This window comes from Trachypithecus francoisi, unplaced genomic scaffold (genome assembly GCF_009764315.1).
Source record: "Trachypithecus francoisi isolate TF-2019V2 unplaced genomic scaffold, Tfra_2.0 Lachesis_group10, whole genome shotgun sequence".
Classification (NCBI taxonomy): Eukaryota; Metazoa; Chordata; class Mammalia; order Primates; family Cercopithecidae; genus Trachypithecus; species Trachypithecus francoisi.
Window position 1 is genome coordinate 29,500,925 of NW_022681455.1, and position 142,472 is coordinate 29,643,396.

Sequence of the window (142,472 nt, forward strand, 5' to 3'; positions counted from 1 at the left end):
TGTGGTTTTGATTTGCATTTCTCTAATGACCAGTGATAATGAGCTTTTTGCCATGTATTTGTTGGGTGCATAAATGTCTTCTTTTGAAAAGTGTCTGTTCATATCCTTTACCCACTTTTTGATGGGGTTGTTTGTTTTTTTCTTGTAAATTCGTTTAAGTTCTTTGTAGATTCTGGATATTAGCCCTTTGTCAGATGGGTAGATTGCAAAAATTTTCTCCTATTCTATAGGTTGCCTGTTCACTCTGATGATAGTTTCTTTTGCTGTGCAGAAGCTCTGTAGTTTAATTAGATCCCATTTGTCAATTTTGGCTTTTGTTGCTATTGCTTTTGGTGTTTTAGTCATGGGGTATTTGCCCATGCCTATGTCCTGAATAATATTGCCTAGATTTTCTCCTAGGGTTTTTATGGTTTTAGGTCTTATGCTTAAATCTTTAATCCATCTTTAGTTAATTTTTGTATGAGGTGTAAGGAAGGGGTCCAATTTCAGTTTTCTGCATATGGTGCAAGTACTCCCTTCACCACTCTGGCTGGTATCTCAGTACGTTGTGTGCCCCCCTCAGTGCTCTGGCTGTGAGCCCAGGTCAGCACCAGGACTTACCTAGGAGTTACAGTCTTTGTGGCCTACACTGCCTCTCAAGGTCACTTAAGACCCCAGAGCACTCTTGCCTATGGTGACGAGGCTTGCAGGAACTCACACTCCAACCTCTAGGATGGGCAATTTCCCCCTAGCTAGGGCTGGTCCAAATGCTCCATCCATGGGTGGATGTCAGCTGAGTACAGCCTGGCTCTGCTTTCCACTGCGATAGGGTAGCACTGAGTTCAATGCAAAGCCTCACAGTCTCTGCACTCTCCCTCTCCCAAGTGCACAGAATCTCCATGCTTGGGAGATGGGTGGTGTTGGCACTTCAAGACTGTCTTTCCTGCCCTCTCCAATGTCTCTTTCAGTGATATGAAGTTAAACTAGGTACTGTGATTGCTCACCTCATTTTTGGTTTTCACGTTGGTGCTTTTGGGTGTAGTTAGTTGTTAATCTTTGGTATTCCCATGGTGGGGACAGTGTAGGCTTCCATTTTGCCATCTTGCTCCACCCTCTCCAGAACATCCAATATAGTTTAGTATGTAAATTATACCCTAATAATGTTCATGTAAGTTTATTAAAATATCAAAACATATATCAGCTATAATAATATCTCACTCTATTTTACAAAGTACTTTCAATGCAGTCAGATATGAGAAATATTAGCAATCCTAATGTACAGGCACTGAGGACACAGCTATAAACAAGATATACCTTGTGTCTGCTCTTCTAGAGTTCACTTTCTAGTTGGGAAGAGAATAAACAAATAAATATTACCAGTACATTGAACAAGTACAATTCCAGAGAGTGGGATTCCAAAAGAAAACAACTGTGCTTCATTCACTCACATCAACTATGTGGGCAAACCAACCATGTGGATCACTTCCCAACCCATTGGGCGAAATACTGGACAGGCCACTCAGACAACAAATGTACTCTGGTCACCTTTTGTCCCAAAAGTTGACTTAAGTAAATAAAATGACTAAAATTTTATAAAGGTCAATATTCTGAATTTCTTCCTTCTCCTAACTAGGGTCTTCCTGTAGTGGGATTTGAGAGAAGTGTCTGCCTCTATTCTACTCCTCCACTCACTAGGATTTCCTCTATCTCCTTCAGACTTGGAGGTGGAAGGGAGATGGGTATGGAGGAATAAGTTAATGGACATAAAAGGACTTACTATGATTTGGCAGTACCTATGCTTTGGCCAGTTTCCACTCTCAATGGCAAATATTTAATGTTAACTTCTTCTGGGCTTAGCAAATCCCAGACTAACACTTTTCCTTGGGAAGCGTACATGGGGTCTCTACATAACTCCCCACCATCCACAGTATCTCACCTCCCTTCTTGCCATGCGTTTTCTGGCTGGCCTCTAATTATCACCTCCTAAGCCCCTACTCCTACTTAAGATGTGCTCTCAAAGATGACGAGGTGCCAATCTTGGACAAGTGAAGGGAAAAGTATTCCAGGAAGAAGAAACAGCAGTACAAAGAGTTTACCTTGTTTAAGAAAAAGAAAGGGAGCCTATGTGGCTGATCCTTAGTAATCAAGAGGTAAAACAGCACAAGATGAGCATGACCGGGTACACAGCAGCTACAAGTAGAGGTTGGTAGGCCTGGCCCTGTGCCCACAGGCATGGTGTTTTACATACACTTGGTGCAGACAGCTATATATACAGTGTAATTTTAAAATAATAATAATAATTTAATTTTTCACTCGTAAATGGGCAGATATTTTATTTGAATAAGAATATTTAGCAATAGCTGAAAAGTGGCAGAGAAACATGTACACTGTACATGGCAGATAGAAGTGTACACAAACAAAACTCTTCTGACAAGCTGCCATTTGCTGAGCTCCTACTGTGTGTCAGGGGTTTTGATACATCGTATCTGATCCTCACAGCAAAGAATACTTGCATTAAAGCCGGTATTCTACTCAAATTACAGATGAAGATACTAATGCTTACAGACCTCAAATGCATTGTTAAAAGCCAGGCATCACGGCCAGTATCCACACCCAGGTCTTCCTATCTGCAAAGCATACACCCTTTCTGCTTTGTTGCCAGAGAGATAGATATGCAGATAGATGACAGACAGACAGATGATTGCTAGGTAGGTAAGGAGAAAGACAGAGAGAGAGAAAGAGAGACTCCACTAATTCTGAGGGCATATTTAATGCAATCTATTTCCAACACTCTTTCCTATAGAAAAAGATAAGAATACAGAAAACTAATTCTGTCTCTTAAAGTGTTATTTTTATTACTTTCTAAGAAAATTAAAATAGCCTAGATATTAAAGAAAAGGCAATAGATAAGAAAATTATAATAAATTTACACAATTGACAGCACATGTATCTTGCAGATACTACAGTGCCTAGTTGTTAGCAGATGATCAATAAATGTAAATTATTTTTCTCTTTGTAAGAACCTTTAATAACATAGAAATTCTGTCGCTATAATGTTAGATGGCCAAAGCAAAGTGAAAACACAAATTTGCAGAAGCCATAATGCACTCAGCTATGTTAAAAGTTGAAGGAAAGGGGTGCGAAAGGGAATATATTAAAAGATTGAAGATGATTAATAACAGTATTTGTTGAATGTATTATGTATAGGCTTTTTAACTTCTATGTACTTCTCTATATTTCCCAATTTTCCATAATCAGTATATATTACTTTATTTCAGTATTTATTATTTCATAATCAGTATATATTACTTTATTTCAGAAACTTTACTTACCAGTTTTCCATAATCAGTATATACTACTTTACTTCATAATCAGTAGATACTACTTTATTTCAGATTATTCCATAATCAGTATATGTTACTTTATTTCAGTATATATTACTTTATATTAGATTTTATTACTTTATAATCAGTATATATTACTTATTTCAGTATATGTTACTTTATTACTTCATTTCAGAATATTACTTTATTACTTTATTTCCTGACAGAAAGGGTTATTTATATATTACTTTATTTTTGACTTCCAAAAGTCAGAAAATGACTTTTGAAGTAAAAATGAAGAACAATGTGTGAGAAAGGTCATGCATGCTCATGGAAACTATAAGGGGTCTGGGAAGTGACAGGGGGCTTGGGAAGGCTTCCTGGAGGAGGTGGAGCTTGTGCTGAGCCTTGAGAGTGGAAGAGAGCTAAGATAGGGCAGAGAGAACAAGAAGGGCCTTTTACTGAAGCAAAAACAAATGAAAGTGCAAAAACATGAGACAGAAAATCATGGGCAGTCACCCAACCTGACCAGTAGTGTCATTTACATGAAGAGAAGCGGAACACCCACTGGGCCTAAAAACTTGGGGCTGGATTGTTGGAAGTCTCCATTGTCAGCTTTAACTAGAGAGGAGTACAGGAGGTAATTACATCCTTTGAGCCACTGCCCATCCCTCTTACTGAGGCAGGAGACATTTAGGTTAAATTCAAGGCAAATAAAAAAACTGAAAAGATCCTGAGGGAAAAAGAAAGGAAAGGACCATGGGAAGTCTTCTGTGCGTTATTATATTATTCAAGTTGTCTTCACTATGCCCCAAACACAGTTTAAGATGCATTGAATGCTGGCCTTTTATCATGGACACCATATCTGCCATGCACATTTCCACATCAACATCTTTGTTCGAATTAACTCTCCTGGACTTTAATGGGAGCCTATCATGGTGAGATGAAGTCCCTGTACCTCCTCTGAAAAGCCCTCCCCACTTCTCCTACTGGTAATGCATGTCCCATCTTTGATCCTCACAGCACTCACTTGCCTTTCCTTGGTTGTTTACTGACTTGTGCCCTAAGTGCATTTTAAAGTAGTATTTTGCTTTGTTTTTAAGGAATTTAACATGCGTTCTCAGATAGAATACAAACTTCTATGGTCAGACCCTTTTATTGTGTTTTTTTGTAACTCCAGTCCCAAACATCATGCTTCATAAAAAGCAACTGCTCGATAAAATAATAAACACTACTACTCAGGGAGTGCTTACCATGGGGCATGAGGCACTTTGGATCCATTCTTTCAGTCATTCATTCCACAAATCCATTTGCTGTCTGCTATGTACCAGGGAATGTTCTAGGCATTAGAGATACAGCAGTAAATGAAACAGAAGAAGAAGAAAAAAACAAAGGACCGAAATCCTTACTCTCAATTAGCTTAGACTTTAATGAGAGACAAAATCATTTTACTGATTATTTAAATAAGAAAAACAATGGAATCATTGGTATGTTAGATAATGATAAATCCTAATGAGAAAGTAATAAGCAAGGAAGGGGCTAGGAATAGAAGTTTGTATCTCAGAATCTCAGATCGCATGGCCAGAGGGACTTTCACTAAGAAGCTGACACTTAGGTAAATTTTCCAAAGGAAATAAGTAAAGCAGTCAAGAAGCAAGTAGTCTGAGGGAAAAGCATTCCGTGTATGAAGAAGAGCAAGAGCAAAGGCGCTGGGGTAGGAGCAGCACTGTTGTGAATGTGGGAGCAGCAAGGAGGCCAGTGTGACTGGAGTAGAGTGACTTATCAGGAAAGACGGCAATGAGGTCAGAGGGATCTGATGAAATCAAGCAGCAGTTCTCACCGTGGATGATTATGCCTCCCACTGGGACATTTGGCAATGTCTAGAGCTGGTTTTGATTGTCACAATTGGAGAAGAGGCACTATTGTCACCTAGTGGGTAGAGCCCTGGGATGGTGCTAAACATCCTACAATGCACAGGACAGCACCCCTAAAAAGGATGATCTGATGATCCAGTCAAAATCATCAGTAGTACTGAGGTGGAGAGCACTGATTTTTAGGTCTTTAGTTTCTGTAAGACAGAAACTGTTGGAAGATTTTGAGACAAGAAGTGGTATAATCTGAGTTGTGTTTTAAATGGGTTACTCTGGCTCCCATGTTGAGAATATACTAAAGGTTAAGGGAAGAACCAGAGGATTATTTCAATCAGCCAAGCAAGAGATGATGATTACAAGGACAGACCAGAGTGGTGGTCCTAACAGTGATAACAACTTGTCAGATTCACCACATATTTTTGCAGGTAGAGCCAACAGAATTTGTGGATAGATTATATGTGGGTGAGATGAAGAAGAGTCAGTATCACAAGATTTTTTCTGAGAAACTAAAAGAACAAATTTTCATTATGGGAGATGAGAAAGGCTACAGAAGAAGCACATTGTAAGGGAGAAGGTGGGTAGTAAGGAATTCAGTTTATGGCATGTTAAACCTGAGATGTGTATTAGACACCAAAATGCTGCTGGTGGGTAGACAATTGGACATAGGAATCTGAAGGTTAGGAGAAAAATCCAGGTTGGAAATATAAATTTAGGAGTCATCAGTATGTAGATGGTGTACAATGTCATACGACTGGATGAGGGAAGTGCATGTAAAAAAGGAAAGAGGGCGGAACCCTGGGCACCGCAAGGAGAGGAGGAGAAACCAATAAAGGAGATTCAGAAGGAATAGCTGGAAGACTTTGGTGCTTTTGAAGCTCTCAGTCAGCTCAGACTGCCATAACAAAATACCGTAAACTGGGTGGCTTGAACAACAGAAGTTTATTTTTCACAGTGCTGGAGGCTGGGAAGTTCAAGATCAAGATGTTGACTGATTTTGTTCCTGGTGATGGCTCTCCTCCTGGCTTGCAGACAACTCCCCACTTGCTGCCTCCTCACAAGGCCTTTCCCATGCTCTTACTCTCTTTCCTCCTAATTTATAAGGAAACTAATCCTATTAGGCCCTCACCTTTGTGACCTCATTTAACCTCATAATTACCTCCTAAAATGCCCATTTCAAATACCATCATATTGAGGATTAGATCTTCAACGTATGAATTTTGAGAGGGGACACACAATTCAGTCCATAGCAGAAGTGAAAGGTATGTTCCAAAAAGGAAAGCTAAGTCCACTCTATTGAAAAGCTTCTAACTGGTCAAGTAACATGAGGACTGAAAACTACTATATCAATGTGGAGGTCAGTCTGTGACCTTCGATGAAAGATTTCCAGTGCAGAAGCCTTGTTGGAGCCAACCCGAAAGAGAATTCAAGGACCTGGATGGTAGCTAGGGGGAAGTGAAGTCAAGAGAAGATTATTTTTTAACGAGTGAAATCAAAGTATGTTTATGTATGGATAGGGATGGTCCACTGGAAGGGCAAATTATACTACAGGAAAAAGGGGAAAGACTAGAGTAATATCCCTGAATAAGTGGAAAGGGATGGAATATAGTGGGCAAGTGGAGGTACTGACATCAGACAGATGCAAAATAGTATATTCCTAGCAGTATCAGAAGCAAATGTAGAGTCCTATATGTGAGCACAGATGTAAGTAGGTGAACAGATGGGTTGGTAAGAACTTCTTTTGATTGACTTACCTTTTTTCAGTAAAAAATGAAGCAAAATATTTATCTGAGAAAGATGATATTATTTGAGAGAGAGGAGTATTGGGGATTTAAGGAGAGACCAGAAAGTATGCATGAGTTACTTAGGAGAGGGGAAAGTGAGTGGACTAGGGAAATACGATTATCCATGACATTAGACCCTTCCTCTTAAAGTAATGGTCATGAATGTAAAGTGAAACCTCTCAGCGTGGCTATGGGCTTTTCTTCAACCACAGTCAGCTGAACAAATACAGGGAGAGAGTAGGATTATAGTTGGATTTAAATAGGAAAGCAATTTAGCCAAAAGAGTCTGACAAGTGAAAAGGGCAGGAACATTGAGAGTATGCAAAGGAGTAACAGTGATTGACCAGACAGTCTAAGCTTGACAGAGGAGTGAAGATACAAGGGACGTGAGGGGCCACGATGAATTTGCAGACCTCTCACTGAGGAAGAAACTGAGAGGAGAGTATAGAAAGATAATCTATGAGGATACTGAATTCACCGAGAATCATCACAGTTCTGGAGAGAGTGAGAGGGGATCAGGGACAAAAATCTTCAAGGATGAAGGAGGAGCACAGGGAACGAGAATGGTGACAGCCACAAGCGGGGAGGCGGGCTTTGGAGCAAAGCTGATGACACAACAGTCAAAGCTACATTCAAAACTGAGAATGACTTCAACAAATCTACAAAATTCCTGACAGAATCGGTTATTTTCCTTGTTTTACAGACAATGACACTGAGAATCACTGAAGTTAAACAATTAGCTTAAGGTCACTCCATCAGAGAATGAAATTCTAAACCAGTTCCAATCGAATAGTAGAAACGATCATGAGAGGGAATTGTGCTGCCTTTGGCCTTCATACACTGCCAGAGACACACTACCCTAAAGGGACTTTCCCTCCAGAATTTCCTCTTCCCCACTCTTGGGGACTCCTCTCCGGACACCTTCATGCAAAGTACTAATGATGGGAGTAGGACATTGATTCCCCAGAGCTCCATCCTCTCTTCTAAATAACAGGGAACGTTGATTCCCCTGTTTCTTCCCTAGTGAGAGCACTCATCAGCATGCTTCCTCCTTCTAACTCTGTCCTTTAGATCCAGGAGGGATTTTGCTACCACCACCAGCTAATGCTGATTTGCTACCAGCACAAGGCCCAGGTCCTTGTCTGGTCTGTACCCCATTACAAGGTTCTCCAGGAACAGACATCACCACCTCCGCCTAGATCCTGAAATTTCACAAGTGTAGGTTCTTTCTTATCAGTTCTTTTTATTCCCCTATTTACAAGCACGATGACACCCACCCCTTATCCTTTTCCTGAGATACCTGGCTCTGATCTCAGGCACCCATTCCAGAAATCAACACAGCCATGCAATTTCATCTTTTATTAAATCCTCCCAACTGCCATTTCAAATCCAGAGAATCCAGAGCAGGAGCAAGAGACCAACCTATCATCTGGAAACTCAAGGTGTAAACATTAGTGCCAAAGATTAGTCATGAAGGTAAGTTGGGTATTACAGTGCCTTACAGCAAAACGGTCTTGTGCCGAGAGGCACATTCTGAAATACCAAGTGAAGTTTGATGACACATTATATTATATATTTCACAACAGATTTGTCTTCTAGATGTATGAGGGAGATGATGGGGTTATGTTTACAGGTGCACACACGCCTATGTTTTGGGGAATTTGTGCATACATGTAACAAGAATGTTATCTGTGCAGTTTTATTATTGTGTGCCTGTTTTCATGGTGTGGCATATTTGAAGAGGAATGGTTTAGAGCTTGCCTGGCTAGACTGTTGAGTGTCTGTGTAATCACCGCATTAAAGAATTTGACCTTTTGTAACTCAACATCTCTAGCCACCATAGGTCTGTAAGCCTGAATGTCACCTCTTCTACTTTATTCATCTCCAATATGACCCCAAATTATAAAATTATCTCTAAATATAGGTCAGACTTTGCATGTCCTTTTATACTCCACAGTCTCTAGCACAGTGGAGCCTGGTTGATCAAACAGGGAAGGACCTCGAAGTTAGTCAAATATAAGTGGAAAACCTATTAAGCATTTACAAATGATGTGGCCTTGGGCAAGTAATTTAACTTCAATTACTCTCCTAACACACTCTATAAAATAAGGCTATTGCCTAATTTTCAAGTGAGTAAAGATTAGAGTTAATAAATGAAAAGAGATGTAAATGTTCATAGCAGTTACATCACTGCCTAGCATAAGAACCCCTTAAAAACCTGTTTCTTAACTTGGGAAAAAGATAGGACAATAGTTAGCATTTATTAAAGGATGACAATAGTTAACAACTGCTATGTGCCAGGCATTGTTCTAACAGCTTTTCATATTTAGCCCACTTAACATATTTCTATTTTCATATGAGGAAACCGAGGCAGAGAGAGGCTAAGTAACATGCCCAAGGTTGTTCAGCTAGAAAATGGCAGAGCCAGGACTCAAACCCAGGCAGTCTGGCTGCTAAACCCTGGTTCTTAATCACAACATTAATGCTTGTTCTGCCCAGTGAGGATAAATGAGTGAAACATACAATCAAACAGGATGCTTTGGTAGGGAACAGTGCTTTTCCCCCCAAAAAATGAAAAATTAGGTTACTGTGCTTTTGTAATTAAGAGAAGTGAATATGATGTGTAAAATAAGTTATCTACACAATAATTTATGTCAGGAGTCATGCAGCAGAAAGATTTCTATCCATCACATAAACTTTCATCCATCACATAAACCATATGTTTCTGTACCATTAAGACGCTTGGTTCAACAAGACCCTTTGGAGAATGAGGTTCCTTTTGTTCCCTGGGGTTCTCTTTTTATTTTTTATTTATTTGATCAATATTTGATACTAAAGTGAAGGAGTTTGGACAGGAAACTTAGATGTCATCTAGTTCAAACTCCTTGATTTACACATGAGAAAACTAAGACAGAGGGAAATGAAGATCTCCCCATATCACATAACTGGCTAAAGGGAGTATGCTAGGTAAAACCACGATGTCCTGACTTCTGGTCTACCAGAAAGTGTTCTTTTTTTCTACCCAACTGATTCCTGATTTAAAGGCTAGTATGCATGTGCTGATCTCCCCTCAGTGGGAGGGGCATGGACGTTGGGAGTGGTCTCTATTCACAACAAGTTAAAAATCGGTAATCAGCAGTATAATGGGTTGTGTTAGAAAGTAAACTAAGGCCCAATAAAATATTTAAGAGTTTATCTGAGCAGTGATTCCTGAATTGGGCAGCTCCAAGCCAGAAGTGACTAGGGAGCGCCACAGATCTCTCTGTGGAGAAGCTTTCTAGGACATGAGGAGGAGGCTTTTTAGGACAAACAGGTAAAAGCAAAGATAATATTTCATTGGTTACAGTTATACAGTTGCCTTATTTGGTCTATCCCATGAGGAAGTCCTAGTTATATAATTATGTTTTTGTTGGCTGCTTCTGATTGGTTGAGCTTAAGTTCTATGTTTCTTTAATATAGGCATTTACAAGAAACAGCACAAATAAAGTTTCAGACATGCTTGCGAATCAACAAGGTTAATGTTACTTAGGAGGCCCAACTGGCTCTGCCAGCTCAAGGATACTTCTGGCCTGGTTTCCATTTTACATGAACAGTTGCATAAATAAACACAGAGTACCTGAAACAAGGGAGGTGATCATTCTGCCTACCGAATGTTGGCCAGGCCAAGCTTGGAGTGTTGCTCTTGTTCTTAGGGGGATTATTATTAAGTAATCTCATCTGTAAACGGGATTACAATCCACAAACTAACCTTGTATATGCTTCCATTCCTTCGCCCAACCCAGTCCCACACTCCAAGGTTTTTCCTTTGCTTATAAGGGGGTAGTCACCGTTTTTTATTTCGACCTTCCAAACATTCTGGGAGTTTTCCTCCTTTAGGCCAACTACAGCACAGAGGAGCGCTTCCTCCTGCTGGGTTTCTCCGACTGGCCCTCCCTGCAGCCGGTCCTCTTCGCCCTTGTCCTCCTCTGCTACCTCCTGACCTTGACCGGCAACTCGGTGCTGGTGCTGCTGGCGGTGCGCGACCCGCGCCTGCACACGCCCATGTACTACTTCCTCTGCCACCTGGCCTTGGTGGATACGGGCTTCACCATGAGCGTGGTGCCGCCCCTGCTGGCCAACCTGCGCAGACCAGCGCTCTGGCTGCCGCGCAGCCACTGCATGGCCCAGCTGTGCGCATCGCTGGCTCTGGGTTCGGCCGAGTGCGTCCTCCTGGCGGTGATGGCGCTGGACCGCGCGGCCGCAGTGTGCCTCCCGCTGCGCTACGCTGGGCTCGCCTCCGCGCGCCTATGCCGCGCGCTGGCCAGCGCCTCCTGGCTAGGCGGCCTCACCAACTCCGTTGCGCAAACCGCGCTCCTGGCTGAGCGGCCGCTGTGCGGGCCCCGCCTGCTGGACCACTTCATCTGTGAGCTGCCGGCGTTGCTCAAGCTGGCCTGCGGGGGCGACGGAGACACCACCGAGAACCAGATGTTCGCCGCCCGCGTGGTCATCCTGCTGCTGCCGTCTGCTGTCATCCTGGCCTCCTATGGTGCCGTGGCCCGAGCTGTCTGTTGCATGCGGTCCAGCGGAGGCCGGAGGAGGGCGGTGGGCACGTGTGGGTCCCACCTGACAGCGGTCTGCCTGTTCTACGGCTCGGCCATCTACACCTACCTGCAGCCCGCGCAGCGCTACAACCAGGCACGGGGCAAGTTCATATCGCTCTTCTACACCGTGGTCACACCCGCTCTCAACCCGCTCATCTACACCCTCAGGAATAAGGAAGTGAAGGGGGCGGCGAGGAGGCTGCTGTGGAGTCTGGGGAGAGGCCAGGCTGTACAGTGAGTAGGTTGGGGAGGGGAGAAAATATTAAGCCAAAACCCAAGGATGGAAATACCCATTAGTGAGTCAGTTTAGACTTCAGACTGTTCATTTTTGTATGATAATCTGCAAGATTTGTCCTAAGGAGTCCAATGGGGGAAATGTTTTCCTCCCGTGTGGAATGTTTAGTTCTTGAGGGAAAATTCCTAAATCCTCTATATACACAGGTTTAGGGAAGGAAAACCTACCCCTCACGACTCCACGTGCAGGTAAGATGATGGACATGATGATTGCCTTTAGCTTCCTCCCTATCTGATGGAAGACGGTGAAGACCTCTTGGTCTCTGCCATCAGAAGTCTCAAGTTAACAAGAAAATCATAGTCCCTACTCTGCAGGAGAGGGTCATCCAGAAAAAGAGACCATGGACTCTCTTCTCGGACACCAGTCCAACCTAGTGCAGACCTTGCCAGGGGACCATTGCCCTCCCCGGGGCATTTCACCCATAAGTGTGATGAGGAAAGCCCATACGTGGTGGTGAATTTTGCTGAGTGGGGTCAAGATGGGAAACCCTCCTGCAGGAGTTGGTTCTTGAACAAGTTTTAAAGAAACAAGGAACTAGGACGAGTGTGGAAGAAGGAGGGCATGTCTCAGGCTGTGAAAAAAACTCACAGGTGATCAATAGTGAGACATGAGAGAGAGAGAGAGAGCAAGAAAGAGAGTCAGAAAGAGGAGTAAATGGAGGGAGGAAGATGGAGGAAGGGACTCAAGTTCTCAAGACAGGAACAGGGATCTACTCATGAAAAAAAAGCAGAGAGAAAAATGCTCAATCAACAGAACCTGAGCAGAATATTGAGGTCAATCCAGAAGCCAGCTCCTCACCCAGCCTGGCACCCTCATCATGCAGAAGACCTGCTAGACCCTACAGCAGGTAGGAGAGAGGGTGGTCCACAGTCCCCCAGCTTCAGAAAGTTTGTTCTCTCCCAGTGTTCATCTACCCCTAGGAACCCCCACTAGTTACATGCAATCACTAGATTCCTGTGGAAAATACCTTTCCTTGCCCACCATCATCCCCATAAATAATGACTATTTTAGTTGGATGTGGGACATAGAGAATAGGAGGGGGCATGGTGCTGGACTTCATTTCATACCAAATAGCCTTAAAGGAGAAGAGGGGGAAAGGAGCTCAATTTAGTTTCTAAAATGTTTAGAAATTTGATTATGATCATGTCAGAGCAACTAATTCATTTTAAAATAAATCATTTCACTATGCTCTGTAAGTAGAAATTCAATTTGGTTCAACCATTATTGAGTGATATAAATAAAGCACTGGGTTTAACAAAGACAGAAATACAGACATCAGTAGAACATGGATCCCAACCTAAAACTTACTCTCTTGTCAAAAATGAAAGGAGATAGGAGTTTTTCCATAAATAACAAGGTATATCAAGAAAGAATTAAATTGCAAGCTGGCTTTGAATGCTCTATTTTGCCTTAAAATTTTATTTACTAGTCTCAGTAATACACTATTAAAAATCCTGCCACTTAATTAATTGTGTTAGAATCAAAGAAACATAGAGCTGGACAATATTCTTCATCCTACCCATTCCACCCAAATCTTACTCTACTCATCTCATTCTCATTAATTTTGGGAAATCATCAAAGGATGTGGTTGTTGATTAAGAGATTAAAAGAAATAAGCTTTTTGGCCCTTGGCAACACCCCATCGCCAGGTGGTCACCCTGCAATACAATAAGATGTCAGGAAGAGTAAGTTGCCCTTTCTGATTCCATAATCTGCCATCATCTTCCCATCTTCCAGTCTCTTTCCATTGCAATTCACAATCTGGGTCTCAGGGGTTACACCCGTCTTGGTCTCGATCATTGCTTTCACTTGTGCCACTGAGCTGGAGGAGATGCCTCTGCCCCTCATCACCTGACTCCACAAGATACAAGGGCAGCTCCTTATCATTGGGCTTCACCACTTTCAGGGTAAGGGGGATGGTCTTCGCCTTGTCAATGCCATAAGATGAGAGCCTTCTCCGTGGCTTTAGGATCTTGGAGCCCAGCAAAAGAACCTGGTCCTGCACAGGAACCTTGGTCTTAGACCGGACGTGTTCATTGATTTTTTTCACGCTGTCATATGGGTTGGCATCAAAGGTCATTAAATCCCATTCCTTGGAACGAACATGCACCTGGGAAGTGAAAGCCACACGACAGTTGCCTAGGATGCCTGCCTCACTTTACATTTCTGCTCCCCACTACAATGGCTCCCACCCTTCCACTGTCTATCTGGTCCTCTAGCTCCTGTTCAGTAGCCAGTGTCCCTCTCTTTCTTGGAACTTCTCCTTTGGAATTACCAAGTTGGAACCCAAATAAGAAAATTTGTCCCATTCCTTTGTAATCACACCTTTTTTTTCAATCTTGAGAATGAAAAATAAAATCCTGAGCCCCCAACCAATTGAACAGACCCTCTCTTGCTCAGGGGGACCCTAGAGAAATTTTAAGAACTTAGTCATTGGGCCAAGGGCAGTGGCTTATACCTGTAATCCCAGAACTTTGGGAAGCTGAGGCAAGCTGATCACTTGAGGCTGGGAGTTCGAGACCAGCCTGGCCAACTTGGTGAAACCTCATCTCTACTAAAAATACAAAAATTAGCCAGGCGTGGTGTTGAGTCCCTGTAATCCCAGCTACTCAGGAGGCTGAGGCATGAGAATCATTTGAACCCAGAAGGCAGAGGTTGCAGTAAGTGGAGATGGCACCACTGCACTCCAGCTGGGGCAACAGAGTGAGACTCTGTCTCAAAATGATAAATAAATAAAATACCTCAGTTATGATGAAACAGGAGGCTGGACATGCCTCATTATATCTTCTCCCTTTTGCAGTTTAGACACAACTGACCAGCAACGTTAGAGATTATAAGACTGAAAGAATGGATTATTGGTGGCAATAAGATTTTTGTGGCAAATTTTAAACAAGACCTGAGGCTATAATAGGCAAGAGTTAAGTCATGCATCCCTACACTTAAAGAATAAACTATGTTCTAACTGCCACAAAGTTGTTTTCTTTTTTCTCTAGCAGCTAAACAAGCACTGACCTCGAGAGGAACAATATTAAAACAATTACAGCTCATCCACATGCTAACTGACCCCCTGTTCCTCAAGCCATAACTACAGTTTTAGTTGGACAAATGACCGATTTCAGTAATTGTCTCCTGATAAGAGACCACTGACCATGGACTGGTTCTGGCTAGTTTACAGAAGCTGCACATTTGAATGCCTCTGTGCCCCTGCTTCACCTTTTCATGTATAAGGCCTAACTGTAATGCAATTAAATGTTAAGTCTCCACCTCAGAGTGACCATGGGTGGTATATAACATGCAAGCTTATTCAACATGCATGCATTAGGACCCCCTTCATGAATATTCATTGCCTCTGTCGTAACCTATTGGATATGTATACTTAGCAAACCCCTTCAGCATAAAGTCCTATGTCACTTTCCTCCTACAAAGCTTGCTTTTGGTTTTCAACCAGAAGCTGAGCTTCCCAGCTTGTCAGAATGGCTACCTTGCAGACTATAACCCTTCATAAGAAATAAAGTCTCCTTTCTAAATTTATAAATTGTGTGATTTTTTTTTAGTTGACAATTTTTTACTTCCTTTTTTCTGTGCATTTCAATAGATGTAAAAAACATACTTTTTATTCATCTTGAGATGTAATTAAAGATTTTCTACCTGATTTACCTGCCTCTCCTATCCAGACAAAGTTTGTCAAATGTCAAAAAGTAAATACAGAGCTTCAAAAGATGTACACCAGACTCTAAAAACAACTGTCAAAGAGAATTTCTAAAATATGACAGCCTCATAAGGTACAGCAATAGGATACCCTCTGTCAATACTTCAGAAGGAAATCCTGGGTAGGACACACAATCACTGAACTGTTAGTTTTTGTTCAACTATCCCACTGCTTTATAATAATAACTTACATATTACAGTGACACTATGTTCAGTGTTTCTTGTTAATTTATATTTCTTGTGTTTTTATATCTACCTAATATAGAATACGATCTCCTTTGATTAGACTAGGGCCTCACTCACAGAAGATAGGGACTATGTCTAAGTCTTACTTCAATAGCTGGAAAACCCTGAAAGACTGGAAAACTCACTCCCAATGGCCACTTGAAAGCCTGAGAAGACCTCCCTCATACTCCATTCAGAAATATTTTCCCAATCTAGATATTGCAGACATTTCTTCACTGGAGGATCTGTGTTAAGCATTGCCTTAATTCCAGGTTCTCTCCATAGTGCATATTTTCTTATATAATGTAATGTGTTAGATCATTAACAACTTCAGATAAATGAGTTTTGTGAAGCTGTCCTTTGAGAGAAAAGAGAAGATTAAGTTTAAGAACCCTAAAAAATGTTTCCATAATTTCAAATCTCACCAGCCCTGTGGAACACAAAGCTCACCCCCACTTTTTTTTTTTCTACCATTTATCCCTAAGAGTAGCTAGTCCAATGTTTGATTTAAAAAAGAACACAGAAGCCAGATAACCAGCTTCTCTTCAGACAATCCCTCTTCCCATTCTGCAAATGTCAATGCCAGTCTCTTCCCCTTAAGGATGCCTGCCCAGCCACCCAGAGCCCTGAGTACTGTCCATCTCCCGTTTCTAAGATCTCTCCCCAACTCTTGAAAGTACTTTTCCTTTCCCCATCCCCTTTATCAAATCCCAACTTACACAGAGGCAGGAAGCATTGGGAGCCATCTCTGCAGCCAAGGGGCCAAAAACCAGAGACAGAAAAAGGATTTTGCATCCAGCTTATATACCAGCATTGAATTGGAAATCCCCTGCCTGGATTGCTGTGTTTGTCCAGCTTTGCTGTGCCCTTTGTTCTTGCATGCTCCTGTGAATTTTCTTTCACTTTTGCTGGGCAGGAGTTAATAAACAAAGAATGCTTTCTGATTACGTATTTCTCCCCTCAGGCAATCTATTTGCAATCCTCATTCCAAACATGGGATGGTCTTTCTGTGTTGAAAATTTTTCCCTGATTAACAATCCACCTCTCCTCTCCCAGTCCTGACTTATTACTGTCCATCCTGTGGCCTGGGCCCTCACTGGCGTGAAGACCTGTAATGCTTGCTGAACCTCTCATGCTGCTTTTAAGAGCACCCCATTACTCAGGGGCCATCCTAAGAACGAGAGCACCCAGGCAGGATACGGCAGTCAGCATTGTGTAGAGTGCTGTGACTGTGAGCCTGACATGACTAGTCTGGCAGAAGGTATAAAACATGCCTTAAGAAGACATAGGAGAAATAACCTCAGACAGAGGAGATACGAGTTAGAGTCTCAGGAGGGTCACTTGCTACATTACCTTGGACAAATCTCCTTAGATGTTGGTTTCCCAGTCTATAAAATGAGATGACTGGAAAAGATTCCTAAGTGTCTTCCAGGCTCAGAAAACTTTGCTTGTAAAATTCCCTTTGCAAAATAACATTGGATTTCTGGGTCTTGAGCTCTCCAACATACTTCCTACCCTGTCCCAGAACCTGCAAACCAAATCCACTACTTGAGAACAATCCTAAGCCAACAATTAAATGCTGACTCCCCTCTTCAACACACAAAGCAATCAACATCCACTCTCACACTGCGCCACCTCTATTTCTCTACCTTTACTCCTGGATGCACCTCACCACCGTGATCTCAGACAAACCTAAAGGTGCCGCTCTCTCCCTCGCCCTTGAGACTTAGATGGAGACAAGAAACGTGTGCCTGTCCCCAGGAAGTTTACTCCATCACTCTGATTCTCCTCGTATCCCAAATTAACTACTGCTCTCTCCCAAACTCTCAGGGCATTACCATGGAACCAGTTTTTAAAAGCTTTTTTTTTTTTTGGAATGGAGTCTCACTCTGTTGCCCAGGCTGGAGTACAACAGTGCAATCTGAGCTCACTGCAACCTCCGCCTCCCAACTTCAACTGATTCTCCTGCCTCAGCTTCCCGAGTAGCTGGGATAATAGGCAGCTGCTAATTTTTGTAATTTTAGTAGAGACATGGTTTCACCATGCTGTCCAAGCTGGTCTCGAACTCCTGATCTCAGGCAACCTGCCCACCTTGGCCTCCCAAAGTGCTGGGATTACAGATGTGAGCCACTGTGTCCAGCCTAAAAGTATGTTTTCAAGTGCTTCAAATCTTTTCAAAGTAGTAAGCTCTTTAAAATGCCAAGTTATCATCTCTGTTTGCAGAGGCATTTACTGTACCTTCACTCACTGACAGATCGCAAATGACCCCATCTTATTCTAGGAGGTTCTGTCCTGGAGAATCGAATTTACAGAAGTGCTGGATTGATGTAGAGTAATGAAATGCAACAGCTCATTTCTCTACTTCAAAAGCTTACTATAAATCATGTTCTTCTATATGAAGCTTTTATTAGTTAATAAAATTGAAAATATTAATTATTATTTAAATGTATTTTGTGGAGTACACATAATTTTTAATACACAGGCAGGATAAATATAAAGCAGAAGAGTGCCTAATGGAATACATTAGGAACCACTGGCCTCTTCTATTCTCCTTTCAGATCTTTCTCCAGGTCCCTGTGGCCCCTTTGTGTCTAGAAACCAATGTTCTGACCTTTGGCTGCTACACAGCAGATAAGGGCTGCCCCTCATCCGTTGTCCAATGGGATTTAGAGATTCTGAAACATTACCAGTGGCCAATGTCAGATCAGGTTCAGGGTGATCAGGAAACAGAAAGCCCTGCAGGATGGCAGGGGTGGGGGAAGTACCTGGAAAAAGAGAAAGGAAAAGCTGTACAAACCCAGACTTGAGTAAACTGCTCTCGCTTTTCAAACTTTGTTTGCACTCACTACTTTCTTAGATCTTCATGTTATTTCCAGGAAGACAAGAGGAAGAGAAGATAGTTAAAAGCTGCTTAAAATTAAGTCAGTGTCTTCTCATACCCTTTCCCACTTCCCTTCTTCCTCAGTACCTACACTATCTTGGTCCCAATGTCTGCACCAAGTATCAGGAGCAACAAGGAACCTTGGCCAGAGGCTGGCTCCAGGAGGAGAAGCCAGGATGACATTTCTCAAGAAAGATCTTTGTCTGTTGAAGCCACCCAGATCTATACCCACAGTCTCAACCCAAGCTGTAGATCTATATATCTAGCTGTGTCTGTGTCTATGGGGATTCTCGTTCCTTGAATTTCCTGCATATCCTTGAACACCCCAATCTCTCTGCCATCTCCATGCCACTGAGCATGCCTTTTCCTCCAACTCTATCCCCACCGCCATGAATTTATAAGAACACACGGTGTAAACAGCATCTTCATCAAAAAGCCTTCCCTAACTCTCTTCCTCCCATCCTGGGTTATGTGCCCATCTTCTGTCCTCTACGCTTCCTTCAAACGCCTCCCAGAGCGTGTTTCTTCAACAACAGCCTCGTCTGCTTGTCTGTAATCTTTAGAAAACAGTAGGAATCTTGAGGGTCGTGATTGTGTCTTAATTAACTTGTATCTTTAGCACTGCTCCAGCATGCTGTCTGGCACAGGAAATAATTTATAAATGTTTACTAAATGCACAAATGAATTAATAAATGAATGAAAAGTATGTAAATAACAAAAAAGGAAAAGTAATATTTAGTAAGTACTTAAATTTCAAGAACTGAACAATTTATTATTAAATGTTACCTTATTTACTATTTCAGCATTTTAATGAAGTAAGTACAGGTGCTCCTTAACTTATGATGGGGTTACATCCCAGTAAACCCATTGTACACTGAAAATATCCAAAATCAGAAATGCATTTAATACACTTAAACGACCAAACATCATAGCTTAACCTAACCTGCCTTAAACATGCTCAGAACACTTACATTAGCATACAGTTGGACAAAATTATCTAACAAAAAGCCTATTTTCTACTGAAGTGTGAAATATCTCATTTAAGTTATTAAATACTGTACTGAAAGTGAAAAGCAGACTGATTTATGGGAACTTGAAGTAGGTTTCTACTGAATACGTATTGCTTTGGCATCACTATTAAATAAAAAATCGTAAGTAGAATCATTGTAAGTAAGGAACCACCTGTATTCGTATCCCTGTTAATAAGCAAGGAGCTACCTCATCCACAATCATATTAGTAGTAGCTGGCAAGCAAGGGTTCAAACGCTAATCTGTATTTCTATAGTCCTTGTATTCTTCCCATATTATTATATTCTTTCAGTGGGAAAAGGCGAGGAGAAAAGTGCTACTGGAGTTGGATATTTCCAGCATGGGGTTACTGTGAGGGCAAATCCAATATACTCTCAGAAAAAACTAACTCAGGGGATTTCCTACCCAGAGAGGACCTGGATTCCGGAAATAGTGCCCTTTCAAGAAGACATATGAACAACAAATCTGAACTCTGACCTCTGTCTCTCTACTGTTCCCTTCCTATGAGAAATTCCCTCCCCGCCCAAAGCCAGGGCCAAGACTGTCCCAGACACCCCGGTGCCCCGTTGCTGGCCACAGGCAGGATTTCTTCTTGGACCTGGCCTCCTTGCTTCTTACCCAGGGTCAATCTGACTTTTTCTCTCTCTCTATGTTACAATAAGTTCTTTCAGAGACAGATCTCTTTTAATTTGCTGTATTAGTCTGTTTTGCATACTCTAAAGGAGTACTTGAGGCTAAGTAATTTATAAGGAAAAACAGTTTAATTGGTTCATAGTTCCGCCAACTGTACAAGAAGTAATGGCACCAGCATCTGCTTCTGGTGAGGCCTCAAGAAGCTTTTACTCACAGTGGAAGGTGAAAGACAGCAGGCGTGTCATGTGGCGAGAGAGGGAGGTAAGAGACAGTGGGAAAAATGCCAGGCTTTTCTAAACAACCAGCTCTCATGTGAGCTAATGGAGTGAGAACGCATTCATTACAATGATGACAGCTCCAAGCCATTCATGAGGGATCTGCCACCACAAGCCAAACACCTCCCAGTAGGCCCATTTCCAACACTTGGGGTCACATTTCAACATGAGATCTGGAGAGTACAAACATCCAAACTACATCATTTACCCCTCTGACAAGTTCAGAAAACCAGCTAAAGTGTCAGAGGTGTTTGAACCAGAGCAACTCCATCTTGAATAGGGGCTGGGTAAAATAAGGCTGACACCTACTAGGCTGCATTCCCAGGAAGTTAGGCATTCTAAGTCACAGGATGAGAGAGGAGATCAGCACAAAGTACAGGTGATAAAGACCTTGCAAATAAAAGGAAGCAGTAAAGAAGCCAGCCAAAACCCACCAAAACCAAGATGGCAACGAAAGTGACCTCTGGTCATTCTCACTGCTCATTATATGCTAAATAAAACATTAACTTGCTAAAAAATATTCCCACCAGGGCCATGACAGTTTACAGATGCCATGGCAATGTCCAGAAGTTACTCTGTATGGTCTGAAAAGAGGAGGAGCCCTCAGTTCCAGGAATTGCCCACTTCTTTCCTGGAAAACTCAAGAATAAGCCATCCCTTGTTTAGTGTATAATCAAGAAATAACCATAAAAATAGTCAACCAGCAGCACTCAGGCTTGCTCTGCCTATAAAGTAGCCATTCTTTTTTCCCTTTACTTTCTTAATATGCTTGCTTTCGGTTTATTCTATGGATTCACCCTGAATTCTTTCTTGTGCAAGATCCAGTAACGCTCTCTTGGGGTCTGGATCAGGATCCCTTTCCAGTAACAAAAGTAAAAGATGATGGTATGGAGATCTTGCCAAGTTATAAAACAATTGTTGCAGTTATCTACGAGTGTCCCAGTGTGGCCCTGGCTGATGGGATGCTCTTGGGCCTGTCACTGCCCCCATTGAGGCCTACTTGGAACAGAGGTCTCTTTCTAGTCTCTTTAATAACGTCCATGAAAGAGTTTCTAAACTGCTTTGAGACCTAGAATACGCTTCAAAAATGCCAACCAAACTCAGTCAGAAAGTTACTGTGAATTCTCATTTATTGGTGATTGGGAAAAAAGTCTACACTCAAAGAAGAACAGTTTGAAAATACCTATCAAAATTTAAAATGGACATACCAAACCAAGACAACCAAATGCCTATCAGTGTTAGGGAAATAGGTAACCAAATTGTAGAATATCATAAGCAGCATAAATAGAAGGATTATCCCTGTGAACAACAATGTGGATGAATGTGCTAGAACGTATTGAGGGAAAAAAGTTTTAGAAACAAATGCGTATTCTGCAGTGCTGCAAAGAAATAGCACTCAGACATAAATTTAATTTTCTCAGCAAGGAATTTTTACTTCTATAGAAGGGTGAGACTCGCAAATTGAGTAATGGCAAGAGCACACCTGGACAAGGGAGGGGAAGGAGTTCTTATTCCGGAGACAGGTAGCCCCTACTGCTGTGTCGTTCCCCTATTGGCTAGGTTTGGACCGCACAATCTAAGCTAATTCCGATTGGCTATTTTAAAGAGAGCAGGGGTATGAGCCGGAGTGGCATGGTGGGTAGTTTGGCGGGAAGGGTGGTTACAGAACAGGTAACTCAGGATGATTCAAGTCAAAGCAGGTGGCCAGGGGTGATGGAGCAGGTGACCAGGGGAACAGATGTGAACTACTGATAAGAACTGACAGGAAAGTTGTTTACTGAAACTAGAGGCAAGAGGGTGAAGAGAACCCGGAAGTTCAACTTTAAAATCGAGAATCAAAGAGTAAAGAGCACCTTGGAGTTCACTATATCTAATAAAAGCAAGATGAATAAGACTACATAAAGTATGATACTCTCCATAAATCTCAAAAGCAAGCAAAACTACATAGTGAGACGAGAAAAAGAGGAACTACTTTGAAATTCAGGATATGTCTGCTTTTTAACAAAAATGAAGCCCAATCTAAATGCTGATATGAGCTACTTGAAGAGATTTTCAACAGGAACTAAGAGGGCATTAGAAGGCCTGATTTTATTTCATCTTGCCATATTCAGAATCTGAAATTTAACCAAGAGAACTTAATGTTTGTTAAAGAAATGTATTACTTGACAGACATACTGTATATTCACTTCATTAAAGGTAAAGTAATATTATCTAAAACAAATGTTCCAAAGAAAAATAAACATAAGCAAAACTGAATATAGTATCTAGAACTACATATGTAAGCAATACGGCTGTTATAAAAATGTAAAAACCATAAGTGTTCATTATGCTACTATTACGCTTTATAGTGTTACATTATATTATTCTATATGCGTTACATTTATTTATCTGTGGTATCAGAGATTATAATAAAATATAATTTAAAACTTTTCATGTTCATATCCTCTAGCTCAGCAATTCTGCTTCTAGGAATTTATCCTATTAATACACTTTTTTTTTTTTTAGAAGGAGTTTCACTCTTGCCTCCCAGCCTGGAGTGCAATGGTATGATCTCGGCTCTCTGCAACCTCCGCCTCCTGGGTTCAAGCAATTCTCCTCCCTCAGCCTTCTGAGTAACTGGGATTGCAGGCATGCGTCACCATGCCTGACTATAATTTCTTTTTTATTTATTATTTTTATTTTTAGTAGAGATGGGGTTTCAGCATGTTGGTCAGGCTGGTCTCGAACTCCTGACCTCGGGTGATCCGCCTGCCTCAGCCTCCCAAAGTGCTGGCATTACAGGTTTGAGCCACCATGCCTGGCCCTATTAGTACACTTATGTATGTGTGGAATAAGCCATGTAGAAGAATATTCATGTGAAATAACTATTGGCAATGGAAATAAATGGGAACAACACTTATCAATAGACAAATAAATGCTGGTGTATACAGTTGAATTAAATTTAAAAGCCAAGTTGCAAAATATATGTATAATATTTTGTTATTTAGAAAGGAAGAAAATATACACATATGCTAAAATGTGCATACAACATCTCTGTGAGGAGACACTGACTCTGCAAAGAGTAACTGAGTTGCCTGAGGAACAGGAATGAGAAGTGGACTATTTATTATACGTCTTATCTTATTATTGCTGTTATTTTCTAGTTTTGCAACTATGCTTGTTTTACACATTCAGATAGGCAGATAGTATGGGAAGGGATAGTATTTTTTTTATATAGTCATCAGCTCAGAATGGAGCTGGCTATAAGCTATACACCAATGGGAACCAGTTTCAGTGCTCATCACTAGTTGACAGGCAAAGGGCCATGAAAAGTTGGTGGCTATAGTAAGTTAACTATTGTGATTCTGTGCCTTCCCTACTCCCCAGAATTTATTTTCCACTAATATTTTACATACCGCAAAACTTGGAAACATTGATAATATAGCCCATAATATATCTGAAAGCAAAGAAATTTATAATTAGCTAAAATCAGAGACCAAACCTAACGAAAAAAAAAAAAAGTAATTCTGAGACAATTGCTGAGTCTGGTACTTGGGTCTGATGTCAATGTGCAAAAATTGTCTGACCTGACAAAGCAACTGGAATAACTAATGCAGTCATAGGTGCAGGATGATGTGTTGACCAACGGCCCATATCCACTTTGTAGCAGTCAGGCCATCTTGGAGTGAATCCAGGCTCTGCCTCCTACTTCCCATGCAACTTATTTGGTACTTTCTTCTGTCAGCTGGGGATTTCGGATTTCACTTAAGATTAGGCTGTGCTACCATTAACAGAGACCTGAAAATAATGTGGCTTTAACTGAAACCCCAAAAGGACCAGACTTTAGAAGTCAAAATCACAACCAAGGCTTAAGGAATTCACCCTAGAACCAAGGAAAAACTGCAATGATCCATTCCGGCAAAATGTAAAGCCAGTTTTTCAGAAGTTCAAAGTGATCAGTGGGTAATATATCTGCTTGTTAAACAAGATTCAATATGCTTCAGAGAAAGATAATAGAATACGAAATAGATAAAGATAATAGAATACGAAATCTCTGTAACATATTACATCATCAAGTGTAAAACAGGAAATTACCAATCATGTGAAGAAACAGAAATATTAGACAAATAGTTTTAAATCCTCAATAAAAACAAACCCAAATGCCACCCAAATGTTAGAATTATCAGATGGAGACTTTAAGATCACTGTAGTATTTTAAAGAATCCACAGGGAAAGATTTATACAATGGGTAAAAAAATGATGAATTTTAGGAGAGAGATGTAGAAACTGCCATTTAAAAAAGCCAAACGGAGCCGAGCGCGGTGGCTCACGCCTGTAATCCCAGCACTTTGGGAGCCCGAGGCGGGCGGATCACGAGGTCAGGAGATCGAGACCATCCTGGCTAACAAGGTGAAACCCCGTCTCTACTAACAATACAAAAAACTAGCCGGGCGAGGTGGTGGGCGCCTGTAGTCCCAGTTACTCAGGAGGCTGAGACAGGAGAATGGCGTAAACCCGGGAGGCGGAGCTTGCAGTGAGCTGAGATCCGGCCACTGCAATCCAGCCTGGGCGACAAAGCAAGACTCTGTCTCAAAAAAAAAAAAAAAAAGAGCCAAACGGAAACGCTGGACCTGAAAAATACAATATAGTTGACCCTTGAACAACAAGGGTTTGAACTGCATGGGTCCATTAAATGTAGATTTTTTTTTCAGTAAATATACTGGAAAATTTTTTGTACATTTGTGACAGTTTGAAAAAACTCGCAAACTTCATAGCTTAGAAATATCAAAATAATGGCCGGGCGCGGTGGCTCAAGCCTGTAATCCCAGCACTTTGGGAGGCCAAGACGGGCGGATCACGAGGTCAGGAGATCGAGACCATCCTGGCTAACAGGGTGAAACCCCGTCTCTACTAAAAATACAAAAAAAAAAAAAACCTAGCCGGGCGCGGTGGCGGGCGCCTGTAGTCCCAGCTACTCCGGAGGCTGAGGCAGGAGAATGGTGTAAAATCCGGGAGGCGGAGCTTGCAGTGAGCTGAGGTCCGGCCACTGCACTCCAGCCCGGGCGACAGAGCAAGACTCCGTCTCAAAAAAAAAAAAGGAAATATCAAAATAATTAAGAAATAATTAGTTATATCATAAATGCATAAAATACATGTAGATACTAGCATACTTTATCATTTACTATAAAATATACACAAATCTATTATAAAAAGTTAAAATTTATTAAAACACACACAAATACTTATAAACAATCATAAAATGCAGTATTAAATCAAAACTGCATAAAATTAGTCATAGTACATATTGTCCTACTATAATAATTGTGTAGCCAGCTCCTGTTACTAAGGGTGAGCTCAAGTGTTGGGAGTATGGGATTAAAATACCATGTAATACTAATCATTCCCATGTGAGTAGTTCATCTTCTCTTTAGGAAAAAGTGATGTCTCATGGTTCTTGTGGTTGTTCTGTTTTTGTTTTGTTTGTTTGTTTGTTACAGAGTTTTGCTCTGTCATCTAGGCTGGAGTGCAGTGGCACGATCTCGGCTCACTGCAACCTCTGCCTCCTGGGTTCAAGTGATTACCCTGCCTCAGCCTCCCAAGTAGCTGGGATTAGAAGCATGCACCACCACGCCTGGCTAATTTTTGTATTTTTAGTAGAGACGGGGTTTCACCATGTTGGCCAGGCTGGTCTTGAACTCCTGACCTCAAGTGATCCACTCCCGTAGGCCTCCCAAAGTGCTGGGATTACAAGTGTGAGCCACCGCGCCCAGGATCTTGTGTATTTTTAATTGTGTTTAGTGCAATTCCATAAAGCTTGAATAACACCATGAGACCCATATAGTGATGCTATATGCTATATATAGTGATACTATATCCTGGGAGAACTTATAAGTTCTTAAGTTCTTAAGACCCATAAGTTCTCCCAGGAGACAGAGAAAAGTCATAACATTACAGGAAAAAGTTGAATTGCTTGATATGTGCTGTAGATTGAGGTCTGCTGCTGCAGTTTCCTGCCATTTCTGACTGATGATTCATCTTCTTAAGAGATGACACAAACTTACATAATTGATACAGTATTTTACTCTCAGTGTATTTTCTCTTCCTTATAATTTTCTTAACAACATTTTATTTTCCCTGTCTCACGTTATTGTAAGAATGCAGTATATAATACATACAACATACAAAATATGTGTTAGTTAATTGTTTATATGATCTGTAAGGCTTCTGGTCAACAGTAGGTTATTAGTAGTTAAGGTTTACATGAGTCAAAAGTTATTCATGGATTTCCAAATGTGTATGAGGGGATCAGCACCTCTAACCCATGCATTGTTCAAGGGTCGACTGTATATGATTTTCTGGTAAAAAGAACCAGGAGTCTTTGGAGAGATGGTTGATCCCAGAGAGAGGAAAGAGAACATACAAGATAACCCTGGAATACTGTATGGTGCCAGAAACTAAAGAAGTGATTAAAAAAAAAATGAGGACATACCAAAAAATTCACAGTAATCAAGTTAAAGGATTTCCCCATAGCCAAATCTGGGAAAATTTAAGCAGCAAACAAAATAATGAGAATAATGGAGAAAGAATAAAATAAACATCCAGGAGTCATTACTGGATATGAATAAAGAAAATAAACAGTAAACGAATAGGAGGAGAGGAACAGCTCTTACAGAATTCAAAATAACAAACATAGGAGACATGATGAGAGTTATCACTATGCGAACAGCCCAATAGTAATTGTTACAGTCAAAACTCATTTGTGGATGCTTAAATTAGTAGGCAAAACTATAATGTGTAAAAGATACTTGCACAATCTCAAAGTATTACCATAAATACTTATTATATTACTATAAGATATGACTACAGTTTTAATAAGACAAATAGCACAGTTTAAAAATTGAAAAATAATTTGAATAAAAGACAGATAAGGACCAATAAAGCATATGATAAGATATTTAACACCATTAACCATCACAGAGCAAACTGAAACGACTTGAGGGAGCACTTTGCAGCCGACAGAATGCCTAAAACCAAGAGATTGGCAATTCCAAGCATTACCAAGGATGTGGAACATCTGGAACTCTCATTGCTGTAGGGAGCGTAAATGGCACAATCACTCTGGAAAGCAGTTTAGCAGTTTCTTATAAAGATAAACAGACATCAAATGACTCAGAAATTCCAATTCTAGGTATTTACCCAAAATAAAGAACACATGTGTTCACACAAAGATCAAAGAACTATATACAACACAACTAACTGCTCACTTCTTTTTTTTTTTTTTTTTTTTTTGTGACCCAGGCTATTGTGCAGTGGTATGATCATGGCTCACTGTAGCCTCGACTTCCTGGGCTCAAGTGATCCTCCCAGCTCAGCCCCACAAGTAGCTGAGACTACAGGATGCACCACCATGCCCGGTCAATATTTTGTATTTTTTTGTAGAGACAGGGTTTTATCATGTTTCCCAGGCTGGTCTCGAACTTCAGGACTCAAGTGTTCTCCCACCTTGGCCTCCCAAAGTTCTGGGATTACAGGTGTGAGCCACCACACCCAACAATTGTGGCTTCTTTCATAGCAGCCCAAAACTAGAAACAACCCAAATGCCCATCAATGAATGGATAAACTGTGGTATATTTACACAGTGAAATATTATTAGCAATAAAAAAGACCAAATTACTAATATATGAAACACTATGAATGAATTTCCATAACAAGTTGGATAACAGAAGCCAGAAATAAAGCATGAAGGCCAGGCACAGTGGCTCATGCCTGTAATTCTAGCACTTTGGGAGTCCGAGGTCGGTGAATCACTTGAGCCCAAGAGTTCAAGACCAGTCCAGGCAACATAGCAAGACCCTGTCTCTACAAAAAGTACAAAAACTTAGCCATGTGTTGTGGCCTGCACCTGTAGTCCCAGCTACATGGGGGTTGAGTTGGGAAGATAATGAGCCCAGGAGGTTGAGGCTGCAGTGAACTGTGATCATGCCACTACACTCTAGCCTGGGTGATAGAGTAAGACCTTGTCTCAAAATACATCAAAAAAGTAAACTTCATTGAAGTAAAAATTACAGGTAATAAAATGCACACATTTTAAGTATATCGTTCAACAAGTTTTGACAAGTGCATACACCTGGATAACCAATACCCCATTCAATATATAGAGCATGCATTTTTATTATTCTAGAAAGTTCTCCTATGCCCTGTCCCAGACAACCAGTTATCTGATTTTTATCTTGCTAGATTTGTTTTTCCTGTTGTAGGAAAGTTATATCAATGAAATCAGCTGGCATGAACATATGAATGCTTTGTTTCTTTCTTTCTTTCTTTTTTTTTTTTGGAGACAGGGTCTCACCCTGTCACCCAGGCTGGAGTGCAGTAGTGCAGTGGTGCAATCATGGCTCCCTACAGTCTTGACCTCCTAAGTATATTGAACAATATACTTAAAATATGTGCATTTTATTACATGTAAATTGTACCTTAAAGAAGTTTATTTTATGTTTTTTTGAAACAGGGTCTCACTCTGTCACCCAGGCTAGAGTGCAGTGGCATGATCACAGTTCACTGCAGCCTCAACCTCCTGGGCTTAGATTATTTTCACATTCAGCTCCCCAAGGAGCTGGGACTACAGGTACAGGCCACCACACACAGCTACGTTTTTGTACATTTTGTAGAGACAGGGTCTCGCTATGTTGCTCAGACTGGTCTCAAACTCCTGGCCTCAAGTGATCCACTCCTCTTGGCCTCTCAAAGTGCTGGGATTACAGATGTGAGCCACCATGCCCAGACTCAAGTTGATTTTAAAAGCAGAAATGAGCCACTGATACATGAAACAACATTAATAAATTGCAAAAGAATTACTCCTAGTGAAAGAATTCTGACTCAAAGGAGTACATATTGTATTATTCCATTTGTATGAAGTCCTAGAAGAGCCAAAACTGGTGATAGCAATCTTAATAGCAGTTGGCCTTGGGCAAAAATGGCAGGTATCAAGGAAAGAGGCAAGGGGAAGGTTTGTAGGATGATGGAAATCTTCTGTTTCTTCATTGAAGTCATCAAAATTCATCAAAATGTATATTTCAAATCTGTGCATTTTATTGCATGTAAATTATATACAAATTTCAACAAGTAGAGAAGAAACAAGAAATAACGAAGTCTTAGATGGGTTCAAATGAGGCTTGAGAGAAAAGAATGGGACACACTCAGGAGAGGTGGCAATGAGAAAACATGACCTTGTGCTCCTCAATGACACAGAGGAGCAGAAAGTGACCTTTTTACTTACCACAGGGAGCACCAATACTGGCACGTTTCCTCTGAATCATCTCCTCCTTTCTTAATCATCATTAGCACCAGCAGCTAATTAACTGTCTGTGCGCTGTGAGGCTCTGGAGTCTTAGGAGAATTAATGAGCCATTTCTCTCCATGGGATGGGAGTCCTGGGATCCCTCCCTCCATCACTTCACCACGTTTCCTTTTCTATCTCCACTACCACTAAAAGAGATGTTAATTTACTGGACTGAAGAGGAGAGGTTGTGGGCAAAGAGCAGCCTCCTGCCTCACAGGTCCAGAAGATGGATGGTGATGGGGTATAGTTTGTGCCTGACTCTAGAACCAGCCCACCTGGGTTCAAGTCTCAGCTCTGGCTATATAATTTTGAGCTAATTATTTAACCTGTCTATGTTTTAGTTTATTCATCTGAAAATAAAGATAGACTATAGAAATAATATCTGGGTCCTACAAATGTTGTGAAGTGCTTTGAAAGGTGTGGCAGCAGCACTCGCAGTCAACATTACTACCTAAGCCCTAATCCACCACCTTTTCAAAGATGCCCAACACTCCTGACTTTGCTTGTAGGTTTCATTGTTAGGATTAAGTAGAGGCTCACTCAGTCCAGAAGCTCCTTGTCAGGGGGAAGCTCCAGCAGCAGGCAATGAGGAGATTCTGACATGATTGAGGAAAAGTTATAAGTTTATTCTTCTCCTACTGCCCATTAATGTCCACATATCGTCAATGGTAGAGCTACCCAGGAGCACCAGATTTGGAATCAAACAGGACTCAGACTCCAGGCCCGGTCTTTATCAGCTATGTAACCTTGGGCAAGCTACTTAACCTCTCTGCAACTGTTTCTTCTTCTGTAAAAGGAAGATGACACTAACTACCTCAAAGAGTTATGAGAACCAGGTATTCAGAAAAAGTTTAGCACAGTGCCTGGTGTATAGGAAGTACACAACAGATGGTAGCTGCCGAAGTATTAACGTGGTTTACACTAATGAATTGGAGAAAAGAATTGATACTTCATTCCCTTGTAGCACCTAGTACACAACTAGGTCTTTGGTGATTAATAAAGAAATACATCCGTGAATATGAAATTAATAGGAAGAGAGTAAAGTTGTACTGGACTTTTGTTGGTGTCCAAGAAAACTAAAAAAGACCAGAAGAAAGAGAGTGAGAATAAAGACATGTTGCAAAGCACAGAACAAGAGAGAACAGAGAGTCAAAGAATTATGTAAATTGAAGAGACTGAAAAATGACATAGAGTTAAGCAATGAATTACCAATAGTATAAGAGTGTAAAAGCGGGACGCACAAAGCATATTAGAATGATGGTTGACAGATGAATAAGGAGCAGTTGACTATTTTTTACCAACACAAAGGATGTAATGTTATAAGACAATATAGGAATGATTTTATAAAAATAATAATCGAAATAGTCATTGCCTCTTCAGGAGTAGGTAGTGGGTATGATTAGGGAAGGCACACAGAAGGCTTTTAAGATTTAAACAATCTTTTGTTAAAATATTTAACAATATTTTAAGGGAAAACTTTTTCTTAGAGTAAAAAGAATATAGGAGGAAGGAAAAGAAAAAAAGAGACAAATATAAACAGATGAGATGGGGCTTTTAAACACACAAAAAAGAGACACTGTAATGGGGAGACACTGCCAACCTACAGCCTTTCCAGCCACCTCCCCAACAACTTGCCCAGTTCCTGCCTCTCAGCTGCCACCATCCACCCACATCTGAGTTGGCCCTGTATGCTGAAACTCTCTTTCCCTTCTCAAAAACACAGTCACCTCCTCCAGGAAGCATTCCCTGATTCACTCAACCACCCTACTTATTTTCTTTACAGATCTGTTTCTCACCTCTACCCCGCTACCCCAATATTTTTGCCTTATTTGCCTGCAATGTTTCAAGTTTTCTGCTGATGCTGAATATACTACCCAGGGTTTTTCAACCCTGGGTAAGAAAGAAAGACTACTCTTTCTTCCAGCCCATAAGCTCCTCAACCTTGATGACCACATTGTTCAATAATTTTAAGTAGACTCCTTAGTTCAGTGACTTAGGATAGGCTACTAAAGAGGACAGTCAGACCTGACATCTAAGTACAATATGTGACTCTCAACTGGATCCTATGTGAAAAAAAAAATAAATACTACAAAGAATATTATTGGGACATAGAGAAAATAGGAATATGGAATGTATGTTATAACAATATATAACAATACTGTCTCAATTTTAAGTTTATTGAATTTAATTGCTGAATTTAACACTTAATTAATTGTTAATTAAGATCATCTTGTAGAAAATGCATACTAACACAATAAGGAGAAAGAGGCATGATGTCCACAAGTTATTCCCAAGTGACTCAGAGTAAAAATGATGATACATAAACATATTGAGCATAATGATAGTGAAAATGAGTAAAAATACTAAAAATTGATGCATTTGATAAAGGTTATGTAGAAGTTCTTGAAACTACACTTGCAACTTTTCTGTAAGTTTCAACTTATTTCAAAATCAAACTTTTTTAATTGCATGTGAATAAAATTAACCAAGCATTGTCAAAACAAAGTTCTATTTACATGTCCCAAACTCAACATGGTATGTTTTTACTACTATATTTTATCTTACATGAAAAGGAGAGGATATTGAAATCTATTTCAGCTTTCTATTGCCAAACATCAGTTCTTCAGGATTTTTTTGCATTTATAGAACCAGAAAATAATCTTTCTGACTGACATTATATTTTTTCTTATTTTTACATATTACACATAATGGAACATTTAGGTAGGACGTTTCATTTGCAGAAGAAATATGTGTTCTTAGTTTAATAAGTCATAATTTTTTTGCAAGACCTAATTCACCAGACTGATCTTTCTAGCGGTTGAGTCATTTCACATACAGAAGAAATCTCCACAGTCCACATTTCTATCACTGGTCAAATCTCTTGCAAAAGTGTAAAGTAGATAGAATGTGAATGATTTGAGAAAATTTATGCCAATCACTAGAAAACATGGTGAATTCTCTAGCAATGTTTACAATCAGGAAACACACTGAACACACATTTCTTTGTATTTCCTTCCACACATAACAAAGGGAAAATTCAGCAGTAGCATAGTGATTAGAACATATAGGTGCTTAATAAATTTTTTCAAAATTAATGAAAACTAACTAGTTAGCTGATCTATGATTTACCTCAGCCGTTTTGCATTCAACCAGGAAGTCAGAGGCACCAGTGTGAGGCTCCATCCGTTGTCGAGCACATTAATGGTTTCCTCACTCCCACTAGACAATGTTTGATCAGAAGGAACAGGGGATGAGAAGGAGCTGCTGGATGGTGATGAGCCTGGGAAAGGAAGGCTGGGTGAGCAGAGACAGAAGAGAGACACCTACCTACTGTGACATCACAAACACTCAGGCTGAGTTTTAATAAGACCATAGGCAGGTGGATGATTTTGTCTGTGAGGGCCTAGTGCTAATTCAACTCTCCTGTGAAGACATCTCTTACAATGAGATCCAGATGGCTGTTGCCAGTGTCTTCATCTTGGCTGTGCCTCAGCCTCATCCTTGTCTCTTATGGAGCCATTGCCTGGGCAGTGCTAAGGACTAACTCTGAAAAAGGGCAGAGGAAAGCTTTTGGGACCTATCCTCCCATCTCACTGTGGTCACCCTCTTCTACAGCTCAGTCATTGCTGTTTACCTCCAGCCCAAAAATCCCTATGCCCAAGAGAGGGGCAAGTTCTTTGGTCTCTTCTATGCAGTGGGCACTCCTTTACTTAACCCTCTCATATACACCCTGAGGAACAAGGAGGTAACCAGGGCATTCAGGAGATTGCTGGGGAAGGAAATGGGGCCCACACAAAGCTGGGGGAGAGCTGCTTAATGTGCTTTCTAAATTAAGAAGAAATTATTTATCCTTTTGTGAACAAGTTTGAGCTCCCAAGTATACTACCTTTCATACACCCATCAAAGCCTTTACATTAGTGTGTGTGTGAGAGAGAGAGAAAGAGACAGAGAAAGACTAAGAGTCAAGTAAGAGGAGGTAGGTATCTTTAATTAACATCTAAAACTCAAAAAGATTATCATACTTGCCCATTTTAATACTTAATTTCTTTATTTTTCTTTTCTTTACGATTTTTTAACTGTCTTCTCCATTACAGGTTCTCCAGATACACCATGCCTATTTCTGGTTATGTAACCTCTCTCTGATTCTCATATTATCATATCATCACTTTATCATCACTTTTGATTTTTTTTTTTTTTTTTTTTTTTTTGAGACAGAGTCTCACTCTGTCACCCAGGCTGGAGTGCAGTGGCATGATCTCGGCTCACTGCAACCTCCGCTTCCCAGGTTTAAGCAATTCTCCTGCCTCAGCCTCCCGAGTAGCTGGGACTACAGGCATGCGCCACCACTCCCAGCTAATTTTTTATTTTAAGTAGAGACGGGGTTTCACCATGTTGCCCAGGCTGTTCTCAAACTCCTGACCTCAGGTGATCCACCCGCCTCGGCCTCCCAAAGTGCTGGGATTACAGGATTGAGCCATGGTGCCCAGCCACTTCTGATTCTTACAATCTTATTTCCTTTGACATCAGGATGGTTCATCTCCACTTGCTTGAGGTGGACTGACAGAAAGCTGAAGCTCAGAGAATGTAGTAATTTCACCCAAGAACACACAGCAGTTTGTTAGACCTAAATTAAGATGCATATCTGTTAACTTACCAAGTGAATGCAGTTGCTTTTACACCATTATAAATATACCAACATAATTAGGATTTATACCCAAATGGGTTATCAGGCAGAAAACTCTGTTTTTCCAGTCCTAGTAGGTTTCCTGATCATCCAGCTTTCCAGGGATCACAACACTAATCTCCTGCCAAACCCTGAAAATATGTTCCCATTCCTGGAGATGATTTTCCTTTACCTCTTCTCAACCTCTGCATGACAGTGACCATGAGGAGGTGTGAGTCTGCTCTTCAGTGGCTACACAGTGGTAACAGCTGTCCTGCATCCATTTTCTAGTGCAGTTCTGAAATTCTGACCAACCTCTACTGGCCAGGCACAAAAATGAAATCCAACTGTAAGTAATAAAGTGCTGCAGTGGAGCCTGGATGGAGCAAGGGCCTCAGAAGAAAGGGAGCAGCAGTGTAAGCCCCAACTTCTATGAAATCTTATTTCCTTTTTCAAGTTGATCTACATTCATTACCTTCTCAAAGCCTCACATGAATGGAATGGAGAGTGTGATGGAAAATCTGTTTAGAATGGAACCATTCTCTCCTCTTTCCTCTTCTCATTGCCTTTGTCCCCTCAGTAGCCTACACCATCTTGATGCTACTGCCTCCTTCAGAAGGAAAGAGCAGAGAATCTTGACCTTCAGGTCAAGGAAGAGGAGTGCAGGAATGTGTTAATCTACTGATGCTTCTAATCTTCATCTGTAACCCAGCTCTCTTGAGTTGCACACTTGTAAGTCCAGCTGTCCACCGGACACCTCCACCTGAACTTCAAATCCAGAATGTTCCACATTAAAGTCAGCATCTTTCTCTACCTGAACCTGTTTCTTCCCCTCCATTTCAGTCACTTTATCTGGTCAATTTTATCTCAACAGCCCTCACATCTGTCCATTCCCTCCATTCCCACTGCTTCTACCTTACCTGCAGTCCACGTGCTGCTTATTTTTATTGCAATAGCTGCATCTCAGGTGTACTAGTCAGTATATACCAGGTTATGCTGTGATAACAATACCAATCCTCAGTGACTTGAAACAGCATAGGTTTATTTCTTGCTTCTGCTGCATGCCCATTGTCATCCAACCAGAAGTTCTGCCTTGTCATCCTCACCCCAAGATGTGGACTGACAGAACACCCACCATCTCAAACACTCTTAGGTGCTGGGAAAGAAGGAAATAATAAGCATGACAAATAGCAAACTAGCACTTAGTTTCCAATCAGAAGTGGCATAACACTTTGACTCATTGGTCATTTGCCAATGCAAATCTCATGGCTACATATAACTTCAAGGTGAGGGGAAATAAACCAATCATGTGGCAGGAAAGGGAACCAGAAATATCTGGTGGATGATAGGAATGACTACTAACTGCCTCTTTGCCTGCAGTCTTGACCGATTCAAATTGATTATCCATGTTGAACCAGAGTAATTATTCTAAAATACAAATTTGACTATGTTACTCCCTTAGCCAAAAATAATATATAGATTCCCCCTGCAATAAAATGTGGAGCCCAAACTCCTAGATCAGTTTCCTGTTTTCCAGACTTTACCATCTCGACCTCCTAAGGCTCAACCGCCTAGACTCCTGCAAGTTCATAGAACTACCTGCAAGTGCAAGTGTTTGAGCCACACCAGGCTCTCTGCCACCTTTAGCCTTTGAACGTGCTCCTCCCTCTTTTTGGAAGACTCTCCCCTCCAGTTCCTCTCTACCACCAACAAAAAGCACTTCCCATGAAGTAACAGGATCTTTTTAATTGTCTACCTCTCAAAGCACAGAGTAAGGAAAGTGAGGGCCAGGGTTTTGGCTCACTTATCCTAAAACTCTTAGTGCCTGGCATAGTATCTGGCATACTAGGTATTTAATGAACATTTATTACAGTCATCCCTCAGTATCTCCAGGGAATTAGTTCCAGTACTCCCCTCAGATACCAAAATCTGCAGATGCTGAAGTTCCAAAGTTGACCTTGCAGAACTCACAGATACAAAAAGTCGGTTCTCACATCCATGAGTTTAGCATCCTGAGAATATTGTATTTTCAATTCATGTTTGCTTGTGGATGCAGCACCCATGGGAATGGAGGATAGACTATATTTATGGAAAGAAATCCTAGGCCCTGCGTCCTCATGAAAGCATTGGCCTCCGGTGCAGGCTGACAGCAGAGCAGGGCGGAGCTGGCTCATGGTTGCAGACCTCTGTGCCAGCCTTCCCTAGACAAGGTTGCCATGTCGAGAAGAAGAAATCGGCTCAAGCTCTGGGCCCGCGACGCCTGCTCCTGCCATAGACTGTAGATTACACCAACTGGGATCCGGCAGTCGCGAGGTGTACAGGAGTCAAGAAAGTCATCATCAATGTCTTTCAGCAGGAAGTAAAATCCCTTTGTCTTGGAAGCCTCCCAGGTTCCTGCAGAAGAAGCTGTTTCTGGAGCTGGTGAGCCCTATGACATCATTGACAGCTGTAACTTGAAGAACAGACATGGAAGAGAAATCTGCTTTTCACTTTATATTTTTGCCTGTCTTTTAAATGTTACAGCTGTGTGTGCTTTACATATTCAAAATAGTGTGTATGTGTGTGCGTGCATGTAAATTTTAAGCAGCTAATAGACTCAAGACAGAAGTGGCTACAAGTTTATGCCCCAGTAGGAATCAGTTCCAGTGCTCTTCATTAATTGCCAGGCAAAATAGCTATAGTAATGTAGTAACTAGAATAAACTTTAAATTAGGTTAGTTATAAACACCCCATCCATTATCTACTCCCAAAGCTGCTTCACCCATGAATATTTAATATGCCACAAAACTATCAGAGATTGCTAATATATCCCATAATATAATATGAAACCAAAAGATTTTTCACAAAGCCAAACTTGGGAGAGAATCATAGCAAAATGACATGTAATTCTGAGATCATCATTGAGTATGGTACTTGAGTCTATAGCCACATGTGAAAACCATCTGAATATAATCCAAAAAGCTATTGCAGTCATGGGCTGCAGAATAATGTGGTGGCCAAGAGGCTGTGATATTGTGATATAAGAAGAAATACATATTTGGCCTTTGATCCCAGTTCTTGGCACAGAGTTCCTAAGGCCCTTGTAATTCCCTGAGCAAGGAGTGCTAGGAGAGTCTTTTGTTCTAATATTTGGTCTTTGACCAAATACGTCAGTTCCTAACATTGAGCTCTAATCCCTTGGAATTTCCTGGGTAACAGGAGCATCTTTTGTTCTAATGAGGTGACCCCTTGGTGGGCCCCTGAATGGGGACTCTGACTGGAAGGACCAAGCCATGATTAGAAGTTTGAAGCTTTCAGCTCTACCCTCATCTCCCAGAAAATCGAGAGGGGCTAGACATTGAGTTAATAATCAACTATACCTATTTGAAGAAGCCTCCACAAAAACCCCTGAACTATGGAGCTCAGAGAACTTCCAGGTTGGTGAACACACAGAAGTGCTGAGAGGGCAGCATGTCCCGGAAGCTCTGTGCCCCTTCCCACATACCTTTTCCTGTGCATCTCTTCTATTTCGTTGTTCATCTGTATCCTTCGGAATATCCTTTATAATAAACTGGTAAATTGAAGTAAAGAGCTTTCATATATTCTGTGAACTGCTCTAATAAATGATCAAACCCAAGGAGGGGATTGTGGGAACCCCCAACAGGGTTTCCACTAGGTCAGAAGTTCCAGAAGCTTGGACTTGTGGTTGGCATCTGAAGTAGGGAGCAGTCTTATGCGATCCTTTAATCTGTGGGATCTCACTCTGTCTCCAGGTGAATAATGTCAGAAGTGAATTGAATTGAATTATAGGACACCTAATTGGTGTCCACTGAAGAATTTATTGGTCAGTCTGGGAGAAAAACCAATATGTTGGCCAGGCGCAGTGGCTCAGCCCTGTAATCCCAGTACTTTGGGAGGCCAAAGCAGGCGGATCACGAGGTCAGGAAATTGAGACCATCCTGGCTAACAAAGTGAAACCCCGTCTCCACTAAAAATACAAAAAATTAGCCGGGCGTGGTGGTGGGCGCCTGTAGTCCCAGTTACTCGGGAGACTGAAGCAGGAGAATGGCGTGAACCCGGGAGGCAGAGCTTGCAGTGAGCCAAGATTGCGCCACTGCACTCCAGCCTGGGCGACAGAGCAAAACTCCCATCTCAAAAAAAAAAAAAAATAACAATACTAAAATAAAATAAAAACCAACACTTTTTGGTGACTAGAAGTGTTGAATGTTGAGGATATAGGAGAAAATGGTCAGTTTGGGGGTTTTCTGCAAATACTCGGAGCCCTTTCCCACTGTGCAGCATCAGATGGTCTGGATTCAAATCCATTTTGAATCCTGGACCTGCAAACTCATGCCCAGAATGTGGTGCCATATCAAGGGCAGCATTTGCATGTTTCTGGCAGGTTGGACGTTCAGCGGCAGCAGGAGTTAGATCAGTGTTGGTGAGTTGAAGCCATGCTGTTGAACACATACAGACCTGCATCCTACCACCATCGCTACTGCCTTCATAAGTCCATTTTTACCAGCACTAGGGTGGCCTGTGGAGAAGCCTGCTTAGTGTGAACTGGTCTGTAGTCACTGTTTACTTGGTTGTTTAGAGCCCCTTCTATTGTGGATGCTCTCTAGTGGGCATTAGCATGCAAAACAAAGATATTCACAATTTTCCCATTTTCATAAATAAAAAAAGATTTCCCATTTTCATAAATCCATCCAAGTGCCTCTTCCTCAAATTTCATTGTTCTTCATCTTCTAAACCTCCTCCTTCCAAGCCCTTGACCAGCCAACCAAGTCATTTGCCACTGCCCATGTATTCACAATATTCTTCCATTAGGCTATAATTGTTTCCACACAAAACAGATAATCGGGTGCACTACTCAAAGCTTTGCCCATTGGGAGGATTTACAATTTCTATGGTCTTCCAGAACTACTCTTGAGTGCGGCTATAATGCAGCAGCCGTCCATTTTCAGCTCACACCAATGTGTTGAGCAGATACATCCATGAACCAAGGTCATCTTATTTTTCCTCCATTAGCCAATTATAAAGTACCCCTGCCCCCATGACAGATTAAAGATGGCTACAAACTATCAGACAATCATCCCATCAGGAGGGCTATCTATTTCCCCTCCCCTTGAATCTGTGCTAGTCTATGACTGTTTTGACAAAAGCAGCGTGGCAGAAGTGACACTATGCCAGCTCTGGAGCCAGCCTGTAAGAGAACTGGCTGTTCCTCATTGCTGTCTTGGAGTTCTGAATTTCCAAGTAAAAAGTTTGACTATCATGCTGGGTAGACCATGTAGAAAGGCCCTGAGATAGCATGAAGACAGAGAAGAGTCAAGATGAGCCCAAACTTACAGTGAACCCACCAAGGTGTCAGGCATGTGAGTGAAGCTGTCTCGGACCCTCTAGAGCAGTCCATCTGCCAGCTGAATACTTCCAAGGGATCCCAGCTGGTACAACATGGAATATAAGAAAACCCAGCCAATTTCTTCCCAAATTCTTGGCCCACAACATGGGAGATACCAAGAAGTTTGTGTTCATTTAAGCCCATTAAATTTGGGGAGATTTTGTTATGCAGCAATAAATAACTAGAACACTCCCATGAGCCACTGGTATGAGCAAGTTGGGAAGTACCAAGGCCACAGTGTGGAGGACATGGGAGTCTGGTCCCCCACTTCAGCACCTTGCATTTGCCCTCCAGTTCTGCCCACAATTGATCCAGGATATACTACTTCTCTCTTCCAATTGATGATGTTGTCACCACCAGACCTCATCATTTGATTGATTTGACAGGACCCAGCTCATGATGGACAGTCCTAGCCTCATGGCCATTTGATGTCTCATGATCAGGAGCTCTGTCTCTAATAAGGCCCAAGAGTAGGCTAGGACTTGTTTCCTAATGGAGTTCACTTTTCTGCAGCAGACAGCATAGCTTTGATCAAGAACCCCGGGGATCTATGTTGTGATTTTCCTTTTGAGGCTTGCCCAAAATGCCACACTGTATCTTTTCCCACCACTGATACCTTTAGTGCCTATTAAGTCTATTAAGTCACACGGCCAAAGCAGTACCACATGGCTGATATGACAGCCTAGAACAACTGCAGACCCCATGTCTGCTCCGGGCTTCAGTCAGTCACTAGTAAACTGTTCCATGTGGTATTCCCATGAGTGTGGAATATGCTTCCTCTAGAAACTAATTGGACAACCAAGCATTCTCTACCCCGGAGAAGAGGAAGGAGAAGATCAAGACTCACTGGTGGAAGAAGAAACAGCTCATGAGGCTACAGAAGCAGGCGGAAAAGAACGTGGAGAAGAAAATTCACAAATACACACAGGTCTCCCCAAGACCTATGGATTCCTGGTCTGAGCCTAATAAAGACTGTTTATTCCAAAACACACACAAACAAAAAACACTCCTGTATTATAAATTATTCTGTGTAATGGTGTGTTACTGTGCATCTCTTTCCAGTTCTGCATTAGTGGTGTTAAGTGTGAAATGCAATAATATGTTCTTACTTTAGAGGGATATCCTGGCACGAAGTTTAAAAACTTCAAAGATGTGGAGGATGCTGAATCTTCACAGGGTATATCTCCCACTCTCTGGAGTGCATTTGTCTTACCAGTGTCGCCAATATGCTTGCCCTCATGGCTCGTTCTGTTTGATTAATAAGATATTGTTGATACAGTGGAACAATGTGATGTTTTGTGGAATGTCCAGAAGGTCCACGTTCAGTGGTATGTTGCAGCTAGTTCATCCTGCCTTATAGAGCCAACAGTTAAATTTTCAGAAATTGTGCAAATCAGTTGTTAAACATGACTATTATTTTAATAAGTTATTTTAAGACATAGGTAACAAATCCCTAAGCTCTTCATTTTCTAGGTATTTATCTTACCATATTTTCTATACTATTCTGGTTATTTATATCTGTTATGTCTGTATAATAAAAATACTAAATGCTGTTGTCTGTATAATAAAAATATTCTGGATCGGTGATGAGCAACAATCACCATCTTTCATTTGAGTTTCATGGCCATGAGACCAACCCCATGCACTGCTGCTCTGAGACCTGCCAGCGACTCCCAGTCCTTGAGTGCGGTCCTCCTGGCTCAGAAGTGATTTTCCATTAGGTTGTCTTTTAATTTAAACATGAACTCCGCTCTGCCCATCACTGTGTGCAGTCATAGGTAGAGGGACAGCCTTCGAGTGGCACCCTCAGCACTTCCCAACCCTTTCCCTCCTTCTAGGCCAGAAGGTGGTGGTCGTGCGCTGCGAGAGCATCAACATTTCTGGCAATTTCTACAGAAACAAGTTGAAGTACCTGGCCTTTCCGCAGGCCTTTCTCCACAAGCAGATGAACACCAACCCTTCTCGAGGCCCTGCCATTTCTCGGCCCCAGAGGCATCTTCTGGTGGATGGTGCAAGGCCGGCTGCCCCAAAAGACCCAGCGAGGCCAGGCCACCCTGAACCACCTCAAGGTGTCTGATGGCATTCCGCCGCCCTATGACAAGAAAAAGCGATAGTGGTTCCTGCTGCCCTCAAGGCTGTGTGTCTGAAGCCTACGAGAAAGTTTGTCTGCCTAGACACCCGGCTCATGAAGTTAGCTGGAAGTACCAGGCAGCGACAGCCACCCTGGAGAAGAGGAAGGACAAGGCCAAGATCCACTACCAGAAGAAGAAACAGCTTATGAGTCTGCAGAAATAGGCGGAAAAGAACATGAAAAAGAAAACTGACAAATACACACAGGTCTCCTCAAGACCCATGGACTTCTGGTCTTAGCCTAATAAAGACCGTTTGTTCATGCAAAAAAAAAAAAAAAACCCTCTGTATTATAAATTCTTCTGTGTAATGGTGTGTTACTGTACATTTCTCTAAAACTCTGCATTTTCAGTAATCTCACATTGACAGTTTAAAATTGGCCATGGTGAGAATATTTACACTATAGAAATCAAGGCTTTTTTGCCGGAGTTGCAGCACATCCATGTCCCTATTATATGGACCCTATTATAATGGGAGAGTTTTAACATGGTACTGAAGCAAAAATGTGAATGTAAATGTACACTTATATCCATACCCTGTAAATTCAAACTGCCTTTGGTCTTTCTTCCTGATAGTATTTGAAAAGAACACATTCATCCAGGCGCAGTGGCTCACGTCTGTAATCCCAGCACTTTGGGAGTCCGAGGCAGGCAGATCACGAGGTCAGGAGTTAGACCAGCCTGACAATATGGTGAAACCCTCTACTAAAAATACAAAAATTAGCCGGGCGTGGTGGCATTTGCCTGCAGTCCCAGCTACTCAGGAGGCTGAGGCAGGAGAATCGCTTGAACTTGGGAGGCAGAGGTTGCAGAGAGCCAAGATCGCACCGTTGCACTCCAGTCTGGGCAACAAAGTGAGATTCCATCTCAAAAAGAAAAGAACACATTATTCAGCAGATTAATAGCTATATAACATGGACCTGAAACCATGTTAATCAGGCACAACAGCTGCAATTACAGCTATTTCTTGGTTGGGTTTGCGCTAGTCTGGTCACCTTTCAAGATGCATCTGATTTTTGTAGTGACCAGACAGGTGAATTAAATGTGAACTATGATAGGAACAAACCCTCACATCCTTTAAAGGTGGCATCAATCAGCCATTTCCCTTGAATTGTGATATTGTTCTTGATTCACTGTCTTTGTGGTAAGAGGTGTAGATTCAGGGCTTCCACCTCAATCTGTAATTCTTACTCCACAGATTAAAGAACTATGTGGGGATTCTGCCAACTGCCAAGCATGTGCATTCCAGTTACAGATTTAAAGGCTGCAGAAATGACTACTGGGTAGATCCATGGACCTAGTACATGCCATTTATTAGCTGACCCCATAGGCTTCTTTTTTAATTGAAGAGAAGCATAACGATTCAGTTATATGAAGATTGGCTAAATGTCCTAAGTACTCTCCAAATCCAGAGCTTTATAATTATCTGTTACTACAATGTGATCCATCACAGAATTAAATAGAAAAGGAGGAAGCTGAGAACTTAAACAACTGAGGTTCTGAATGGATGAATCATAAGCTTGAGAGGACTATCAGGATGCCTGGGACTCACTGGATGTGGTGGGGAAGAGAGACACTGTCCTTTTTCTTCCTATTGACAGAAAGAAGCAGTGAGGGACCTCTTTTACCTACCACAGTGATGACTATTGTTGGCATATTTCCTATAGATATTCCCCTGCCCCCTTTACCATAATTAGTGGCTAATGAATTGTCTGTGGGCTATGGACCCTAGGGTCTCAGCAGAATTAATGAGCGCTTTCCCTCCATGGGATCCCTCTCTCTACCACCATACCATGTGGCATGGTATGCCACTAAAACAATGCCACTAAAACAGAGGTGCACCTCTCCCTAGATGGAGGGGGAGGATTGTTGGCAAAGAACTCGATGTCAAAGAACTCAATGGCAAAGTTCTGACCTTGGCCTCATCCTCCCTGCAGAGATTTGGTGGGCTTTGGTTGGTGCACACCCTCTACAGTTAGCAGATTTGGGTTCAACCATCAGCTCTGGTGCTTACTTACTGCCTTGGGAAAGTTATTTACATTTCTTTGTTTCAACTTCTTCATATTGGAAGGAAGAGAATAATACGCACAGTTGTGAAGGACAATCAGCAGTGTAGGCTAAATGTTTAATAAACATCTTGGTTGGTGGCAGATGGGGAGAGCCCTAATTTGTAGTGTTTGCCAATTTTCATAGTGTAAATATTCCTGACATGGCTGTCTCAAGCCACCAATGGTTTAATAACTGTCTCACAAAATTCCTAAATTTTACTAATCAAGAGATAGTCTCAGCCAGCTCCAGCTCATCACACACATGTGTGCTTAGAAAAGTGCCAGATGGTCAGCATTAGCAATCCCTATTGTGACCAGAGATGCAGTTGCCCATTCAAGGATGCCCATTACTCTTTATTTATTTATTTATTTGTTTCTTCCTGATGTACAAGTGGAGGCTGGGTGCGAATTAAGAGCTCTGTTATGGAGATTGCTGGTAGCAGAAGAGATTTTTATTTGATTGAAGGTAAGTAGAACCTTTGCTCTTTGGCTCTGAGATATCAGTTTCCACCTATCCTCAACACTGGAGCACCAGATTTGGAGTTAAACATATTCTAAAATCCTAGTCCTAGCACTTATTGGCTAGGTAACCTTATACAAGTCTCTTATCTTGTCTGTGACTGTTCACTTTTTGGTAAAATTGGGATAATTATATCTCTTTGTAGGGTCACTATGAGAACCAGATGTTCAGGGAGCTGTTTATCACCATGCTTGGCACACAGGAAACACCTTACTAACAGCAAGGGTAGGTCATGGTCACTAGCCTATCATAAACCCCTTTCAAGGGACCTCCCAACTCCTTCCCCAGCTCCTAACACAATGCTGGCACTTTGGGGTTTAAGAAATGAATAAATGCACAGACCAATGCATGAATATATCAGAAGGAAAAGGAGTAGGAGAAAAATAATGTGAGTGGAAAAGACAGAGATCAAAGAGGGAAAGGGAAACAAAGAGTCACTAAAAAGGTGTAATCTAAAGAGATTCAGCAATATAGCAGAGAAAGGAAAGGAGTAAAATGCCAAGATAATGACAAAGTTAGAAATGTAGAAAATTATTTAGGATGACACATGATGGATGAATAAGAAACAGTTGGCTATTGTTTAAGGTTACATGCAAATAATTTTATATTACAAAGAAAACAAAGGAGGGGGGCGGCAGCTAATGAGCATGAGGTTTCTTTTGGGGGTGATGAAATGTTCTGGAAGTAAATGATGTTGGTTGCACAACTTGTGAATATACTTTAAACCACTAAATTACACACTTCAAAAGGGCGAATTTTATGGTATGTGAAATACATCTCAAAAAATGAAAGTGAAGGCATAATCAAAATTTTAGAGGCCAGGCACGGTGGCTCATGCCTGTAATCCCAGCACTTTGGGCGACTGAGGCGGGCAGATCACCTGAGGTCAGGAGTCTGAGACCAGCCTGGCCAACACAGCAAAACCCCATCTCTACTAAAAATACAAAAATTAGCTGAGCATGGTCATGAACGCCTATAATCCCTGCTACTTGTGAGGCTGAGGCAGGAGAATAGCTTGAGCCTGGAGGTGGAGGTTGCAGTGAGCAGAGATCACACCTTTGCACTCCAGCCTGGGCTACAGAATGTGACTCCGTCTAAAAAAAAAAAAAAACAAAAACAGAATGGTGGTGACGTCTTGAGGGGGTGAGAAATTGAGAGAGCAGGGAGGGGCACACAGAAGCTTCTAAGATACTTGAAACATTTGCTCAGTTCCTTAACCTGCTTGATGGGCGTACCAGGGGTTGACGCTATTCTTCTTTTTTTTTTTTTAGACAGAATTTTGCTCTCATTGCCCAGGCTAGAGTGCAGTGGTGCAATTTCGGCTCACTGCAATCTCTGCCTTCTAGTTTCAAGAGATTCTCTTGCCTCAGCCTCCCAAGTAGCTGGGATTACAGGCACCCTCCACCATGCCCAGCTGATTTTTTTGTATTTTCAATAAAGACAGGGTTTCACTATGTTGGTCAGGCTGGTCTTGAACTGCTGACCTTGTGATCCACCCGCCTCGGCCTCCCAAAGTGCTGGGATTACAGGTGTGAGTCACCACGCCCGGCCCTGACATTATTATTCTTTAAACTGTAATTTGCCTTACTCATACTATGTTTAAATATGTAACAATATTTTAAACATTAAAAATATATTTTAAGAAAGAAAAGAATAATGGGAGAAAGAGGAAGAAGAGACAATGGCAGAGAGTCCTGGCAAAAAAGGAGATGTGATAGAACTTAATACAACATGGAGACCCTGTAAGAGGAAAACACTCCTGCCATCCTCTGAACTCCATGGCACGTTTGTGGGGTGGCCCACCATCTCCTCTGCTCCCCTCATGGCCTTCCTAAGGTCCTGTAAGACCCTGAGTCCTTGTCTCTGACCTGCCAGAGTGGCTTTAGTCTCCCACCTCCAGCTCTCAGCTGACCTTCTATGCCCCAATACATCTCCATTTTAAGGAAAAAACCCAGCCACCTCCTCTAGGAAGCTTTCCCTGATATATCCGACCAAATAGGTCAGTCATCCTACAGAACCTTTACTCTCATTCACCCAGTACATTGGTGTCACTGGCCTTTAAATTTTGGACTCTTTTTTTGGTGGTGTCTGAAAGACCACAGGATTTAGGGAGAGTGACTCTTGGAGTCTTTCCATAATGTTCCTGTGAACTCCTGGTGATTTTAACATGCTTGTGGCCACTCTCGCCTCCTACTTGTAAGCTACTCATGGCAAGGACAAAGTATGTGGACCAATTTCCACCCCTCCCTTCAGGTCAGTTGGTTCAGCAACTTAGGTTGCTAAAAAGGCCAGGGCAACCAACCTGGTCTCTCCGTAGACCAGGACAACCTGGATGTCCTCTGGAGACATCTTAAAACAAAACAAAATCTCTCTTAGATAAAACACTGTCTCTGATAAGCTCACTTGCAAATGAAAAAATACAAAATAAATGGAATGTACAGAGTTCTATAAAATTCATTCAACCAATACAGCAATAATTGAGCCTACAGAGACAACTTATCAGAAAATTCATTCAATATACATTACGAGATCATCCAATAAATAAGAGACAACTCTAGAACAGCATTCAGAACATAGTGGCACTCAATAAGTTTCCCTTGAATGAATGAATTAATTAATGCTGTTTTAAATCAGTCTCCTCTGCCCTCACCCAGGAAGTCAGAGGCACCAGTGTGAGTCTCCATCCGCTGTCCAGTACATTCATGGTTTCCTCATTCTCACTAGACAATGTTTGACCAGAAAGAACAGGGAACGAGAAGGAGCTGCTGGATGGTGATGAGCCTGGGAAAGGGAGGCTGGGTGAGCAGAGACAGAAGAGAAACACCCACCTGCTGTGACCTCACAAACACCCAGGCTGAGTTTTGATAAGACAAGTTGAATCACACTGGGGTGACAGCCTCATCCTTCCAGGTACAAACAAGAAAAGACCATGGTTAACCAAAGCTCCCCCATGGGCTTCCTTCTTCTGGGCTTCTCTAAACACCCAGCACTGGAAAGGACTCTCTTCATGGTTGTCTTCACTTCCTACCTCCTAACCCTGGTGGGCAACACACTCATCATCCTGCTGTCTGTGCTGGACCCCAGGCTCCACTCTCCAATGTACTTTTTCCTCTCCAACCTCTCCTTCTTGGACCTCTGCTTCACCACGAGTTGTGTCCCCCAAATGCTGGTTAACCTCTGGGGCCCAAAGAAGACCATCAGCTTCCTGGGCTGCTCTGTTCAGCTCTTCATCTTCCTGTCCCTGGGGACCACTGAGTGCATCCTCTTGACAGTGATGGCTTTTGATCGCTACGTGGCTGTCTGCCAGCCTCTCCACTATGCCACCATCACCCACCCCCGCCTGTGCTGGCAGCTGGCATCTGTAGCCTGGGTCATTGGGCTGGTGGAATCAGTGGTCCAGATACCATCCACCCTGCGCCTGCCCTTCTGCCCCCATCGGCAGGTGGATGATTTTGTCTGTGAGGTCCCAGCTCTAATTCGACTATCCTGTGGGGACACCTCCTACAATGAGATCCAGATGGCTGTTGCCAGTGTCTTCATCTTGGTTGTGCCTCTCAGCCTCATCCTTGTCTCTTATGGAGCCATTACCTGGGCAGTGTTGAGGATTAACTCTGCAAAAGGGCGGAGGAAAGCTTTTGAGACCTGCTCCTCCCATCTCACTGTGGTCACCCTCTTCTACAGCTCAGTCATTGCTGTTTACCTCCAGCCCAAAAATCCCTATGCCCAAGAGAGGGGCAAGTTCTTTGGTCTCTTCTATGCAGTGGGCACTCCTTTACTTAACCCTCTCATATACACCCTGAGGAACAAGGAGGTAACCAGGGCATTCAGGAGATTGCTGGGGAAGGAAATGGGGCCCACACAAAGCTAAGGGAGAGCTGCTTAATGTGCTTTAAAAGAGAGGAGATTCTATGTGCTTTTATCAGAAAGTTTGAGTTCCCTGACCCTCTGCCTTCCTCACACCCATTACATTGCGAGAATGGATGAAAGCCACATGTCTGTGTGTATGCGTACAAGAGACAGCATCTGAAATGTAGTAAAGGGAGGTATCTTTATGTGACAAATTATAGGCATTAAGTATAATATTTTATATTTTTCTATTTTGTCTTCGCCTCCATAGTCATGTTCCTGCCTTTATCATTTCCATTTTTAATTCCCCTCCCTTGCCGTATGCCCACTATTCCTTCACCTCCAATTCTAATTCCTACCACATCTTCTTTGCTTCTCCCTCATGTTTTTCCACTTCGTTATATGTCTGTTTTGCATTCTCATTCTATTTTATTCCTCAAATAACAGCAAAAGAGAAGGGGAAGCTGAAACCCAGTTAAGTTCAGAAACTCACCCAGGAACACACAATGTCCACAGCATCAGAACTGAAATCCAGGCCCCATAATTTTCAGTCAGGCAACTCTCAAATACACACTGTTGCTTTCACACCATAATCAAATATCTCAGTATTTCAGGCTTGAGCCTTACAAAGGAAATTTGTAGATTAGCTTTAATAATGTAAATTAGCTTCTTTAGTCCTATTTCTTCCCTTACAATGCCCACAAATCGCAGGTAAAGGGGAGCTAGAAAGACACAAAAATATCTTAATGTTTAGGCTGGCACAATTTTGACATTGTGGACCTTGGTGTCATCTACCGGCCAAATATGGTATTGCATGTGACATCCCAGACTTCTGCTCCAGGGTCATCCGAACTGTACTTTGCTCAAAGACATAGGTATTGTTATGATACTATAAAGCATTTATGTAATTGTCATGATAACCCAAGTAACACTTAAAGAACAGATGCTCCTTGACTTATGATGATATTACCTCCCGATAAAACTATCATATACTGAAAATATTGTAAGTTGAATATGCATTTCATACACCTAACCTACCAAACATCATAGCTTAGCCTAGCCTACCTTAAACATACTCAGAACACTTACATTAGCCTACAGTTCAGCAAAATCCTCAACACAAAGTCTATTTTATAATAAAGTTTTGAATATCTCATGTAATTTGCTGAATACTGTACTGAAAGTAAAAAACAGAATGGTTATATTGGTACTCAAAGTACAGTTTCTACTGAATGTACTTCTTTTGCATCATCATTAAGTCAAAAAATGGTCAAAGTCAGGAACCGCCTGTAATTTACACATATTGACTCATTTAATCCTTATAACACCACCATGAAACAGATAATATTATTGTCCTTTTTCAGAGGTAAAAACTAAAACACAGAATTTATGTTACCAATTGAAAATGTGCAAGCCAGGATTTGAACCCAGGAAAACTGGCTCCAGACTCCATGCTCTTAACCTTGCCTTTTGGTACAAATAATGCCTCCCGAGCCCAGGTGAAAAGCTTCAACTTCTCAACAAGCTTTGAGAAAATCATTTCAATCTAAAACTATATCTAAATGATCCCCCAGCCGAAGGGGTTTTGCTTCCTTAAAATAAGAGTTTTTCAAATACTTCAAAGCATAAGAAACAATAGAACAATAAAACTTTTGGAAAAAGTTGTGTTACAGTTCATTGTGTGTGTGTTTCTGGCTTAGTTCACCCACTAGATTTCAGGCTCTCAGAAGGCAAGGACCAGAATTTTGCATAAAACTGGCACCCAGTTTTAGGAATGAATGAATGAATGAATCTTACTCTCCAAAGGAATATCTAAAAGGTTCTGGGGTTCCAATCCCACAGATGCTGTCTCCCAGCTTTTCCCTGGCAAGGGCAGCAATACCAAATTCCCTTTGAGTACACACTGATAAAATAAGAAAAAAGAAAATCTTAGTTTTATTTCTAGTTCCAACATAAAATGATTTTTATTCAACATTTACCCTGGCATTGGCACAGAACAACAATATTAATTCTTTTATAATCCTAATCTTTATTCTAGCCATCCTTGTGTTAATCTTATTGTCTCCTTGACCTCATTAGAGCATATCCTAATCTTAATGTAGAGCCCCCATTTTATATTTAATAATCCTAATCAGCCAGGCACGGTGGCTCACGCCTATAATCCCAGTACTTTGGGAGGCCAAGGCAGGCGATCACAAGGTCTGGAGTTCGGGACCAGCCTGACCAACATGGTGAAACCCCGTCTCTACTGAAAATACAAAAAAAAAAAAAAAAAACCTAGCTGGGAGTGGTGGCACACGCCTGTAATCCCAGCTACTTAGGAGGCTGAGGCAGGAGAACCTGGGAGGCGGAGGTTGCAGTGAGCCGAGATCATGCCACTGAACTTCAGCCTGGGCGACAGAGCGAGACTCCGTCTCAAACAATCATAATCATAATCTCAGCCCTATAGGTAAGCTAACCTTAATTCCACTTTTCAAATCACTGTAGTAAGACCTTTTTTTATGAACCCCTCTTATCTTCTTTCTCTTACTGGCACCTAGAAATGTCTATACTTTTCTCCTGTTTATCAGTTCCCTACAGCCAGAGGCTGTAATGTTTGTGTATAGTAAAATCATTTCTAGACAGACTCTATGGAAAGTGCAACAGAGAATTAAATAAAGCAGTCTAAAAGAATCTGCTTTGTTGAATAAATGGTTTAACATAGGCCTTAAAACTAACATCTCTTATCCCAAATTCATTCAATTTCCATGTAACAGTCATCTATTGGATACTCTGTGAGAAAATCCAATATAAGGTTACTCAATCACAACCCCCACAATGTCCAACGAAAATAGGGATGGTCAGACACATAGTGCCAGCATGCATGACAGTTACACAACTGAACTGGAGCAAATAAGAGTCTACAGGAATACAGAATTGAAGAAAAAAGTGTGTGAGTGCTTGGAGCAGCAGTGATCATAGACATCTTCTTAGAGGTTTGAACCACAGAAGAGTAAACAAAATTAATAAGAAATATTTGCTGACTGTGTGGGAATGAGATGCAGAGACCCCCTTTTTAGGGGCCTGTGAACTCCCAAGCATGGAAATAAAGCAAAATCCTGAGTTTCTTCAAGGAAAATTCCAGGCATCTAGCTAGCTCTGAGAAATAAGTAGCAACTTGATAAGCAAGAAGGTAATAGCAGCCTAAGACAACAGCCAAGGAAGTTAAGCATTCCGAATAGGTTTGATTTCCTCATAGAAACTAAAGATAACATCTTAACATATGTCTCTGAGTTGTCTCAGAAACTCGGAACCCCACCAAATGGATCTGCTGGCATAGACCTCAGAGGACAGGAAAATGACGACTGAACTTTAACTGTCATTCTTTGTTCTAAGTTTCTTCCTGAGGGGCTTGGAGAAAGTAACACCTCCTAGCCAGTTAACATTTTTCTACTGGACCCCAAATTTTTAAACAAAGCTTCTCTTCCTTAACCAGTTGCAAATTTTGGGGCTTTTTTGTTTTTGTTTTTTTGAGACAGGCTTTTGCTCCGTTACCCAACTGCCGGAATGCAGTTGCAATCGTAGCTCACTGTAGCTCAACCTCCCAGGCTCAAGCAGTTCTCCCGCCTCAGCCTCTAATTCAAAAAAATTTTGTATGTGTAGATACAGGGTCTTATTATGTTTCCCAGGCTGGTCTCAAACTCTTGGTCTTAAGGGATCCTCTCTCCTTGGCCTCCCAAAGCACTGGGATTACAGCCATGACCCACCATACCTGACCAGAAAAATCTTTCAATCTATCTATAGCCTGTAAGCCCGATTCAAGATATCCCACCCCTTTAGATCAAAACCAATGTGGAAGCCGGGCACGGTGGCTCACACCTGTAATCCCAGCACTTTGGGAGGTCGATGTGGGCAGATAATGAGGTCAGGAGATCAAGACCATCCTGGCTAACACAGTGAAACCCTGTCTCTACTAAAAATACAAAAAAAAAAAAATTAACCGGGCCTAGTGGCGGGAGCCTGTAGTCCCAGCTACTCGGGAGGCTGAGGCAGGAGAATGGCCTGATCCTGGGAGGCAGAGCTTGCAGTAAGCCAAGATCGCACCACTGCACTCCAACCTGGGTGACAGAGTGAGACTCCGTCTCAAAAAAAAAAAAATGTGGAACCTCCATGCATTGATTTACAATGTTCCTTGTAGCTTCTGCTTTTCTGAAGTTTACCCCTGCCTTTTGTTTTGTTTTGTTTTCTGTTTTTTGAGACAGGGTCTTGCCGTGTTGTCCAGGTTGGAGTGCAGTGGCACAATCACGGCTCAGTGCAGCCTCGACCTCCTGGGCCCAGGGATCCTCTCACCTCAGCCTTCTGAGTGGCTGGGAGTACAGGCATGTGCCACCATGTTTGGCTAATTTTTTGATTTCTTGTAGAGTTGCGGTTTCACTTTGTTGCCCAGGCTATTCTTGAACTCCTGGGTTCAAGTGATCTTCCTACCTCAGCCTCTCAAAGTGCTGGGATTACAGGTGTGAGCCACTGCACACTGCCTTACCCCTGCCTTTAAAAACCTGTGCTACAGTAGTTAGTCAGACATGAGCAGGGCAGGAAAGGGCCTCCCTCCCCACCAGGAATGACAGGCAACCATCAGGTGATAGGCGGTTGTTAAGCTGTCTCTAAAATAATAATTGGTCACAGTCCGTGCCAGGAAAAAACAGTCTCCCAATAAATAGAAAAACCTGAAACTGATAAGATCTCAGGAGTTGGGCAAGTGGGCTCATGCATGGGGACTAAGAGGGGAAATGGCAGCATTAACTGGTTTATAACCTTATAATAAGACTCCCTGGTAAGGGAAGAATGCCTCAAGGGAGCATGCGTACAACGCCAGTAAACATACCATGCATGTGGCCCCTCCCAAGCACTAGCAGGCCACTGCTAGTGCAGACAGCCCACTCCAAGGGAAGAATCAGGGAGAAGGGACCCTGGAAGCATGCCAACACAGAAAACCCTAAGTCAAGGTCAAGCCATGCACTTGATCTCTCAAGTTGCCCACTTGGCCCCCTTCCAAGTGGGCTTTACTTCCTTTTGTTCCTGCCATAAAGCTTTTTAATAAACTTTTACTCCTGTTCTAAAATTTGCCTCAGTCTCTTACTCGGCCTTATGCCCCTCAGTCAGATTCTTTCTTCTGAGGAGGCAAAAACTGAGGTTGCTGCAGACTCATACAGATTCGCAGCTGCTAACATATTTTTTATGCCATATAACTCTGATACATTCTGCCACTAACACCCATGCCTGCAAGACATCAGGGAGGCCATGATTTGAACATTTAGCTGCCTGGTCCTCCCTGCGTGGTGTCCTGCAATCAATGCCTTTCTTTCTTTGGCGCAATCCTTGGTGTAGGTATCTGGTTTTATTGCATCAGGCAAGCAGACCCCAGTTTGGTTCTATAACAGAAAAGACTAAAGACAGAAATAAGCATGTTGTGCATTAAGATAGGGAGATGTGGGGGAAGGAGTTACACCAGGGAGCAAAATGATTAATGATTAAGGAGGAAGGTAGGGATTATTTCAGAAAGATACAGAAACTACTGAATTGAACACAACTAGGAAAAAAAAAAAAATCCCTTACAGATGTTTCAAACCTACATGGTTTAAGTCTCCTGAGGGCAGGCACTTAACTATTCATTCTAACATGACATGTGAGTTGGAAGCCTTAAAGGAACATTATTCAAGAACCTCATCTCTACTAAAAATATGAAGTCTCTAATAAAAATAAAGAAACCTCTACTAAAAATACAAATAATAATAATAATAGCCAGGGCAGGCGGCAGGTGCCTGTAATCCCCTTACTTGGGAGGCTGAGGTAGAAGAACCACTTGAACCCAGGAGGTGGAGGTTTCGGTGAACTGAGATCACGCCACTGCATTCCAGCCTGGGAGATAGAGTGAGACTCCATCTCAAAAAAAAAAAAAAAAAAAAACTCAAACATCTGAAGGGCTCACTGAATCATGGATAGATACTTATGTGTAGGGCCCAGCCCTGTCTTATCTCTCTCTCTCCCAGGGAAGGGGAAACCTTCTGGCTCCTCCTATGCAGAATTAATCGCTCCCCCTTGAAGGGTACCAGTATATGCCACCTCAAACTATCTTTAGCATATGGATTATTTTGAGCTAACAATTGAAAATCATCAGACTAGAGAATGCTGTAAAACAGGGTACCAGTTTTCCTTTTGTAAATAAATTTACATCTGTAAAGGTACAACTCTTACTAATGGAGAAGACATCAGTTTAAATCTGCATAACAAACCTTACTAAACCACTTTGTTCCATATTTTCCTGGTCACTTTGCCATAACTTGCCTCCCCATCTATCACTCACCCCGAAGCCCCAAACTCCTTTTCCTTTACCTAGCCAAGATGGTATACAGTTGCTAAGAACAACACGAGTTTGAACTCCATGGATTCACTCACACATGATTTTTTTCAGTAAGTATATTGAAAAAGTTTTTGGAGATTTGTGACAATTTGAAAAAACAGACAAACCCCATAGCCTAGACACATTGGAAAAATTAACAGGCCAGGTGCTGTGGCACACGCCTGTAATCCCAGAACTTTGGGAGGCCAAGATGGATGCATTGCTTGAGCTCAGGAGTTGGAGACCAGCCTGGGTAACATGCGGAAACCTCATCTCTACAAAAAAAAAAAAAAAATTAACTGGACATGGTGGCACGTACCTGTAGTCCCAGCTACTAGGAAGGCTGAGATGGGAGGCTCTCTGGAGCCCAGGTGGTTGAGGCTGTAGTAAGTCGTGATTGCGCCACCTCACTCCAGCCTCCATTTAAAAAAATAAATAAATAAGAGAAAAGTATCTCATGTATAAACCAAAAATAAAATTCTCAGCTCCCCAACTGACAGGAAGAGAGGTAAGACATGCCAGTGTTACTTTCCTTCCTTTGGAGTTTAGGGACAACTGACCAGCATTAACATTAAAATAGAGATCATAAGACTGACAAAAGATTCTCTGTGGCAATAAAATAGTCAACTCCAACCTGACTCTGGTATAGCATCACATCACAGATAGCAGGCCCTGAAGGAAATCAAAGTATTTTACCCCAAAATATATTTCTTTGACATATTTTGAAATGACTCTGCAAAGCCATCTCTTGTCGTGGGGATTTGCATTTTGTAGAGAATCCCCTTCCCCTTCCAGGTATTCTTCTGATCCAGGAGAGATTTTACTAATAAGAGTCTGATGTATTTTACTAATTTTACTAATAAGAGTCTGATGTCTTTTAAGGTGCGATATTATTTCTGAGGCCTGGAAGCTTCAACTACATAACAAGAATCTTTGCATCCACAAACATCTCCCCCAGCGTCACCTACATGCCCCCTTATCGTAACTCAAGCATTTCTTTCTGCTGACCTCAACTCTTTAGGCAGAGCTTTACTTTCTCAACCAATTGGCAACCAGAAAATCTGAATAACCCCTATGACCTGTGAGCTCCCTTGCTTTGAGATGTCCCGCCTTTCTGAGTTGAACCAATGTATACCTTACAAGTATTGATTTATGTCTTTGTCAGTGACTTATGGCTCCCTAAAATGTACGAAACCAAGCTGTAACCCAACCATCTTGGGCACATCTTCTCAGGATCTCTTCAGGCTGTGTCATAGGCCATGATCACTCATAAATGGCTCAGAATAAACCTCTTCAAATATTTTACATATTTGGCTTTTCTCATCAACACATAAATGTATAAAATACATGTAGATACTACCAAAAAATATACACAAATCTACTATAAAAAACAAAAATTTGGCCAGGCACTTTGGGAGGCTGAGGTGGGCAGATTGCTTGAATCCAGGAGTCCATGACCAATCCGAGCAACATAGCAAAACCCCATCTCTACTAAAAATACAAAAAATTTGCTGGGCATGGTGGCATGTACCTACAGTCCCAGCTACCCAGGAGGCTGAGGTAGGAGGATCACCTGAGCCTGGGAGGTTGAGGCTGAAGTAAGCCAAGATCATGCCACTGCACTCCAGCGTGGGCAACAGAGTGAGACCTTGTCTCAAAAAATAAACAGAATTTATCAAAACTTATGCACACACTTACAGACCACATATGAGCCAAAGTCAAGAGAAAGCTTAACAAAAGATACAGAATTAAATCATAATGGCAAAAAATTAACTGTAGTGTATACTGTTCTACTGTAATTTGATAGCCACTTCCTCCTACCATTGCAATGAGCTCAATTGTTGCAAGTATCTGCCTAAAATGCCATGTGACACTAATCATCTCTGCATGAGCAGCTCATCTATCCAGTAAATTGTGTATAGCAGTAAAGAGTGATTGCTCAAGATTCTTGCATATATTTCATCATGTCTAGAGCAATACCATAAACCTTAAATAACACCATAGGACCCATAGGAAGTGTCAATAGTGATGCTGGAAGTTCTCCCAAGAAGCAGAGAAAAGTCATGACTCTATAAAAAGTTGAATTGCTTGATATACACCATAGATTGAGGTCCATTGAGGTCCATTGCTGGGGTTGCTGCCATTTCAGACAGACAATTCATCATGTAAATGATGTAAACTTAAGGTATCAATAAACACAGTATAGTGCCCTATATATATTTTCCGTACGATTTTCTTGATAACATTTCCTTTTCTCTAGCTTGCTTTATTGTAAGAATACATATATAAGACGTATAGCATACAAAATATGTGTTGATCAACTGTTTATGTTACTGGTAAGACTTTCAGTCAACAGTAAGCTATTAGTAGCTAAGTTTGGAGTCAAAAGTTATGTGCAGATTTTCGTGTGTCTGTGGGATCGGCAACCCTAAGCCCCAAGTTGTTCAAGGGGCAACTGTATGAGCTCCAAATTCCCTTTTTTTTTTCTTTTTTTGAATCAGAGTCTCGTTTTGTCACCCAGGCTGGAGTGCAACGGCACAATCTTTGCTCATTGCAACCTCTGCCTCCCGGATTCAAGCAATTCTCCTGCCTCCACAACCAGCTAATTTTTGTATTTTTAGTAGAGACGAGGTTTCACCATGTTGCCCAGGCTGGTCTAAAACTCCTGACCTCAAGTAATCCCCCGCTTTGGCCTCCCAAAGTGCTGGCATTACAGGCGTGAGCCACCACACCCAGCCATGAGCCCTTATTCTAACTACCCCTTTGCATTGTTCACCACTGGGTACTCCCATGTGTACATGCATGAAGCCAATGTTAATAAACTTCTATTTGTTTTTCTCTCATTAATCTGTCTTATGCCACTCTAATTTACACAGCCGCAGCTGGAGAACCTAAGACAGGCAGAGGAAAAGGATTTTATTTCCTACACTCCCTACACACACCTGGGGAATGTACTCCGCAGGCCACATGATGTTGCTTCTGCATCTGTCTCCCTAGCTTTGTTGCATCACAGTCCCAGTGTCCAGCCCACACAGGCCTCAGTACGTGTCCCTATCACAGCTGCTGCTAGTGCTGAACTCACCTTCCAGGACAGTCTCTAGCATGTCCTTCCATGCTCCAAGGAGCCATGTAAGTGGATGCCATATTGGTTAAGTATTTTGAGTAGCATCCCATTTGAGGGAAGCTGTCACTTAACATGAAACCACCATGAGGTGGCTAATCAATAGCACCTTTCCGCCTGCCTTCAAGTGACAGCCTCCCTTAACATGAAGCCTACCTTACGGTAGCTTCATGTCAAGTGATAGATTCCCTCAAGGGCAAAGTCACAGAATTATCTGCTTCAAAACCCTGAGTGGATAAACAAAACGTTGCCTATCCAGGGTATCCTAAAATTACCAAGGACTGTGGGAGAAGCAATTGGCAGGACCATCTTCAACACTTCCCATTTTCTGCTGGGGTGAGATCACAGCTGGCCCCAAAGCGTCCAGAGGAATCTAGGGCCTGGTAAGAGGCTGCATGACAGCAAATATACAAGGCTAGGGTGTTCAGCTCAGAGGGCGGACAAAGAACGTGGTAAGATGAAATGAACACTGGATTTGTAGCAGGCAGACCAGATGCAGCAGATTGCTTTTACCAAAGAAGCCTGCAACACACATTTGTCCCATTCCACATGTTCTCTTTACAGTGTGACTTACGCTCATCCCACCAAGAGGTGAAGTGTTTCCTCTCCTGAACCTAGGCATGGCCTTGCAACTGCTTGGACCAGTGGAATATCTCAGAAGTGATGCTACGTGACTTTCAAGGCTTTGTCAGGAAAAATAAATAAATAAATACAGCTTAAACCTGGCTGGCTCTCTACAACTGCCTCCACTTGCCTTTGGAATTGTCATTAGGTCATGAGGAATACCAGGCCACATGGAAAGGCTCAGCTGACAGCCCTTGCTGAGGTCTCTGCCAACAGCCAACACCCCCGTTAGACACTGAGTGAAGGACCCTTCGGACGACAACAGCCACCAGATTTCTGACCTTCCAGATGCTACGGAGCAGGGTGAACCCTCCCCACTGTACCCTATCTGAATTTCTGGCCCACAAAAACCATGATAATAAATGATTATTGTTGTCTGAAGCCATTTAGGGTAACAGGTTTTGTGGCAATAGATAATAATATATGCAGTTTGAATGCTGGCTTTGCTCCTTAGTAGCTCTGTGACCCCAGAAAATGAACACACAATTCCCTCGCTTTTAGAGTTGTCCTTCACACCAGAGCTAATGGTTGTGAGATGCCTAACACTCCTGGTTGCTCTCTTAAGTGATCTCATTTATTTGTTTTTCTGCTCACTGGTCATCTTCCCATGTTGAGAAGGTACAACCCTTGAAAGCCATCTTACTCCCCATTTTGCCTCAGTGCCAAGCAAAGCACCTGCCACAGCAACTCACCATCAACACTTGTTGAAGATAACCCAACTAATATAGCAACCAAGTGCGCACAAAATGCTCTCCACTGGTAGACAACCAACAGGAGGGCAGGGAGGCAACAGGCTAAGTCAGGGAAAAGCAGGGGACATGGAAGCCTGCAGGCAGTCTACATTCCAGGACATGCCAAAGTCAGAAAGTGATCTGAACCCTACCCTGACTAAGGCAGGGCTGGAAATGCAAAGCGTGCCTCACAGAGCCCTGGGAGCAAGTCCTCCCAGAACTGCCAAGTGGTAGCCTCTCCACCTGGCAACACATCTCCTTTGCGCCTCTTGGGGTACAATTATACATTACTTAAATATCATTGAGTGTGTGTGTATATATATATGTGTGTGTATGTGTATATATATCTATCTCATTGTAATTATATATAATAATACATTAATAATTAGTATTAGTGCTAATCAATAGCACCTTTCTCCCTGAAAAGACACTTTCAAAAATGAATACATGAAGTCTGATTGCAGATGAGCATTGACAGATGTACGTTTGCAACTGATCTTAATCATCAGGAACATTAACTGTGAACTCAAACAAGCAGTTATCTCAAAATTGTTTTTCTTATTAGTAGGAGGCCTGTATGAGAAACAGTGCTCAGTCATGTTTTAAATTTGGCCAGTAACAATCTTACAAGTTCTCTTCTAAGTACCTTTATAATATCCTCAATCTCACTCCTTCCCACCCCTTTGCACTGGGCACTCTGCTAGTCCCACCATCTGGCTTGAGACTCCTGCACTCCTGCTAGCAGAGTGTCTGGCTCACCTTTGGCCCCAGTAGAACTGTTCACCCTTTGTTTATAATTTACAGCCCACCTAAGTGCAATGCAAGTTTAAGATGATAATTTGGGTCTTTTAGGTTCTACCCATGACTGTTCTACAGCTCCTGCTACTGTTTCTTTTCTTTTTTTTTTTTTTTTGGGATGGAGTTTCACTCTGTCGCCCAGGCTGGAGTGCAGTGGCACAAACTCACTGCAACCTCTGTCTCCTGGGTTCAAGCAATTATCTGCCTCAGCCTCCGGAGCAGCTGGGATTACAGGCGCCCACCATCACGCCCAGCTAATTTCTGTATTTTTAGTAGAGACAGGGTTTCACCATCTCGACCAGGCTGGTCTTGAACTCCTGACCTCGTGATCCACCCACCTCGGCCTCCCAAAGTGCTGGGATTACAGGCGTGAGCCACCGCGCCCAGCCTCCTGCTGCTGTTCTGATGCCAACTATTCATTTTCCACACTGCAGGCTTATCTACTCCATTGGCTTCTTCTCTTTTCCTAGAGGATATTCCACTGTGGGAAGAAGAGAGACTCACATTAAGTCCAACTGGTCCCAGGTGGATAATCACAGTGGAACGTTTTTCAAGTACTGGTCTAAGATTCAACCAGCTCATGCTTTAGTGGAAGTTCAGAAATTGGCACTTAACTGGTCAATGAATGACAGGGGCCCATCCAACCCTTGCAGCTCTCTTACAAAAATCTGAGAATCATTTTAAAAATCAGTGCCAAAGTAAAAGAAAAGTTGAGCTTCAAAAAAGCACTCTCCAAGGCGACATAAAAAATGCTTAAAGTCTCAGGCAAGTGTTTTGGCCCTTGTCCATTCAAAATTTTTTTCATTTTGATAGCAAATTATTTCCAAAATGCTCAGAGTTCCTAGACAAAGATGTTTAAGGTTGGAAGCACTCAGTGGCCATCTCATCCATTACCTTCCAGCAGTCATCATTCTTTTACTGTTCTTAGTTCCTGGGAAGGAGCGTCCCTAGAGGGGACGCTTAGGCACTTGCTCCAGGCTCCCAATTCATGCCCACTACTGTCGAGGAACTCATTAAACAGCAGGGACAGAGGCTAACATTCATGCAATATATACCGTGGCCCAAGGGCCATCCTAGGCACCTGAATGCACAATTTATATAGTCTTTGTACCCAACATATGGAGGAATGTATTATTATTGTTATTCTCATTTTTATAGATGAGGACATGGGGAATAGAGACTAAGAAAATGTTTGCATGTGGTTGGATCTGATGCCCTGGCAGTCTGACTCCAGAGCCCACACTTTTAACCAGTAGTGTCCTCACTCACTAATCTCAGACTTAATCACGTCCTGCTTTATTCTGCTAAGCCCTCAATGGATCAATAAAACACCTCTTTTCACCCTCTGCTTCAAAGCCTTTTCATGAACTTGAAGTCCTCTGAGCCTTCCTTCTTGGATTGAAACCCATTCTGTTCACAGGAAGAGTGCAAGGTGCCGAGCCACACTGTTCACTGGTTTATTGAGATTCGGGGAGATCCTTCCCCAAGAGACACCACAGTGTGAAAGGGACGCCACCTCCCGCCCCGTAGGTCCATCTGTCTATCCCAACAGTCAAGGGTGCCTTCCTTTAGTCAGGATTCTCATCAACTATCCACTGGAAGCAGCTCTCCAAACCTGCCCCCACTTATTTTTCCTTAATTCCCCTCAAAAAAAAACCACAAAACAAAAGGGAGCAGTCTTGGGAGAAGATGATTGTGAGTGTAGACTGAGGGTGGTACATGAATGCAATGGAGAAGGGGGGAGTCTGAGCAGAAATGGAGATTCTGCGATGAGGAGAGGGTGTGGATGGCCCTACCAGACAAGAATTGGGGAAAAGTGCATAACAATGTGCAGGGTAGGGTGCATACGGCTCTGTTAGAAGAATACCATGATTTAAGGGAAGAAGGTACACAAGGTACATGGAGGGTACACAGGGAAAGTACATGGATGTGTGCAAACAGGAAAGACATGACTCAGCATGCTAGACAAATTGCACATGCCTACCCAAACACGCTCAAGGGCAGACCCATAACCGTGAGTGGGGCACACGTAGCTGTGAATGCAGGGTGCCTGAGAGCACATGTGACTGAACATGAAGAAAGCACATGAGAAAAACGCAGTGCACACGAGCATGTTCAGTGGGCACACGCAGGAGAGGGGAGGATGCATGTGTGCTGAGCGTGAGTGCACAAAGAGCAGAGGCAGGAGCATGTGAGCCTTGGCGAAAAGAATGAGCCCCCAAAGGAAGCAAAATTCAGGGGGAGACAAATGTGAGAAAGTGTGGAAGGGCAAGTAAGATGGAAAGAGATTATGACAGTGGAGAAAAGGAGAGGCCCCTTTGGGGTGGAAAGAGCACTTGTGGGGAGACCTCTGCTGGACAGGAACAGAGCACAAAGGCAGAGGAGCTGCAGGGGTTGCCGTGGTAACTAGAAGAGGGTGTTGCATGGGAAGAGAAAGATGCAGTGAGGCTGCTGAGGAGGCAGCGCGTGAGCAGTGAGCAGCTTCAAGCCAGGTACGAACTAAATTGTGAAGAGGTGATGCAAAATTACATGAAGCAGTAAGAGAGAAAAAGGTCTGTTTCCCAGAGGTATGAGAGACCCAAATCAGCCCAGGACTCACAGGGGGACGTGTATTTACAAGAGATGAGATTGGATAGCATGTTCTTCCCAGCTGGGGATGGGGACCCCCTGCTTCCTGAGTCCCCTGGCCTTCCTGTCTCCCTTTCCCGCCCGCTACTGGCCTGTCCTCCCTCACCCTGCCCTCACTTATAAAGCAAATGCACTCGACTCCCATCACAGCTAAGCCGGTCGGGGGGCTCAGGGGGTCCCCTGGGCAGGCCCCCAGAGGGGTCTGGGGGTGTTGGCGGGTGGCGCCGGGAGCGGAGCTGCTGCCGAGACTGGAGTTGATGGCGCAGTTCAGAGACACGCTCCTCTTTCTGGAGGAAGAAGCACAATTGGGAGAGTAGGAGAAGAGGAGGTGATGAAGGGGTGGGGAGGAAGGAAAGAGAGGAAGGGCACAGAAAAATGTAGGGGGGAGGACATAGGGTAAGTGGACAGAAGAAATTAAAAGGAGAAATCAAAATAGAACAAGAAAAGCCAGAGAACATAATGGGGATACCAATAAAAAAATGAGATCAGGGAAATAAGAGAGAATTTAAAAACAAAAGGAAAAAGTGCGGAAGGAGAGAAAAGTCAGTGCACAGAGCTTCCAATAAATCAGAGAGATTTGTGTCAACCCGGTTGGAACATCCCTCTCTTTGGCATTGCACCAGTCCCTAATGACAGCCTGGGGCACAGTGAACGCCTGCCCAGGTCCTTTATGCTGGGGCTGCATGCGACACCCAGCTGCTGTGAGTGTTGACTACTAGAGGCTCACTGCTGCCTCTCTTCAGTTGCCACCCACAGCCAACAGCCATCCTCTTGCCTTAAGGAGGCTGAGTCAACCACATAGCTCCCACTCCAGAGCCCCTCCACCTGTCAGACCAACACTGGATTTTGCCTGAGACAGAATCTTGCTCAGCCCTTTCCCCTCCCCTATCCTGCTCCACTCACTCCTTACAGGTTGTTCTCCTAGGACCCTCCCTCCATGAACCAAGAACATCTGACCCTGTACCTCAGGCTTGGCTTCAGACAACCCGAGCTAAGACACAAGCCTCTTGGACCCCACCACTCCAACACCCCACCCTGACACCCACCCCCGCACCTCAGCAATGATCTTTTCCAGTTCGCGGTTCTCCTTCTCCAACAGCCGGGATTTCTCCTCCTCGTTGTTGTTGGTCGATGACCCTGTCTTCATGGTGTCCTGCGCCTCTGACTGCCATTCCCCTCGAGTGATCAGCCTGCGCATCTGGGAGCAAATGTTTGGGTGTGGGGTGGCCCAGCAGGGACTGTACTAGTGAATGGCTGATGGAAAGTTGGAGGTGGAAAGAATGCTGATAAGAGAGTTGGGCCCAAACAAGGGGAGGAGTGAGAGGAGGGTGAATGGAAGGGCAGAGGAACTCAGTACTGTAGGAAGGAGGGAGGGAGGGAACATGGGACTAAAGAGGGTGAGAGAAAAAATAGAACCTCACCTTGGGCACAAAGAGCACAACAAGAGTAATATAGGAGGAGAAAACTATGGCAAGAGAGGCAAAGGCAAAGGCTGCATCCTGCTGGCTGGACAGAATCATGGTGACAGGAGCGGTGATGAGGCACAGGACCTAGAGGGAAAGACACATTGAGGGAGTCTCAGGTCTGCAGGCTCAGACAAGATCCAGAGTTTACTCCCCATGGGAGGGAGCCTATGCAGACAGCTTCCTGGTGAACTTTCCCTTTGAAAAGGATCCAAATTCAGGATCATCCTGAAATACAGATTGAGAAAAATCTCAAACTGTCCCAAACCAGTTTTCACTCTTGGTTGACCACTCCCCTCAAGGCAGGAACTCCCAGGATCTCTATGCACACATTCCAGGTCCTCCAGAGTCGGTCCCTGGTAGGAAATGTCAACAGAGTCCAGTCCATCAACCACAGACAAGCAATTTAACTTCTCTGTGTTTCTGTTTCCTCACCTATAAAGTGGGGATACTAATATCTACTTCATTGGGTAGCTGTAAGATTAATGATACAATGTCTACAGTGAGCTTAGTAAACTGTAAAGTGCTTTGTAAACCTGAAGAATTAACAAACTTTTTAAGACTCCTAAGCAACCGATCCCAGATCTAGCATTGATTCTTCCTAGTTCATCACATCTGGGCTGCGGTGGTCAGCCCACAGGGTCAATGCCAGGGGGTCAATGCTCACGGCCACATTGTAGATAGCCATGCCTACAGCCCGGTGGTCATTGATCTTCTCAGTGGACACACTCTTGGTCTCATAAGCAAGGAAGATTCCCAGCAGCAGCAGCAGTCCCTTGTAACCGTAGAAAATGCCTAGAATGACAGGAGAGTCACTTGAGCGACAAGGACCACAATGCTCCTCACTCAATCCCCATCCCCTCTCTGCCCTTCACCTACTCTGCAGTGGAAAAGGGGCCCTCCTCTCCAATCCAGCCCTTCTGACCTAGCAAACTTCACCCTGTATCCCCCACCCCCTATGTCCACCCAACTTGCCCAGACCTCGTCACTTTTTCATGGGATTCACACAGGAAGGCAATGGTGGCAAGCTGCTGTCAGTCAGGCAAAAGCTTGCTGAATATCTAGAAATAGGCCAGTCTGGGCCACACATGCCTCACCCTTACCCTCCAGGGGGGAAGGTGGTTTTCCAGGCAGAGGGTAGGTTTGCCATTTGTGACCATGAATCGAACAATGTTAATAAGGCCAAGGGGGATCTAGAAGATAATGTCGGGTCTGGAGGTAGATTACCCTCACTTGTCCCTCTGCTGAACACAAGTTCTTCATCCGTGCTTTGGGCCCTAAGCTCCTCATAGCAAAAGAGCAACTCTCCCCTATTCTCAGAAAAGATTAGTGCAATAACAAAGAGTAGGGTGTTCAAACTGGGTTGAGAAGCTCTCTACCTCCTCTTCCAAAGACCCCTCTCCCTCCAAGTCCTCTGCCCTTGCCTTCCCTCTTGCCTTTGTGCATCCCTGCCCTCCTTTGCCCACATCCCACACACCAAGCCATGTATTCATCTTCCTGGAGCTGCAATGCTCCAGCTGAGGCAGAATAGAGACGTCGATATCTTCCTTTGGTTCCTCCTTGGCAAATGTCTAGGGGAGAAACAAGGTCACAAGAAAGATGGTTGCCAGCCTCCCCTCCTCTCCTCAATGCTTCTCTGGCTTCCAGCTGTTCTCCTATGAGACCCTCAATGCGGATGCCAAATCTCACTCCAGGCCTGAGAATGTTTTCCTGAACCCTTGCAGGTGCTTGTTCCCCACTTTCCCTGATGCCTGGAAGTTCTACACACCCTTCCCAGATCCCCACCCCTTCCTTTCTTCAGCTATCTGGAGGAATCTTTCTTTCTTCAGAATCTGGAGGCCTATGAGGGGCTCCTTCTAGGAAGGAAAGGAAGAGCTTCCAATATGAGGAAGGCACTCTCACCAAGTAGCTTCATCCCTCGAGACCACACACAACCCCTGGGCCCTGATGGCCACTGAGCCCTGCTCATTCTCCCGACCACAGCACCTCCTCTCCAGCGGTACCTCAATGGTTCGATGCAAAGGGTCCACAATCTGCCAGATGGCGAGAGTGAGGACATCCATGCCCACCAGCAGGCCCACTGTGGCATATAGCTTCCAGGGTTCCAGAGTCTGGATAAATATGTGGGGAGAACAGGCACATCAGGCGAAAATGCTCTGTGCCCCAGGAGCCAAGGATCAGGGGGCTAAGGATTGGGCAGCAACTCACCTTTCTCCACTCCTTCTTTTCTTCCTTCTTTGTGAAGACCGTGTGGACCCACCAAATCTTGGTGAACATGGAGCCATAGCCCAGACTAAAGCCCAGGCCCAGGAGCCAGAGGCGGGCCTAGAAAAGAAGAGAGGGCACAGGCAGAATAGGGTAGGGTAGTAGCAGGGACTGCAGTAAGGATGGGCAGAACCCTAAGGGAGTGTGGGCAGGGAGCACATGGTGACACAGGGAGGATGGGAAAATGTTAACAGGATGGGGAGTGGCAGGGAGAGGGCAGTCTCCCCACCTTGAACAGTTCCTCCCATCCACCCTCTACTTCCATACCACCAAGGTGATCTTGCTAAAACCTCCTGGCTTTAGTGGCCAAAAACCTCCACCCACTCCCCACTATCTATAAGTTACAGCCTGAACACTTCTGGATGTGACACAGACCCTTCACAACATGCTCCCACCCACCTGTCCAGTTAGGCTCATCTCCCAGCCCTGCATCTACCCCACGCTCCAGCCACGCTGAACTACTCACTTTCTCTTCATCTACTCTCTTTCAAGTATTTTCTAGCCACACGATGCTCCCTATGCCCCTGAAGTAGCCTTCCTTTATTTCTCTAGCTGATAAAATCCTATTTGTCCTTCAGTATTCAAATGCACCTCTTCACGGAGGTCCACCCAATCACGCCAACAGTGAGCTGCATTCCCTTCTTTGCCCCCAAAGCACTCTGTGCAGATCTCTACTCTGGAACCTCTCCTACTGCACTGCAGCTAAATGTCTGCTTCTCCAGCTGCACTCTGGCCTCACTGGGAACAGAGGATTCCTGATGAACTGCATGTGCATGTGCATGGAAATGCCATGTGCACAGATGTATGATCAGGACAGCACAGAGCAGAGGAAAAAGAGAGAGCAAGGACAGGCAGGCAGATCAGGAGAAAGAGTGGGTGTTTCCACCAGTGCAACAGAGAACCACTCAGCTATCACTGTTGAAGCTGGCCTCTCCCCACAGCGCTAGAACTTTCCATGTACCAACAGTCCCAGAGCCCCACCTCCCTGTGTGGCAGTGGTCCCTTCCCCCCAACTCTCTCTGCTGTCTGTTTTGATCTCTGCTTCCATCCTTCCAAACCCAACAGAGGCTCCCAAGGGAAGTCCACAGTTCTGATTCTCAGCCCCCATACCACAGACAAGCAACCATTGTTCAGGAGACCTTTGAGCAAATTCCCTTCCTTTGCCTTCAATGGCTCCCTCCTCTTCTCTGCAAGGCCTGCCATGGCAACCTTGGAACTGACAAGTGAACTACAGAATGAAAATGGCCTGCAGGCACAGAAAGAAGGGACAGAGCCAAACAGAGACCAGAGGGGTGATGCTAGAAGGAAAGAACAGGGACAAGAGTCAGGGAAAGCTGAGGAGGAAAGGCAGAGAACCATAAATCATGGAAGGCGCTCCTGAGACGGGTGGGAGAGCCACATTCTGTGAGGAATTTGCCCACCACCTCCTCACCTGGCAGACGAAAGGGAACTGGTTCCTCCCAATGTGGTAACCATCCAGCCCCAGGGGGAAGACAGCAGCTAATGCCAGTGAGCAGCCCACAGCAGTCAGGTTGTTCAGGTTGGGCTGTGAGTTCTGGATATAACTAGGGCAGAGGTGGAGAGGGTGACAGGGAGAGATAATTACCCCTCTTCTCCAGGGAGGCTGAGCTCTCCAAATACCATGCAATGGCATGACCCTAATTTCAGGGCCAGGGGCTAAAGGAAGACAGGATTGGAGAAGACAGTGGAGCCTTGAGAGGCAAAGCAATGCAGTCATGGGGCTGAAGATGGAGTTGCAGAGGGCTTCCCAAACACAGGCTCCCACTAGAATACAGGCTATCTATGTAGAGTCCAAGACTGTGAGACCTGGCCCCAAAGGTTGTTTTTATCTCTTCTTTTCTTTTTCCTTCCAGTTAGCTACTTTGAAGTAGGAGTGGGGGTTATATCTGGTTTGCCTGTTTTCATTCTTAACAAGTCAGAATGAACAACTCCATGATACATGGCCATGAGAGTTACACAGGTTTCATTCTCATCCTGTCCAGGAACATGATCAGTATCTCAGAGAGGCAGACAAGGAAAACATCAGAAGAGAAACTTACCGGACATGTGAGTTGTAGATGTTAAAGGACAGACAGACAACAGCTAAGACAATGCCCAGGCTGGAGAGAACCGAGACGGAGATAAAGAGTTTCTGTGACAGGAAGCGGAATGTCTTGATGACCAGGGTCTGGTCAGCTGGGGGGGACCCTCCTGCATGGCACAGGGGAGGAGGAGGGGAAGGGAAAAGAGAAGGGAAGGAAGACAAAGGAATGAAGACGGGATAGGAGAAAAGGGCAAAGAACTAGATTGCTGACAGACTTCAGTCATTGGCTGGGGACGTGAGGCCCTAACTGCACTGAACAGAGGTTACTGCAGGCAGAATGCTCAGTGCCACTGGGGCCGTTAGAAAGCAACCAGAAACGAGATGAGAAGATGGAGTGAATGGTCTATCCATAGGCTGGGAAATGCTGAGGCATGTCACCAAAGTTGTAGTCTTTGTTTTTGTTTGTTCTTTAAGTTTTTTTGTCTTTCTCACAGCAAAGGAAAATGGGAAGAGAAAGAAGGGGATAACTAAAAAATGTTATAAAGTCTCTTATAACCCAAATCAAAGTTTCAAACGACAATTATTGAATCATAAAGCTAAAAAGGCCTTGAAGTATCTAGTGTGGACACCTAATCTTAAGACAAAAAAAAAAAGAAGGAAAACTAATCTGAAATTTTAATCCTGGCAAGGTGATATTCCCAAAGATGTTTTCCAGTTATTATTACGGGTTCAAATTTGTCAGAGTTCACCAAAAATCTAATTTCAATTTGCTTAGTATTTTTTTTTAAGAATAATTTAGGCCATGCAGCATTTATAGCAACTCAGAACACTGTCCTAAATTCAAATTGTAAAAAAAAAAAAAAAAAAGGGCAAAACTCAGCAGTGCTGGGAATGACTAGATTTCCACTGGGCAGGGCAGATGGCAGCCGTCTTCAATGGCTGGGCCTCCCCTTCATTCTCAAGGAGCCTTTCTTTTATCAGTAGGTCCTTCCTTTTGTCCCCCTTCAGTTTCTCTCCTATGTCCTATCATTTAGGCCAAACACACAAAGAATAACTGCTTACTTTCCCTCTTTAAAAAGTATATTTTGAGGGACGAAGTGCTACCTATTAGGTACAATGTACACTACTTGGGTGACACGCGCACTAAACGCCCAGACTTCACCACTATGCAATATATTCATGTAACACAACTGCACGTGTATCTCTAAAATTACATAAAAATAGGAAAATTTTTTAAAATGCATATAAAAATAACAAGCACATTTTGGCAGATGACAATTACATGAGGTTTTCCCTCCTCCTCCATAGTTTAAGCAACCATTAAACTAAAGAGACAGACAAAGAGACAGCTCTGGGCTTGAACTAGCTGGTTCAAATATATCAAGACATCAGGACATCTGGGAAACCCAAATGGAGTTTCCATTTCCCGCCCTCTGCCCACCCCCTGCCTCTAATCCCCAGTTACCCCAGCAATGTACTATTAAAAATAGTATAACCACCGCCTATTCCCTCTCCAAATACACCAGTCTCCCCTACCCACGTCTTAGGGGTTGTATTCACTCTCACTTAACCCTTTCTCCTAGCCCAGCTGCCAGCCACATACCAACCTAATAGTCTCCACCATTCCATCCTCACTCAAAGGCATGACTTTTTCCCTTGATTGTCCAGAGGGGCTGAAGGAAAATACAAACAAGGTCCACTCACCAATCCACTTATCTGTTTTGGACCAGGAAAGATCATCCTTCGTGCTGTCATAGTAGCCAATCTTCTTGTAGCTGCCACCTGAGCAGACGACAATAAAAGGAGTGACCATAGGGAGCCAAAGAGCTGATCCTAGGCATTTTCAACTTCCCACTTTCCTAGAGCTTTGCATGGCTGTATCTGATTTTATTTTCACCTGAGGCCCTAAAGGATGCTTGGAAGGACCTACGAGTTGCTTGAATCAGCAACATGACTTAAAAGCAATATAAGGTGGTTCCTAAGGCAACTCAAATAAATAAGAATATCTATGTTTAAAAGTCTTCAGTGAGGAGGCTCCACAACATGTCTGCCACCTATTCCATTCCTCACACCTCTCTCGGTGAGATGTCTCTCACTTTGATTTTGGCTTCTAAAGCTTTACACATATTTCTGCTTATTCTTCCTCTCATGATGGGCAGGCTCTATTTTCCCAGTGGCTTTCATTTTAATTTTAGAACATTCTCTTCCGTTGGCTTGGGTTTTAATTCCTTGGATAAGTTATATCTGCCTCTTAAAGCGCCATTGAGTAAAATTTGGTCACTTCTAAGATTTCTGTTCTAGAACTGTTTCCGTTACCATAACTTTTCCTTCAAAAGCCAACTCATACTCCTTTCACCATGGCTGAAGTCCACTTCCTCTTGTCCTGGATACAAAGAGAAGCTGAGAGGATGTGGAGGTGGGGAGAAAGGAAGAAAGAAACTTTTCACAGGAGGCCAAGAAATAGCTCTCTTGGCCATGCCATAAAAGACTGAGAGCCGGGTAGAGCAGAAAAATTAACTCCTAGAAGTTCTGCAAATACCTAAGTGTGCTAAGTTTCAAGAAAATGCAATCTACAAAAGCCAAGCTATACACACTGAAGATAAATTAGAAATGATAGTTTACACATCAAGGAAATTTGGCGGATTCCCTTAAAAAAATGTAGCAGTTCTCCTAGATTCAGCTTTCTTGAGTCTAACTGACAGGTCATCAACCTCTCAACCCAAGCCACTCCAGGGGAGATTTGTGAAATTAATGGAAGCCACTGGGAAAGAGAGTAGCTGTTTTTAATTTACACGCTTCTTTTCTTTACCTTTTTCTTTGAGACAGAGTCTCACTCTGTCACCCAGGCTGGAGTACAGTGGCATGATCTCGGCTCACTGCAACCTCTGCCTCCTGGGATCAAGTGATTCTCCTGCCTCAGTCTCCCAAGTAGCTGGGACTACAAGTGCCTACCACCACACCCAGCTAATTTTTTTTTTTTTTTTTTTTTTTGTATTTTTGGTAGAGACAGGGTTTCACCATGTTGGTCAGGTTGGTCTCAAACTCCTGACCTCATGATCTGCCCGCCTTGGCCTCCCAAAAGTGCTGGGATTACAGGGATGAGCCACCACACCCAGCCTACACACCTCTTTTCGAGAGCAAAACCAGTGCAACTCAAAGACATCAATCTTCTTGTAGCTAAGCTTTTTATTATTATTATTTACAAGCTTGATGAACAGGGTTAAAAGAAAAGGGCAGAAGTGGGAAGGTGCCAGGGCAATCTTGTGATTCTGTGATATTCTTCCCCAGGTGGCATCCCAGCCCAGCCCCAGCCGGGCCCCCATGTCCAGTCCCCTCCTGCCCCAGTACTCACCCTGCAGCTGCTCGATAAGCGTCCATGCCATCCGAGAGCCACTGGCATCAAACACCACATGGCCCTGAGGGAAGGAACATGTGGAGGAAGGCAAAGGGGATAAAAGCAGGAGTGAAAGAGAACATCAGGGACTCTTTAAATCCTTCTGTTTTTGATGTAATTGAGCCTCTGAATGAATGCTATTTATGGCATTTGCCTGCATATAGGACACACCCCAGATGCCCATACCCTAGATTTTAGAAACATTATTCTTTGGAGAAGGAGCTTCACTCATGAGATTTGAATGGGAAAAAACCCCCAGACAGAACACCAGCAGGCTTCTGGTTGTGTGGCCTAAGCAAGTCAGCAAATCTCTCTGGAAACTAATCTTTTCATTTTAAAAGGAATAAGAAGATGACCTTTCAGACTGTTTTGTCTTTCAAAATCCTACAATTCTCATCTGACTCATGAATACTCGGACTAGTTTGAAAATAAATGAGGGGAGGGGTTTAAAAAAATGGAATATATCCTTTTTTTCCCTCCAGTCTTTGATGGGTTTTTCGAATTTGAAGATCCCTACTTCTCTGTTCGGAGACTGATTATTGCAAAGAAGTAACTAAGAAAAACAGAGAATGCATGTTTGTAGAAGGTGCTTCTCGGGAGTCTCTCTTGAGATTGGGAAGACAGGGGTGTATAAAGGAAGTTGTTGTAACTCACAGAGACACCCTCAAAGGACGAGGAGTTCATTGCCCGGTAGATTTGGTCGGTAATGGTCTGGTTGTTGTAGTTGAAGTCCTCCAGGCGCACGCCAGAATGGCCGCCTCCTCCAGATGTCTTGTTCAGGGCCAATGCCAAGGCCCAGATGGCATCATAGGCCAGTGGTGCCTCCTGGAAACCTCCTGTCTCCTCAGGGTGTCTTTTCAGTCGCTTGGTTAGTTTCTCCACAAATTCCTGGGATGTCTTGGGAGGAAAAAATCATGAGGAAAGAACTGAAATGTGTGTGGGTGTGGGGGAAGGGGTGCAATCCAATTCTGGCTCAAACACTTCTACTTGAATGGATGGTTTGTGTTACTGTTGTCAGATTGGGCATATGTACATTCAAAATCTTTAACTATACCCATGTGTCTGCCTTAGATCGGAAGCTACTAGACTAGAGCAGGGATTAGCTGTGTCCGGCGGTCTTAGTGTGTATAGTTGCTAGCTCAGAACTGCAAACAGAGAAGTTTGACAAATAAACACTCTGGATAATGAGTGGCAAAGGATGGAAGGTAGAGCTAGAGTAAAGGGGGAGACATGGATATTCCAATGAAGAGTTGTGACATTGATGTTCTCTGATCCTTCTGACTTTCTTCATAGAGTTAACCCAGGATCTAACAGCTCCTACAATTCTGAAAGATTCTAGAAAAGGTGATAGCACAGTCTTCTCACTCTGCTTGCCAACCAGGAGGAATTTTCTTCAGCGTGCTAACTTCTTGCCATTCTTGTGTGCTTTCAGTTCACTTCCTCTTAGAGGGCTTTCGGAAGACTGAAAACTACAGAAATATCCTTCACATTTTTGAAGTCCATTACTCAATCCTACCCACACCCCTCCTAACACTCAACCTTCTTTTTCCAAGAAAGCTAAAAAGAATTATAGTTCCTTTAACTCTCTCATGAACTGGGTCAAGAGACTGGACTTCATATACCTTGCAGTAACCTTGTTTGGCTAAATAACTGTAGGTAAATTATTTAACCTCTTGGAACTACATTCTACATACTGGAGGAAATCACATCACTCCTTCCTTACCTCACAGAAACCATACAAGGAAAAGCTTAGCAACTACTTCTTGGGAAACCATAAGTAACATACAAGGGACCATACAAGTAATTGTTTGGGTTTGGAATGTATTAACACATACACTAATGAAAGAATAAATAGATGAATGAAGAATAAATAAATAACTTTGTTCCTCATGCCTTGCTCACTTTTTCTCCAACTTTCTAGAGAGATGGAGAAGTGAGATATGCAAAGGGCACAGGCAGTATAGAGCAGTGGCTACTACATTGGGATTTGAAGCAGCCTGGGCTTTGAAGATGCCTGGGTTCTACCCTTGGGTAGAATGGGCCTGGGTTCTACCCTTGAGGACAAGATCAAATCCCATCCCTTTCTTAATCATCAGCGTCTAGCACTGTGCCCAACCATAATGAAGTCACAATAAATGTCCATTGGATAAGGCCAGTGAAAATACTCTGTAAAGTATTTAACAGTACATATACACATCATTATACATTTGTCCAAACCCACAGAATATATAACACCAAGGGTGAACTCTAATGTAAACTATGGACTTTGGGTGATTATGATGTATCAATGTCGGTTCATCAGTTGTAACAAACGTACCACTCTAGTGGAGGATGTTGATAATGTGGAAGGCTAGGCATGTAGGGAGTATATGGGAAGTCTCTGTACCTTCATCTCAATTCTGCTGTGAAACTAAAACTGCTTTTTTTTTGAGACGGAGTCTCGCTCTGTCACCCAGGCTGGAGTGCAGTGGCCGGATCTCAGCTCACTGTAAGCTCCACCTCCCGGGTTTACGCCATTCTCCTGCCTCAGCCTCCGGAGTAACTGGGACTACAGGCGCCCCCCACATCGCCCGGCTAGTTTTTTTTTTTTTTGTATTTTTTTAGTAGAGACAGGGTTTCACCGTGTTAGCCAGGATGCTCTCAATCTCCTGACCTCGTGATCCACCCGTCTCGGCCTCCCAAAGTGCTGGGATTACAGGCTTGAGCCACTGCGCCTGGCGAAACTAAAACTGCTTTAAAAAAAAAAAAAAAAAAAAAAGCCAGGCACAGTGGCTCATGCCTATAATCCTAACACTTTGGGAGGCCGAGGTGGGCAGACTGCCTGAGCTCAGCAGTTCAAGACCAGCTGGGCAACATGGTGAAACCCCATCTCTACCAAAATACAAAAAATTAGCTGGGTATGGTGGTATGCACTTGTAGTCCCAACTACTCAGTAGGCTGAGGGCTGAGGCTAGAGAATCACTTCAATTCGGGAAGTGGAGGTTACAGTGAGCTGAGATGATGCCACCACACTCCAGCCTGAGCAACAGAGCAAGGCTCTGTCTTTAAAAAAAAAAAGAAAAAGAAAAATTTTTATTTTAAAAAGGCTTTATAAAAAACAAGTCAGGCTGGGCACAGTGGCTCGGTGGCTCATGCTTGTAATCCCAGCACTTTGGGTGGCTAAGGCAGGTGGATCACCTGAGGTCAGGAATTCCAGAGAGCCTGGCCAACCTGGTGAAACCCCGTCTCTACTAAAAATACAAAAATTAGCTGCGTGTGTTGGTGGGCTCCCGTAATCCCAGCTACTTGGGAGGCTGAGGTAGGAGAATCGCTTGAACTCAAAAAGCAGAGGTTGCAGTAAGCGAAGACCATGCCAATCGCACTCCAGCCTGGGCAACAGAGCGAGACTCCATCTCAAAAAAAAAAAAAATTAGCCGGACTTGGCTGGGTGCAATGGCTCACGCCTGCAATCCCAGCACTTCAGGAGGCCGAGGAGAGAATCACGAGGTTAGGTGTTCAAGACCAACCTGACCAACATGGTGAAACCCCATCTTTACCAAAAATACAAAAAAAATTAGCTGGGCATGTGTGCCAAAATCGCAGCTATTCAGAAGGCTGAGGCAGGGAATTGCTTGAACCCAGGAGGCAGAGGTTGCAGTGAGCTGAGATCGCACCATTGCACTCCAGCCTAGGCAACACAGCAAGACTCCATCTCAAGGAAAAAAAAAAAAAAAATCAGCCAGACTTGGTGGCATATGCCAGTGATCCCAGCTTACTTAGGAGGGGCTGAGGTGGATGGATGGCTTGAGCCCAGGAGGTCAAGGCTGCAGTGACTGCACCACTGCACTCCTGCCTGGGCAACAGAGGGATACTCTATCTCAAAAAAAAATAAAAATAAAAGTCTGTTGGATAGATAAAGGGATGAATTCATATTCTAATCATTTTACCTGCAATGAAATCTCAAAAAAGTTATTAAACCTCACTAGTTGGTTATTCAGCTTTAAAATGAGAATAATACTATCTAAAATAGTGTGAAATGAAATTAGAACATGTATAAAAATGCTGGGTATAAAGTAAGTTACATTTTTTCTATGTGAATTTCCTTGACTCTCAACCTCATCTTTGTTACTGATACTCAGTTCTATAATTTCAGCCAAATATTTCAATATTTCAAGTCCATATTTCTTTTATTTGTTTTCTTCTTTCTTTCTCTCTTTTTTTTTTTTTTTTTTTTTTGAGATGGAGTCTTGCTCTGTTGCCAGACTGGAGTGCAGTGGTGTGATCTTGGCTCACTGCAACCTCTTGGTTTCACGAGATTCTTGTGCCTCAGCCTCCGGAGTAGCTGGGATTACAGGCACGCAACACCACACCCAGCTGATTTGTGTATTTTTAGCAGAGACAGGGTTTCACCATGTTAGCCAGGCTGGTCTTGAACTCCTGACCTTGTGATCCACCTGCGTCGGCCTCCCAAAGTGCTGGGATTATAGGCGTGAGCCACTGCGCCTGGCCTCAAGTCCCTATTTCTAACTGACTCTGAGGCATTTATAAATGTATGATGAATAATTTCAAAATCAAAATATCCAAGACGAAGCTCAATTTTTCCTTACTCCCAAACAGTTCCCAGGAAACGGGACTGAAGCCTTGGAATCACATTAGACCCTTTCAAATCACTGAGTCCTCTTAACTCTTTTGTTGAAATGTTTCATTGATATCAAACCCTCCTTACACAGGATGATGATGATGATGGCTAACATTTACAGTCCTTAGTATGTATCAAGCATTTTCCTAGGGAACCTATATCACCTTATTTAATCTTCAAACAATCCAATGAGGTGTTATTATTCCCATTTTAGAGATAAGAAAACTGAGGCAGAGAAGAGTTATATAACTTGCCTGAAAAAAATTATACTGCTAGTGAGTAGCAGAGCTAATCCATACTTTTACCAGCCACCCTACACAGTCTCTGTACGTGAGACCGCCTCTCTCCAAGAGCATCTGCACAAATAGCGGCTAGGCTAATACTTTGAGTAGTCCTTAGTTTCAAATTGAAAGATTGGTCTATTCAATCTTCAGTTCAACGTAAATACAGCATTAAAAAAATCACCCAGATGGAAAGGGATTAATCTGCTCAGCATGATGCGGTCCCCTGCCCAGGTCGTCATACTCTGTGCTCACGCCAGGTCACTACCACAAACACGCCTCACCACCGGGGGCACCATTGCTCCTGCCACCCCAAGAGTAGAGAAGAGTAGAATGCTTCCCCCTTGAGTCAGTAAAGATACAGTTATAGATTGTCAAACAGAAACTCTACTCTGCAGCTTAAGGAAATCTGAACAATAAAGACCCCTCAACCCATAGCAATTAGTTAATCAGACAAGTGCAAATCCTCGTCTGGCTCTCAAGAATGAATGCTTGACAGTGGGCTAGAATGTGTATCTTGAGGTAGCTTTTTAGTTTGTATTGGTCCTAGGTCTGATGGGATCTCTACCCCAATCAGGATTTCCTCAAAATCTTATCTCCAGGATGCCACCTCCCACATTCCCCTTTATCCCACAGTTACATTTCTCTAAAACCACCCTAACCTACTCTCCATTTCCACATATGGCCCCTAAAGATGTTTTCTCTAAACTAAGGTTTCTCACTCTCTGCACTATTTATTAACATTTTGAGCAAGATAATTGTTTGTTGTCAGGGACTGTGCTTTGTAGGATGTTTAGAATCATCTTTGGCTTCAACACATTAGATATCAGGAGCATGTATCCCTCCCCATCCCCTACCCTCAACTGTAACAACCAAAACTGCCTCCAGATAGGGTAGCCTCTGATTGAAAACCACTACCCTAACTAATAGTTCTCAAGGTGTGATCCCCAGACCAGTAGCATCAGCATCCCCAGGGACTTACTAGAAATATTTCTCAGGCCGTAGCCCAGATCTCCTGAATCGGAATTTCCAGGGGAAGGGCCTGGTAACCTGTGTACTACCTTTCCAGGAGGTTCTGACGAATGTTAAACTTTGAGAACTACTGTTCTAAACGTAAGGCCATCCTTAGGGAATAAAAGCAACTCTGCTTCTTTTCTAAGTCTCCATGGCTCCGGCCCCCTAAGTCCAACCCTTACTTTGATCCACTTCTATTGGTGCTGTTTGATTCATCTATAATCTCTCCCGCCCCTAGGCTGTTGTTAAGACTGCTTCTATCCTCTTCAGAAAATATTGGCTTCCCCATTGGCATTTTAGGCTGGTCCCACTGGAAGCCCTACGGACTCTATCTTTCTCTAGAGACAAAAAGCCAGAAAGGGACCTTCCAAGTCTTCCTGCCCCAACGCTCAGGTGTCCCTCTATGTTCCTAACCAACTCTCTGTTCTCTCTCTCTCTCTTTTTGTTTAGAGCTGGGAGTCTCACTATATTGCCCAGGTTGGTCTTGAACTCCTGAGCTCCAGTGATCTTTCTGCCTTGGCTTCCCAAGATGCTGGGATTACAGGTGTGAGCCACCAGACCCAGCCAAATCCCTGTTTTCTGTCAGCCTCCTCTAGCTCCCTGCTGTAAGACAGAATCAATGATCGGCAGGTCCTGGGCTCAGGGCACCAACAAGCCTTTCTGGCTTTGGTAGCCAATTCCAATACTTTCCCAGGTTTTAGGGATGACTCACCTCTTGGGTACTCTACGGGAAAGTGATCTTCCAAAATTTTTTCATTGTATTTTTCAACTAACATACCTTAAAACATAGAGTCCACTTAGAATGTCCCAAAACAGTATGTATGACCAGAGTCCATGTGGCAGCAGATCTTTCATCACAACGCACCACCAGAGTCAACTTCCTAAATCTTATTTCTCCTTTGCTTAGAAACTGCCAGTAGCTAAAAAGTGTTAGCAGATAAAAGTACAAACTTTTTAGTCAGGCTTTATAGTTTTCCATGGGAAGTGATGAGGCAGAGCAGTTTGGAGTCAGATTTAACTAGGATTCAACTCCAGCTGGACTGCTGAGTAGCTGCATGACCTGAGACAAGTCATTAAACCACTCTGAGTCTCATTTTCCTGGTCTACAAAATGTAAATAATAAGTCCATATCAGAGTATTGCTGTTAGGATCCCTGAAATCATAAATCTAAGCTCCACATAAATGCCACTGTTAGTAAAACTTTTTAAATCAAGCTATTTGGGGGCTTTACAACCATTAACTCACCCCTAGCATGTTCTCCAAAGCAGGTACACACTTGGTACAATAAGCAGACACATAGGTGGACGTATCGAGCTTATCCCAAATTCTTGTACTCTTTACAATGTAGTGCTGAGCAGTAAAGAAGCCTCTTCCCCTACGCCTACACCCACACTCACTTCTGCCCCTCAGCTGCAGGGCTGCCCCAGCCCTCCCAAATCAGAGAATGCGCCTGCTCGCTCTAAGTCTGTCATTAACCAGCTGTCTGGGGCTAAATGATTTCAAAAACCCCTTCTCCATATAAAATTCTAAAAAAAGAATCATTAAAAAAAGCAACAGGATCCAAGCTAATTGCATATCAATCATGAGTGAATATTAAGCAACTCTAAAATACTAACGTAAATCACCAAGAAAATAAAATGCAATCCTGCCCAGACACAGCGCTCCTGTAAAGGTGTGCTTGCGTATACAGCATCCATATTATCATTAACGCCGGTTCCTCCTCTGACTTCTCACCAACTGCTCCTCGTCTCCATGGTAACAGCCCTTCCACTCATTAGGAACCTACTGAACATACAACTCTATCTTTTTTTTTCTCTCTCTCTCTCCTACCCAAGGAAGTCAGAGCAAAGGTAGGATCCACAGGAAACATAATGCAGACAAGTCCAGGGTGGGCACAGCGCCCTCTTCTCCCTTATATCCAAATTCCACACCCTCTCCCTGGCACCCTCTCCCCTGCAAGCCTCCCTCAGTCCCCTCCACCCTCCCAGGTGCCAGCCTGCAAGTCCCCACACTCTCACCATGTTGGAAATGCTGCGGGTGTTGGCAGGATTCAGCATGACAATCTCAGTGGTGATGTGGCCCTCCACGGCCTCAGTCATCTCGTCCACTGTGCAGTTGATAGAAGGGTCGTAGATCTTGAACCAATTGTCAGCATACCACCCAATGAGGAACCAGACGTACTTCTTCCCAAAGAGACGCTCCTTGTACACCTGAATACAGAGGAGGATGGCTGGGTTTTTGTTTGCTCATTTGTTTGTTTTTGTCTTATCTCACTTGACACTATTTAGCCTCTTGGGAACCAGGGAAGAGCAGTAGAACTACAAAGAGAAATCTGCAAGTCTTGGGGATGGTAGGAAAGGCTGACAATTCCTCCTTCTAAGTTACTTTCCAGTCCCTGTATTTCTGAGTGGCCTTTTCCAGTCAGTCAGGACAGATGGAATTCATAGGCTTCTCGGGAAACACAAAGCAGTAGAAAAATGAGATCTGAAGAAAGTATCATGTGTGTGCAGACAAGGGATGCAGTCAGAGCCAACAGACAGAGACATCCTATGAATCGTCACCTCAGATCATATGCTATCAACTCAGGCACAGATGCCGAGAGGAGGCCCCACAAGAAAACCAAGGGGAATTCCCACCCAGTGCCCCTCCCTCTTCAGATCCAACTCCACCTCACAAAAAACTTTCCGGGCTTCAGTCTCATAGAAAAGTCCCACGATGATTCGGGCATCCTGGCGCTACAGAACAGAGAGAGAAATAGCTCCTGAGGGACATCTGGGAATGCCTGAGGGGCTAAGCCAGGCATCTTCACAGCTTTGATTTCCCATCCCAAAGTGCTTAGTGCACGGTAACGCTCAATGCATAGTGGGTAAACGTCAATTGGAAGATGGAGCTAAACTTCCCCAGGAGATGCTATTGCCTCAGAGAATCAAAACCTGCCCCCGCCTTGCTTTCCTCTCCAACCAGCCCCTGTCCCCCAGCTTGGTCCCTCTGTAAACAGAGCCCACCACTTCCAGCCACCTGACCTTCAGGTTTTTGACAGGCACAGCCGGATCTGAGAAGAAACTCTGGCGGAAAGTAATCTCAATTCCAGCCTCCTTCACTCGTTCCTCCAGGTCGTCCAGAGTCTTGGGTGGGAATGAAAAACAAGTTGGAAAAACACAGGTGCATGAGGGAATAAAGACCAGAGAGGTTAACTGGGGATTTCAGAGCAGTACTCAGATAGAGCAAAGACACAGCCATTCTGAACCTTCCTTCAACAGCTTCTGTCCCTGGAGTGAGGAGTTCAGGAAGGTGTCTGGTCTTAGGATATGGCTTCCAAGTGGGAAGGTGAATGATGAGCCCCTGCTGAGGCTCTGTGTGGGGGAAGCCACTCCATTCACCCACTCCTACCACTGAAGGCAAAGATGGGGGAAAGAAACATAGAGGAACCAGGAAAAGACAAGGCGAGGACTAGGACAGACAGCATGATGTCAACCTCAAGAGGCAAGTGGGCAGACAGACAAAGAATGGTCTGAATCAGAGCGAAAGTGGGGGAGGATTAAAGGGCCACTGAACACAGTGGATAGAAGACCCAAAGAATAGAACAAAAGGAAGGGAGCAGACTGCCTTGTTCAGATGTAGAGCCTGTATTTCCTCTCTACCTCCCCAAATCTCCCTCTCCCCACTCAACCTTTCCTTGTCTGTTGGCTTCTCTCTCTTAGTGCCAACTACCAGACCCATGCAGCTGTCCGTCTGCCCCTCTCTCTCCTCTCCCCCATTCTCCTCTCTCTCTCTCTCTCTCTCTCTCTCGCTCTTTCTCTTTCTCCTCTCCTTCTCTCCCCTGTAATCCACCGGCTCCATCCCCTCTGTTCCCATTCGCACCCACCCACCACCCCCCTTGAGAGCCTCTGGAATCTGCTGCCTTCCTGGATTCCTATCTCATCTTCCCTCCATCTCTTGCCTCCACTTTGGATTGAACCTACTTTAACAGAACTGAGTCATTCTGGGTCTGTCTGTCGGGAACACGGCATTAAACAGGGGAAAAAAATCATAAAATCATAAAGACAGAGAGGATTCCAAAAACTCAACTCATTCTTTCCCCTGGCTACAGAAAGAACATGCACTTAATCCTCAAGAAATGTGTTCTCTTTTAATGAAGAATCAAGCTCTCGCCTCTAAAAGTGAATCTCGCATCACATCTCCCTGTGCTGGAATTAGAGCTTATGTCCCTTTACCCCTTGCCCAACCCCTCCTCACCGAAGTGAAGACCTCAGTGGTCTGCTGGATGGTAGCAATCTTCTTCCAGCCCCACTTTTCAAAGAGTTTCACGCGGGTAGGGTTGTGGAGTGTGGCTGATGGGTGCGTTCGGAAGAAAGTGGGGAAACGCTGCCGATTTGACAGGGCTGGTGAGCTGGAGCCATAGGAAAGCTGTGGGGCAGGGAGAGTGAGTGCAACAGGGTCTGTTCACTGAGGACACCAAGAGTGGCTAAGAGTTCCTTTAACCCTCTTTCTGTCTTTCAGTTTCTCTACTTTACTCTCTCCAAACCTCCCCACCTCTGGTCTGCCTAAGGAAAAGTGATTCTCAAAGGCCCACGCACCCCTCACAATCGGGATGCTCTTTCACTGATCTAATTTCAATTCCTTCTGAAGAAGGAGGTCAGCTGCAGTACTGTCAGGCCACTGTTGCTAGGAAGCTGCCTAGCTCAGGTCTGCAGAGGACTCTGAATCTTAGAAGCAGGTCCCCTGCAATCTTTTCAATACAAACCCGCAATCGCGATCGTCCCTTTAGTAGAGCTCAAAAGGGAATGACCCCATCTTTTGACCCCCATAGCCCTACTTACCACAATGAGGTTCCACATCCTAGCAGCCTCAGCCACCAGCGTGGAGACAGAGCTGCAGCCAGGCATAAGGATGATCTTGATAGGGTCGTTGTAGAGCAGCTCATACAGGTACTTGGTGGCCTGGCCTGGATCACACTGAAAGACAAGAGAAGAGATGAGGGCAAGCTCTCCTGGGGCCCCTCCCCTGTCTGCAATTCCTACTCTTATCTTTCTCGAACAAATTAGTTCCTTTCTCAACTACTCACTTTCATCATTAATTACCATTTTCTTCTCCTTTCTGTCATCTCTTCCTGTCAAGAGTCTTTTTTCTCCTCTTTCATTAAACTTCCTTCTCTGTCTTTCATCTGGAGCCTTACCCATCACCTCTCCTGCACACCCCTCCTTTGGTATTCATGAACATATCACCTTACCTCCGTTCAGCTCACCCTCAGACCCTTCCCTTTGTCACCAGGCCCTTTACCCCATGTTTCTATGCTCCAAACACCAGTGGGTAGAAAAGAGTCAGTAGGAATATGGTAAACTCTTTCCATGTCCCCAGGCAGCTTGCTCAAACCATATTATGAAAATTCCTTCCTCACCTCTTCAAACCCCTTCTCCCCACCTTCCCTTTGTTTCCTCCCTCTTCTCTTTTCAGAGCTAGTGATAAGAGAGAACAGGAACAAGACCAGTAGGGGGTCCCGCTCAGTGATCCATCCCTCCTGCTGGGCCCTGACATTTGACAGGTCCATTAGAAAAAAAGACACTGGGGGGTGGAAGTGGGGAAGAATGTAGGATGAGGAAAGAACAGAGAGAATGAATAGAATGGAACTCTCAAGAAACCAGACAATTTGAGAGGTGCCTTAAAGAGAGGCTTGGAGCTAGGGAAAGTAAACAAGCAGAAAGCTAGAGAAGAAAGGAAGCCTGGGAGGAGGGGAAATGGGGGAGGAAAAGCCAGCCTTGGGTCTCCCACTGCCTGTTCCCCTCCTGCTGATATATGACATTTCAGAAACTGCTGGAACCTCAGTGCATGTGAAGACAAAATGGCAGCCAGTGGGGAGCCAGGGCAGAGGGGACACAGACAGGGGGCTCAGGGGACTGAGGAGGGTGAAATGTTGCGGGGAGGAGAGGATAAGTAGAAAGGAAATAAAGAAAGCACTCTGGAGCCTGCTTACCTCCCACTGAGGCCTGACATTTGGGACACGGTGGGAAGTTGGAGAAGGGGGAAACAAGGGAAGCTGTTGGAATCTGAAGAACCAGCACTCACTGAGAACTCTGTTGCCCACCCTACCCTCACCCTGGCCAAGGGCAGTGTTCAACAACATTGGAAGGTTTTCTCCTTATGCCTCCCACTAAGGCAACTTTGTATATCTTTACCATTCTCAGGACCCACCTTCCTGCACTCTCCCCACATTTATTACTCCAGATCCTGCTCCCAGCTTCTCCTACAGCCCCTTGGTGCCCCTCCACTTCTCCTCTAAAGACAGGGTTAATGGGAATAATGAGGACATACAAGAACATATAAGATACATATCAACAGGGCAATGCATGCCCCCCATTTTGTTTCCTGATTTCTTATCTACCTTTTCTTGCAACCCTTTCCCTCTTCCACACACTGTTCATCACTGCAGATTCTCTCCACCACGAGATTCTCTCCCCCTCCTCAATAGACTTCCTTAGTTCTCCTCCCTCTCTTTGCTCTTGCAATGATCTGGATTTGCAGGCAGGAAACCGACTTATTCCAGTTGACACATACTGGTTCCTCTGCCTTCCCATCCAACCCCGCTTGCTGCCTCTGGTATGTTCTCCTCCAGTTCCCTTCTCCCAGTTCCCGCGTCTGCTCCCCACCACCTCCAGGGAATCACCTGTCATGGTGGATGAGTTTGAGCTCACAGCCAGGCCTCCCCTATCTCCTGTGATCCCCTATCATAAAGCCTGCACCCATCTCTCCCGGTAATTTTCTTCACACTCCACTCCCCATAGCCAGTGATCTCTCTGACCGAGTCTGACCCTCTACCAGATCTGATCCTCTATTTCTCTTCCTGCCTCCCATCCCCTAATACCTAATTATTTTCCTGTACCCTCCTGCTCTTCCTACAGGCATTCTGGGGTTAGCTTACAGCTCAGGAATTCACCAAGACAGGATGTCTATTGGTAAAAATACAGATAAATACTTGGGATTCATCCCTGACCAAGGAGCTAAAATCTGTATTTTTAACAAACTCCTCTGGTGATTCTTATGTACACTGAAGGTTGAGAACCATGAGAAAGTAACAGTCAAAGGGGATTTGAAGTTCTCTCTCCAAGCTCCTGACAATTCTTGTGCTCTCTTCTCCTCAAGTACCCTACTTTCAACCTCACTTCTGTCCCCTCACACACCTATCACACACACACACCTATTTCTAGGTGCATAGTGACGTTCTAAAGAATGAATATAAACCCTTGGACCACCCCAAGGTTGATCTTTGGTAAGATCACCAAATTCTCACCTTCTGTACTCTATTTCACCCTAACCCAATTCCTTAAGTCTCTGGGGCCCCATGTCAGCAAAGATAAATTTGAGGTCTTAAATCTCCTTCCCTGTGTCACATCCTTTCCCGCACCCCCAATTATTCATGTGGGGGGGGAAGGAACCTCATTATAAGCTATCCCCTAATACCCCTGGACACAAATTTGCTTACCTTCTCTCTGCTTCAACTCACCTCCCTATTCCCTAAATCCCATTTCCCTTCTCACATCCTAGAGGCCACAATGCTATAAGGGAAGATAAGGTCAGGACCCAAGTTCCATAGGGTGCCCCAAGATCTCTCATTATCCCCACCCTACCTCCTTGCCCCTCTCCCCCACTGCCATTCTTTTCTGTTCTCTTCTCCCTATATGCTGACTCTTCTCCATCCCCATGCTATTGTGGGGGCTCCCATGTGGATCCCCAATCCAAATCATTTTCCCAGTGCTTTTGCCCACCTCTTGATCATTAGCCTTCCCCAATCTCCATATGCCATCTATCCCACAGTCTGGGAATGCTCAACAGGGTTGGAAATAGAGAGATGAGAAGGAGTCAGGTAGGGCTCACCACTACCTTGCTGTTTGTTATGATAAATAAACTAGAGCTCTCAAGTCTCTCAAAATTTTCCTCACTCTGTCTCTATTCCTTTCAGCTCCAACCTACGCCAAGACTTTACCTTGTTACCATGGTAAATGTAAACCCCCAATCCAGCTCCCCACCTCTGACATTCCCTCCACCCCCAACCCATTCCAGGGTTAGTTTACTCCCTCAGAGGATCAGTGTCTCCCAATACCTTAAATCCACCACCAGTTTCCCGAAACCCCTACACTTCTGCGAGACTCCCGCAGCGGGGCAGAAGGGTCTGCCTTGCAGCATGCTTAACCATCTTGAACCCCTAGACCCTCATCTTGGACCTCCAGCCCCTGCGACTCTCCCCGAGCTCCTGCACCTCCAGCCCATCTCCTGCCAGTCACACAAGGGAGGGGTCTGCCTCGCAATCCCAGAGACGACTCAGACAGATGGAGGCGCGTGCAGCTGGCTGGCCCCTGCCCCGCAAACCCCCACCTCCCACCCACCCCCATGTCCAGGGCTACCTTGCTGTCGTGGTGGATGAGCTTGAGCTCATAGTCCGGCAGGATGTCCCTGCGGCTATTCACGTCCTCCAGCGCCATCTCCACCGCGGGCTGGCAGGCCTGGCCCCCTGGCCAGCCCCCACTCATGGGAAACAGTGCCCCGATGTACACTGCGCGCCGTTCTGAGGAGGGGTGCGGGGGGACCCGCGGGTGAGGCCGCGGAAGATGGGGGGAGTGTGAGGCCCATACCGGAGCCACCCCTGCCGCCATCACAACCAGAAGCAGCAGTGGCCACCCCACCCGCAGAAAAGGGGCCCCTGGCCCCATGGCGTGGGGGGCAGGGGTAGCTGTTGGGGAGCGGAAGGAGCTCAGGGGGGACACTTTTCCCGGGGAGGGCTGCTGAGAGGGTGCCGGGGAGGCGCCTCCATCCCTGGTTTTGTGGGGAGGAGGGGGCGAGGGCCCCGGAGAAGCAGGGAAGGTTGGCTTCCTACAGCCCCCGCGGCTCTCGCCACCGTCGCCGCCACCGCGGACTCTCCTCGCGGACTGACTGACCGACGGAGGGGAGGAGGAGGAGGAGGAGGGAGATGTGGGGCTGGGAGGGGGCTCTGACGTCACGGACGGCGCGCGGCAGCGGGGGGTGGGGGGGCGGGCGGGAGCTGGGGAGGCAAGAAGGGGGCGGGGAGGGAAGCGAGCGCCTTGGTGGGAGCGACAGTCGGAGGGGCGGGGAGGGGAGGGGAGAGGAGGGGGGATGCAACCTCGAAGAGGAAAGGAACGAAAGAGGAAGGGAGGGATCTCACTTAAGGGGACCCGAGGGGAGGAGAAATGGGGACGGGGCGTGCCAGGAGGGCGGGGTGGGCGGAGGGAGCAGCTGGAGGCTGAAGCACGGAGGAACCAGAGGTAGGAAGGGAAGGATGAGAGTGGGACGGGAGAAACGGGGCTGGCGCCTGAGGTCTGAAGTGGGAGTATGAGTCGATACAGTGAAGCACTGAGGGTATGCGGGGAGAGGAAACGGTTTTGGAGGGAACGAGTTGGGTGCGGAAGGGAGACTGGTTTGAGGGAGTGGTGGGATCGTGGAAGGGAGCCTGGGGCGGGGTAGACAGAAACCTGAGAAAGGGAGACGGGACATGGAATTGAGAAAAGACAAGGGAAGGGGTCCACAGAAGGAAAGGATGTGGGGAAGAGCGCGAGAGGCCTGGCCAGGGTTGGGATGGGTGGGACGGGCTGAGGAAGTCCATTAGGTGAAATCCTAGGAGGCAGCAGGCTGGAAAAGGTTCCAGAGAAGGTCGCAAGAAACCCCACAGGGAAGACGTGGTGGAAGCTCAGGGTCTCCCAGCACCCTGCCGCCCTCTGCTGGGCTCTGCCTGACACCGGCGAGGCAGTCTGGGAGGAGGTGGAGCCCAGGGAAGTGTAGCCAAGCAGGGACACGGAGGGACCGCAGCCCGGAAAACCGGGACTGGAGGCAGGAAACAGGTAGGGAAGGAAGGGGGTGGCCGCAAACTGGGGTGGGTTGGGGAAGGTGACAACGGACGACGCCCCGTAGCCTCAAGGGCAGAATTTCAGGGGGTGGAGGGTGCAGAGTGAAGGGGAGGGCATTGCAGTGCACGCGGTAAGGGTTTCTCATCTCACCTGAGTGTGGCGTTCGATTCACTGGCAGCAGGAAAGACGGGGATCAGAGAAGAGTTACCACTGGCGCCCAGCTTCCCTGGCCTGATCCCCAGCCCCCTCCCACACCTGTCCATGCTGAAGACCAGGGAGGGCAGAAGCCTGCGTTTCTGAGGGGAGGGTGCCTGAGGATAAGAGCAAGGGGGGTCTGGGGATCAGGACTTATTTTCTTCTTCGAGTTTTCATAGAACAATAGAATTTGAGACAGGAATGCCGGTAGCTAAGTTTGGGGCAGATCTTGGTTCTGTGGTGCCTGAATATTACAAAATTGGGAATCTTTAAGAAAAAAATTACACATACAATTGGCTTTAAGCAATTGCTGTTAAAATCTTATTTCTGCAATTTTTACAAAAGCCTATTACCATATGAACACACATCCATCGAGCCCTCTATATTATTAGAGCACAGGAAGAGGGCCCTGTAGGTGAGAAACCTTGAAGCCTAAGTTTCGGTAGTGTCATAAGTCCACCCCTGGATGGGACTCTCCATTTCCAGAATAAAATGGTAAACTAGAAGCAGAATAACTGAGTTATGTGAGGAAAGTAAAGCCCAAGGATCTTGAAAGAATCTACCAGGGTAGAGGAAGTATGAGGCATAGGAATGGGATGACTGCACCCCAGGAGAGAAGATGGCAGAGTTCGGGTGCCTAGAAAAGGGAGAGTTTGTAGAATTACATGGCAAAAAAAAAAAAAGTAGACACAACACTGATTCCCTTAGGGAATAATGGAGGTTGTCTGGGAGGTATAGAAAAGGACTGTCTTCTTCCCACCCCATCCCTGAGTTGTTCTTCATCTTCTGATAGTGCTGCCTCCAATTTTAAGTATTTTACCCTATACGTTTCCACCCCCAGAGCTCTCCTTCTCCATTTTTCTCAGTACAATGTTTGATTTATTTCTGAGACTTTACAATAAATTAATTATATAAGGAATGGTGAGGGATCAATTCTAGAAGAGGGTGATGCAATGGAAAGTTCTAAGTTTAGAGAAAGGGAAAATTGGAGTATTTAAACCTTAAGAAGGTGAGAGAGGTGAGATTCATAAAGGAAAAGAGAAAACGTGAGGCTTTAAGAATTGGGAGCAGGAAGAAGATTTTTTTAAAAGGTAAAGGAAGGAAGCCCACAACCTACAGAGGATTTCCGGGACTGCAAGAGGAAGTTTGAGGCAAGTAATGGAGGAAAAAGGGACTTTCATCTCCCCCTTTCCAATGTCCTCCCCCACATTTTTGTAGCTCCCCATTCTTTCCCATTATCCATTCCCACCCCACTCCCATCCTCACACAAGCGTCCTCATCAGCTGCATGCAGGCAGCTGTTCCCCTCACCCTGGCAGTGGGGCTTGGGGGTGCTCCACTGGCCCTGACTACAGATGCTCCGGGAGCTGCCCACCAGATGGAAGTCGGGGTCACACCGGAAATCCACCCGGGCTCCGTCCAGAGCTGGGAGGTCCCCACCCGTCAGGAAAACCTTCCCATTTTCCAGGGTCAAATAAGACTTGGAGCAGATTCGGACTGTGGAGAGACAGGAAAATAAGAAGAGAGGCGAGTTGGAGAAGGCTCTTTCCCTTTAAAGAGCAGGGGACTCAGGTGTGGGTTTGGGTCCACAAGCATCCTGCGCTAAAGAAAATCACATGTGAAAAGGATTTGCCTACCTATCTTCCAATCCTCCCTTACCTCTGCAAGCATCCACACATTCCCGAAAGAAAAAAAAATTACCATTGTAGGAACCCAAGATGGGGCTATAAGCACACAAAATGGGATCTCTTCAAAGTCAGCTACAGTGGGCGGTTCTCTGGCTTTGAAATATGTAGATGTATATAACTTTGGATGCACAATCAGATTTTCTTATTATAGTTGGCTTCTACTAATATTAAACTGGCTTTTGTTTCTTGGGCATATGGTCTCTGGGTTGGTGACAGAGGTATTCAAAAATGTGATGAAATCATTTTAGAATTTTTTTGTCATCATCTGCCACTAATGATCCTCAAAGAGAATAATTCACAAGATGAATTATCAATGTTATAGGCCAATGAGCAGTGGCCTAATGAAGGGAGGATGAAATGAACTGTGCAGGCTGCTAGCTCTACTACCTCCAACCGCACAGAGCAAAACCGCTCTTATGTAGTAGTCTTTCAATAAATGTATTTGTGAATTTTGGTATACTGGATTTAAAGTGCTGACTTGCAAGCAGTAATGCTAAGTTTGCGGCAGGAAAAGGAATGGTCTTGAAGAGGGGAGGGGCTTCCGAGGCTACTCACCACAGCGGCTGGGTGTGTCCATATCTGTCCAGGAGCCGTTGGCCAGGCACTTGCGGACCTTGGGCCCTACCACCTCGCGCTCCCCCCGGCACACATACTCAATCTCATAGTCCACCGGCAGGAAGTTGATAGCCTTCACCTGGTCCCGAGTCAGGCCCCGGTACCTGATGCCCCCTTCCCAGGGCGGGTGTATGATCTGGCAACCTAAGGGGTGAGTGGGGGAGGCATACAGAGAGGAATGGTGGGAAAGAGGAAAAGGCAGGCTCCCCAATGGGAGGCAGGGGAGGGTAGGGCGTGGTCTGTGGGCAGGCTGGGGACAGAGGAAGAGGGATGGGGCACTAGAGGGTGGGAGTGGGGACGGGTACAGATCCCCTGGCTAAAGGACCGAGAGTAAAGGGCCAGGGTTAAAGCTGATGAGAGAACCCACAAGTGGGGAGGGAAGGGTGCTGGGTGGAGGTAAGGAAGAAAAGTAAAGAAATCATGAAGGGTATGATATGTGGGTGGAGCTTTTATTTAAAAAAAATAAAGGCTAAATGAGGATATTTGAGTTGAATTAGGACAGGAGGATAAAGGGGGCCTTATAAGATCATCTGGACAGCAAAGTGGGACCAAGAAAAGGGAGTAATTGAGGTAGTAATGAGGGGCTGGGAAAGGGATTGAGGCGGAGAAAATAATGCATAAAAAGGTGGTATAGTGTAGTAATGTGGGCAGAGAAAAGGGGTGCTGGATAGTAACGTGGGGTGACAGAAAGAGGTCAGCAGTAGTAAAGCGGAGCCGAGCAGAAGGGGTTGCCAGACCGGGATGATATGTGAGACTGATGGGATCGTGATGAGGACCAGAAATGAGGAGATGCAGGGAAAGGGAAGTGGGGCGAAGGAGGGCCCGAGGTCGTCGAAGAAGGGTGCACCTTCCGAGGTGGCGTTGGGGGTCTGCGCCCCGCCCGCGCCCGGGGGGCGGAGGAAGAGTGGCGCCAGAGGCAGCAGCAGCAGCAGCATCTAAGTGAGAGGCGGCCATGAGGACCGGACCGAGCCCCGCCGGCGCGGCCCGTACCCGGAGACTACTCGACCTCTTGCCGGTTGCCTCGCAGGCTCCGACTGGGCTGAGCCCGGGGACCAAGAGAGCGCCCCGCGGAGGAGGCGGGGGCGGAGCCCCGCGCGGGGGGGGGGGGAGAGGAGGAGAGAAAGCCTGTCCCCACCCTCCTCCTGCCTCCCTCGGCCCCCAACCCTCCCGGGACTCCACCTCTCACCACCTCCTCTCCCCCGGCCCCCGCGGCTCACAGGAGCCTGGCTTACCCACGCTCCCGGGATCGGCCGCCTCAGCGCTCACCGATTCCATCCCCGCGGTTCCTCCTCTCCCCGAGCCCCGCTTCCCCCAGCTGGGCCCTGCGCCCACTGCCCCCTCCCCCATCACGCCGCGCGCCCCTCTCCGAGCCCTGCTAACCCGGGGCCCTGGCTCTTACCTCGGCGCGCCGGCCCGGTTCCCCGGCTCTCCCCGGGCCTCAAGGCCCCAGGCCCGGCCGCTCCTCCCCGCTCCCCCCCTCCTTTCTCCTCCACCTTTCTCCTCCTCCCGTCCCTCCTCCCCTCGAATCCAGGCTCCAGCCTGGCCAGGGTCTCTCCCCTCCTCTCTCGCTTCCCCCAAACCCCACCCCTGTCTCTTCTTCCCCGGGGCGGCGGCAGCCACGGGAGTGGGGAGCCGGGAGGGAAGGAGGCGGCGCCGGGGACCGGTGAGAGCTCCCGGGCGGAGGGAGGAAGGAGGGTGCAGGGGAAGGCAGGGCGGGGGGAAGAGAGGGGAAGACCGGGGAGAGGGCGCCTCCCACAACCCGAGCCCCGGGAGCCGCCCCGGATCCCAGCCCCGCCCTGGACCGCCCACAGCGCGGTGGGGCGGGCGGCGGAGAGGCGCGCGGCTGAGAGGTGGGAGAGTGGGAGGTGCACTTGTGCACACGCACTCGCCGCCGGGCACTGGTCACTACCCGGGGACCTGCGGGCAAGACTATTGGAAGCTGAGGTCGGGATGAGGGAACCCGAGCCAAAGGCAGAGGAGCTGGCGCTGAGACAGGGAGTCTGGGATGAAGGTGGAGAAGGACGGCTGCACAAAGAGAAGGCAGCCCTGGATCCGGGTGACAGGAGAGAGGCAGAGGCCCAGGAGAACTGCGACCGGAGGGCAAGAAAGAAGAAACCTGGGTCAGAAGGAGGTGGGGGAGGGGGGCTGAGGGCCACTTAAATGCGAGAAATGTGGGTATAGAAAAGATTTCTGGGAGACTAGAGCAGCTCCATGGTCCAGCAGCATTGCTACTCGCCTGCTCTGCAGGGAACGCGCAGAACGGATTGGAGGCAAAAAAGAAAAAAAGAAAAACAGGGAGGGGGACATCAAGGAGAGAAATTAAGGTACGAAGGGAGTAAAAGGACAAAAGAAAGAAGAACCTCCAGGTGGTTAGAAGCCAATATTATCTAAGGTACTCCAGCAGGGCCTAGCAAACAGTATTTCTTGACCAAGGGCAAACTGGAAGCTCTAAAGACAGCAGGTACAGACCTTTCTGACGGCTCCAGAAGCTCTTGGCTATACCTTGAAGTGGAGGGGTGTGTGTGTGGTGTGTTGTTGTTGTTCGTAGGTCTGAGTTTGGGCTGGGAGAGGAAACAGTGGGCTCCTTCTTGCGGAGGGACCAAACAAAAAAAAAGCTTCTTTCTGACTGGTCCTAGGGGGAAAAAAATGGTAGGAAGAAACCAAACACTGAGAGACTGACTAGAATTGAGACTCTCAACCTTCAACTCTTTTTTACAATAAATATTTTGTAATGACACTTTTACTGTCCTAAATTGAGATTCATGGATGAGGCTCACGCCTGTGATCCCAGGACTTTGGGAGGCCGAGGCCGACCAATCACTTGAGCTCAGGAGTTTGAGACCAGCCTGGCCTGGCCAGCATGGCGAAATCCCATCTCTACTAAAAATAGAAAAATTAGTCTGGCGTGGTGGTGTGCGCCTGTAATCCCAGCTGAGACACCAGAATCGCTTGAACCCAGGAAGCAGAGGTTGCAGTGAGCCAAGATCGCACCACTGCACTCCAACCTAGGTGACAGAGCAAGACTCCATCTCAAAAAAAGAAAGAAAGGGAGGGAGGGAGAGAAAGTCATAGATGATATAACCTACCTACATACACACACACACACACACACACACACACACAAAAGCAAAATGCTTCCCTTTCTGTAATGTAAAGGGGAAATGAAAGAAAAGTAACTTGCAATAAAATAACATAAACAGTATTTTAATGTGTGAGTGCCGAGGCCCGACTACCCTAGAAGTCTTGATGGAGTAAGCAGATGCTTCCACCTATTCACAGAACCACGGGGATGGAACTGCTACCAACACAGGCTGATCCAGGTGCTGAATTGGTGACTCAACTATCTCCAGCATGTTGCCATCAATGAAGTGATTTAACAAAATGTTGAACAACTCTTGGTAGCAAAGTTAATTTTCCCTAAATTTACACAGAACTATAATTGCATTCCTAGAAAGTTCACTGTATATTTAAAAAAAAAAAATTTAACTGTATTAAGTTCTAGGCTCAGATAATTAAACACAGGTTTTCACTACATGAATGTCCTAGGGGACTTTTGAGAATCTGGGTGAGGAACAATTCTTCAACATGTAGATAGTGCTTTGAAGAATATCTTACACCTCTGTCCCACCCATAAATGTCAATAGTGCCCCTTCCCTTATCACCTGAAGTCCTGAGTTCAAGACCAGCCTGACCAATGTGGAAAATCTCTACTAAAAATACAAAATTAGCCAGGCATGGTGGTACATGCCTGTAATCCCAGCTACTCAGGAGGCTGAGGCAGAAGAATCACTTGAACCTGGGAGGCAGAGGTTGCAATGAGCCAAGATCATGCCATTGCACTCCAGCCTGGGCAGCAAGAGTGAAACTCAGTCAAAAAACAAAACAAAACAAAAAAAAAACAGCTAAAAGATGTATCAAAATGTTAACAAGAATTGCCTCTGGGCCATTAATTTTTGCATACTTTTCTTTTTTTCTTTTTTTTTTTTAGACGGAGTTTCACTCTTGTCAGCCAGGCTGGAGTGCAATGGTGTGATCTCGGCTCATTCAAGCAATTCTCCTGCCTCAGCCTCCCAAGTAGCTGATACTACAGGTTCACGCCACCATGCCTGGCTAAATTTTGTATTTTTAGTAGAGACGGGGTTTCACAATATTGATCAGGCTGGTCTCAAACTCCTGACCTCAGGTGATCCACCTGACTCAGCCTCCCAAAGTGCTGGGGTTACAGGTGTGAGTCACTGTGCACGGCCTGTACACTTTTCTTTTGTCGTATTTGCTGTTCAACTTCTGTTCAAATGTTTTACAAGTGTCTCCTCTATAAATCATTTCTAATTGATTTATAAAGGTTTAAAAGAAAACCTTCCTAAGCAAGTTGAATCAATATAGCTAAAACCTGTTACTTGTTTGGGAGGCAGAGGCATTTGAGGGTACAGACAGGGGCTCCAATTATATTCACTATACAAACCACTTACCTTTTTCCACCAGTAGCTGCAACTTCCTCCTTTCACATCTTTTCATACTCCAATGTCACTGCCAGGATTCCTGGCCATATTTTTCAGGGTATTTATAAAGGTCCTTCTAGAACCACTACTTGAGTATCCTAATTTCATCCTCCCCACAGTCAGTCTACTTCCTTCTTTTCCTTTTACATCAAGTACACAACTTATTTCCTCTGGAAAGCTCCCTGGGCTTGATCCAGTTCTCTCACTTCTGTAAAATTTGTACCTTTGGCAATGTCATCTCCTCTTGCAGTTTTTGACTGTTTTTCATGGAGACAGTGGAGTTCCTACTCAGATTACTGGAAAATGACAAATCTTATTCATTTTAGTCCCCATACTTTTTAAAAATTATTTTTATTTATTCATTTATTTATTTATTTGAGACAGTCTCACACTGTCATCCAGGCTGGAGTGCAATAGTGTGATCTCACTCACTGCAACCTCTGCCTTATGGGTTCAAGCAATTATCTTGCCTCAGTCTCCTGAGTAGCTGGGATTACAGGTGCCCACCACCGCTCCCAGCTAATTTTTTGTATTTTTAGTGGAGACAGGGTTTCACCATGTTGGCCAGGCTGGTCTCAAACTCCTGACCTCATGATCCGCCTGCCTTGGCCTCCCAAAGTGCTGGGATTACAGGTGTGAGCCACCGGGCCAGGCCTCCCATACTTTCTTTCTACCTCCTTTTCTCTCTTCTGCCTCATCTTCCATCCATCCCTGAGAACATATAGCCCAGAATTTAACACGCTGGGAGCCCTGAAAACATATTAACCAATGTAATTCAATTTACTGATGATCATGTAGATGCTAGGTGCATTTTGTGGGTATCTCATTAAATTCTCACCTAACCACACAGAGTGGTTATTCATGTTCTATACTGAGCCTAGTAAACTACCATTTAAAGAAAGTAAGAAGCAAATCAGAGGTCACACAGCTTTAAAGCTGACAGAGCCAAAATTTGCACTTAAGTTCACTGCACTATTTCCAAATTCTTTCTATTGCATTGAGAGGCTTAGTTTTGAGGCGCTTCTCTCACCCAACTCCCACTCCAAGGCATTTTCTATCAAAGGTCAACTGCAGTTCTGTTCTCTCATCTGAAGCAGTGGTGATCACTGGGTGAATGGAAGATGTTCATGTCCTCTTGGATTAGGATGAAAGACCTGTCTTCTGGGAGAGTTTTCTGTCCTATAACAGCTCTTGCTGTTTAGAAAAATGTATAGGGCAAAGGTTTATTATTCAGATGTGAAGTTATTTACACTCTGGGATTCACTCTGGCTTTTTAATGAGGTTTTGAACTCTTTCCGTCATATTTAATATCACTAAAATAGGATATTTTTGTGAAACTGTTTGATCCTTCCCCTCAGTTTCCATTTGTATGTTCTCTTTCTTCCCATCTTGATAGATACAGGCACTCAGAATCACTGAGCCAGAAAGAAGTAAGAGAGTAAGGGAAAATCTTTCTTTAATAAACCCTCTCTATTGCTCCCCACACACAATTCTAGTTTGGTTGCTGTCTTCGTCTATTTGGGCTGCTATAACAAAATCTCTTGCACTGGGTAACTTATGAACAAGAGAAATGTATTTCTGACAGTGCTGGAGACTGGGAAATCCAAGATTAAGTTACTGGCAGATTCAGTGTCTGGTGAGGGCTGGCTTCCTCATAGACTGCCATCTGCCATCTGCCATCTAGCTGTGTCTTCACATGCTAGAAAGAGCAAACAAGCTCCCTGGGGCCTCTTGTATGAGGGCACTAATCTCATTCACACAAGTCCCCACCACTTAATACCACATCACATTGGGGATTAGGTTTCAGAACATGAATTTTGGGAGAACACAAACATTCAGACCATAGCAGTTGTACATTCTTGGCATTTCTGGCCTTGATTCTTCGTGCCAATAAAAGGACATAGGAAGCTCATGAAGCCATTTCTATCATGTCTTTACAGGCATGTACAGGTGAGCCCAGTTTGGGAGTCACAAAACCAGTGAAATTAAAAAGCCACATTATGAATACCTGCACTAGCACTTACCACCCTCACCCACAAGAAGCCCTGAGGTAGTGGGGATCCTACCCCTGTCTCAGGAGTGCCCAGAGCCCATAACCAGATTACAACGTTGACACTGTGAAGTTGCCTCTAGAAATAATTTCTCAATAAGTACACCTTTATATAATAAGTGAATGAACACAATGTAATTAAATGTCTGATTAACCTAAGAAACAAAAAGGAAAATAGAAAGCTTCTTTGTCCATTCATCTACAGGATAATGAGGTCATGTTAACAGACTTAGAAAAGGTTCAGTTCTCCGGCCAGACACCGTGGTTCACGCCTGTGATCCCAGCACTTTGGGAGGCCTAGGTGGGCGGATCACCTGAGATCAGGAGTTCAAGGCCAGCCTAACCAACATGGAGAAACCACATCTCTACTAAAAATACAAAATTAGTCGGCCGTGGTGGTGCATGCCTGTAATCTCAGCTACTTGGGAGGCTGAGGCAGGAGAATTGCTTGAACCCAGGAGCTGGAGGTTGCAGTGAGCCGAGATTGTGCCATTGCAACAAGCAAAAGTATCTCAGAAAAAAAAAAAAGGAAAAAGAAAGGTTCAGTTCTCACAAACAAATTTAGTGAGCATTTTAAAGATCTCAAAATAAGTATTATATTTAATTAAACATGTGTAATTAAGTATATACTGGTATGAATATCTACAATTAATTATTCATACTAATCTGAAAAACATATGCGTCATAATGTGTGTATGTAATTGGTTGCTAGGGGTTTTGTTTGTTCATTTTGCTGCAATAGATTTCTGTCTCTTGTCATATTCTGTTCAAATACTAAAATGATTGTTCACTTATTCAAAGCACACTAATCAAATAATACTCAGAGTAAAAGGATATATCACCCAGATTTTTCTATTAGAAGCTACACAGTACTCAAAAATCTACCATTTAATATGTGTATGCAGATCTAAAGCCCATATTAAGCACAAATATATTTTCATGTTAAATGTATGACTATTTACACTAGGTGAGGTAAAGAAAGACTATAAATAGCTTCACATCTCGTTTTGTCACAGAATGAATGCAAGTCAGGCCAGGCTTTGCCACCAAATGACTTACAAAATTTTGGTTTTCAGAGTATTGTGAATTTTGGAATTGCAGAAAAGGATATGTGAAACTGTTTATAAACATGAGAAGATATTTACAGATAAATGTTTTAGGAGTCAAATGAACAAATCTGAGGCAACAGACTAGAAATTCTATTCATGGAAATATGGTAAAAATGCCAGGAAAAGGGCTGGGCACGGTAGCTCATGCCTATGATCCTAGCACTTTGGGAGGCTGAGGCGGGTGGATCGCTTGAACTGGAGTCCGAGACCAGCCTGGGCAACATGGCGAAACCCCATCTCTACCAAAAATGCAAAACGCTGTCTCTACCAAAAATACAAAAAATTAGTTGGACGTGGTGGCAGGTGCCTGTAATCCCAGCTACAGGGGAGGCTGAGGAAGGAGAATTGCTTGAACCTGGGAGGCAGAGGTTGCAGTGAGCCAAGATCCCACCACTCCATTCCAGCCTGGGTGACAGAGCAAGACTCCATTTCAAAATAAAATAAAATAAAATAATTTTTTAAAATGCCAGTAAGGATCCCTATAAAGGCCACGGATGAAAACCTGATCATGTCACATCCATGACCCTATTACAGCAGGTCAGATGAATCTTACCCTAGTCCAGAGAACCATAGGAACCACTGAGACCCAGTGAAGGGAAAGCCTGGAACAGATGTGAAGCAAGCTTGACTTTTAGCAATTGAGAGTAAACAAACACCTGCTGAGTTTACTCTTCCTTGCCTGTCTTTCTAAGCCATCACTCTGAAGACCTAAAAAGCAGACATGACTCATACACACCTTCAGATGCTTTCAGTATTTGTTACACTTAGATCTGCACAGAAGCTGAATACCTTACTGGTGCATAATTTACAAAGAATTCTCACATTAGCTCTCCTAATTATTTCGGTTGTTTCTATAAGATAATATCTCCATTTGTCAGATAGGAAAACCGAAGCTCAGAAAGTTTGAATGAACTTCGTAAGATCACACAGCCAATAAATACCACAGGCTGGCCTCAAAGTCAAGTCTCAGGTCCTTCTCCCCCTCACTCACAGTGCTCCAGCCATGGTAGTCTAATTGCTGTTCTTTTAACTTCCTTAACTTTCAACTCAGAAACCAAACACACCCAGCTCCCTCTGCCTGGGCGTGGTGCCGTCTTCAACCTCCTCACCCTATACCATTTTCATGTTACTAACAGCTTAAATGGCGCCTCCTCAGTAAAGCCTCCCCTGAATTCCTCAGACTTAGAGCCCTGTTTCCCCAATCCCACTAACCATTCTCATATATGGCATATGGTAGTCATTGTCTTGTTTGTTTGTTTTTTAGAAAGAGAGAGAAAGAAAGAAAGAAACAAGAAGAAAAGAAAAGAGGCCAGGCATGGTGGCTCACACCCCTCCGCCCGTAATCCCAGCACTTTGGGAGGCCGAGGCAGGCAGATAGCTGAAGTCTGGAGTTCCAGACCAGCCTGACCAACATGGTGAAACCCCATCTCTACTAAAAATACACAAATTAGCCGGGCATGGTGGTGCATGCCTGTCATCTCAGCTACTCAGGAGGCTGAGGCGGGAGAATCGTTTGAACCCGGGAGGTGGAGGTTGCAGTGAGCTGAGATCATGCCACTGCATTCCAGCCTGGGTAACAGAGGGAGACCCTGAGAAAGAAAAGAAAAGAAAAAAAAAAAAAAGAAAAGAAAAGAGAAAGGAAAGGAAAGGAAAAGAACAGAGGAGGGGAGGGGAGGAAAGGGAAGGGAAGGGAAAGGAAAGGAAGAGGGGAGGGAGGGAGGGAAGGAGGGAAGGAAGGAAGGAAGGAAGGAAGGAAGGAAGGAAGGAAGGAAGGAAGGAAATTATCTCAGTCTGGGTAACATGGGGAATATTAGCCAAGTGTGGTGGCATGAGCCTGTAGTCCCAGCTACTTGGGAGGCTGAGGCAGGAGGATCACTTCAGCCTAGGAAGTCAAGGTCAGTAAGCTGCGGTCATGCCAGTGCACTCCAGCCTGGGTGACAGAGGGAGACCCTGTCTCAAAATAAAAATAAAAACACAAAACTTATCTCAGTGGTAATTAAGGTAACTATGGAATTGTGTATTTACATTTGACTTCCTGACCAGACCATAAACTCCAGGGGGGCAGGGATTTTGACTATGTGACTCATTTTATCCCACTAAAAGAGCTACATATTTTCTGACTCAGAGATGAGTTTCATTCCATTGTACAGAATGATCACACCACTTTCCAAGTCTATTAATCTAGTGGTCTTTGTTGTTTGTTGAAGACCTACTAGGTATTGGTAAAATGGGATGCTTTGTTCCATGGGCCATAACAGTGACACATTCTAAACACATTTAAGTCATGCCACGCTATAAGTTACAGGATAATAATAATAATAGAATTTATTTTACTATAACCAGTTTTGGGCTGTGTGTTTTACTTGGATTGTTTCACTTGCTCATTATAGCATTTTCTGATATAGATATTATTCTTCCCATTTGCAAAATGGGAAAAATGAAACTCCGACATGTTTAATAATCTGCACAGTGTCTCACAAAGACCCTGCGCAGCCCAATGACAAGATGTGGAAAGCATCCTCAAGACACCCAGGGGTCTCTCTCCCTGAGAGACCTCTGCATATCAGCAATGCTGCTATGGATTAAACCACTGGGGTTATCACTACATGGGTAAGATTTCTGTTAGCAGAAGATTCCGAAGATTCACCCTGCCGTAGAGCAGGGGGCCTTGGCTGAGCCATAGGCAGAATCCCTCTCCAAAAAGACTTAGCCGTGTTTATCTGAATATTTTCTTTTAGCAATAGCTTTACTTACTTGCCTTATTTTTAGGTGCTGCCATTTTGCTGTCCATGATGCTACTATGTTCAGTACCCTTACTGTACTGCCCAGTAGCCCTTACCATTAGCAAACTAAAGCTTCCTCACCAGCATTAGACCTGGCAGGACCTCTATGCATCCCCCACCACCCATGAGTATTTTGATAGCATCGCAACTATAATCTCTCTGGTGCATGCACAAATTCTGCTCCACATAGTGGTATTAATGGTGGCCCACATCGGGAACAGGAGTAGAGCAAGATGTTATCAGGAAGAGGGCCTTACTTCTCTTCTCGCTGCCTTTTTTTTTTTTTTTTTGATGGAGTCTTGCTCCGTTGCCCAGGCTGGAGTGTAGTGGTGCAGTCTCAGCTCACTGCAACTCCGCCTCCCAGGTTCAAGCTATTCTCCTGTCTCAGTCTCCCAAGTAGCTGGGACTACAGGCGCCTGCCAACACGCCCGGCAAATTTTTGTATTTTTAGTAGAGATGGGGTTTCACATTGTTGGTCTGGCTAGTCTCAAACTCCTGACCTCAGGTGGATCCACATGCCTTGGCCTCTCAAAGTGCTGGGATTATAAGCATGAGCCACCATGTTCGGCCATTCGCTGCTCTTAAGAAAGGACTTTTCCAAGGATCATTATTCTTGGTCTTATCTCAAGGTCCTGTTATGAACTAGGGATACAGGTGGAAAATTTTCACTTGTACCTGCAGCAAACTTTCATTATGTCTGAACAATTATAAGGAGGATGGGGGAGGGGAGAAGAAAAAGAAAGGGACCGCCGGGCGCGGTGGCTCAAGCCTGTAATCCCAGCACTTTGGGAGGCCGAGACGGGCGGATCACGAGGTCAGGAGATCGAGACCATCCTGGCTAACAGGGTGAAACCCCGTCTCTACTAAAAATACAAAAACTAGCCGGGTGAGGTGGCGGGCGCCTGTAGTCCCAGCTACTCGGGAGGCTGAGGCAGGAGAATGGCGTAAACCCGGGAGGCGGAGCTTGCAGTGAGCTGAGATCCGGCCACTGCACTCCAGTCCGGGCGACAGAGCGAGACGCCGCCTCAAAAAAAAAAAAAAGAAAAAAGAAAAAGAAAAAGAAAGGGACCATGACCTGAAGAACCTTAACTGTTCCCATGTTATCCCTGGTTACTGTCAAGCAGCTAGCAGGTTAGGCTACGTGGGATATCTTCTTTAATTCTACTCCTGCATTAGCTGTTCTAAATCCTAGAACTTATGCCCTATTTGAAATTTCTTTCCCTATGCTGAACTCAAGTGATGCCATTCTATTTTCTATTTTCCACTATGGGAAAAGTGGAAAATAGCAGGATAAATGTATTAAGAAAGCATTCCTGAATTTGAGTTTAACTTTTTTTTTTTTTTAACAGTCTTGTTCTGTCACCCAGGCTGGAGTGTAGTGGTGCAAGCTTGGCTCACTGCAATTTCTGCCTCCAAGGTTTAAGCAATTCTTGTGCCTGAGCTACCTGAGTAGTTGGGATTATAGGTGTGCACCACCATGCCTGGCTAATTTTGTTCTTTTAGTGGAGATGGGGTTTCACCATGTTGGCCAGGCTGGTCTAGAACTCCTGACCTCAAGTGATCCTCCCACCTCAGCCTCCCAAAGTGCTGGGATTACAGATATAAGCCACCACCCCCGGCCTGAATTTGTTAACTTCTTACCAACATTTTACAAAGAAGATTGAAGGTAATGTGGGTTCTAAGACTGAAGAGTACAAGGTAAGCTGGTGGTTAATGGGGAGGAGGGATGATGGATGAACTGGTCAGGGAAGAGGATGAAATGGCTCAAAATAGAGGCACAAATAGAATGGGCTGGGCTCCTACAACCATTCCTCATGATTTTGTTTTTACTTTTTTTTTTTGGTGGAGTTTCACTCTTGTTGCCCAGGCAGCAATGGTGCGATCTCGGCTGTCTACAACCTCTACCTCCTGGGTTCAAATGATTCTCCTGCCTCAGCCTTCTGAGTAGCTACGACTGTAGGCATGCACCACCACACACGGCTAATTTTTTGTATTTTTAGTAGAGATGGGGATTCGTCATGTTGCCCAGGCTGGTCTCGAGCTCCTGACCTCAGGTGATCTGCCCACCTCAGCCTCCCAAAGTGCTGGGTTTACAGGTGTGAGCCACCGCGCCTGGCCTATTTTTACTTTTTTAAAAGACAGGTCTCACTCTATTGCCCAGGCTGGTCTTGAACTCCTGGCCTCAACCAATTCTCCCTGTTCAGCCTCCTGAGTAGTTGGGACTACAGCACTCACAACTGTGCCTGATGCTTCTCTTAATTTTAACTTCTGAGTGATTTTCTTCTCTGGGCCCCAAGGGGTCATGATATCTCTAAATTATATCTTGAAGTTATTTCAGCTTTAGAAAATAAAAAGTTTTAGGCCTGGCTCAGTGGCTGACACTTGTAATCCCAACACTTTGGGAGACTGAGGCAGGCAGATTGCTTGAGCCCAGGAGTTTGAGGCCAACATGGCAAAAACCCGTCTCTATTTTAAAAAAGAAGGAGGAGGAGGAGGAGGAGGAGGACGATGACGAGGACGAGGAGGAAGAGGAGAACGACGAGGAGGGGAGGAGGAGGAGGAGAAGGAGAAGAGAAAAAAGGCTAGGTGTGGTGACTCACACCTGTAATCCCAGCACTTTGGGAGGCTAAGGTGGACAGATCACGAAGTCAGGAGTTTGAGACCAGCCTGACCAACATAGTGAAACCCCATCTCTATTAAAAATACCAAAATTAGCAAGGTATGGTGGTGGACACCTGTCATCCCAGCTACTCAGGAGGCTGAGGCAGGAGAATCACTTGAACCAGAGAGTTGGAGGTTGCAGTGAGCCAAGTTCAGCCATTGCTCTCCAGCCTAGGTGACAGAGCGAGACGCCATCTCAAGGAAAAAAAAAAAAGAGGCCGGGCGCGGTGGCTCAAGCCTGTAATCCCAGCACTTTGGGAGGCTGAGACGGGCGGATCACGAGGTCAGGAGATTGAGACCATCCTGGCTAACACGGTGAAACCCCGTTTCTACTAAAAAATACAAAAAATTAGCTGGGCGAGGTGGCGGGCACCTGTAGTCCCAGCTACTCGGGAGGCTGAGGCAGGAGAATGGCGTAAACCCGGGAAGCAGAGCTTGCAGTGAGCTGAGATCCGGCCATTGCACTCCAGCCTGGGCGACAGAGTGAGACTCCGTCTCAAAAAAAAAAATAAAATAAATAAATAAATAAATAAATAAATAAATAAAGATCTTGGAGGCCGGGCATGGTGGCTCACACCTGTAATCCTATCACTTTGGGAGGCCGAGGGGGGTGGATCACGAGGTCAGGAGATCAAGACTATCCTGGCTAACATGGTGAAACTCCGTCTCTACTAAAAATACAAAAAAATTAGCCGGGCGTGGTGGCGGGCGTTTGTAGTCCCAGCTACTTGGGAGGCTGAGGCAGGAAAATGGCCTGAACCCAGGAGGCGGAGTTTGCAGTGAGTCGAGATCAGCCACTGCACTCCAGCCTGGGAGGCAGAGCGAGACTCCATCTCAAAAACAAAACAAACAACAACAACAAAAATCTTGGAATGCTTTTTTTCTGCCTGTGTATTGATTTATTCTTAAGGGGCTCATTATAAAAATAAATAAATAAATATATATATCACCCAAGTTGGAGTGCACTGGTGCAATCTCAGCTCACTGCAATATCTGCCTCCAGGGTTCAAACAATTCTTGTGCCTCAGCCTCCCCAGTAGCTAGGATTATAGGCGTGCACCACCATGCCTGGCTAATTTTTGTATTTGAAGTAGAGACGGAGTTTCGCCATGTTGGCCAGGCTGGTTTTGAACTCTGGACCTCAAGTGACCGTCCCGCCTAAAATACTGGGATTACAGGGGTGAGCCACCATGTCTGGTCCAGAAAATATTATTGTTATTTAGTATCACCTTCCATAACTACCATTAAAAATATTACAGGTGTGCAATAGAAACTTAGCTGGCTGTAAGATTTCTCATTTAGTCAATAAATATTTATGGAATAGGGCATTTTGGGATCACACACATGAGCTAAGCATGATGTCAGCCTTCATAGCTCCTACAGTGTGGTATGGTGATGTTTTTTTCTTTTTTCTTTCTATTTTTTTTTTTTAGACGGGGGGTCTCACTCTGTCAACCAGGCTCAAGCAATCCTTCCATCTCAGCCTCCCAAGGAGCTGGGACTACAGGTGCATGTCACCATGCCCAGCTATTTTTTGTATTTTTGATAGAAACAGAGTTTTGCCATGTTGGCCAGGCTGATCTCAAACTCCTGGCCTCAAGTGATCCGCCTGCCTCAGCCTCCCAGAGTGCTGAGATTACGGGTGTGAGCCACTGTCCCCAGCCAATGATTTTAAAACTGGAATACAGAAACAGAATAAGATAGTCATGCTCCATCTTTATTATTTAAAAATCAGAAGAGATACACATATTTGTTGTGAGCACTAATTAAAATACCCTTAAAGTTTCCTTACCTTGAAGTGGAATTATTCACATATGTATACACATGATGCTGACTTTAGAAGAAAAGTTACAAGTTAAAACATGTTTGACAAATAAAAGAAAAAGGAACAAATTATACATAAATTTAGCTTAGTTGCTGAAAATCACCTCTCCAAACATAGAGTTCAGGTTGGGGCAAATAAAAAATTGTATAAAACAAAAAGGCTAAGAAATGGTACAAAACACTCAGTGAACCACTACTTCATGTTTCCCAATAAAGCATCTCTTTTATATTTATGTTAAGCCTGCATATCTCTGCCCCCAACTGCAGCAGAAACACCTGAAAAAGAATGGCAGTCTGGTCTTGCCCTGACAACGGTTACCTGACTGACCTTGATTGAGCCTGTCACAACCCATCTGGCCTCAATTTCATCATCTGTAAAATAGGAATCAAACTATTTGATCTCCTTAACTCACATAATATTGTGAGAAATAAATACAATCATAGACAGATGTTTTCAGAATGTGAAAATGCTATAGGAATACACTTTTTCTCCAGTGACTGGCATTAAAGTGTTGGTATGCTATACCACCAAGTCATTAGATGTGAGTTAATTTCTGGATTACTGTTTCAGTCAGAATAAACTCTACACAACTTCAGCAAGTGATGTTGGTATGTCATCCACAAAGTTCTATCACCCTATTCCATAGCATACCCCTGTTGAACTTCCCACATCCCTGTCTTCCCTTAGCTTCCTGTGTCCAACCTCAGCGCAATAGCTCAGTTTGACCATTAGATGGTACTAGTTACAAGGCAAATTTAGGTCTCTTCAGAAACAGCATTTCTAAAAAGCAAGTATTTTTTCAGGTTTGTTTGTAACTTAAACAACAAAAAATCATTATTATAAAGGCCATATGCTCACTGTGAAAATATATCAGGTGGTATATGCAATAAAAAGTAAATTATCGGCCGGGCGCGGTGGCTCACGCTTGTAATGCCAGCACTTTGGGAGGCCAAGGCGGGCAGATCACGAGTTCAGGAGTTGGAGACAAGCCTAGCCAACACAGTGAAACCCTGTCTCTACCAAAAATACAAAAATTAGCTGGACATGTTGGCGGGCGTCTGTAATCCCAGCTACTTGGGAGGCTGAGGCAGGAGAATTGCTGGAACCCGGGAGGTGGAGGTTTCAGTGAGCCGAGATCTTGCCATTGCACTCTAGCCTGGGCGACAGAGCTAGACTCCATCTCAAAAAAATAAAAATAAATAAATAAATAAAAATGATCCATTTTGGGTAAACCTTGAGGCAGTTTCCTTGCCCTGATTTGAATGCAATAATGTATGGTCCTGGCTAACTCTGGTCAGGCAGAAAGCTGTGCTGGGCTAGTTGAAATTCCTTTCATGTCTCAAGGCCACCCCAGAAGGCTAACCATAACCAGCTCAAAACCACCACACCCACGTCTACCCCCCCACACACTCCCCACCCCCGCAGACACACACGTATCCACATTCAAGTCCACTCACAAATTTTCAGTACCCAGTCTCTTTATGGTTTACTAGCTCCTTACCAAGTCCTCCTCCTTCTCTGAGGGAATAGCATTAACAGACTAATAACTGGTTCAGCTTTTGTGGTGTTAGTAAGTCAGTAACTGAACCGACAGTTTCAAGAAGCATACTAAAAATCTTCCCGCCGGGCGCGGTGGCTCACGACTGTAATCCCAGCACTTTGGGAGGCCGAGGTGGGTGGATCACGAGGTCAGGAGATCGAGACCATACTGGCTAACACGGTGAAGCAACGCCTCTACTAAAAATACAAAACATTAGCCGGGCATGGTGGCAGGCGCCTGTAGTCCCAGCAACTCTGGAGGCTGAGGCAACAGAATGGCGTAAACCCGAGAGGCGGAGCTTGCAGTGAGCCGAGATCGCGCCACCGCACTCCAGCCTGGGAGACAGAGCAAAACTCCGTCTCAAAACAAAAAACAAACAAACAAAAATCTTCCAGGCCGGTCGCCGTGGCTCGCGCCTGTCATCTCAGCACTTTGGGAGGCCGAGGCGGGCAGATCACGAGGCCAGGAGTTCGAGAACAGCCGGACCAACATGGAGAAACGCCGTCTCTACTAAAAATACAAAAATTAGCCGGGTGTGGTGATGGGCGCCTGTAATCCCAGCTACTCAGGAGGCTGAGGCAGGAGAATCGCTTGAACCTGGGAGGTGGAGGTTGCAGTGAGCCAAGATCAGGCCACTGCACTCCAAGAGTGAAACCATGTCTCAAAAAAAAAAGTCAAAAATACTAATCAAAATCCTAATCTCTTAGTTAACAGGTTGCTGTGACCTAGAGCAAGTAAAAGGGGTTAGAGTGGCAAGAAGATGCCTGAGGGAGAGCCCACAGCCTAAAAGAGAATAGACTACAAAGGCTGAAGACCTACAGGCGGGGATTCTTTGTCATTCATTCTTTCAGCAAACTTATTCTATTATGTATCCCTCACTATTCAATGCCCAGGAGGGCAAAGGGAAAATAAGACAAAGTCCTGCCCTCACTGGCTAACACTCTGCGCACAGGTGCTGCACAAGAGGTGTTATGTTTTTGGGGGGAGCCAGACACAGGCCTAAGCACTTTATGTACCTTGTCTCATTTAATCCTTACATCAGCACCATGAGGTGAGTGACAGAATTATCATTTTCCAGTTAAATAGAGATTTCTTTAAGGTCTTTGCCTAGGTCACAGGTCTTTTCACAGGACCGTAGACTGGATTCAGATGTGTCCTCAATCAGTTAGGAAAGGGTGGCGCTGGGATTTGCATCTGAGTATTCCAAGTTTCTATATTCCCATATTCTGGAATGAGGATACTATGAGTCCTGAAACAACTCTAGAAATTTTAGGCTACATAATTATCCCTCCATAAAGTGTTCTCTGCCAGAACAACAACAAAAAAATACTGTGGTGGCCAGACCCCACGATGACTTGGGAAGCAAGTTGCCCAGTTCCAAAATGGCCACCACCGCGCTTTCCTGGCGTCGGAGCGACTACGTAGTGACAGAAGGACCATCACCAGGTGGGTGCTCACAGGGCCTGGGCCAGTTGCCAAACTGGCCACCTGGGCCTTTCTTCTCCTGAGCAACAGCCAAGCAACATTATAGGCTTCAGGCCTACCTAGCCCAGGCTGGGTTAAAGCAGATAAACGAAGCAGGCAGCAGAGGAAAAGCACGTAACCAAGGGCAGTGTGTCTGATGCGAAAGGCAAGAAAGGCTCTGCCCGTAGGAACCGGGTGTCACTGCGCCGCTCGCGTACACCTCTCTTTGACCTATTTGTAATCGGCGCCTTATTCTCCGCCCCCCAAAACTCCTGGCAACCAATTCTCGGTGGTGAAGCCGTGACGTCAGCTGTTGCGGGTCGGATTGGCCCTTACCCCGCAATATCTGGCAGCTAGGTGACGAAAAGCGAAGGAGCCAAAGAAATGGAAAGGAAGCGAGGAAAAGCAGGAGAAGATGGGGAAGGAAAATTTATATTCTTGTATCATCCTACAGCTAGGCAAAAATATTAGGATAATGTGGCCTAACCTCCAGTTCTTGGTTGGCTGGAAAATCCAGGAATGGGAAGCTCACTCCCGCAGCTCCCACTCATTCCCACAACTGTTGGACAGCTCTGAAGGAGGGAAAATTCTTTCTTTTGAGCTGAAATCTGCCTTCAGAGTCTCGCACCTAACTCCTCTACCCCACAGGGACCTACAGAACAGCCCAAAGCCTCTTCCACAGGACAACCCACAGCATTTTGGTTAAAATCAGCGCAAACCCATTCCCATTTGGTGACGGAGTGAGGGGGGTGAGGGGGAGGGGCAAGCCTCAGCACCTGACTCACTTGACTTATAAGAAACTGAATGTTTTCTCTTTTTTTTTTTTTTTTTTTTTTTTTTGACGGAGTCTTGCTCTGCCACCCAGGCTGGAGTGCAGTGGCCGGATCTCAGCTCACTGCAAGCTCCGCCTCCGGGTTTACGCCATTCTCCTGCCTCAGCCTCCCGAGTAGCTGGGACTACAGGTGCCCGCCTCGTCACCCGGCTAGTTTTTTGTATTTTTAAGTAGAGACAGGGTTTCACCGTATTAGCCAGGATGGTCTCGATCTCCTGACTCGTGATCCGCCCGTCTCGGCCTCCCAAAGTGCTGGGATTACAGGCTTGAGCCACCGCGCCCGGCTGTTTTCTCTTTTGAAAGAGAAAAATATTGGTGAATCTCAGATTAATAATAGGGAATATACAAAAATGGAAAAAATGTTGATAGATAAAATTTAAACCTTTGGCCTAACATTATTAGTCTTTTGTTGTCTACATTTTTCCATATCGTTTCTAATTTTTCTACATTGTATGTGTTACTTAGAAGAAATAAGCCAGTATGGCCGGGCGCGGTGGCTCACGCCTGCAATCCCAGCACTTTGTGAGGACGACGCAGGTGGATCATGACGTCAGGAGATCGAGACCCTCCTGACCAATATGGTGAAACCCCATCTCTACTAAAATACAAAAAACTAGCTGGGCATGGTGGCCGGTGCCTGTAGTCCCAGCTACTAAGGAGAGTGAGGCAGGAGAATCCCTTGAACCTGGGAGGCGGAGGTTGCAGTGAGCCAAGATCCTGCCATTGCACTCCAGCCTGGACAACATGAGCGAAACTCAGTCTCAAAAAAAGAAAAGAAAAGAAAAGAAAAAAGAAATAAATCAGTATGAAAGAGCAGCCCCTGGCTTCATTCACCACAGCACCAGTGCTCACACATGCTACAAGCGCTTACTTGCTGGGAGCTGCCTCACATTGATTCGGATCAGTGTTCTCATATCTCCGACCTACCTAGGAAGCATCTGGCTAAATGGATGTAAATTAGACATTTTATAGTCTATCAGTCATTGAGCCTCAGTGGAGTATCTAGACCAATTTAAACACACAAATATGGGAAATAACGGCCACAAAAGTAGAAAAGAAAAAATGAATTCCTCTTTACATTTATGCCACTAGAGGGAGTTCCAGGAGAAAATCACCGCATGTAAGGGCTAATGACTGCATTTACTGAGTGGTTACTGTGTACCATTCACAGTTAACAGGGACTGATTCATGGAATTCTCATGATAACCCTGGTGAGGTGGATGATATTATTCCCTTACTCACTAAGGAGAAAGCCAGGGTACAGTGAAGTATACAACTTTGTGTAGGGCAATTTATCAATATTTATTGAAATTGCCAAAAAAACATTCTCTCTGAACAAACTATTCTGTGTATAAAGCAGAGTAAACTTCATGGGTGAGTGACCAGGGCAGTCATACAAGGGCCCCATACTTAGAAGGGGATACCGGGTTTGGGTTCTAAAGCTCTGTGTTTCCTGTCTTGAAATTCTTAATAATTTTATCTTTCAATTTGTGTCTTATAATGAGGTCCGATGAGAAAGCAGAACATGGGCTAGAGACTCTTGGAGCCTTGGCCCAAACGAGGTCCTGCTCCCCATGCCTCCCAATCTCCCCAGCACTGGTTTTCAGCTGCCGGTTCCACCACCTTCTGTGTAGGCTCGCTCCCAACAGGGGCTTGGGCACAGCGGAAATGATGAGGGAGGTCAGGCATACACACCTCCCTTGCCAAATGGAAGGCATGGTCCTAGGCACTGGTGAAGATCTGCACTTCCCCCCAGGTACTCCTGTGCTTGAAGGAGTGTGACATTAAATAAAAAAAAAAAAAAAAGGCCACGCGCGGTGGCCCACGCCTGTAATCCCAGCACTTTGGGAGGCCCAGGCGGGCAGATCATGAGGTCAGGAGATCAAGACCATCCTGGCTAACACAGTGAAACCCGTCTCTACTAAAAAATACAAAAAAAAATTAGCCAGGCATGGTGGCGGGCACCTGTAGTCCCAGCTACTCCAGAGGCTGAGGCAGGAGAATGGCTTGAACCCAGAGGCGGAGCTTGCAGTGAGCCGAGATTGCACCACTGCACTCCAGCCTGGGCAATAGAAGACTCCGTCTCAAAAAAAAAAAAAAGAAAGAAAGAAAGAAAGAAAAAAGCTCCACATAATAGGTTGACAGTGGAACCACAGAAAAAAGAAAAAAAAAAGGAAAAGGCTTTTTTTTTCTGCTTTTTATTTTCTATTTTATTATATTTTAATAGATTTATTTAACTAGAGATGGGGTCTCACTATGTTGTCCAGGCTGTACTCGAGCTCCTGGGCTCAAGCGATCCTCCAACCTGGTCCTCCCAAAGTGATGGGATTACAGGCATGAGACACTGCACCTGGCCTTTTCCTACTATTAAACAAGGAGCTCTATAGTTTCATTTTGCCCCTCAAAATATGTAGCTGGCCTTAGTAGACTGATATTCATTGACAAATTATATGTAAGAACAAAAAGGTTGAAAATGATGGCCTGGGCCGGGCGCGGTGGCTCAAGCGTGTAATCCCAGCACTTTGGGAGGCCGAGATGGGCGGATCACGAGGTCAGAAGATCGAGACCATCCTGGCTAATACGGTGAAACCCTGTCTCTACTTAAAAATACAAAAAACTAGCCGGGCGACGAGGCGGGCGCCTGTAGTCCCAGCTACTCGGGAGGCTGAGGCAGGAGAATGGCATAAACCCGGGAGGCGGAGCTTGCAGTGAGCTGAGATCCGGCCACTGCACTCCAGCCTGGGTGGCAGAGCAAGACTCCGTCTCAAAAAAAAAAAAAAAAAAAAAAAAAAAAGAAAAAGAAAAAAAGAAAATGATGGCCTGACATGTATCAATTTGTGCCTTTAGGTAACATATAACTGGAATATAACTGCAATACAACTAGAATATAAGTCATGAAGGCAAGAATCTTGTCTGTCTTGCTGAAACTCTTATAATCAGGGCCTAATATAAAGTATGACACATAGCACTTGCTTTTAAATATGTATTGATTTAAATTAATTGAGTACATTTTTGCTTCAACCTAGTAAAAATAGATATTTAAAAAACTGAAACAGCCTAAATGTCTAGGGAAGCTACTTAAATAACTATATTATATTCATCCAATAAAATATTGTAAGCTGTATAAAAATAACAAGGATGTTCTTTAGGTACTGATAAGGAAAGACCTTCAAGATAAATTGTTACCATTTATGTAAAACAGGTGGGAGGAGGGAGAAGGAGGGATGTGTAAGCGCTACTTTCAGCCCTCGCAGGTCAGTGACTTTCATGGAGCGCCCTCTAGTGGCATATATACAAATATGGAGGAATTTAGAGAAAATACAGATTGGCTTTGGACGGCTGAGATTTTCAAAGTATGTTACTTTATAAGAGTCAATTTTTACTTTTTTAATGTTTTTGAGATAGGGTCTCACTCTGTCGCGCAGGCTGGAGTGCAGCAGCATGATCAGTGCTCACTGCAGTCTCTCTCTCATGGGCTCAACAGGTGCATGTCACCATGCCCGGCTTAAAATCAATTTTCAAAAGCACAAAAAAGCTATATTACATATTAACGTGGAATTATGAATTAAGTGGACAACAATAATCAAAACAGTGTGTCCATTATCACTTCTGATAACATAAATAATGTAAAGATATATATTTTACAGATGATCTGGAACACCTTACACAGTACTGTTGCTGGGTATTTAATGTAGGAAAGTTATCACTTATTGAGTGCTTACTATTTCACATATGGACAGGATACAGCATGTTTAAAAAATTACCACACACATTTATTGTATTCAGTGTGTCACTCTGTATATATTACTGTGCACATGGTCTGTCATTGGACATGGTGAGAAATGCAGATTAAGCTAAAATTACTGAGGACAGTAACACCGGAAGAAAATTGAGCTGGGTGTGGTGGCTCAGCCTGTAATCCCAACACTTTAGAAGGCTGAGGCAGGAGGATCACTTGAGTCCAGGAGTTTGAGACCAGCCTGTGCAACATAGCAAGACCCCACTTCTTGAAAGAAAGAAAGAAAAAAGAAAGAGAAAGAAAGAAAGAAAGAAAGAAAGAAAGGAAAGACAGAGAAAGGAAGAAAGGAAAGAAGTTTCCATTTAGCCAGGCATGGTGGCATAGACCTGTAGTTTCAGCTACTCGGGAGGTTGAGGCATAAGGATCGCTTAAACTTGAGAGGTCAAGGCTGCAGTGGGCCCTGATCACACCACTGTTCTCCAGCCTGTGTGACAGAGAGACCCTGTCTCAAAAAAAAAAAAAAAAAGAGGCAACTCAAGAATACTTGCAGGATCTCATAACATATGCTATACAAAATCAATTAAAATAACATTTAAATGCTGAAAGAAATGAGCAGCTCCCAGGGTGATACAGGGTGGTTTCACTTCTTGGACACATCTACACCAAGCTCTATTCCTGGCAATACCTGGTGTTCCTATACCCCAGATTTCTTTATTTTATTTTATTTTATTTTATTTTATTTTGAGACAGAGTTTCGCTTTTGTTGCCCAGGCTGGAATGCAATGGCGCGATCTCGGATCACTGCAATCTCAGCCTCCCGGGTTCAAAGGATTCTCCTGCCTCAGCCTCCCAAGTAGCTGGGATTACAGGTGCACACCACCACGCCTGGCTAATTTTTGTATTTTTAGTAGAGACAGGGTTTCTCCATGTTGGTCAGGCTGGTCTCGAACTCCCGACCTCAGGTAATCTGCCTGCCTCGGCCTCCCAAAGTGCTGGGATTACAGGCATGAGCCACTGCGCCCAGCCCCTATACCCCAGATTTCTTCAAGTGGCAACAGCACTGGCTTCATTTTGCTGGTGGCCCCTCTCCACTTCCTTTGTATATATCATCTTTGCCCAAAGACCACGTCAGCCAAGGGACTGCTCTCACAACTCCAGGAATCCTCCCCTTTCAGGAGATTTGAGGCAGTTGAGGGCATGAAAGTAAATAAGCTGAGCTCATCAGAGGTCTTGTATTGTGGTGGTTAAAAGAGCCAGTTCTAGGACTAGAAAGCCTGGCTTGAAATCCCAGCTCTGCCACTCTCTTGTGGTGTGACTTTAGCAAGTTTCTTTACCTCTTTTGTACCTCCCTTTTCTCCCCTGTAAGATATGGGTGATAATAGTTCAATATTTGTTTTGTTATTGTGAGGATTAAAGGTGTTGATGCAAGTAAACCACTTAGAACCACAGCACATAGAAGATCTCAGTAAAGTGGTTATTTTTTGTTGTTGTTTTCAGAGATGCTGTGATTTCTCCAAATGGGTGTGATGGCTCGGCAAGCTCCTGACCCTCCCTGCTCCCACATGCCTCCACCCTCATCCTGATCTCCCATCCAGCTTTTGACAGCTTGCTTAGTGCTGGACACTTACATACATCCTACCGCCCCCAAACCCTGCCCAGAAACATCTTGTGCATAATTCTCCTACCTGAATATGCATCAGGGAGAAAGAGCGTCCCAGGACATTTTAGGTTTTTGAAGGAGAAAATCCCCACTTAGTAAAAAGCCAGGGATCCACAGCGGCCACTTTTTCCATGGGATCCACCCCTGCAATCTTGACTTTCAACCACACAGCACCAGAGTAGCCAAGCATTGCTTGTGCCCAAATGCCAGCTGCCTTGCAGGGTGAAAGAATAAGCAGTTCCCAAATTCAGCTGACCATAATCTGTCCTTCTAGCTCCTTACACCCATCTCGGACAAAAGCAGAAATGTATGTCTTAGTTGTGTTTCTACCCCTTGCTGCCCAATATAAATTTTTGTGTTGCCCAATATAATTTTTTGTGACGATGTAAATGTTCTGCATTTGTGTTGTCTGATGAGATAACCACTAGCTGTAGTGCTATTGAGCATTTGAAACATGGCTAGTGTAATCAAGAAACCAAATTTTAAATTTATTTAATTGTAATTAATTTTAAGTGGCCACTTGCAGGCAGTGATTGCTGCATTGGAAGGCACGGCTCTAAATTGAGCCTTTTTTCCTTATTTGAGGAGGCATACTTGCCTTAAGATTGGGAAGTCTATTTTTGGAACCTGGTACCAATGCTGGTCTCATCCTTGCAATTCTCAGCTGAGCCCAGAGGTGAGAGAAAGGTTTCCATTCCAGATCTCACTCTTCCCTGTGACACTGAGGAAACTGGCAAGTGATGTGAAGGCTGGAGAGCGTGTCCTGTACGCTGGCTCTGTCCCTGCTGCCTGTTTTGACTGACACAGTTAGTTGCTGCCCTTGCTGGTCTCCCTTCCTCCAACCTTGCCTCTCTGAGCACTCCTGACGTTCATCTCATGACTTCCCTAAAAACATTCTTTGGGGACAAGAAACTAACAAATCCCGAGTGACCCATCACATATACAAACATACAGAACAGAGTTTGGATTTGCGGTAGAAGAAAGGGAAGTTAGACATCAAGAAGAATGGTCTGGTGATGACAGTTGTGAGATAATAGAAATAGGAAAAAAAAAATCTAAGTTTTCTTTCTTTTTTGAAGAACCAATCATACTTTCTCTCTTTTGACTAATTGGTAGGGCTGGGGTGGATTGGAGGAAACTTATGTATTCCATAAACGAGCCTCTCCCTGCAGTCCTGTAAGTGATCCTTCCCCACTGATTAGCCCCTGCAAGACCCTTCAAGGGTTGGATCTCCAGGAGGGCGTGGGGGAGGAAAGCCCAGTACCAGGCAGCCTCTGCTCCATTGCTCTGTGGGGGGTGGGGAAGGCAAACCCTGGTCATCCCCTCAGTCTGTAGACCTTTTGTGTGAATGCCTGGCAAGGGTGACGTGGGGCTGTTTCTGCGGGCACAGCTGCAGCACTTACTGGAGTGGAGGCAGGGCCCAGGCAGCACTGCCCTCCCAGATCTTCCCTCGGGCTTTTCAGCAGTAAGGGGACATGCACCCCGAGGGCCTCCACTTGGCCTGACCCTGCTGTGGGGGCTTTCTGTCCCCAGGAACGGTGGAGATGGCAAGCTTATCAAGACCCTCTCTGCCCAGCTGCCTCTGCTCCTTCCTCCTCCTCCTGCTCCTCCAAGTGTCTTCCAGCTACGCAGGTGAGACATGTTTTTTTCCTGCCCTGGGGAGACCCTGAAAACAGAAAGGCTAGTTTCCTGGGTCTTAGCTCCTTCAATCATCCTCAAGTTGCTATATTATCTTTCTGAAACATAGACCTGCTGACATAGTTCCCTTCCTCAGAAACCTTCCGTGGGTGGTTCTTACAGCCTTCAAGATGGAGTCCAGACTTTTTTTTTTTTTTTTTTTTTTTTTTGAGACAGAGTCTCCCTCTGTTGCTCAGGCTGGAGTGCAGTGGTATGATCTTGGCTCACTGCAACCTCAGCCTCCTTGGTTCAAGCGATTCTCTGGCCTTGGCCTCCCGAGTAGCTGAGACTACCGGCGCCTGCCACCAAGCCCAGTTAATTTTTTTTTCTTTTTTTGTATTTTAGTAGAGACAGGGTTTCACAAATTGGCCAGGATGGTCTCAATCGCCTGACCTGCTGATCCGGCCACCTCGGCTTCCCAAAGTACTGGGATTGCAGGTGTGAGCCACTGCGCCCAGCCTAATTTTTTTTTATTTTTAGTAGAGACGTGGTTTTACCATGTTGGCCAGGCTGTTCTTGAACTCCTGACCTCAAGTAATCTGCCCTCCTCAACTTCCCAAAGTGCTGGGATTATAGGCATGAGCCACTGCACCCGGCCCAGACTCCTTAATGTGACTAACTCAAGGCTTTCCTTGAACTAGTTCTTACTTGTCTTTTCACCTCTCAATTTGAGATAAAAGAATAGCAGCCTCTTGGAGTTCCCATCAGGATTACATGAGATGAGATGTGTAACATGCTTAGCAGTGTCTGTCCATAGTAAATCTCAAGAAATGTTTGTGGAATTATAATATCTTGTCATGTTTGAGACTGTGCTCTGCATAATCAGGCACCAGTAAGTTTTTCAAAGGAACCCGGCTGTCACATGCAGAGGGGAAATCAACAGAAAGATTCCCATCCTCAGGGAGCCACCTGACTGACAGAGGTACAGTGCGTCCACTCTCTAGGTCTAGGGGAGAAAGCAGCTTTATCTTCTAGTAGCTCAGAGTCTGACTTGAGAAACACATCCACATGGAAAAAAACATGGAACTTGTTCGGGTCAGGGTCAAGGAGCCACAGTGAGGTGGAAGATACAGAAGAAGGAAGAGTGAAATAGAGCCATCCCCAGGGTGGAAGATCTCAGAGGAGAATTTGGGAAACAGTGTATGAACAAGGACTGAATAGTGAGAAGTGGTGGAGAGACAGTTAAAGTGGATGGAGTGACAAAAGCAAAACCTCTAAGCGTAGAATAGGCAGCAATTTGGCCAAGTCCTAACAGGGAGGCCCATGGGAAGATTCAACCTCAAGAGGCTGCACCACATTCCAAGAGGGAAACTTAAAGCCTAGACTGAAGAGTCAGACATGGCTACAGTTGGCAAAAAGATGGGCAGATGCTGAGATGAGATGATTGCTAGAATGTTCTGTCCAGGATATTCACGATATCTCTATAACCAGAGACTTTTTTATTATTGTTGTTCTCAAGAAGGAAACTTGGGGCCGGGTGTGGTGGCTTATGCCTATCACCCCAGCACTTTGGAGCCAAGGAGGGCAGATCACCTGAGGTCAGGAGTACGAGACCAGCCTGGCCAACAGTGCGAAACCTCATCTTTACTAAAAATACAAAAATTAGCTGGGCGTGGTGGCAGGTACCTGGAATCCCAGCTACTCAGGAGGCTGAGGCAGGAGAATCGCTTGAATGAAATAGTGGAGGTACAGTCAAAAGGTGACATCTCCTTCTTTCTATAATTATATTTAGACATTTGCTTTACTTGCTTATTCACTAGGACCATGCGCATGTGTGTGTGTGTGTGTGTGTGTGTGTTTGCAGGGAGGCAGAGGTTGCAGGGAGGTGGAGGTTGCAGTGAGCCAAGATCGCACCACTGCACTCCAGCCTGGGCGACAATGAGTAAGACTCAAGTCTCAACAGTCTCAAAAAAAAAAAAAAAAAAGAAAGAAGAAAGAAAGAAAGAAGAAGAAGAAGAAGAAGGAGAAAAATTGCATTCCTCCCTGGATCTAGAATTTCATGTAAAAGTCGAGTGTCCTCTTCCTTCCCTGTTTTGAAGCAGCCCTTCCCATGACAGGCTTACTTGCCAAGGTTCCCTCTGACCTTCAGTCTCTTCCTTTTGGTGTCTTGGACAGGACAGTTCAGAGTGATAGGACCAAGACAACCTATCCGGGCTCTGGTCGGTGATGAAGTGGAATTGCCATGTCGCATATCTCCTGGGAAGAACGCTACAGGCATGGAAGTGGGGTGGTACCGGCCCCCCTTCTCTAGGGTGGTTCATCTCTACAGAAATGGCAAGGACCAAGATGGAGAGCAAGCACCTGAATATCGGGGCCGGACAGAGCTGCTGAAAGACGCTATTGGTGAGGGAAAGGTGACTCTCAGGATCCGGAATGTAAGGTTCTCAGATGAAGGAGGTTTCACCTGCTTCTTCCGAGATCATTCTTACCAAGAGGAGGCAGCAATGGAATTGAAAGTGGAAGGTGAGTAGTGCCATATAATATTAGGTATTAACTGTTGGGTGGCCAGGAACAATCATTCTCTCAATTAAGATGAGATCCCTCAACCCAAACATCTCACTCCTGGGAATGAATTCCATACAAACGTACACATCAATAAGCAGAAACTCATATGCTTAGGGATGTCTGCTGCATCATTATTCAGAGTAGCGAGGAAATTGGGATCAAAGTCAATGCCTTTGAGTAGATCAGTGATTGAATAAACAATGGTAGCCATACTGTGAATATTATGCAGGCAGTAAAAAGATTATTTTAGCACTATGCCAGACGGTTTGGAGGCCTTCTATAAAGGTATTGTTAAGTGATAAGAGCAAGCTGCAGAATGTAGGATACAAAAACAAAACCCTAGGGCATAGTGGTTTGCCTCGCAGCTACTCAGGAGGCTGAGGTGGGAGACTGGCTTGAGCCCAGGGGTTTGCAGATACAGTGAGCTATGATTGCACCACTGCACTCCAGCCTGGGTAACAGAGCAAAGACCCTTCGCCCCCACTCCCTACCCCTGTGTCTAAAAAAAACAAAACAAAAAACAAAACCCTGTATTTGTGAGCACGCGTGCGCGCACACACACACACAATGCCTGTGTGCAGTCCTAGTGAATAAGCAAGTAAAGTAAATGTCTAAATATAATTATAGAAAGAAGATGTCACCTTTTGGCTGTACCTCCACTATTTCATTCTGCAGAATTTTTTTTTTTTTTGGCGGGAGACGGAGTCTTGCTCTGTTGCCCAGGCTGGAGTGCAATGGTGCCCTCCACCTCCTGGGTTCAAGTGATTCTCCTGCCTCAGCCTCCCAAGTAGCTGGGATTACAGGTGCCCACCACCTCGCCCAGCTAATTTTTGTATTTTTAGTAGAGACAGGGTTTCACCAGATTGGCAAGGCTGATCTTGAACTCCTAACCTCAGGTGATCCACTCGCTTCAGCCTCCCAAAGTGCTGGAATTACAGGCGTGAGCCACAGTGCCTGGCCTCAGAATTTCATTTTCAGCATGTTTTGCGTGATGGGTGATTTTGGAGATTATTTTTTGCTCTACCTCAGGATGATTAAGATGTGGACAAGGTGAAGCAGATGGAAGTGGAGCTTTGAAAGTTAATTGCTATTTAATTGAAGAACTAAACTGCTTTGAGGGCCTCGGTGTCAGATCCTTTCCCTTTTCCTCCTCCCCACCTGCAGTGCAAACATCAGACAATTGATCACTATTGTATGTTGGGGGTGTGAGTGATCATTGCACTGCTGGGACCAGAAGACGGCATTGTATGTGGAACAACAAAGCACTATTTCTAGAGACTGCCTGCAGGGATAGGGAAATAGCTTTGTGTGTCTCATAATGTTCTTCATACAGCTGTTTTCATTGGGGAAATTCTACTTGTCAAAAAGTTTGATAGAGAGAACCTCTCCAGTTTGCAGATTTTTCTCCTTGCTGCTCAACAACTTCTTAGCTCAGTAACTGCCTCTCCCAACAAACTCCCTCAGTTTCACCACACCAAAAAAGGAAGACAAGCCGGGTGCAGTTGCTCAAGCCTGTAATCCTAGCACTTTGGGAGGCCGAGGTGGGTGGATCACCTGAGGTTGGGAGTTCAAGACCAGCCTGACCAACATGGAGAAACCCTGTCTCTACTAAAAATACAAAATTCGCTTGGCGCATTCCTGTAATCCCAGCTACTTGGGAGGCTGAGGCAGGAGAATCGCTTGAACCTGGGAGGCGGAAGTTGCAGTGAGCCAAGATCGCACCATTGCACTTCAGCCTGGGCAAAAAAAGCGGAACTCCCTCTAAAAAAAAAAAAAAAAAACAAGGAAGACAAAAAGAAAAGCATCTAAAGACTTTGCCTCAGGGGAGAAAGTTGTCTTTTGGGTTGCTGCCCACATTCCAGCCTCCTGTTCCCACCTCTTAGTCTGCATGCCTAAGAATCTAAAAAGAAACTGTTTTACAAGTAAACAGGGGACAATTTGCCTAGGCTTGGGAGCCAGGAAGTTGAGACAAATTTAGGAATGAGATGAAGTCATGGTATTATTGCAAGTCTCAGGTGTAACTACCTCTGCTCTTTCTCTGAAGAGTTTCTAATCTCTCTTTTTTACTTATTTTTTCTTGTCATTTTTGTGATTTTATTACTAGTTGTCTCTAATCCTTTCTTTAAACTCTTCAACAATGTCAGGCACAGCGGCTCACACCTGTAATCCCAGCACTTTGGGAGGTCGAGGCAGGCTGATCACCTGAGATCGGAGTTCGAGACCAGCCTAATCAACATGGAGAAACCCCGTCTCTACTAAAAACTACAAAATTAGCCGGGTGTGGTGGCGCATGCCAGTAATCCCAGCTACTTGAGAGGCTGAGGCAGGAGAATCGCTTGAACCCAGGAGGCAGAGGTTGCAGTGAGCCAAGATTGTGCCATTGCACTCCAGCCTGGGCAACAAGAGCAAAACTTCGTCTAAAAAAAAAAAAAAGAAAAAACATACAAAGCAGAGAGAATATTATAATGAGCCTCCAAGTGCCTACCACCTTGCTGCAGCACTTGTCAATCCAGGGACCACCAACTTCACCAGCTCCCCACTCATTGCCACCCTCCCCTACTCAATTACTGAGGTAAATCCTAGGCAGCATGATCATTTCTTTTTTTTTTTCTTTTTATTTTGAGACAGATCTGTCTCTGTCACCCAGGCTGGAGTGTAGTGGCATGATCTCTGCTCACTGCAGCCTCTGCCTCCCAGGCAGAAGCCATCCTCCCACCTCAGCCTTCATAGTAGCTGGGACCACAGGCAAACACCACCACACATTGCTAATGTTTTGTATTTTTTGTAGAGACTGGGTTTTGCCATGTTGCTCAGGCGGGTCTCAAACTCCTAGGCACAAGCAATCCTCCCACCTTGGCCTCCCAAAGTGCTAGAATTACAGGCGTGAGCCACTGCACCCAGCAAAGAACACTTTTTAAAAAGTAAATAGGCCAGGCGCGAGGACTCACATCTGCAATCCCAGTACTTTGGGAGGCTGAGGAGGGTGAATCACGAGGTCAAGAGATCAAGACCATCCTAGCTAATGTGGTGAAACCCTGTTTCTACTAAAAATACAAAAACAAAATTAGCCGGGTGTGGTGGCGGGCACTTGTAGTCCCAGTCACTCAGAAGGCTGAGGTGGGAGAATGGAGTGAACCCGGGAGGCAGAGCTTGCAGTGAGCTGAGATCGCGTCACCACACTCCAGCCTGGACAACAGAGTGAGACTCCATCTCAAAAAAAAAAAAAACCACAAAATAATAAAAATAAATACATAAATAACTACAATACTATTATCACATCTTAAAAACTCAACAAAAATTTCTTAGTATCATCAAATACCCAGTTTGTGTTCAAATTTTCCTGATTGTTTCATAAATATACTCTTACAGTTGGTTTCTTTTAGTGAGATTCAAACAAGACCCACCTGTTGACCTTTGCCCTTAGGGTTTCCCACGGTCTGAATTTTGTTGATGACATTCCCATGTTGCTATGTAATATGGTCCTCCATGCCCTGTGTTTTTCTGCAAACTGATAGATGTGGAAGTGCAATGACATTCGTGTTTGATTTACTTTGACAAGTATAGTTCATCAGTGATACTCTATACTTCTTGTTGATTTACATCCGGAGGCTAATAATGTCTGCTTTTCTCTCTTTTTTAATTATTTGCGAAAGTAAAAATATGGGGGGTTGGGAGAAAAAAACCCTTAAGTATGTACCCACTAAATCACATTGCTACAGGTAACTTCCATTAAGAACTTGAAAGTAAAGTTTGCTGCATTTTCCTCTAGGGAACACAATAATAGACAGGAGCCTTAGTCTACAGCTTAAAGGACTGTAATTATACCTGAGCAACCAACCTTCCTGGACCAGTTTAACGTTATTGGCTGTGATGTATCCTTACCTTTGATGTCAATATCCTTACTTAGCTCCCTTAAAGCAGAGATGAAGATGAAAAGGGCTTCAGCTGCAGCATGGCACATGGAGATTAGAGCAGGGCTTTTGGATGCTGAGGAGCAGACCTAGAATGGGAAATAGATGGGAGCCACAAAAGTGAAGGTCCCCCTCCCTCATTGCTCAACCTACTCCATGTCTGCACATCTGATCAGTTACCAAATCCTGTGTAAGCTACCTTCCTTTTTTTTTTTTTTGAGATGGAATTTTTCTCTTGTTGCCCAGGCCGGAGTGCAATGGTGTGATCTTGGCTCACTGCAAACTCCAACTCCCAGTTCGTGCAATTCTCCTCCCTCAATCTCCCAAGTAGCTGGGATTACAGGCGTGCACAGTCTTGACTTTAAACTACTTGTCATTCTAAATCAATAGCATTTCCTGGAAAAAAACATTTTTCCATCAAGGCTAAGCGCAGGGACCAATTCTGTGTCACCTTCTTTGAATCCTGATGATATTCATTTCTTTATTTGACCTGATTTATTGGGCCCCAGGCACCATGCTGAGTGTTGAGAATTCAGCTCTGGGCAATGTCGGTCCTGCCTTTCAGATCCCTTCTACTGGGTCAGCCCTGGAGTGCTGGTTCTCCTCACGGTGCTGCCTGTGCTCCTTCTGCAGATCACTGTCGGCCTCGTCTTCCTCTGCCTGCAGTATAGACTGAGAGGTACAAGGCGGAGGGTGGGTGGATCAGGATCCTTCCTTTAAATGAGCTGGCTTCTTGGAGTTACACCACTAAACATGTATTTGTGAGTGACTTCTGGGTTCAGAACTTCTTCTCACTACTGAGTGATAAAGAAAAAAAATAACTCCATGATGAAAGAGTTTTACATCTCACGGAATGCTTTCATATGAATAAGCGGACCCAACTTTCCCTATGAGCTAACTATGGCATAGAGTAACCTCATTTCACAGAGGATACAACTGAGGCCAGGAGTAGTTCAGTGACTTACTCAGACCAATATAACTTGTAAGTGGTAGAGTTGAGGCCTCTGTATCATACCTAGCAGCTCCATGCGACTTGGGAGAGTATGAGCTTCAAAGTCAGACAGGTCTATTAGGAGTTTTGAATAGATACTGAAGTGAAAGTCTCTGCTACACAGTAGGCATTCAAACATTGTTTCCTTCTCCATTCAACACTGAGGACTCAGGTTCAGCTGCTGATGACGCTCCTCTTTTGTGCCTAGAGCTTTCAGTCTGAGCCTTCTCCCCCTACCAAGTGTCTCCCCAGTGCCAGAGCAGGAAGAGTCTTCAGTCCTCCCCATGCCCCACCTCTCATTTGTTACTAAGAGGAGAGGAGAAAGTAGCAAGGAGGGTATGGGGAATGTTTTTGGGGGATGGGTGTTGGTGGGATCAACAACAAAGTCCTTTCTGTCACCTTGAATTCACCCCAGATGCCTGCTTGTCTACTTCTCCCCCATGAAAAAGGCCTTCAGCCCACATGGCTGAGCAGAAAGAATCTGAATGTTAGAGTCAGGCAGCCTGGGTTTGAATTCCGTCTCAGGTACTGAACTATAGAGCAAAATTCTTAGATTCTCCAAGCCTCAATTGCCTTGTCTGTCAAATAGAGAAAACATCCTCCCTCCTACATTGTAGGGAGGATAAAAGTCATGCAAAGTGCCTACTACAAATCCAGTCACAGAGTAGCTAGCTACTCACTAAATGTTCAGCTCCTCCTTCCTCATTCAGATGGGAAGTGGCAACGCAGTGGGCTGGAGCAGCACTATGAACTGAGAATCCAAGAAAAGGGCGAAGAGCAGCTGGGAGGTAGTAGATCCTTGTGCTGGTTTGGGGCATTGATCACATTCTTTATTCGCTATTGTATCTAGACTATAGCTAGAGAAAGAGCCGCAACCCTTGGCTTTAAATCCAGTGCTCTTCCGACTCTCCTAAGGTTGTTTCCGGGCTGCAGAGAAATAGCCTGCACAAGGGGCCCAGGCGCTGGGTGTAGGAGGGTCCCCACCGGGAGTCAGAGCATGCAGGAACTAAAATGTTGCCTTTTTCTATTTCAGGAAAACTTCGAGCAGAGATAGGTGAGTTACAGTCATCCTTTCTCTCAATTCTTGCCTTTCAGTGTTTTGGCATAATGGAAATGGTCGCGTTCTCGGACCATCTGTTCCTCTCAATACCCTGTTTTTCCCTTAGTTTCCCTTTCTCCATGGTGGGTGTGTCGTGCCTAGAGCAAGTTTTAAGTAATTAAATAACAAAGACTCAGGAAAAAGGATCCTTTTCCAGTGCCCTACTAAATCCATTTCCATTTGTTTCTCTTTCAGAGAATCTCCACCGGACTTTTGGTAAGTTCTGGCACATCCAGGCCCTCCCAGGTCAACTTGGCATTTCACTGTAGTTCCAGTCACCTGGGGGAACAAGGACCCCTGGCTCCTGGTTGGGTCCCTTCCTCTCTTTTCTTTCTTTAAAATAGAAGTCATTTGCATTTAGGATTGGTAAAATCATAATAAAAATACTCATGTACTATTTTTATGTGCCAGACACTATTCTAACTGCCTTACAAAAACGTTATCTTATTCTGCTTAACTCCTTATGCACATGATTTCTCTTTTCAGGAATATAGATCGTTTACACATAAACCTGATGTCTGGTTGGGGAGGTGAAAGGAACAGAAAAACAAGACACAACTGCATCACCTGTACTTATATTTCAGAATGTTTCCATGAGTACAGAACATGACTAATCAGAGAAGACCTCCTGGACAAATAGAAAAGCCACCAAGCCCCACTAGGAATTGACCCCCCAAGGACATGGTTTCTAGCCTTTTCGTTCAGTGTAGATCACCCAATGCCTAAAGACAATGCCAACAGAAGAGCACCCAAATATCTGTTAGATAAATGTTGCAGAAACTAGAAGGTGTCATTAGGGGACAGATGGTACCTTCTCTGAGCAAACTTCCTTCATAGCCCCTCCTTCTGAGCCTGTAGGTGACTCTACTTTTGTCACCTGGCACACAGAGTTCTATCCTACGATTTATAAAATTAGACCAGTTTGTGGAACACACACACACACACACACACGTCTTGACATACCCAAAGAGGAGGAATAGTGTTTGTTTTGGAGGACTTGACTATTAAAGGTCTTAACTCCTTTTTGTACCATGAATCTCTCTGGCACTCCAGTAAAGTCTAAAGGACCCCTTTGCAGAATAATGTTTTTAAATATACACATAAAATAGAACACCTAGGATTGCAAAAACAATCATTGTATTGAAATATAGCTATCAACCAATAATCACATTTGTGATATAGCAACATAAATGTTTCTTTCTTCCTTTTTTTTTTTTTTTTTTTTTGAAGCAAAGTTTTGCTCTTGTCGCCCAGGCTGGAGTGCAATGGTGTGATCTAGGCTCACTGAAACCTCTGCCTCCTGGGTTCAAGCGATTCTCAGCCTCCCGAGTAGCTGGGATTACAGGTGCCTGCCACCACACCCAGATAATTTTTGTATTTTTAGTAGAGACTAGGTTTCACCAGGTTGGCCAGGCTGGCCTCAAACTCCTGACCTCAGGTGATCTACCCGCCTTGGCCTCCCAAAGTGCTGGGATTACAGGCATGAGCCACCGTGCCCAACCATAAATGTTTCTTTAGCAAAAGTAATACATTAAGTAATATAGCAGCAAGTCTAGTAACCTGTAATTTCTTTCTTTCTTTCTTTTTTTGAGATGGAGTTTTGCTCTTGTTGCCCAGGCTGGAGTGCAATGGCACGATCTCAGCTCACTGCAACCTCTGCCTCCTAGGTTCAAGCAATTCTCCTGCCTCAACCTCCCAAGTTGCTGGAACTACAGGCCCAGCTAATTTTTGTATTTTCAGTAGAGACGGGGTCTTACCATGTTGGCCAGGTTGGCATTGAATCCCTGACCTGAGGTGATCTGCCTGCCTCAGCCTTCCAAAGTGCTGGGATTATAGGTGTGAGCCACCAGGCCTGGCCCAATAACCTTTAATTTCAAAATACTAATAAACATATACAGTATTTCAAGATTTCTGCAATAACTCTAATGGGAATGAAACATATATGGCTTCCATTGGTAAGTCACAGGTACTGCTGATATTGTGGTTAGTTGTAACATGTTTTGCTTTGTTTTGTTTTTTCCAAGACAGAGTCTTGCTCTGTCTCCCAGGCTGGAGTGCAGTGGCAGGATCTCGGCTCACTGCAACCTCCGCCTCCTAGGTTCAAGCGATTCTCCTGCCTCAGCCTCCCGAGTAGCTGGGATTACAGGCATGTGCCACCATGCCTGGCTAATTTTTATATTCTTAGTAGAGACAGGGTTTCACCATGTTGGCCTGGCTGGTCTTGAACTCTTGGCCTCGTGATCTGCCCGCCTCAGACTCCCAAAGTGCTGGGATTACAGGTGTGAGCCACCACGCCTGGCAGTTGTTACATTTTTTTTGTTTTGTTTTGAGATAGTGTCTCACTCTGTTGCCCAGGTTGGAGTGCAGCGGCACGAACTTGGCTCACGGCAAGTTCCGCCTCCCGGTTCACACCATTCTCCTGCCTCAGCCTCCAGAGTACCTGAGACTACAGGTGCCCGCTACCATGCCCGGTTAATTTTTTCTATTTTTTAGTAGAGACAGGATTTCACCATGTTAGCCAGGATGGTCTTGATCTCCTGACCTCGTGATCTGCTTGCCTCGGCCTCCCAAAGTGCTGGGATTACAAGTGTGAGCCACCGTGCCTGGCCAGTTGTTACATTTTTAATGAAAGAAAATGTTAAATCCAGTTAATGAAAATAAGGAGGCAGTACTTTTCTCATCCAAGTTCATGGACTCTCTGAATTCTGTCCCCAGTCCTTTGGTGTTCTAGAATCCCAGGTTAAGGAACCAAAAAAGAAAGGTGGGTGGGGCATGAGGGGGAACACATGTTAACCCTGTTTGTTCTGGTGAACAATTCAGATCCCCACTTTCTGAGGGTGCCCTGCTGGAAGATAACCCTGTTTGTAATTGTGCCGGTTCTTGGACCCCTGGTTGCCTTGATCATCTGCTACAACTGGCTACATCGAAGACTAGCAGGTGCAGTGGCTGGGCAGCAGGCAAGACCACCAAATAGTGGGGAACCAAGTCAGCTTTGAATGGGAAGCCAAAAGAGAATAGAACCAGGGCTCAAGATTAGGGGAGCTGGGATCTCCTTATTCCTCTGTCCCCATGCCCAACCCCAGGCTCTTCTGAGAAACTGTGAAGAGAACCACTTACTGGATCTGTGGGGTCCCCCAGTGGAAAGGGCAGTGTGGGTCACTCCAAATATCCACAGGGAGGATGTGGGGAGGGTGCTATTCATCTTCCACTGATCATGTATTTGTTTCTTTTTGTTTTCAGGGCAATTCATTGAAGAGCTAAGTAAGTTATCTTCTCTCTCTTATAAGCAGAGAATAAAAAGCGAGAAAAGGGAGACAGAAGCAACAAGAGGGAAGAGGGGGGCTATTGAGAGATCACAGTCCCAGAGGAAAGGAGGAGCTGGAGAGCCTGGGTGGAGGGAAGACTCCTCCTGGGAGGTACAGAGGCAAGAGGCCAGCTGTTAGACACATTTACAGGTGGCAGAGAAGCTGGAGGCATTCCCATCTGCTGCCTGACCCATTCCTCCTTCACTGCCCCTAAGCAGGAACCCCACCCTAGCTGGTCTCATTGCCCATTCCACAGCAACTGCCCAGTGCCTTGCCTCTCAGACCAACCATTGAGTCAGGCATGGGGACAAGATGACCCCAAGGGCTTTTCTTCTCCCTAGTTCAATGGTTTTATGATACAAACTACTGACATAGATTTTTCAAGTTATTTTTTCCTTCTTCTAGGAAATCCTTTCTGAGTGATGTCACATCTTGGCAGGGGTGGAGAGCCTGGTTGCCCAGGGATTGGTCCTTGGGGACATCTCATCCATCAAGTTGCATACTCACTGGCATCTTTGCTATGGGGACATTCCAATTTGCACTTTCAGGAACACTCTGAATTCCAAGTAGAATTGATTTCCCTTCTTCTGTCATCTACCTTTTCTCTTCCTTTGCTTTCCCATTTTTATTATCCTTCTTTCCATTTCTCTCTCCAGTCTTCCACTTGGAAACCCTTCCTGGCTAAGGACAGGCAGGTGCCCCTCTCTCCATCAGAGGACACCTGTGCTGGAGAGCAACACAGATAGGATGGTCTCTGCCATGAACTGGAGGCCAGGAACCTCCTCACTGAAAATTACAGTATGATAACTTTGCAAATGGTGGTTGTTTCTTCCAAGACTCCAGCCCTGATTGCACAGAACTGAGAGGCATGTGAAGGGAAGGAAGAGGAAGAGTGTGAAACATTGAAGAGAGAGCTGAGTGAGCTGAAGAGTGAGGATATGGGTAGCCCCAACCCAAACCTGGAGATGGGGAGAAACCTACAGAATACTAGCCGGAGCTCCACCGTGTCTTGGTAGCCTACTAGGGAACTGGGGAAGCAAGAAATGAAAGCTGGGCAACATGCCTGCTTAGAATGTCTTCCTTCTACTTACACATCTTCCACAGGTCTCAGAATTTCCTTCCTCTCATCCTTTTTCTCCTGTCTTCATATCTACCAGAGTATCCACTGTTTATTCAACAACTACTACTTGATGGTCAGATACAAACGAACAAGCTAGGTGCTAATTAATAATGATATGAGTTTTGGTTGAGCACGGTGGCTCACACCTGTAATCCCAGCACTTTGGGAGGCTGAGGCAGGTGGATCACGAGGTCAGGAGTTCAAGACCAGCCTGGCCAACATGGTGAAACCCCGTCTTTACTAAAAATACAAACAATTAGCTGGGCATATTGGTGGGCACCTGTAATCCCAGCTACTGAGGAGGCTGAGGCAGGAGAATCGCTTGAACCCAGGAGGCGGAGGTTACAGTGAGCTGAGATCACGTCACTGCATTCTAGCTGGGGTGACAGAGTAAGACTCTATCTCGAAAAAATAAATAAATAAATAAATAAATAAATAATAATACGAGCTTTCATATGCACACTTCTAACCCCTTTTCTTTTATATATTTCCTTCCTTATCCACTCACCTGTCTCCCTCTACTCCAGCCTCCTTACCCCAGAGGTCAGTCCTCAGGAAACCAAACACAAAGAAAGACCTCAGTCAGAAACACCATTTATTTATGTTTCAAGATGCTCACTGCCCCCTTTGTTTTGTCTCCTTTGCAGGCCTTCTCTCTTAGGCCTCTTCTCCTGAGGGTATGGATCCTGGGGGGAGATTATTCACCTCCATGCTTCCATTCCTCCCCAGCCATAGTAGGGGCATCATGAGAGAAGCCAAGCCACTGGCCCAGGATCACCCGGCATTTATGGTGGCTGCTCTGGCACAGTTCTTTGCCTTTATAGCCCCTCCAGTGATCCATAAGGCCCTCTTTCTCCCCAAAGGAGAGGTCACATATAGGGCAATGGTAGCTCTTCTGCTTCCAGTGGGTCTGCTGGTGTCTGACCAGCCTGGAAAATGAACTGAAAGACTTGCTGCAATGGAAGCAGTAGTTGGGCGGCTCTGTGAGGTGGGCCTTCTGGTGTCTGGAGAGATAGGATTTCTTGCTAAAAGTCAAAGGACAATGCGAGCAAGAGAAGACATTGAGTCTCGAGGGCTTCACTGGATGTGAGTTGGATCTGGCCTCCTGACAGGGAGTTCCAATGATGGGTGCCTCGGTCCTGGTCACAGGTGCTTGGTTCTTAAGTACAGATGGCTGGTTCTGGGCCACAGGACCCTCAGTTCTAAATATGGTTTCCTGAGACCTGGCCACTGGTGCATGGTTCACATCCACAAGCCCCTGGATGGACCTCTGGCTTCTGGCGATAGGTGTCTGTAATTCAGCAGGGGTGCCTGGAATCCTCAAAGTACACTCCTGGTTTCCATCCACTGGCTCCTGGTTTTGGTGTATCTTCTGGTGGCGTTTGAGCTCAGACTGGTCCCGGAAGCTCTTCCCACACACAGAGCATGAATGGGGCCGATAACCCAGATGGACGCGGCGGTGACGACTTAGTCCAGAAGCATCACAGTAGGTCTTGTCACAGAGCGTGCAACAGAAGGGCCTCTCACCAAGATGCATACGTCTGTGATAGCTGAGGGACTTGGGGCTCCGAAACAACTTCCCACACTGGCTGCAGCTGTTAGTCAGCTTAGGATTGTGAACAAACTGGTGGCTATAGAGGTAGGAGCGCCTGCTGAAACACTTGCCACAGATGTGGCAAAAAAAGGGTGGCCCAGCCTGGGATGCTTGAAGCACCTGGGTCCTGTCCATAGACCCAGCTGGGTCAGAGAGGGGGCACTGGCTGGCCCCTCTGCATGCAAGGAAGACCTTGTCATCACTAGTCCCCTCATCTCTCAGACTGGGATGTTGTTCTTGAAGCTCTTTCTTCTCACCTTCTGTAGTGAATGAGGAAGAATAACACAAAATTCCACTATAAGAACTCCAACAGAGGCCGGGCATGGTGGCTCACACCTGTAATCCCAGCACTTTGGGAGGCTGAGGCCAGCGGATCACCTGAGGTCAAGAGTTTGAAACCAGCCTGACCAACATGGTGAATCCCTGTCTCTACCACAAATACAAAAATTAGGTGGGCATCATGGCATCTGCCTGTAATCCCAGCTACTAGGGAGACTGACGCAGGAGAATTGCTTGAACCCAGGAGGCAGAGGTTGCAGTGAGCCGAGATGGCAGCATTGCACTCCTGCCTGGGCAACCAGAGTGAAACTCTGTCTCAAAAAAAAAAAAGAAGAAGAAGAAGAAGAACTACAACACAGCTCTCCATTCAGCCCAAGACACTTCTTGTCTCTGCCCTAGCTCTCCCACCTAACACATTCATCCTCACCCTTGGGCCTTATAGGCTAGAAATAAGAAAAAATAAATTTGGCGTTTCAAATTAAAAGCAAATAAAAATTTAACTGGAGTCTTCAACACTGTCAGAAATGTAAATTTTAACTTACAACAACATTTCTTGAAATCTATCTTATCTCATTCTCATTATTGCTCAAATTCCCATAGACATTCCACAGACACCAGCATAATAATGCATCATGAACATTGGGCCACTTGCAGGTGAAAAGAGGTGTTATTAATAATCAAGCTAGGATGAGAAGCATAAACCAGCACCGTCCTGGCAAACCAAGAAGTGTAGTCAGCCTGGCTTGATATCTCTCTCAACTATTTTCTACCAGGGGCAAGCCTCCCTTACTCCAACGCAGCATGAAGCCTATCTCCTTTGCTTCTCTTTTCTCTTGGACAGAACATCTTAATCAGAACAATGTCATGGACATAAGCAACCTTCATGTCATCTCTCAATCTCTAGAAACTGAAGACATTTACTTCTCCTGAAAGACTTAGATTTTCAGCCCACCAGGCGCGGTGGTTCACACCTGTAATCCTAGCACTTTGGGAGGCCAAGGTGGGTGGATCACTTGAGGTCAAGAGAGTGAGACCATCCTGGCCAACATGGTGAAACCCCTGTCTCTACTAAAAATACAAAAATTATCTAGGCATGGTGGCACATGCCTGTAGTCCCAGCTACTTGGGAGGCTGAGGCAGGAGAATCGCTTGAACCCAGGAGGCGGAGGTTGCAGTAAGCCAGGATTGTGCCACTGCACTCCAGCCTGGCAACAGAGCAAGACTATCTCAAAAAAAAAAAAAAAAAAAAAAAAAAAAAAAAAAAAACAGACTTAGATCTTCAACTTGAAGTCGAGGGACTTGAGCCTATGATCTTAAGCTCTCTTTCAACTCCAAGTCTGACCAGGCTGGACAGAGGTTCACTAGGAGAGCATCTGTAGAGCATTCATCCTCCCCATCAGCTCTCCATCCTTTCAGGGGTTATTCTGGGTCCTTTTTACCTTCCTCCCTGCTTGGCAATTCTTACCTGAAAGGCCTTCTGTGTTTGGGAGATGGACAAACTCTCTCCGTTGTTCCTCTTCTTGCTCAAGCTTAGTGATTAGCTCTGGCTTATGTAGAAAGATTCTGGCTGATGTGTGGGAATGAGAAAGAGTTGAGTTGGTCCCAGGTGTGGCCCCTTCACATCTGATGGGGACAACAGGTTACCTCCTGTAGCCTTTGTTTAAGAACCATAACCTGGGACATGTAGATGCAGAAAGGAGACATTCAAAAGGTCAGCTGCTAGCAAAGTATCTGGTTTTCAGGAGTGACTTAGTAAATATTTGTTTGATGAATGGAAAAATTTGCATATTTTGAGAACACTGTCATCATGTTACAAGTGTTATCTTTGCCTTCATGCAGGCTATCATTTCTTCTCTTTACCACTGAGCTTAGTGACTCAGATCTTTCGTACCTGGAAAGCATAGAACCAGGGGTCAGTGAAACTAACTGTAAGCTGATCTATCTGTCCAGGGAAACCAGATGTTCCAGGGCCCTTAGGACAGGGGGCTTGCTGAGGGAAGCCCAGCCTCTTACCCACAGATGCTAGGTTCTTAAAGATTTCCGACATAACATCCTGGTAAAGGACCCTCTGGCTGGCATCTAGACAGTCCCACTCTTCCTGGGTGAAATTCACTGCCACATCCTCAAAGGTGACTGGCTTCTGGAAGAACAGGAGAGACTCAAGAAGTTTATATAAATATATGTAGGTATGTATATGTGTGCGTGTGTGTGTGTGTATGTGTGTACAAGATTAACATCCAGTCTCAAGATTCAGAGAATTAAAACCTAAGAGAAAGATAAAACCATGGAAGGAAGAGAGAAATATTAAAAGAGAGACACAAGGCCTGCAACTGTGAAGTATAGAAAGGAAAGGAGGCCGGATGTGGTGGTTCATGCGTGTAATCCCAGCACTTTGCGAGGCTGAGGCAGGCAGATCATGAGGTCAGGAGTTCGAGACCAGCCGGACCAACATGGTGAAACCAGGTATCTACTAAAAATACAAAAATTAGCCGGGTGTGGTGACGCATGCCTGTAATCCCAGCTACTCAGGAGGCTGAGGCAGGAGAATTACTTGAGACCGGGAGGCAGAGGTTGCAGTGAGCTAAGATCACGCCACTGCACTCCAGCCTGGGTGACAGAGCAAGACTCTGTCTCAAAAAAAAAGGAAACGAAAGATGAAGAGAAAAGGAGAAAGATAAGAGGTGGGGGAGAGGAAAGAGGATATGCAGAATACAAATAGGAAAGCAAAGCAAAAGAAAAAATGCTGCCACTCTAACAAATTTCAGGAAGTACCACATGAAGGATGCCAGGGTGGTGCGGGAGATGGAGAAAGGTTTTGCGGCTCCTTTTTCTGGATGTCGTTCGGTCTGGAACAATCTGAGATTTCATTTGATCTGCAGGCAGGAGCATGCATGAAAGAGCTCCTGGAGTCCAGGACCTGGACCCCACCTCTCTCTAGCTTAGTCTCCTCACCTTCTTCACCCATGCCTCCCTCCAGCAATCTCTCTTCATGGCTTCCTGCAGGGTGGCAGCTACCTTGCCCACCCATGGGAACATCTTCTGTACAGGTTCGATTGGCTTCAGCTGTTCAAACATCTTCTCTTCTGTGGTGTCTTTTTCTAGCTTTATCCACTCCTGGCCTGGCACCCAGGGCTGACTGGATTCCTTCCTGGGGCTATCTACCTCCCAGTAACTGGGCAGATGGAGAGGCTCAGCAAAGTTCCCAGGGTTTGATGTGGCTTCCTGTGACAAATGTATCTGCTCCAAGAGGTTGTCTTTCTTTTTTGTTTTGCTGTCCAAATTCTCTTCTTCCACAATTGAGAACAACTTTGTTTCCCTCAAAGCCTGGGCCACAGAGTTCAGGGCCCTGGTCACCCTTGGCTCACCAGCTGCCATTGTTTAGTAACACCAGGCTGGGCTAGGTGTCTGCCATCTGTTCTACCCTGCTTCTATATACCTGAGGTCAGAGAAAAACAAAACATATCAGCAAGAGGGAGGGTAAGAAACAGCTTTCTTATTTGGTCAGGGAATGCCATTAGTTATTAAACCCCTGCTGTGTGCCACTGGATGCTCTCAGCAATGAGGTAACAATTACTGGCCCTGTCTTAAGGACCTAATGCAGAGATGCTAAATAATTTTCCAAGGACAAGGGGACATTCTTGATCTACAAAAAATGTTTAAACCTAATGTTAATGTTAGACTCAGTACCATTGGAAATCATGTAGCTGGGGTAACCAGGCTAGGATCTGTCACAGATCACCTTGAGTGAGTCTCTTTATTCTTTCTGACTTGGTTTCATCAGAAATGTGAGAATAAAGGAGACACTCTCTAAGATCTCTTCCGTGACCAAAATTACACACACACACACACACACACACACACCACAATTCTGTGATCTGGATTTTCAATACATGTAGTAGTTCCCCCTTATCATGGTTTTGCTTTCCAGTGCTTCAGTTACCCATGGTCAACCGTGGTTCAAAAATATTAAATGAAAAAATCCAGAGGACAGGCACAGTAGCTCATGCCTGTAATCCCAGCATTTTGGGAGGCTGACATAGGCAGATCATCTGAGGTCAGGAGTTCGAGACCAGCCTGGTCAACATGGTGAAACCCTGTCTCTACTAAAAATACAAAAAGAAAATAGCTGGGTATAGTGGCACACACCTGTAATCCCAGCAACTCGGGAGGCTGAGGCAGAAGAATCACTTGAACCCTGGAGGCGGAGGTTACAGTGAGCCAAGATTGCGCCACTGCACTCCAACCTGGGGGACAGAGTGAGACTCCGTCAAAAAAAAAAAAAAAAAAAAAAAAATCCAGAGATAAACAATTCCTAAGTTTTAAATTGCTTGACATTGAGTAGCATGATAGCATGATGAAATCTTGTACCTTTTGTCTCTGGCCTGCCCAGGATGTGAATCATCCATTTGTCTAGCATATCCACACTGCAGACAATACCTGCCCATTAGTTCCTTAGTAGCTAGCCATCTCAGTTATCAGGTTGACTACTGCAGTATAGCAGTTGCCTGTGCTCAAGAACCCCTTATTTTACTTAATCATGGCCCTAAAGCACAAGAGTAGAGACACTGGAAATTCAGATATGCAAAGAGAAGTCATAAAATGAAAAGGTAAAATTCTTGTCTTAAGGAAAGAAAAAAAAGCATATGCTGAGGTTGCTAAGATTTACAATATAAGTTTTTTTTATTTTTTATTTTTTATTTTTTGACATAGAGTCTCGCTCTGTCACCCAGGCTGGAGAGCAGGAGCGCGATCTATCTCAGCTCACTGCAAGCTCCGCCTCCCAGGTTCATGCCATTCTCCTGCCTCAGCCTCCTGAGTAGCTGGGACTACAGTCGCTCGCCACCGCACTGGGCTAATTTTTTGTATTGTTAGTAGAGACGGGGTTTCACCTGGTTAGCCAGGATTGTCTTGATCTTCTGACCTCGTGATCCACCCGCCTCAGCCTCCCAAAGTGCTGGGATTACAGGAGTGAGCCACCACGCCCAGCAATTTAAGTTATTTTGAGAGAGAGAGAGATACCATATTCACACAACTTTTATTACAATATACTGCTGTAATTGTTCTATCTTATTACTAGTTATTGTTGTCAATCTCTTACCATGCCTAATTTATAAATCAAACTTTGTCATTAGTATATATGTACAGAAAAAAAAACACCATAGTATATACAGAGTTTGGTACTATCTGTGGTTTCAAAGTATCCACTGGGGTGGGGCGCGGTGGATCACTTGAGGTCAGGAATTTGAGACCACCCTGGTCAACATGGTGAAACCCCGTCTCTATTGAAAATACAAAAATTAGCTGGGCATGGTGGCACGTGCCTGTAGTCCCAGCTGCTCAGGATGCTGAGGCAGAAGAATTACTTGAACCCGCGAGGTGGAGATTGCAGTGAGCCAAGATTGTGCCACTGCACTCCAGCCTGGGTGACAGAGTGAGATTCTGCCTCAAACAACAACAAAAACAAAGTATCCACTAGGGGTCTTGGAACTTATCACCTGTGGATAAGGGGAACCACTGTATACACAGATCTTTGTAAAGAATACTGCTAACAACCCAAGAGCAATCCCTTATTTAGGGCTCACAATGAGCCCAGCACTGGAGTTCCCTGCTCATCCTTGGAAATTTCCTGCTCAGATGCAAACATAGCTGAATCTTTTCCTGCTGACAGCCACTCACCCACATCTCCCTCACTTGAGATAGAAAGAAAAGAATAAAGACCAAAAAACCCGTTGGCTATTTTTTCCTTTCACTTTTTGAGAAGTGTTAATAGAACTGAAAATACCAGCAAGGAAAAATGCCCTCGAGGAATAGAGTTAATTGGATCTCCAAAATATTGCCATGAATGGGATATGAATTTGATTTCCTTCCTTTCTTCCTCTTTCTTCTCTCTCCCTTTCCTTTCCTATCTTTCAAAACCATTCACACTCCTTTTATGAGGCATGCAGATCTTGGATTATTCTTCCACTTTCCAGCCAACTGCACTTCAAAACAGCTTTAATAAGGCCGGGCACGGTGGCTCAGCCTGTAATCCCAACACTTTGTGAGGCCGAGGCGGGCGGATCCCCTGAGGTCCGGAATTTGAGACCAGCCTGACCAACATGGAGAAACCCCTCTCTACTAAAATTACAAAATGAGCCGGGCGTGGTGGCGCATGCCTGTAATCCCAGCTACTCGGGAGGCTGAGGCAGGAGAATCGCTTGAACACGGGAGGCGGAGGTTGCAGTGAGCCGAAATCGCGCCACTGCACTCCAGCCAGGGCAACAAGAGCGAAACTCCGTCTCAAAAACAACAACAACAACAAAAACAGCCTTAGTAACAATGCCCTCAAGAACCTGGTCTTCCAGTTATCTGGCAGAGGAGACCTACTGCTGCCGCTAGTCCTCAAGATGGCCATTTGCTGGAGGCGGTAGGAAGAGGCTCGAAGTGTGACTCCTAACCCCTGTGGGGACTGAATCTCTGCAGCTGTTGCTTGCCCAGGCACGTTTGCCGCCCATGAACTTCCTTCGTCCACGGGGCCCCAGACCTCAGGCCGGCGGAAGGAGGAAGGAGACTGGGCATAATTCATCAGACTTTCGACTGTAAGAGCTGGAGGCCGCCTGCGGGCTTATCTGTACCTGGGCCTGTCCCCACCCTTCCAGAATGTAAATCCTCTGAGGGAATGTGTCGTTGCCATCTTTCAGTCCTTTGAGTGCACCCAATCTCTCTCCAACCCAAAACTCTCTATCCACAGCAATTCTGAGAATGAGAATCCCCCTCACCCCTCACACCCTAAACTGCTTCAAGGCTTAGTGGGATTCGCCCTTGTAGTCACCAACCCTGCTACTCCAGCCACGTGAGTTTTCCGCCTGTCAGTCAAGCAAAATGGCCTTCCTGCAGTCGTGCTGCCCTTGGGTCTCTGCTCAGGGCTTCAGGGACTCTTTCCAGCCATTGCCCTGCCCCCTACCCACCAGATCGCGGCCCTGGTAGGCGCTCCTGTTCCGGTCCTCGGCGCTTAGTTTGCCATTGCGCGCCCAGCTCCGGAACCCCAGCCTTGAAGCTTCCGGCGGCCAGGAACAAAGCCGGTTTTGCTCACTGTTGCCTGGCAAAGCAGGCGCTTGTTAGCACCCATTGAATAGGCTTACGTGCTCAGAAACGGGCCCATTGCTTGGGACTGCCTTCCCCGAGGCCCATCTGCCCAGAATCTTCCTTCTGGGATGCCGACTTTTCCAACACGTGCCAGGAGCCCTTCCTCGGCCCGGAATCCCCAGCGTGCCCACAGTGAAGAGGGCACCTGGCTACACCCCAGACTAACCCACGTTTCCCCGGAGGACCCCAGAGGTTGAAAGCCCCTCCAAGATGTGGGGCGCGGTGCTCCCCTGGCCTGCCGAAGAGTCAGGGGAGTGGGGACAACATCCAACATCAGCCTCTACCACCGCCAACGCGACTCCCAGCCGCCGCTCTACTCACCTGACCCCCGCAGTGGACCGCGATTTAGGGGCGCAGGGTCTCCCGGGAACTAGCGGCTGGAGCGCTCCAGCCCAGCACCCGCAGCCCCGGCGCCGCGGCCCCGCCCAGGCCCCGCCCGGTTCCCCTCCCTCCCAGTCCTCTGGCCACCGAGAACCTGCCCCTTGACTCAGCTAAAAGGGTGGGCCCGCCAAGGTCAAGCTTCCCATCCTAAGAATCATAGACAGCCCAGCCATGCAGCACCACCTGGAGCCTCCCACCAACTGATAACTGCTGGTCCCCAAAGAGCGCTAGGATTTTCCTTTTCCCAGTCTTAATTGACTGTAGAAGAAAAAAAAAAAAAAAAGGCCGGGCCCAGTTGCTCACGCCTGTAATTCCGGCACTGTGGGAGGCTGAGGTGGGTGAATTACCTGAGGTCAGGAGTTCAAGACCAGTCTGGCCAACATGGCGAAACCCCGTCTCTACAAAAGTATAAAAATTAGCCCGGCGTGGTGGCTGGCGCCTGTAACCCCAGCTACTCAGGAGGCTGAGGCAGGAGAATCGCTTGAACCCAGGAGGCGGAGGTTGCAGTGAGCCGAGATCACGCCATTGTGCTCCAGCCTGGGCAACAAGAGCAAAACTCCATCTCAAAAAAAAAAAAAAAGTATTTACGAAAAAAAAAAGATGAAAGTATTATGATTAAAACACACGGCCGAGAGTGGTAGCTCACACCTGTAATCCTAGCACTTTGGGAGGCCGAGGGGGGCGGATCACCTGAGGTCTGAAGTTCGACCTCAGCGTGACCCATATGGCGAACCGTTATCAGCGTGGCCAATATGGAGAAACCCTGTCTCTATTAAAAATAGAAAAGTTAGGCCGGGCGCGGTGGCTCACGCTTGTAATCCCAGCACTTTGGGAGGCCGAGGTAGGCGGATCACGAGGTCAGGAGATGGAGACCATCCTGGCTAACACGGTGAAACCCCATCTCTACTAAAAATACAAAAAGTAGCCGGGCGTTGTGGTGGGCGACTGTAGTCCCAGCTACTCTGGAGGCTGAGGCAGGAGAATGGCGTGAACCCAGGAGGCGGAGCTTGCACTGAGCCGAGATCACCACTGTACTCCAGCCTGGGTGACAGAGTGAGACTCCATCTCAAAAAAAAAAATACAAAAGTTAGTCGGTCGTGGTGACTCACGCCTGTAATCCCAGCTACTCGGGAGGCATTGCCATTACTGGGCAAATGTTCTTTTAAGAGCATCTTATCTGAATTACTGTAGTACTAAAGAATGTTGGCCGGGCGCGGTGGCTCAAGCCTGTAATCCCAGCACTTTGGGAGGCCGAGACGGGCGGATCACGAGGTCAGGAGATCGAGACCATCCTGGCTAACACGGTGAAACCCCGTCTCTACTAAAAAAAATACAAAAAATTAGCCGGGCGAGATGGCGGGCGCCTGTAGTCCCAGCTACTCGGGAGGCTGAGGCGAGAGAATGGCGTAAACCCGGGAGGCGGAGCTTGCAGTGAGCTGAGATCCGCCACTGCACTCCAGCCTGGGCGACAGAGCGGACTCCGTCTCAACAAAAAAAAAAAAAAAAAAAAAAAAAAAAAAAAAAGAATGTCTAGGCTGGACCCCATGGCTCACGCCTGTAATGCTAACACTTTGGGAAGCTGAGGAGTGAGGATTGCTGGAGGCCAGGAGTCCAAGACCAGCCTGGGCAACATAGCAAGACCCTTTCTCTAGAAAAAATGAAAACAACTTGGCCAGGTGTGGTGGTACATGCCTTTAGTCCTAGCTACTTAGGAGGTTGAGGTGGGAGGATTGCTTGAGCCCAGCAGTTTGAGGTTCCAGTGAGCTAAGATTGCACCACTGCATTCCAGCCTAGGCAATGGAGTAAGGCCCTATCTCTAAACAAAACAAAACAAAACAAAAATATCTGCTGATAAACCTTGTGACAGGACATTCATGAAGGATGAAGAAAATATTTCGTTTATTTTTTTATTTTTTTATTTTTGAGATGGAGTCTTGCTCTGCTGCCCCGGCTGGAGTGCAGTGGCACCATCTCGGCTCACTGCAACCTCCACCTCCTGGGTTCAAGCAATTCTCCTGCCTTTGAAGAAAGAAAAAGACCTTCTCACATTGTTTTATACTGTTTTATACTCATTTCCTATTTAAACAAAAACAAAAACAAGGAGGTAAAACCAAAGACAGGCAGCCCGGTGCCAGGCCTGAAACCAGCCCTGGGTCTGCCTGGCCTAAACCCAGTAGTTAAAAATCAACTCATAACTTAGAAACCGATGTTATTCATAGATTCCATACATTGTATAGAAGAATATTGGCCGGGTGCGGTGGCTCAAGCCTGTAATCCCAGCACTTTGGGAGGCCGAGACGGGCGGATCAGGAGGTCAGGAGATCGAGACCATCCTGGCTAACATGGTGAAACCCCGTCTCTACTAAAAAAAAATACAAAAATCTAGCCGGGCGAGGTGGCGGGCGCCTGTAGTCCCAGCTACTCCGGAGGCTGAGGCAGGAGAATGGCATAAACCCGGGAGGCGGAGCTTGCAGTGAGCTGAGATCCGGCCACTGCACTCCAGCCCGGGCGACAGAGCGAGACTCCGTCTCAAAAAAAAAAAAAAAAAAAGAAGAATATTGTGAAACTCCCCTCCCTGTTCTATTTCACTCTGACCACGGTGCATGCTGCCCCTGTCACATACCCCCTGCTTGCTCAAATCAATTACGACCCTTTCATGTAAAATCTTCAGTGTTGTGAGCCCTTAAAAAGGACAGAAATTGTGTACTTGGGGAGCTCAGATTTTAAGGCAGTAGCTTGCCAATGCTCCCAGCTGAATAAAGTCCTTCCTTCTACAACTCAGTGTCTGAGAGGTTTTGTCTGCAGTTCGTCCTGCTACACCTTGGCCTCCCGAGGAGCTGGCATTACAGGGCCGTGCCACCATACCCGGCAATTTTTTTTTTTTTTTGTATGTTTAGTAGACACAGGGTTTCACCTTGTTGGTCAGGCTGGTCTTGAACTCCTGACCTCATGATCTGCCTGCCTCGGCCTCCCAAAGTGCTGGGATTACAGGCATGAGCCACCACACCCAGCTAGAAAAGATTTCTTGTGGAGTTTTTAAAAATTCTTTTGAAACAATTCTTTTTCTTTTTCTTTCTTTCTTTTCTTTTCTTTTTTTTTTTTTTTTTTTTTGATACAGAGTTTCGCTCTGTTGCCCAGGCTGGAGTGCAATGGCACGATCTTGGCTCACTGCAACCACCGCCTCCCGGGTTCAAGCGATTTTCCTGCCTCAGCCTCCCAAGTAGCAGGGATTACAGGCATGTACCACCATGCCTGGCTAATTTTGTATTTTTTTGTGTATTTAGTAGAGACAAGGTTTCTCCATGTTGGTCAGGCTGTTCTCGAACTCCCGACCTCAGGTGATCTGCCTGCCTCAACCTCCCAAAGTGCTGGGATTATAGGCGTGAGCCACCACGCCCAACAAAACAATTCTTACTTCCAACCTGTAAGCATGACTTTTCTCTCCTTCATGCCTTCCTGGCCCCCCCCTTTTTTTTTTTTTTTTTTTTGAGACAGAGTCTCACTTCTTCACCCAGGCTGGAGTGCAATGGTGTGATTTTGGCTCACTGCAACCTCCACCTCCCAGGTTCAAGCAACTCTCCTGCCTCAGCCTCCCCAGTAGCTGGGATTACAGCAACGTGCCAGGATGCCCTGCTAATTTTTGTACTTTTAGTAGAGATGGGGGAGGGGGGCTCACTATGTTGGCCAGGCTGGTCTCGAACTCCTGACCTCAGATGATCTGCCCGCCTCGGCCTCCCAAAGTGCTGGAATTTACAGGCATGAGCCACTACGCCTGGCCTGGCTCTATTTTATCTGGGTCTGACAAAAGTTATTTCATCCTACTACCTGCAATTTTTCCACAGAAAATTGTAGAGACACACAGTGAGTGTGAAAGGAGGGAAATTAACAACGGCTGTTGGCAGAGCCAACCAAATCATTTCACTGTAGGTGGATCACCTGTGAGTTGAGATGGTGGGGGGTATAAGGAGGTAGAGTGTCAATGCTTGTTAAGAAAGAATGGCAACAACTGTGCTGCCTTACAGAGCAGCACCTCCTCCAGTCTGTGGGTCCAACCTTAGATCCATTTCTAGGCAACAGTAAAAGGTCCCATATTTTCATTGCAGTGAGCCCTGGCTGCCATCAGGAAGATT

At 44.9% G+C, this 142,472-nt stretch overlaps 6 protein-coding genes, 1 long non-coding RNA gene, 1 other non-coding gene and 1 pseudogene across 13 annotated transcripts; 6 read left to right on the forward strand and 3 right to left on the reverse strand.

Annotated features, from left to right (window-relative positions):
* The first annotated feature begins 8,424 nt into the window (after positions 1-8,424).
* LOC117088513 (putative olfactory receptor 2I1) lies at positions 8,425-13,109 on the forward strand. The gene is made up of 2 exons (XM_033219810.1): positions 8,425-8,430; positions 10,831-13,109. The coding sequence occupies exons 1-2, from the start codon at positions 8,425-8,427 to the stop codon at positions 11,770-11,772; spliced, it is 948 nt and encodes a 315-aa protein (XP_033075701.1). The 3' UTR covers positions 11,773-13,109.
* A 106-nt stretch (positions 13,110-13,215) lies between these two features.
* On the reverse strand, positions 13,216-16,583 carry UBD (ubiquitin D). Its single transcript, XM_033216545.1, is given in 3 exon segments — positions 13,216-13,651; positions 13,653-13,939; positions 16,482-16,583. Coding segments are annotated over 3 exon segments (483 nt in total). The 5' UTR covers positions 16,509-16,583; the 3' UTR covers positions 13,216-13,482.
* Positions 16,584-41,248: 24,665 nt separating this feature from the next.
* LOC117088514 lies at positions 41,249-42,320 on the forward strand (annotated as a pseudogene).
* Positions 41,522-41,608, forward strand: LOC117088872. The gene has a single exon (XR_004439390.1). It is a non-coding gene; the product is annotated as a small nucleolar RNA Z195/SNORD33/SNORD32 family (small nucleolar RNA).
* Positions 42,321-47,091: 4,771 nt separating the features above from the next.
* LOC117086918 (olfactory receptor 2H2) lies at positions 47,092-48,589 on the forward strand. The gene has a single exon (XM_033216549.1). The coding sequence runs from the start codon at positions 47,572-47,574 to the stop codon at positions 48,508-48,510; it is 939 nt and encodes a 312-aa protein (XP_033072440.1). The 5' UTR covers positions 47,092-47,571; the 3' UTR covers positions 48,511-48,589.
* GABBR1 (gamma-aminobutyric acid type B receptor subunit 1) lies at positions 48,057-91,920 on the reverse strand. 4 transcript variants are annotated; one of them, XR_004438622.1, is made up of 24 exons: positions 91,593-91,860; positions 91,041-91,128; positions 90,134-90,337; positions 89,202-89,387; positions 87,847-87,867; positions 86,242-86,402; positions 82,666-82,800; positions 82,082-82,252; positions 80,869-80,970; positions 80,515-80,580; positions 79,864-80,055; positions 72,587-72,829; positions 71,891-71,954; positions 70,243-70,320; positions 68,555-68,705; positions 67,927-68,059; positions 66,438-66,554; positions 66,233-66,340; positions 65,707-65,800; positions 64,897-65,024; positions 64,188-64,316; positions 63,821-63,964; positions 48,982-49,110; positions 48,057-48,253 (listed from the first exon to the last, which is right to left on the reverse strand). XR_004438622.1 is itself a non-coding variant. In XM_033216547.1 (23 exons), the coding sequence occupies exons 2-23, from the start codon at positions 91,126-91,128 to the stop codon at positions 60,605-60,607; spliced, it is 2,730 nt and encodes a 909-aa protein (XP_033072438.1). In that variant the 5' UTR covers positions 91,593-91,860; the 3' UTR covers positions 60,505-60,604. The 4 variants fall into 4 exon arrangements, 3 of the variants coding, with proteins under 3 accessions (XP_033072438.1, XP_033072437.1, XP_033072439.1); XM_033216547.1 differs by lacking the exons at positions 48,057-48,253; positions 48,982-49,110 and adding an exon at positions 60,505-60,619; XM_033216546.1 differs by lacking the exons at positions 48,057-48,253; positions 48,982-49,110 and adding an exon at positions 61,574-63,053 and having other exon boundaries at positions 91,593-91,920.
* On the forward strand, positions 57,926-58,646 carry LOC117086919. Its single transcript, XR_004438623.1, has 3 exons — positions 57,926-57,993; positions 58,245-58,368; positions 58,550-58,646. It is a non-coding gene; the product is annotated as an uncharacterized LOC117086919 (long non-coding RNA).
* Positions 91,921-115,670: 23,750 nt separating the features above from the next.
* On the forward strand, positions 115,671-129,432 carry MOG (myelin oligodendrocyte glycoprotein). Of its 2 annotated transcripts, XM_033216553.1 has the most exons (8): positions 115,671-115,987; positions 118,148-118,495; positions 123,014-123,127; positions 124,473-124,493; positions 124,734-124,754; positions 127,359-127,475; positions 127,779-127,799; positions 128,249-129,432. In XM_033216553.1, exons 1-8 carry the CDS (start codon positions 115,900-115,902, stop codon positions 128,260-128,262), a joined length of 744 nt encoding a protein of 247 aa, XP_033072444.1. In that variant the 5' UTR covers positions 115,671-115,899; the 3' UTR covers positions 128,263-129,432. The 2 variants fall into 2 exon arrangements, with proteins under 2 accessions (XP_033072444.1, XP_033072443.1); XM_033216552.1 differs by having other exon boundaries at positions 127,779-129,402.
* Positions 129,433-129,541: 109 nt separating this feature from the next.
* On the reverse strand, positions 129,542-138,370 carry ZFP57 (ZFP57 zinc finger protein). Of its 2 annotated transcripts, none has more exons than XM_033216551.1 (4): positions 138,283-138,370; positions 132,850-132,976; positions 132,302-132,403; positions 129,542-130,817 (listed from the first exon to the last, which is right to left on the reverse strand). In XM_033216551.1, the coding sequence occupies exons 2-4, from the start codon at positions 132,881-132,883 to the stop codon at positions 129,661-129,663; spliced, it is 1,293 nt and encodes a 430-aa protein (XP_033072442.1). In that variant the 5' UTR covers positions 132,884-132,976; positions 138,283-138,370; the 3' UTR covers positions 129,542-129,660. The 2 variants fall into 2 exon arrangements, with proteins under 2 accessions (XP_033072442.1, XP_033072441.1); XM_033216550.1 differs by lacking the exon at positions 138,283-138,370 and adding an exon at positions 133,789-134,841.
* Positions 138,371-142,472: the final 4,102 nt, after the last annotated feature.

Bases quoted from the DNA above. Each gene is read 5' to 3' on its own strand.
- LOC117086918 (XM_033216549.1), top strand. From the start codon at position 47,572: ATGGTTAACCAAAGCTCCCCCATGGGCTTCCTTCTTCTGGGCTTCTCT.
- GABBR1 (XM_033216546.1), bottom strand. From the start codon at position 91,128: ATGCTGCTGCTGCTGCTGCCTCTGGCGCCACTCTTCCTCCGCCCCCCG. The intron at 72,830-79,863 runs GTGAGAGTGTGG...TTTCCTCCCAAG, and splicing joins CCCGCAGCATTTCCAACATG to ACATCCCAGGAATTTGTGGA. The intron at 68,060-68,554 runs GTAAGTTTCTCT...CCTCTGCCCTAG, and splicing joins ATCTACAACTCACATGTCCG to TTATATCCAGAACTCACAGC.
- MOG (XM_033216552.1), top strand. From the start codon at position 115,900: ATGGCAAGCTTATCAAGACCCTCTCTGCCCAGCTGCCTCTGCTCCTTC. The intron at 115,988-118,147 runs GTGAGACATGTT...TGTCTTGGACAG, and splicing joins AGTGTCTTCCAGCTACGCAG to GACAGTTCAGAGTGATAGGA. The intron at 124,755-127,358 runs GTAAGTTCTGGC...TGAACAATTCAG, and splicing joins GAATCTCCACCGGACTTTTG to ATCCCCACTTTCTGAGGGTG.
- ZFP57 (XM_033216550.1), bottom strand. From the start codon at position 134,211: ATGGCAGCTGGTGAGCCAAGGGTGACCAGGGCCCTGAACTCTGTGGCC. The intron at 132,977-133,788 runs GTGAGGAGACTA...CTGTTCTTCCAG, and splicing joins GGGAGGCATGGGTGAAGAAG to AAGCCAGTCACCTTTGAGGA. The intron at 130,818-132,301 runs GTAAGAATTGCC...CATTCACTACAG, and splicing joins AAACACAGAAGGCCTTTCAG to AAGGTGAGAAGAAAGAGCTT.